The 144,179-nt window shown below is 44.1% G+C and overlaps 1 protein-coding gene across 1 annotated transcript; it reads right to left on the reverse strand.

Moving 5' to 3' along the window:
- Window positions 1-38,379: 38,379 nt before the first annotated feature.
- BRINP1 (BMP/retinoic acid inducible neural specific 1) lies at window positions 38,380-120,184 on the reverse strand. The gene is made up of 8 exons (XM_065648627.1): window positions 120,091-120,184; window positions 92,813-93,080; window positions 63,715-63,905; window positions 58,330-58,499; window positions 56,908-57,013; window positions 50,503-50,739; window positions 45,318-45,540; window positions 38,380-39,562 (listed from the first exon to the last, which is right to left on the reverse strand). The coding sequence occupies exons 2-8, from the start codon at window positions 93,028-93,030 to the stop codon at window positions 38,422-38,424; spliced, it is 2,286 nt and encodes a 761-aa protein (XP_065504699.1). The 5' UTR covers window positions 93,031-93,080; window positions 120,091-120,184; the 3' UTR covers window positions 38,380-38,421.
- Between the last annotated feature and the right edge of the window lie 23,995 nt (window positions 120,185-144,179).

Raw genomic sequence — 144,179 nt, forward strand, 5'->3', positions numbered from 1 at the left:
GGCTGTCTTGGGTGTCTCGTTGAGTCAGCTTCCTTGTTTGTACAATACAGCTTATGCTTCTGAATCCAAGCTATCATCTAAAAACATAATTAAGTCTTCAGCACTTCAGTAGCAAGAGGAATCTTCACAGTGTGAATCAAACACCATCTTCTCAGTGATGCTGGCCTGAGTCTGCAACTTGTCTGGAAGAGCAGCTCTGAGCTTTCCCCTCATTCCAGCAGTGTGGCCACACCGAAACCTCAAGATCTTATTCTTGTGAATCAGCAATGGCAAAAATTTCATCTGCAGCCAAAGAATAAACAGAGAGATGACTGTAGAGATCAGTAGGGTCTATTATTATGTAGTGGCTTGTTTAATCTGGGTACAGTTTGTGGCTCAGAGTATTTCTGCCTCTCAGTCATTTGCACATGACTGTGCGCAGTTTTCTGCCTGCTTGCAGAATGGGATTTTTTTGGCAACATCTACATCAATGCAAGATTAGGTATGTCACTTTTTTTTTTTTTCTCCTTCCTCTTGTTCCATTAATCCTGATCTTTGCTTTAGAGGAGGAATTTTCGTATGAGCCCAGATCCTATAATCTACTCTGCTCTTCTTGCTGCCTACTTCAAGATTATCTCTTCTTCCCCATGGCCGTGTGCCAGCCGGGCTGGGACAGGAGACAAGCAGCTGCAATGGGAAGGACAGTGACAAAGGGACCATGACTCTGGACCATGGGCCACCTCCCATGGATGGTGTAAAGGTGACTGGCTCCAGTCCATACACTGGAGTTATTCTGCTTTTCCCACAGTCCCAAGTTTGGGGCTTCCACAACTTTTTCAAAGAAATATAGCTGTTATTTGCTGAAGCAGATTCTAAGCCTGCCACACTTAATAATTCAGTGGTGAACTTTAGAGCTGAGCACAGGGTGAAAAATAACTTGCTTTAGTAAGTACAAAATCTCCATTTCTGCTGCCTTTGCTTCTCCCTCCTTCTCTCACCCGTGGCCCCGGCAGCCCCCTGCAATCCAAACACTTGCTGTTATTATGTGGTGGAGCGAAAAAGAAAAGCGGACGGGGAGGAAAATTCATTTCCTCTCTGTGGGATGTTTATTGTTTTTCGTGCTCTCAGCAGTCCAAGGTCTCTGTCATTTTACGTGATGTTTTATAATGGGAACGGTTCTCGTAGGCACCAATGAGTTCATCTGCAGAGACGCGCGGAGCCTGAAGATTTAAATTTATACGTCCCTGACACTGCTGTAATTGGGACTCCCGGGAGAGGGAACCCTGACAAGTGACACAAATAAACCCTGCCAGACCCCTTTCAAGACCCGTAGCAACAGCAACCCCAGGAGGATTCCCATGATCAAATTACCCTTAAACAAATGCTTCGGCAGTAAACTAAGGATGTAACCGCTGAAGGTCAACAAGGTGTTTGTAGAACATGTTTACTGGTTTATTTCCCATTGCCTGCTCCCATTCAAATACCATGAGTTGCAACACTGGCAAAATGGAACTGGAAGAAGCTGCAAACCTAATTAAAACTCGTTACTCTAGTTGTCTAAGAATACATTTATTTAGGCCTTCCCTACCCCTTTAGCTGTTCAGGCATAATTACACTGTTTCCCTGAATATAAATGAATAATATGAAGTGCACATATTTTTCTCTCCTGTGAACTGAAATTTGGCAAAGTGTGTGACGTTTGTTTGGGGAACTGATGAAAACATTTTGAAGACGTCTGTATCTCAGCAGAAAAGAGGAGGTTAAGAAAGATTGATAGACAGGCAGATAGATATGGATATACAGATATATCCGTAGATATAGATCAGTTTGCTTCCTTTCTCCCACCTTTTTGCATGAGTACCTGTTTTTGGTGGAGGGAACTGCAGCGCATTGCTTGTAATCAGATCTCAACAGCCAAAGCAACAATGATTTTTAAATTCAGCCTGTGCCTCAGGAAACCTTATTTGCTGTCCCCCTTGTGATGCCAACCCGTGTGACTCTGGCTCAGCCCCTTCACCGCTTGCTCCTGGGGTTTTATTTCATTTTTCTTGATCAGATTGTAAGGTTTTTAGAGAAACTACCTGTTGTATAAATATCTATTATTTTCACCTAGGAGGAAAAAGAATTAATACTGATGCAAGCGTTGTTTAAACAGCTGGGAGGGAACGCATTTCAGGTGCTGCACTGCTTTAACTGTTGGTTAAAAGAAGAGAAGTCCCCATAACTGACTCACGAACTGTGCTGGCGTGAAAATTCTGTATTGACCTTGTACAAAGCACAAATAGCTCTTTCTGATAAAAACAGTCAGACAGAAATTACAGATGTAATTCAAAAATCACAGGATGAAATTCTCAGGCTGGATTATGTAGCAAGTTCAAACTCGAAGACTAAAAGACTTTGTAAATGTCTTTTATTCTGGATTTCCTCCCAGAGGCTGCTGGGTTTGAAACATAAACTTACTTATTGGTTAGCACAGAGCTTTGTTATAAGCCCAATGCCTGACAGGATCTGTAAATCTAATAAAAGCTTGATGGGACCCAGGAACTTCAGCAAAATGTTCTTAGAAAGAATCAGTCACGGTGCCAAGGGACTCCTTCATTCCTTGATCATTTTTTTATCGCTTAGTCATTAACTATACTTCACATTCCTGGATCTAGCCCTGTTGACAGCTCGTCCCTTGGGTTTTTGTACCAAGACAGGCCATGTCCTGGCCCTGGATCTCCCTGTCATGTTCTAGTGATACTCCTGTTTGTGAGCTGAACTCTTCCACGCAGGCAGATGAACAGCTTTTGCCAATGGGTTGGCGTTCCCAGGAGCAGAGCAGGGTCAGCAAATGTCCCTTTCAGGACACAACTCCCTGCAGCTCTTCGTTTTCCTGCAATAAAGGAGGAAGCCTAGGGATCTTTTCTTGAATGCTGGTCCTGCATCCCTGGTCCAGGCCGTGTATCTCAGTGCAAGGAGATGCCCAAAGGCATCTTGAGTTTTGGAGCAGTCTAAACTGCCTCAGTAGGTGTAGCCGTACTACCAGGCAACCCAGTCTGCCCAGTAGCTCACCCACTCAAGCTTCTTAATATTCCAGTTACTCAGTGCCCTGGGTCATTCTGCGCTGGTGGTAAAAATTGCGATCACAGAACCGGACTTTGGTGTGTTTCCCTCAGCTCGCAATCACCAGAAGATGATTTAATTGCGTGAGAAAATGTTCTCTTTAATCTCTTAGAATTAGTCATCTCTTCCTCAGTCATCTCTCTATATTTTTGGTTAGAGAGACTGAAAATCTTAATATATCAGTGACATTTATAACACATGTTAATATTATAAAACGTCAGCGCTCTATTTGCAGAAATGAATACTGATGTGATGGGAGTGTTTTATTATGTCAATGACTTTTATTATAAATATGATAAAACTGTGTCATCCTTTTTTTTTTTTTTCAAATGGAAAATAAAACCACCTAATCATTTATCTCAAGGTTACTGCTCTGCTACCTGGTTAATTTATTCAATAGCACTGTTAGAGGAAAAATACACCCTGCAATGGATTTTCACGTTGTGTGATCATTTGATGGATTTTATCATTTACTTGCATGTTTGGTTAGGATTAGAGTGTGACAATAAGAGCAGAAATAGGGGTCACATAATGACTTCCTATGGATACAAAGCCAGGTGATGAAATCTGGCTTTAACTGAATAATTAACTGTTTGCAGAGAATGATAGGTGGCTTGATATCAAGGCATCTCCATTGCTCTCTCCTGGCTGCTGAAACTGCCATGTCTCGTTCCCACCAGCCCCGTCTGCAGATGATGCTCTTGGGAAAGTTCTCTCCCTGGTGCTCCCCTGGCCCTCAAGTTCATTGCCAAACCCACAGAGATATTAGAGGCTTTGGATGGCATCTTGAATGAGTCCATTGTGTGATACCATCCTAACAATTAATCTTTATTACTGCAGCTAGTATTTACTGTTGTAAGCCGAACTGTTAACAATAGGTAGTTGTGCTTCTGATCCCAAAATAAGGGGGCAGATTCGGAAAAAATCAAGAGCTTGTTGTAAGGATAATGTTATTTTATGGAAAATATTAGTAAATACTGAGTGTTTGTGTATACATTTCTGTTCTTTCTTTGAGTGTTTATATTTCCTTGCTAATTTTTGAAAATTGCAGACCCATAAGAATTATCTTTACAAGAAATAAAATATTAATGTATTTAAAAGAGAGAATGCGAAAACTTGGAATAGTCATAGAATCATAGATTCATACAAAATATCATGACTCCAAGGTCTGGGATTTCTCAGAATACCAAGAAATATGATGAAAGTCTCCCCAAAGTTAGAAACAGCCACTGTACTGGATCGGCACATTCTTGGTCTGCAAGTTAACACAGAGCATGATGAGGGATCGTTCCCCTGGGGAGAAAGCATGGGGAGGACAGAGATTGCAGCGCTAAGATCATGCTGTTGCTGTGGTTAGTTGCGTGCAAGACTTCAGGATTTATTTTTTAACTTTTTTCTTCTCCCCTACCTCCCCTTCTGTCTATGCGCTGGTGTCATTGTGAAGGGAAACCCAGGATTTCAGTCCTTGTAAGAAAGACATTTGTTTTGGTTATCGACATGAAGGAGGTCAGGAATGGGCTGTTGAGGATGGCACTCATTCGGTAGATAATAAATCCAGGGTAAAATGTAACGAGTGGGTGTTTTTAATGGTAGGCATCTAAAATCCGGAGATATGCTTAGTCTGTTCTTTCAGGAGACCTTTGCGCTGCTGCTGAGACCCGGCAGAATCGTTGCATGCGTGGGAGGAGCTGCCCAGAGAGGTCTGCAGGGACCAAAAAGGGGTTGTGGGGAATTAATAAATGAAAACCTGAGGAGCCAGAGCGATGGGAGCATCTTCAGATGCCACCAAACCAAAGAGCAGCGCAGGGCAGCAAAGCTCCCTTAGCTGCTACTTGAATGAAAAATATCTGTAAGCTGACTCCGCTCAAGTGCTCCGTAATTTGATGCTTTGGGGGAAGAGAAATAACTTTCTGCTGGTGTTCAATTCAGAGATTTCCCAAAGGGGAAAACATGAAGTGCCCACCCCTTGGGGCACTGTTGATGGGACATGGGATGAGACCATCCCCTTCCCATGCAGCAGGAGAACCGATGAAATGCTGCCTGCATTACTCGGCTGTCTCAACAGTGTGTTTGTGATGGTTCCCCAAGGACTCCAGTCTGAAGCAGCGTAGTAACACAGCCATAGGTTTCTCCCTCCCAGAAGTGAGCTACAGCAGCACTTTAGCTGGAGACAGAACAGCAGCTCTTTAAAAGAAAATGCTGCAGCTTCTCTTTTAAATGTTCCACTGGACTCTTAAGGAGGTTCGCAGACGTCCATAAGGCTCTGAATGCTAAAGGATGCAGTAATGAGCCCTAATAATTCAGGGCACTGCACAGACAGTCTCATACCAGCAGCAAGAGAGTGCAAAGTGTCCTGTGGTTGCAAAGCAGGACACGGGAATCAGCTCGTCTTGTAGTTTTCTTTACTTTCTTTCCCTGTTCTCAAGCCTTAAGGCAGGAGAGGGGATATATACCTTGCTGCCCTGGGTTGACAATGGCTATAGGTAAACTCAAAGTAAGGAAATCATGGCAAGTTATTTACCCCCTCGAGGAAATGTCCTGTTTAAGAAACCTAAATTGGGGTTTATTTAGAAGATCTCCTAATTAGACCTACAGGAAAACCTGATCTCCTTCCATTTATACTACTCTCAAACAAGCTGCTCCTGATATTGTATTAGTATGGATGACTTGTTCTCATGTTAGACTTTCTTAGGGGTCTTTTTATTGGTGTTTAACATATCTTTAAAGCAAGTTCTATAGAAATACTCTTCTGTATGGCACTCAGGAGTTGAAAGACCCATAGAAAATAAGGCTGGAAATAAGGTCTCTTGAGGCACAGGCAGATTTTTAAGTCCCCAGAGACCGCTGTCACTTGGACTGTTGAGATCTGGTTGCAGATGCACTGCTGTTCTTGGACCTCGACAAAAACCAGTATTGATGAGAAAGAGTAGGAAAAAGGAAGAGAATCTATAAATAATTTATATGTATCTGTATCAATACATCTATATATCTGTATCTAGTTATCAGTGCACTTCCTTGCAATCTTCCTCTGGACACTTGTCTGACTTCTTTAGCAGCGGTGAAGCATTCACCTTCCTTCCCGATGCTCACTCGTACAGCAGCTGGTGAATGCCAGTAGTGTCCTGACCTGGGCTGGATTTTGTTGGCATTTCTCCTGCAAGTGAGTTTTTATACCTTCCATTCCGTCTCATCTCATGCTTCGGGAGCTGGCCGCTGGGAGGGAGATTGCGTGAGGGAGGAAATTCCCTTTGGTGTGTGCTGGGATTTCAAAACACAGTGTGGATGGTGCACTGGAGAGCAAAGCTGACTGCGGGTCACCCAGGAGATGCCTTTAGTGAGTTCCGGAGGGAAAAGCATGGTGCGATGGTGCATGTAATACCAGCAAACAAGTGGACTCTGAAGCAGAAGAGTGTCTTTAAGCTGGTGTTACTCTGGAATATAGAAAAGGCTCTATGTCTGAATGGGGGAAAGCTACAGCAAGGGCCAGCTCAGGCAGGGAGGTCCGTGGGAGCCTGTGTGAGATGACAATGGGCAAGAACCCATTATAATGACAGAAAAGATAATTATGGTATTAAAAGAGGGGAATGTCTGAAGGGCCTTAACGCAAAGGCAAAACCGCCAAATCTGCGATGTTGCTGATAAACATGAATAGTGTAAGGAAGAAATGGGGCACAGAGACTGAGAAGAGGATTGGAACTGAGGATTTTGGAGAAAGAAAAGCTGCACAGAGATGCTAGAGAAAATCAGAAGCATTAGCCGGGGGCAGAGAAGAGGGATAAAGGATGTAGGACTGAAGCACAGAGATGCAAGATTGATTTATGGAGAGAGGAGAGCCTGGGAGAGAAGGACAGCCAGGCGGAAACGCTGGCAAGAAGAATTCACTTGAGGGAGCAGTAATGCCAGGGACAGGGACAGCCTGCCAGATCCTGGTACTCTCTTCATTTGAGTTTGTCGCTTTGCTGTGATCTCACCTCCATCTACTTCCACAACTACCTTGCTGAGTTTCTTAAAGATGACTCATTAAAAGAAAAAAAAAAAAAAAAGAGGGGGGAAAATATCAAAAGAAGCGCAACAGCCATCTCTCTCTGTTCTAAAATGAAAGGGCAAGCTGTGTTTTCTGTTTGGGCTAGAAAATGCCTTTCAGAGCTCAGCTGGCATTTAATTTGTTTATTCTTTCTCAAGACTCTCCCTCGCCTCTCTCTGCTGCTGTTTTTCACAGTTGCTCCTAAGTGTAAGGCAAAGCCAATGATGGCCAAGTTGGAGGTGAACTTTCAAACCCACAATATTGGAGCAGGTTAAGAAGGAAATAAATGGACGCTGCTCAGGCATAATTTAGGAAATGGCTGGAGACAGATGGGCATTTGGAGCTGAAACAAGAACAGGCAGACCATGAACTTTGGGGCAGCAGGAGGGTTTTGTGCTTGTTCAAAGAAGCCAGCAGTGCTGTTTGGGGGATAAAGAGGGGTGCTAACAACATCCCCAGCTGTGGGATGGAGCCCAGGTGAACTGACCTTCCCCTTCCTGGATACGTGACCTCGGCACTGTAGTGGCACTAGGTAGCAATTAATGATGACAGCTTTATGAGCATATCTGTAATGATGAGGCTTAGTTCCTGAGCAGTTCCAAGTGGGACTTTTAAAGGCTATTAAACCAGCTGTGCAGTATTTTCTGTTTCACAGGAACAGCAGTGACAATGTCTGTGCCAGTTTTCAGCGCGAGGTTGTACGTGTGGGCACATACATGTGTGCACAAAACCCGTAAGGACTGCAGTGCACTAAAGCTCTCGCTGCTTCCCAGGGCAACTTTCAGATTTCAGGTCTGATCTGAGGAGGAAGGGAGCTGGAAACACAATGTCCTTTGAAAGAGGAGCCTAAATCCCACTGGCCTTGTCCATAGAGATGGGGATACTGAAACAAAAGAAGACAGATGTTGTGGTCTTGCAGCTTGCCATGCACGGCCTCATTCCCTAGTTCACGCCGCCCTCTCTTCATCCCAGAAACTCCAGCTATGTCTTTCTTACGTCCTGGAGGAACGTTTTTTTCCTGAGCTCACACTCTCGGCACTCGTGGATCATATTTTTCTCTGGGATAAGGAGTTTCTGATTATTCAGAATAGAGGTCAACAGATCAGCAGGGCCTTATAGCAGGTGGTAGCGGGGGAAACCAGGCATAGAAGAGTGGTTATGAGGACAGGTTAATCAAGAAAGCAGCTAAAAGAAGCAAAAGGACGTTAACTTTTGACACTAGGGCAGATCACTTAAAAACGGAAAATAAGTGTAAAATATCTTCATGTTTCACCTGGACAAATTTAATTTGAGAGAGGATATGTCTGGAGCCATCGAGGGAGTGCAGTCAGTGTTTGACTCCTGGCACTTGGCAAGCCAGGCACCCCTGATATCACATCCATCTATCTGTGTCCCAGCCTGAGTTTTGGGAGTCGCCCATCGCTTAGCTAAGCTAAGCCTGGCTAAGCCATGCTGTCCGTTCTGGCAGAAAACCCGCTGCTCTGTCTCATCCCTGTCTTGCCTCTGCCTGCCTTGCAGCACGAGGCTCTGCAGAATATCCGGCCCGCCAGTATCGCTTTCATTTTGGGTTTGCACAGCCCTTTCCTTGGGACCCGGGGGACTTGTTTGTATTAATGTAATTGGCAAACACATTGTTCAAATATTAGCAGTGGCAGCAAAACCATTGTGCGGGACCAGGCAAGGCAAGCGGTCCCCTCGCTCGCAACAGTTAAACCTGGACACTGTTGCCAGGCGTGTTCGGTGCTGAATATGATCCAGAAAAGCCGTCCAGCTCTGAAGCTGGCTGAGCCGCTCCGATCTTAGTCATTATTAATTTAACTGGGGAGAAAACTCCATATAAAGGCCTCTCTCTTTCTGCAAGTGACAAAGCATTTGGCATCGTGTTGAGCTGCTTCTGGTGCAGGGAGGGGATGGAGCTGTGCTGGAGGAGCCATTGCGCCAGGTTCATCGTACACTCCTCTTCTCCAATTCCAGCCGTGTCGTCCCAGGAAGAGGCGAAGCAGGAGGGTCGCATGAAACTGGGAAAACAAAGGTTTGAATGAGCAGCTTTGCCACCACAGGAGAGTGTCCTAATGGCTTTGGATTATGTGAGATATGAGTAAGGAGGTTTTGCAGATGCTTTGTGGAATAGGACTTCATGGGAAGTGTTTATAGCAGTGAGCCAAATTCCACAACCCCACTGAAATCAATGGTATTTTATGCCCAGTATGAACTGGGTCAATATTTTTATGATGAGGCCTTGACTGATACACTATTTGCATAAAAACTGGAATGAAAGTGATCGTAAAGCTCAGTTTATGCTTAAATGTATGGGCATGTGAATAATGCAGTTCCTATAAGTCAAGATGGGAGTAAGATATTTTAAATTCTTTATTGATGAATTTAATGTAGCAGACAATACCAATTTGATGACATGATGAAGGGGCTGGGGCTGCCAGGTCCGCGTCTCTGATTTGGGCTAGTCCAACGGTTGATGAAAGTGAGAATTTGGGTCATTAACTATTCATCTCCCTCCTGAGGCTGTGAAAAGAACTGCCAATAAGATCACAGAGATCTCCAGCTTACTTTCATGTAAAATGGAATGCCAATGAGAGGATGCTGGCAAAAGCATCCATGATACTCAGGACTAATAAGAATGTACTTGCGTATCATTGTCCCGTATACAAAAATCCCCGACATCTCCTCCTTCATCCTACTGTCCAATAGTACCAACGTTCTTTGGTCTTTCAGATAAGTCCCTAGTTCTTGGAGACATGTATTAAGGAATACTCCTTTTTTGTGTGTGTAAGAAAACATGCAGTGCTTTTTCTCTGTAGATGCAGTCGGAAAAAAAATAAACAAAACCCCAGAATTCCCCCCCACCATGATCCCAGCATATCCTAAAGATTTAAAATAGAAAAGACACATAAACAAGAATTCAAAACGTGTTTGTAAAAACCTCATGCATTTTTTCAGCAATTCTCATGCTGTTTGAACACAGAAAGCTGGGCATACTCTAGATACAATCGACATATTTCCTGCTATAACTCTGTTGGAGTTGAGATGAGCTACATAAGCAGACAATTTGGCCCATAATTTTTCTCGCGATTGGCAATTTAAAAAATAATCTCTGAAGGCGGTAGGTGTTTGAACATTGTTATCTCTGCTCATGCTGACACCGTCCCTTATCGCTCCATCCTGAACCAAACCCTCTGTGCTGTCTGGAGCTTTGGCCATAGTGCAGCCTTTTGTCTTGTCAAACCACCCAGACCACACTTCTGTTCAACTAGGTTGAGACTAGATTACAATAGGAATAAATCCCTCCAGGCCTGTCCTCTCACTTCCCCAAAACCCTGACATTTGAAAGAAAAATCCACCCGATGTTGTTTTTACTTCACAGCAATGCCATGTCCTCCCTTCTGGGGGTAAACTGAGGCACAGAGGGGATGCCTGGTTTGCTGTACATAAAAGAAAAGGATCCGTAATAGCAACAGAGATTTCACCCCAAACCACATCTCCTTGCTGGAATATTTTTCTTCTTAAACCCAATCTTATGCTTTAACTGAAAGTCTGTCTTTAAATGAGAAGAGAGCAGAACCCATGTTTTCAGCAAAGTGTTTTTGTTAGAACTGGAAAACCCTGGAGCTTTTGGTACATTATTGTGTTCATTTAAATTTTGTTAAAATTAATGGGAAAAAATAAGAAAAAAGCATTAAAGGAAGATTTTTCTTTTAATGTGTATAAACTCAGAGAGATTGATGGACTGATTTTTTTTCTACACAACTGTTTTGTTAATGAAGTATTTTGTTGTTTATTTACCTTTACAAATATCCAAGGACAGCTTCACAGCAGGGTTTATGTTATTCCCCAGGAAGCAGAAAGTTTGTGGGTTTAGGGAAATGTTTTTATTTAACATTTATAACAGAATACAGATCTGATTCGCATGCAGAATTTTGTCCTACTAAGACATTTCAATATATCAATAGGATTGATAACAGAAAAAGTTAAAAGTAAAAGTAACTTTGTTGCAAAATAAAGGATAGTTTGAATATGCTGAAAAATTTATATTAAGTTAAAATCCTCTGGATATGTCAATTTGCCTCATGATAATGGTATTTTGGGGCACATTATTCTCTCCCACGGGCTTCAGAGTTGGGCTTATACCTGTCTACTTCAAGGGAAAATTTGAAGCAATTTCTATGGTGCTGATAGTTTTGAGCTGGTTTTTTTTTTTTTTAATTTTGATGGAGACCAAATACTTCTTTGCAAATATTTTGATGGAAAAATCTCTAACAATTTCCCACAATTAAATGAACTCAATTGGATTCCTTAAGTGGTCTAAATTCCATGGAACTATTGAGACGAGTCGTATTCCTTGCTAGCAGGTTGCCACTTGTCTTCCCAGCCTGCATATGCTGAAATACGTGTGAAAAACACAAGAACAGGAGATTTTCAGATGCAGCTGCAGATCCTGGACCATTTGAGATATTTCCAACAGGCTCCTTTTATTATCTCTGCAACCTTACTTCTTTGCTACCAAAAGCCAAGCAAACATGAAATAGCTGGTTCAGCCACATGAAATTAAACACATCTCACTCTGTTTTTTTTTTTCCTGTGCCTTTGTATGATCCAAAGTTAATAAAGTAACAATAAGATCCGAAAAGTACTAATAGGATAGTATATGAAGAGAAAAAAGGTAGTGGCGAGAAAAAAGAAACAAGACACAATATGAAGAAAAGGTGAGGGGAAAAAAGAGGTAGAAGGGGAAAGAAGAGAAGAGGGGCAGGAGCAAAAAGGGGAAAAAGTGAAAGTAATGCAAAAACGAAAATAGGGGAAAGGATGAACAGGAAAAGTGCAGATGGAGGAGAGAAAACTAAGAAGATGAATGGGTGGGTTGAAGGAAGGGGAAAGCTGAGTAAGGAGCCATGAGGAGCTCCAGACTGATGGTTTTGCAGGTGCATCTCAGCAGGTTGCTGCTGATCGGCTCTCTCAGGGACACAGCATGTTACCTGGACTAATTTATAAAGGAAATGAAAAGGAAATGGACTTGTTATAATGAACACCATTAATTCACCTCTTCAGACTTCATTGTTTGAACAGAGAGTATCAAACTACTCAATTGTCATTTGTCTATTCCATTCTTCTCTGGTGCCTTTTGGAAATGACTGGTGAGCACATACACCCCTGAATGGCTGCACAGCCACTAATTAGCATATATATTGTTTGTCCTGGTACAAATTTATAACAAACAGCAATATTTTACACTCCAGTAAAGTTAATAAATGAGGCTTTAGGCTATAAAAATTTCATGTTCTTTTGTGCAAAGGTCAATTATAAATAGTTAAGCACATATTCATCCAAAAGCTCTGGGCTTCAGCACTGGAAGAATAAAATATATTTTGGTCGGTCAGTTTGCCAGCTGGACAAATGCCTCTCGTGCAGCCTCTGAGACACCTCTCTCCAAAAGACCACGCGGTTGTAGAGTGCTTTTGGCTGCGAGATGACTGATGTCCCATTTTAGCTTAGAAAAGGAAGATGCTCTGAAGTGTTAGAGGTACGATAGGATCACATTTGGCTGGGGTAGGGGAGACTTTAATGATTAGTCTTCTCTGAGGAGTTTTGGGGTTAGAAAAGCAGATGCGTCCACTCAGCAGCTCCAATGATGCTACTAAGGACGAGAACAGAGGAAGAAGCTACAACTAAGGAATATGAAAGCCCTTCCTCATTTTCAAGATAGAAGGAAATCTAGGTTTAAAGATATCTTATTTGCATTATGGGAACATGTAGGAGCTACATTGTGCTCAACACTATAAATATGTAAAAGAGAGGTGGCCTGTGTTTCAAAGGGCATAATCTGCATATGAGTGACGGAAGGAAAGGTTTGACAGCTGTGTGCATTATTATTAATATTACTTCTTTATAATGTGTTTGCAACAGTAAGATTATATCCTGTTATATGAGGTCATATGTGAACACATGAAGATAGGCATCCCTCCTCAAGACTGAGAACTTATAAGGCAGAGGATCAATGATATATGGATATATCTTCTTTCTACTGCAAGGGGAGAGGAAAAGCATTGATATTTCTAGCAACAGTCTTCTTGAGAATGGAGGCAGTAAATCACGGAAACTTTTTTTTGAGTGATCCAGAGGAAGTTGGTGTGTGACAAGGTGATTTGATCAGAGGACATTGGAGATGACAGAACTAAGCTCGGTGTAGGATGCAGGAGGCTAGTTACTGGGAAGAGACATTGTGAACAAGAGCATCTGAAGGCTTGACACTGCAGGAGGTTAGGAACAGGGAAGGCTGGAGCCCAGATCAGGGAGGAAGCAGTGTTAAACAAACTGTCATCCAGCATTTGTCATCAGTGTTAACCTGGTAACCAGGCAACTGAGAGATATGTAAGAGGCTCACTGCATCATCCAGAGTGAAAGGATGCACTTGGAATGGATGAGAAAGGGCTTGAGAGCTCTGTGATTCATGGCATCAGCAACCCCTCCTCAGGGGCTGTCAGGCTGGCAGCGCAGGGGAGACACACACAAACTTCATAGGATTCATCACAGGTGAAGCAGGAAGGCATGGAAATGAAGGAAAGAAATCTGTATGGCTGTACTGAAGATCCTACACTTCAGCTATTGCCATCACTAGCAACCTCTGAGCAATTCCCGCAGTTGTCCCAATTGCAGTTTTTCAGTTTGGTTTTATGCTTTCCAGGTTTATGCATCCAATGTGTCTCTGTGGAGCTCTGTTCTCAGCTGCGGGTCATAACCAGGCACACACATCATCCCTCCACTGCTCAGAGACCACATCAGACACCACCAGCTCCAACAAAGGGCAGGAGAGCCACTGCTCTGCAGCAAACTTCCCACAGCGGCAAGTGAGGATGGAGGAACAAAGTTGTTAAAATAAACCATTGACATCCTGAGACTGGCATGTCTGCAGGTTGGAGCAAGGAGACCCCCAGGCTGGGGTGGTTTCATACAGGGAATGGTTTGAAGTTCCTATTGAAGAAGTTTGGGAGGGAACAGAAAGCTGTGTAGAGGGGAGATGAAATCAGGAATGCTTGGCACATGGAGAGGTGCAGAAAGGTTTTGGGACAAAGCAAAGGGTACAGAGAAGGGGTCAGAGGAAAGGGGAGGTCGTGCCACTGCCTGAGTTGTTAATGCTCTGTGTACATCCAGATGGGAGAACTCAATAGGCAAAACTTGGCTTTCCCACTCATCCTGCTTTTTGCTGGGTGAACTGGGAAGCTGGCCATGTGAACAGAGGGTGTGCAGGGAGCTGGCAGTTCTCAGCTCTCTGGGAGGAGGCACCCTAGATACCACACACTTCTGTATTTGGCTTAATGGTGAAGTTGACTGAAGCTAAACTATTTCTATCGTAATAGCCTGTGAGTGCATTTCCCTGCATTTCCACCCGATCCATTTTTTCTTCTTGACATTAAGGGAGCTCTGCAGCAGCAGGCAATCCAGCAGAGAGCACTAACAGGATTGGAAAGGAGAAGCAGTCACCCAAGGTCAGCAGAAGCCGTTGGCTGCTAGTGCCAGGGTGGCTCAGCAAAGTTCACCACAAAGGGACAGGGACATCTGTTTTGCAGAAGGCTGGTTAGCGTAAAGCCCAGGCCTGAGCTGGGCTCATAAGTGGGGTTTCAGAGATGCATCTGGTACCCAGAAAGGGAAGGGATGCTGATGTCTGCACTTGGTCAGAAGGAGACAGAGCTCAGCAAAGAAGACAATCCAGCTGTGACTGTCATGTTGGCTTTGCTTCATTTACGGCACCTGTTAATTACACAAGGTTTGCATTGGGAACAGCTGGCAAAGTCCCTCCTTCTGTCCTGCTTCTGCATGAGCTGGTTTGGTTGTGTTCTTCTCCAGGTTCTAGAGGAATTTAGTTGACTTTTTGTCTCAAAGGTGACCCAAATCAGACCCAGGAGGTTCTTGTCTTTGTGTGTCCAGGCTCCAGTTCTCACTCTGGTTCTACTTATGTAAGTTCCCAATTGTAAACTGAGCTGTGAAACAATCTCACAATTTCATCTCAAACCATAAATACTGACAAAAGGGGGTCAGGGGGAAGCATCTCTTCTTCTTGGATGTTTTCAGGGCCCCTGTATTCTTCAAATTACAGGGGCTCCTAGAGCCAGATAATTTCAGATCTCACTGCTCCAAACCTAGATGCTCCATATTGTTACATGGGTGAGGATTTTGCCTTTTAAACTTTTGGAATTACTAGAGTCAGAATGGAAGAAGCTTCTGAAGGTTAGGATACAGAACTTTAGCCATACGAGAGTATACCCAGCTCTGTTGCTGTTAATTCCACCTGGGAAGTGGGGCTGGAAGGAGCCCAAGGAGTGTGAGAGGGGGTGTCCTGTGATCCACATCATCTCCTGTAGCTCCAGCTGTTGTGATCCGAGTGCTCGACAAATACAGGTTAGTTGTCCACTCTCTCACCTGGATGTATTAACCCCTCAGGAGTTCAAAAACTCATATAGATTCAGAAATTTGGAAGCTCAGGCTGGTCTCATCAAAGCTTTCAATGTTATTATCTCTGCTAGTCAGAGGTAGATTCCAAACACCCTCAGGAATTCACCTTTAATAAACAGTCATGGGGTGAGGGGGTGGAGAGCATCCAGCAAGGCCCCGTTATTACATTTTTTTTCTTGTTCAGTGCAGCTCTCACTCAAATATCTCTGAGCCATAGGGGGCTGCTGCTAGTGGTGGGGATCTTATTGCAATTCATTTCTCATCCAAATTAAAATCAGCGCATTTGGTTCACCTTGCTGTGCTGGACGCTTCTGCTGGAGCAGTGGTCAGTGGTCCTGGGACAAAGATGGGAGGCGGACACTCATTTGAAAGACTTGCAGAACTCATTTGACTAAACAGCTGAAGGGCTTTGAGTAGTTCCTCTCAGGCTTATTCCCAAATCTTCTATCACGATCATCCTCCATCACAGAGGAATACGGCCTCAGCATCTTCAGTGGGGAAGAGCCGATAGTGGGGCTCCTCTTCACTGCTGCTCAGAAATCTAAATTACAAATGCTTCCCTTTGAAATCCTCTCTCACTTGGGAGCAGAGGCACAGGCTCCAGGGTTTATTTTATGTTTTACTATTTTGTTCCCATTCTTTCTTTCTTGTCTTCAAAAGGTGCATCTCACAATGCAAAGAGAGGATCTATTTCTTAGTTTAAGAGGGAAAAAAGTAAATGTGGAACAATAGTTGACAAAATAAGCCTATAAGAGAAAATCTTCCAGCAGTTTTGCTTTTACTGCAAGTTATTATGTACACCTCCTGCTCTGACATTATTTTATAATCTAAAATATTGCCACACAGTAGGAAAAATTAAATACAAATATATTATTACCTCTTTGCCTGGCTTAATGACGGACACCTTGGATAAGGTTACCCACAATGTTACCGGTAGGTGGTGTCCCACTTGCTTTCCACAACTGCTCGTGTCCCCAGCTCTGAGTGTCTCCTCATTTCTATGTGCTGCGGAGCCTATTTACTTGGCCAAAAACCTGGAGCCTCCCAACTCAGGGAGGAATTTGAGCCTGTGCAGCTATTTATCGTCGTATATATACAACCTCTGACATCAATTTCATTTCTTGTTTTTATTGACCCATTTTGCACTTCTGAAGTCAATTTTCCAAGCCTGTTAGGGGCAGGTGTGCTCCCATGTCCTTGTTAAATGGCCACATTCTTCCGAGCTCCCAAAGAGCACAACCCAGCAGCATCACCTTAATGTCCAGGGCTCAAAATCCTACAACCTTCTCCTGCATCCTCACTGGAAATCCCTGCCTGCCGCCCTCAGTAACTGCTGAAATATTCTCTCCACACCTCCCCTAAGCTCCCCACTGGCAGAAGCCTCTTTGGATTTCCAATTTAACTCCTCCAGGGAGAGTGTGCCTGGAAGGACGGAACATAAGCTTACTAAATGAATCTCTTAATCATTGTCATTTTAGTCCTAAAAAATCCAGCTGAAACAGTAGTCTATGTTTTGCAGAGAAATGGAAGTCCAGAAGTAAATTCTCCCTTCATCTGATCACATCCCTCTTGAGAAATCTTGTTTCTTAAGCTGATTATAAGGGGTTTTTTTATAAAGCATATTTCCTTGTGATATTTTTCATATTTAGCAAGGTGAAAATGCTAGTCAAAACCATTTTATTTCTGTGCAGAGAGAAAAAGAATGTGTATACCAGGCTTTGAAGCCTTCTCGACTAAACATAACAAGTGTTCTCAGAAGGATCCAAGCCCAGGATATGTCTTTATAGACCAGGTTGGAACTTGCTATCAGTTTGGGCTAAGACTGAGATGACTTTTGTGGTGGGTGCACAATAAGACTGACCAGCAGCACAGACTCATATTTCCAGTTCACCACTGATGGAGCCACCCTCATGGTGACTTTATGGTCAAAATTACGGTGCACCTAATATGAAGTTTCATAGTTAGATGAACCTGAATGGATCAAGTCTAGTCTACTCTCCATGTTAAACTATCATAGCACACTCAGGTCCAGGGAACAGCACTAATCCATCTTTTTGCTGAAGCTCACGGAATTTAATTACGTTCATGTTTGGCCTGGTGAATCTGTGCACCCCTTGTGAGTGAACTGCCTGTAGAGTTATTGTGGTTCACCTGGGATTTTGGACAAAAAACTGGTATAGACATTTTGTCCCTGCTGTTAATTGTCCTGGGGTAAGTCTCACCATGAAGAAAAAGCTCTGCCTAGGAGAAAGTGGTCTTTGAAGAAAAGAGTGAAATGAAATAGCAGAAAGCTCAGCAGCTGCAGGGACATTACCTGCGTGCCACGCATGGGAAGGAAAGGTACGGACTGAAAGCTAATCTCCACCTTTCATCCATGCACTGTGCTGCCTACAGCTGGGGAAGGTTATCCCAGATTTGTGAAACAAAAGAAATGCAAAGAAGTCTCACCATCCTCTGCTTCCTCCCCCAGTTGGATTAAAATTGTGCATTCAGAAGGCAAGCCGGAATGGATTCCATTTAATAAATTCTCTTTGAAAGCTGGCAACAGGTTTGCAGGCAGCAGAGGAGGGAAGCTCTGGAACAGCCTCCAGCAGAGGAGGAGTGGGTGGCAAGCAGCAGCCTGACTGGTTTTATGATGAAGCTTGTTCAGTTTACGAGTGGGATTATGTGGTGCAGTTGCCTGAGATAGCAGCGAACTGGATGCACTGACCTTTGAGATCTCCTTCCATCGTGTGTTCTTGAAGTCACAGGTTATAATAGACATAGTTCAGGTTTTTTTCATGGAAGCAACTTCAGTTTACACCAGCTGAGAATCTGCCCTAGTGCGGCCAAAGTCAAGGCTGGCAACCTTTAATCCTTGTGATGCGTGATAACACTTCAGTCCTCTCTGCTCACATCTGGCTTCTTCATAATACCAATGATGTCTTTATTCTGCAACGTCTTTTTCTATTGCAGAGATGTCAGCAATGGCCTATCTGGTGGCCACATTCAAATATATATTTTTCCCTTTGTCTGGAAATAAAAGATATCTTGAAAGAGCAAGGATGGTGGTGAGAGTGTCAGGTGGGGTCATGAGGCACAAAAGAGAACAAAACAACAATGAGAAAATACCTCAAAACACTTTCCAGAAATAGCAGCCTAATTAATGCAGCTTTTGTTTGCTCTGTGGCTGAACCTCCTTTCCCAATGACCACTGGGCGATGTTGGAGGGAACTCAACTTTGTTTCTAAGCTTTACGCCTAACAGCCTGCTTTGATAGAGAAATGCGTATGAAATCGGGGGACAGATACACAGCATGTGAACTCTGAGTTGTGTCAGAACTAACCAGCACAACACGAACATGGGGTACAGAGTACTAACAATGTGCTGCCTATTTATGTATATATATATATCACAGAGAGACAGTGTGCCCCCAATCAAAGTGCTAGATGGACTACAAACACAGAACAAAAAAAGCAACCTGCTGAAGCTTACAATTCAAGTAAGTTATGACACAGAAAAATAATTCCAGGAAAAAATATTTGGCAAATAAATCCAAAGAATTAATGATGTCAGTTGTAGGAGGATAACTCACAGAAAGGCGAAATGAAACTAATAAATTAGGAAGAAGCAAAATTAGCCTAATAAACCTTTGGCTAGAAGTTAATCATTGCCGTGCACAGGTGCAATGTAAGTTCCCTGTGGGTGACCCCGAGCACAGAGATTGATTCAGTGTGGATGTACCAGTCTGGATGTGTCAGAGCTGGGGAGAAAGTGGGAATGGAGGGTTTGTTTCACTCTTTTATGGAACTCTGGCAACCCCTTGCTCATGAGATAACAGATCTCTCAGTGTGTACCCGGTCCGTTCTTGACAGGAGAGTGACACCAGGTTTGTAGATCTGGCTGTTAAGCTTTGTAAGATTTCCAGCTTTGTAGGACTTTTTTCCCGGTTTCTGTGGTCAGCCGAAATGGCATCTGTCAGGCTGTTGTTTCTCTAGAGGTCTTCAGAGATCTGCTGTGTATGCACTGCTGGTGTAAACTGGCAGCGCTGGACCCATCACTTTGCATGTGAGGATAGTTTTATAATATAACCCCATAAAATAAATTCGTCCAAGCTGCACAGGAAAGCAAGCTCCGTTGCACATTTTTTGGGGTGAATTGATCCTGTGGGCAACAGCTCAAGGGTACAACAGTTCATGGTTTCTCTTAGTGCCTCATATTACGTAGAAGCACCTCTACATCAGAGATGGGAATGGCATCGAGATGTCCCTCCATCTGTCCCTGTGAAGGGGCAGGTTAGGATGGGGAACGTGCCAGGTCAGGGCTCTGTGACCCCTAACTATAGTCATAGAGCAGGGAACGGTGCACCCAGACAGATGTTTTGCAGTTGCCAGCATGCACAACAGCACGTTTTCTGTGCATCCCCAGTGCTAGTGAGGAATGACTTGAAGTGCTGTCTAAAACTCCACTTTTAAGAAACCTCAGCAGCTGCCCAAGGACACTAGTTTGCTTAATTGCTGTATCAGTACATTTAAAGATACTCGCTATCTCACCATCGGCCCTAGCGAAACATGTATTATACATTTGTCCTTGAATCCAGCCATCCCCTTGCAAAGTGATTAAAGCAGTCTTGTGCCAGATGAATCGTGCACATCTTTTTTTTTCTCCTGCTCCCCTCAAAAGTTATCATCCCCGCTGCCTTCATACCAGTCACAACAGAGCTTCTTCCTTGCAATTTATTATGTTTGCACTCATTTGTTTTCCTTCAGACAGTCTTTGAGGCCCTGCATCCAGTGACCTCTGCCAAAGGAATGGGAATAGCACACACTTTTATCCTGGCACTAGGCAGCAGCAGTGACAAATTGGTTTAGTTTTCTGCCTGACGCTAGGGTTTGTGAGTAAGGAAAGGGGGTTTTATTAACTTGGACTTACTTGTGTATCTGAAATGTGCTTTGTAATCTCTCTGATGTTATTTGAAATATATATTTGGGGTTGACGATTACTGTCTGGGAATGCAGAAAGTATTGACTGAATGGATAGAACCTTCTGGTAGGAAATGAACTTGTTATCATGATATGCCAGGATTTATTTTTTTTTTTAACAGCTAAATATACATGTTCAGTTGTGTGTGGATGTATTCAGCTATGCTAGGAAAAGGAACAGCAATAACATCCACAACCACACTTTCCAGCACAAAAATACCCAGCCGTTTACCAGTGAAAAGAGATGAGGAGGTGTGCAGAGCCACGAACACTTCTCAAAGCCTAGGAGAACATTTTGGAAAGAAAGTACTTTTCCCACTTCGCTCCTGCTAAACTGAGCAGAAATATCCCAGCAGAGCGAGGGGACTGGGTGATTCTTGGAAGTGCAAAGTGGTAATAGTGATGATTTTGGTTTCACCATTGCATGTTTTGTTATCGCCCTTCCTGAGCACATAGCCCTTTGTGAGGTGCCCAGCAGAATGGCACAGGAACTAAAGCACTGGAGGTAACTCAAGTGGAATTCAAAATACTGACCCCTTTCGCAAAGCCTGTAAGATCTACTGATGAAAAGCACTCTCCAACAGGTGGGTATTATTGCCTTTGTTGTATTCCTCATTGATTTAAAAATCAAGGAAAGGTTATAACAATTGAGGACTTTCCCGTAAGAGTCTGCGTAACCATTTCTAAAGGGACACTTGTGTATTTGACTATTCATCCTCCGTTCTGGCCGTGCCAGTTGCTGTTGTTCTGAGGATGATCCGTGCAACATACAGTTCATCTCAGTTTTGTGTCCTATCGGAATTGCGTTTTCACTGTTCCCATATTGCTGCCTTGTCCTGACCTCAAAGGGATCATCTCAATGCAGCCTCCTCAGAAAACTGCATTTGTGTTCCCTCCTCCGCTCTCTTTTTTGTGGCTGATGTTATCTTATGTTATCTTAATTACATGCTTTAAGGATGCCTGCTGCACAGATCATTGATGGAGTTTGATGTTTGTTAATATCACATTGCGTTATGAAAATCTGGTACATTAAGACCTTGGTGTCTTTCCAAATTATTCTGAAGATATAAAAAACTTAATAAGCAACCCACTTTAACTAATACAGACTAATAGGTTGAGAAGGGAGGGGGTGAGTTTTGGGAACGTGTTTATTAGAGAGGTTGCAAGTAAAATTATTTAAAGAGCCCTTGATCAGGACTTGCGATTCAAGGTCAGGATTTAGTGTCAGAATCAGTGTTAGTACTGATGGGGACAGTAGATATCAATTTGTGGTCAAAGCAAGTCAACCTTCACGCTCGTATTTAATTTTTCCCCAACCAGCAATTTGTCTTTAACTGCGAACACTTAGCTAAATCAGGTGCAGATGGTTGTTTTTACCGAATGAATGCTGTTTTATCACTTTAAAAGCTTTTGTTTTTAGTCAAGGGAAGGAAGTGGGCAGCACTCCCTTGTTTTTGAAAGAAGAAGAGCATATGCTTTTTAATTTGAAATGTAGCACTAATAGCATTATCCACAGGGGGATAGGCTGTGCTATTGTGGATCGTGGATAATGCATTTATGCTCAAATATCCTTTATTCCCTCCTGAGTGAAAGAATTTAACAGCATATTGTATTACCATGCCATGGAGAGTATAGTTTACTCTAAGAGTGAATTTTTTGACAGTATTAACTCTGGGTTTGTTTTCGTTTTGTTAATTTTTAAGGAAATTCTTGATGAATTTTCAGTGTTCTTACAACACTCTGTTGAAAAAAAAAAAAAACCCTCCAACCTACCATGAACAATGAAAAAATACTGTTGAGGGGAGATCTGGAGATAATGCAGACAAGAGCCAGAGACAGTTTCAAAAATAGCTTTACTGAAACATCCTTTTTTTCCCCCCATTTCTTAGTCTCAGCTCTCTTCTCACCAAATGCTGGTGCTCATGCTACAATGACGCCAAGCTGGGGATGCAGCAAAATGGAGAGAAGCAGCCTTGAGACAGGCAAACTCAGTCCATTTGTGACTTTCTGTAGCAAACTCATTTTCCCCAGGGCTGTAAGACAAATGGTTTAATAACCCAGAATGCTGTGCTCTTTGCTTCAGCACAGTTGACTCTCTGCATTCAGCCTTATTCACAGGTGCCTCCAACAACCTCCTGGGAAAATGCTGAACAAACGGAGATCATGGCTTGGAGGCCCAGGGCTGGCCTTGCATTGTTTGCTTTTTATTGTAAGGCTTATCTCGCTGTGTCATACGGTTAAAAACTGGAGCCTTGCCTCCAAGATAGCAGTGGAAAAGCAAGAAAAGCTGGTGCGCATTTGTCTTCGGGTCAGTTTTATAAATGAGTGTACTGATGCAGTCCTCAACAGAAACACAAGGGAGAAACTATGAGCAAGAGAGAGCAAGAACAAGTCCTAACTTTTTTACTGTCATGTGGTTTTTTTTCTGGAAATGAAAGATTTGAGCACTGCTCCCATGCCTTCTCACCAGAGAACTGGCTGTGCTCCAATAATTGTGTGAAATCCTGGACTGGGTATTTCCGCTCCGAGACATCAAGCATGGCCATAGCTGGAGGTACCTTTGGAAAACAGAACCAGGTCTTGTACTCAGTTCCCATCTGCCCCAGGACCTTGAGATGTCCTAATAGTGTCTGGGACAGTAAGCCAAGCCCGTTAGAGATACTGAAATAGAATCAAGCGACTAAGGATGAGAAACTCAATGGAAAGAAGGCATGACATTCCACAGGGTGCAACGGTCAAGTGAGGTGGCAAAGGAGAGGGAAGAGGTTTTTGAAATTGAAGTGGACGTTGATTGATCACCCACTACTTAGTAACAGGAAGCACTAAAATAATTCCTGCTGCCCCCCAGGAGGATTCAGCTCTGGTTCACTGATGGGCAGCAATTACTTCAGACCTGTTTAGGACAAGACAGCAGGTCCTTCTTGTGGTATTACAGAGCAACAAACAAGATGGTTTGGTGTCCATCAAAGTGCTTTATTGTGAAGCATGGTAATATCTGTGTCTTCTTCAACAAAATGAGGATTGATCTTACCCCTTTTTAGCCATGTAAAAGTTTAGATGTCTAAGGCAGTGATCTAGCCCTCCTCTACAGGCTGTGAAGAGAAAGGGAGGGATCTCCAGAGAGTGAGTCACCTCTTCGTATGGAGAATGTCTAAAGTGGGTGGGATGACTCATCCTCCAAAGGTAACAGCCTCTCTTTCGATGGCTTAAATGACTAGTTTCAACTGAAAGCCTAACTTTTTGGTGGCAGAAATTAGCCATCTTCACTGTTACCCACATTTGTCTCAAGTTATTTTCAAAATTCAGAGCGAGGGAGAAAGCTTACTTCTCAGTAGATGCCCCCTCAAAGGACCATTTTGTGCTTTCTCCCGGGATCTGCACACCTTTGTCTCTCAAAAATGCTGCTGAAATGGTTTGCTCAAGTTTCATGGGGTCAGAGAAACTAAAGCCTGTTGGAAACATAAAGAGAAGTCACTTGACCCATCCCCATTCACAGGCAGAAAGCTGCGGTTAAGTTTTGTTATCCTTAACATTTCCTTCTTTCAACAATATCTTTCAACAGTCAGTAAGAAAATTTCAGTTGTCTTCAATGGGCTTTCATCCAAGCCTGCAGAGAGAGCAATAGAGAAAATCCAGTTGCAGAGGCGAATCAACAGAGGGGAAAGGTAATGACACGAGAGAGCTAAAAGATGTAATTGTGAGAGGGGGGAGAGATGGAAACAAAGAGCAGTGGAGAAACAGAGAGGTGATGCTCAGCGGAGAGGAGGTTTGGGCAGGGCGAGAGGGACAAACTTGTACCCTTGAAATACGCATCTCTCCAACACTGCAGCATTGCTTCCATTTGAAAGTGCTCTTCAGTTTAATCATTGCCGCACTTTTGGGTATAAGATGAATAATTAAGCCTGGGAGTAGAATACAGTGAGTGTTAATAGGGCAGAAGGTACTGCAAAGTCCTTATAAAAAGCTGTGCTTGCAGCACGAAGTGGCTGCTGTTCCCCGCATCCCCAATCACTAAGTGAGGACCACAAAAGTACTAAATTAAATGAGGTGCATCTGTATCCGTTCTGCTGGACCTTTTTTCCCCTGCATTTGATACTATTGCCTTCTAAATAATACTCCGTCTCTAGCAAAGGATGAACAATGTAATTCTAAACCATCATTCTAAATCAAACCAGGACAGACAACCCTGCACAGCCTTTCCTTCCATGCCTACACCTGCAGACTCTCGCAAGCTCAGTCTTCTCCTTTACATAAATTAATGTTTGGGGAAAATATCTGATGCCTTAAAGAGACAATTCAGTCTGAAGTGGCAGTGTTAGGGAGTTCATCCTCTTTGATGAGTTCAAGATTGCTTCTTGTTGCTGTTGGAAGATCAAAAATGAAGAAATAAATGCCCACTTCAAACTATGAGAGGCAACAGTTAAACAATATTTGAGCAGACTCTGGTCCAGCTCTGCTGCCCAGGACCTCGCAGTGCTGGCTCGTGCACGCAGCAAGAGAAGGTAGAGCCAGGAAAAGCTGTCACTGGAATAGAACGCAGCCCTTAATCCATGTACAATGCAAGTTATTGCGGTTTGCTGCTCTGTATTCTGTTTTCCCCTCGATCTGTGCTGTCTTTTTCCCCGAGCACACTTCTTCCTCAGACTGTGGACCACCAGGAGAACAAAGCAGTAGCTCAAAAAGAAAGCAGTTCGTATTTAATCACCCAAAACTTATTCAGGGATGGCGTGTGAAGGGTGTTGTTCATTCCTGTGGGAGATGAGACCGAGTGTCACACTAAACAGCAAATGCAAAGCTCTTCTCTTAGGTCTTTGTTTTCCACATGTACCCAGTTAAACAGAGCTATATAAGCTAATCAAATTAGGCTGGGAAGGAAGAAAGACAGATTGTTATTTTTAAATACTTGGGAGATGTTCGGGAATGGGAGGTCATAAAGGTAAAGAGGGAGGTCAATAAATAGAAAGGAGGAAATTATTTTTAACCGTTGCAGATAAGGTGTTTTTAGAGCAATCACCTGGAAGCTCCCTGAACTACACAGAGTGATAAGCTCTGCTCAGCGCAGCAGCAGTAACGGGAGCGGAGCTGCAGCCTGGCACAGACCCATGTTCCTGCCTTCTTGCTAGTGAGTTTTCAGTGTAATTGTTGTGTTTTTCTTCCCCTTTTTCTCCCACCTCCTGTCCTTACTGCTATCACTGAGGGTACCTCAGAGAGTCTGGGTCTCATTTGGATGTTTGAGGAGGTTTTCAGTTGTTGCTACGTGGGTATTTTCCCCCCTCTTTGGTTTGTTTTTTTCATCCTTTTCTTTTAGACTAGTCTCCTCTCACCTCTGCACTAAGTGGAAGAGATGAAGTGCCAATCTTCCCCAGGCAAGCATGTGGGAAAAGAAACCAGGGGCTGACTTCCAAAAGGGCTGGAGGACCTCGGGGCCAGGGGGATGCACCTCTGGCTGAAGCATCATCGAGGGATGATGATACAGGCAGAGCTGTGTCTCTTTCTCTGTGCTGGGAGGGAGGCGGGGACATCACTGGATTTTTTGTTTCACTTTTTAATTTTCACTTTTTGCACACTATCCCTCACAGTTTCCCCAATTACCTATATTACACTTTATCAGCAAGGAGACACGATCAACGCCTTAGTTTTCTGTAGTCTGGACAATGGTCCAGGCAAGTTTAGGTGAAGAATAACACCTTTGAATCAGGATAAACATAGACGTTATCCACTAATGTTGCAGACAAAAGCATGGGAAGCACTGACCATACTGCTCTTCTTAGAAAGGGCCTGATCTTCAAAAAGCTTTAGCGTAAATCAGGCTGTGCCATAATCTGTAGGCTGTGAATTTAAAACAGATGTTTTCCAAGGTAATGAAAGATGTCTGAGTGTCTTCCTCAACATGAATTAGTGTTTTTACCTCCTGGATACCAAATTCTCAAACGTGTCAGTATGTTGAAATGTTGCCACTGTTTGGGGAAGACAGCTGTTTTGCAGCCATCTTCCTATCTGCTCTCTTAAGTTGATCGTCTTACCGCATTTTCCTGGCCACTCCATTGAAAATGATGGTGCTTCTGCCTTCATGGTTTTCCAGAGAGGGCAATGAGAGGAGATGTTTTTTTTCTGTCAAGGATCAAAGCAAAACACAGAAGATGCCAAATGATAAATATTTGACTTCGAAACATGAAAAAGAAGAGTAAGAGCAGCATCAAGGGAATAAATCTTTTGGGATGTCCTGCAGTGTGAACGTATATTTTGTATTGCTAAAATAGGAGTTGTGGATACCGTGTAAAAATGTGGGTTTTACAAGAAAATACAATCAGCCAGGAGACCTCTGGGAAATCACAGAACGTGTATACGCTTTATGGTTTGTATAAAATTAAACGATCTTTTCTTCTTAGAGATATTGATCCTTGCTCTTTTATTATTATTATTGTTATTATTATTTTTTCCACTCTTATTTCATTGTCCATATCCCTGTCTTTCAGGTCACTTGTTTGAATTGGTCCTATTTATGTGAAACAGGTAGATAACTCTTGTCTCTTCTCTCTTTTGCTCTCAATAATTATAGGTCTCCTAGGAAAGCTGGCCTTCAGTAGAAATATTGCAAAGGTTTTGAAAGATTTCATTAGAAAAGATTTGGATCCTGCACAATTATCAGTTCTGAAAGGTGCTTTGCCCACCTCCTCCAGTGGAAGTGTTATTGATCATCTCACAAAAGGAAAGGATGCACTTACAGAGAGAAAAGTCAAGGTCTGGTTGCCTTTTCAACATCAATGATAAAATTGCATCTAATGTTCACCTCATTCACCTTAACTCCACTGGTCTGCACTAATTAAGGTGGAGCAAGCCGTGCCAGTTAATAAAGAACACTGTAATTCAGCTTGTGCTGGCCAGTGATTGCAACGAGGAAAAACCCAATAACTGATTCAAAAGATGGGCTTTGATTAACAGAAATATCTGGGGCTTTTGTTCACTGATTGTACAGAATGCACTGTAAAACCCTGCCACTCAATGGCTTAGATGTGAGACTCAAAATACCTTCTCTCCCTTTTAAGTTTGTCTCTAGCTTGTAAAGTCATGCTTTAAAATATTGCAGATAATCACTATAATTCTGCCTTCTAGTTTGCAAAACCACTGTTCTACTTGGCCATACGTGCCACCATCTTGCTCCAAGGTCCTACACCCAGGGCACTCACATCCCACAAGTTGACTCCTTGTGGAGCAATCACCTTGTTCCCTGTAAGTCAAAGGCTAGTGTAGTTTACAGAATATTTTGCTGCTAGGTCTATTTTAGACATCTATATGTATACCAAGTTTGGTTCTCTCTATCCAGGAGAGTTCTTCACCACCATCAGAACAGACTTTGCTCCTTCACATTCCTATCAGCCATCCTCAAGACATGTCCTGCAGTGAGCAGCATGTCCTCTGTGCAACACCATGCCTTTGCTACCTCCAGCACTTTGAGGTGACAAAATAAACACACAAAGTAATTTTCTGGGGCAGTCAAGAGCCAGTTTGGGTGCTGTGTGATATCTCACCATCAGGGCTGATTCCCTCGGTGGAGCATCAGCCATGGAAAGTGTGATGGGCACCAACTTGCGCAGACCAGCCTGAAGATCAGGGTGTTGGTTGGAAGCACTCAGGGCTTCTCACACCCCAGCCCTGTCTGGATCAGCACATTACAGCTGTGTAGACAGGAGAGAGAGTAATCAGGGATCACTCCTTCCTCTGAGGCCTCTCAGGAGCAGTAAGAAAGGTCTACATGTACTCAGCAAGACCAATTTTTCACACCCCATTAGCCCACATGTGATGAATTTCACCACTCATAACCAGCTCTGCTGACAGAGCTGACCCTTGGTTTTTTTTCCCCCCAGCTGAATAGTTTTCTCTTACCAAAATGCAGTCAATGAAATATATTTTTTTGTTGACATTTTTAATGGGAAATTATTGAAACACTTCATTTTAATTTTAGCATGTGGCCAGTTCTGTCTCATCTGGCCTGAAGTAATCAAATTCCAGCAGAGAAGCCCTTGCCTCCTTCAATCATTTACCAGAGTTTCCCTGCAAGAAGACACGTCCTGAGACTCCTGAGCTGAAATATGATGGGATGTTGCCTTTTACCCTAAACTTTGAGAATGGCACTTTTCATTTAACTTTAGAACTTTCCTCCTCAGAATGAACATATTGTTCCAGAAAGCTGCATTTCTAGGGAGGAAAGGTGTCTTGCACCAGCTGAATCATAGAAAGGATGGTTTGACTCAAGGCTTTTAGAGAATTACCAGTTGCCACAACAGGACTCCCTTGTGTGCAGCCAAGAGGAGCTGGTACAGGGAGTCCTGCGTGGTTTAGGCTTTTTATAGTGACAGGTTTCTTTGCATAATGCATTTCGGGTGAAGCTTCAGGTTTATTTTGTACTTATCTGATGTCAGAAGAGTATCTATTAAGTCTTCAGGAAAAAAAAAAGGAAGGCTTATTTAATCAGCTTATTACAGCCTTCCATGTATAATAACGCAGTTATATGGCAGTAAACCTGGAATCCTACAGGAGTTTGTTGTAAAGTGACAGATTCAGGTCAGAGCTGTTAATGAACAGCCAGATTGATGTGTGATGCATAATGATGGCAGAAATGGCATTATTGTCTTGCAGGAGAGTGCAGAAAGGTAGGATACGCCAGCTCCATCAGAACAACTGGGTACCCTGGAGTTTATTACCTTGCCTCTAGCCAATGTCTGATATTTCAGAGAAATTAGAGCTATTCTACAACTGGTGAATAAAGTAGCCACACAGTAGATGCAGTTTTGGCTCCTTAGTTCCTTTCACCCTGGAAAAAAAGCCCTAAATTTCCCAGTTGACTCTTGCTTCTGTAGGCAGAGGCTTCAAAGACCACTGGCCTGGGCTGGGTATGACCAGAGCTGTGCTGCAAGAGACCCTTTGTGTTGGGTTTTTTTCCTTCCTTTGCTTCTGTCATTGACTATGTGACCAAAGGCAATTCTTTCAACATCTACTTCTGCCCTCTTTCTTGTTTTAAATAAATAGTTTTTGGAGCACGTGTTTCTCATGTCCATGTCATCTAGCTGGCTCTTATTCTGTTTCTTGTTCTAAATTTTCATTAAGTGGATCCTATAATAAATGCACAAGTAATGCTGCTCACCTTAGAAAGAAAATCAGAGAGGTAAAAACTTTGCAAATGGCAATTTATGCAGAGTGGCAAAAGCAATGGCTCCTGTTCTGCATTTCCTGGGAAGAGAGGGCAGCAAAAAAAAAAAAAAACACCCTAAAAAGCAGATGAAGGACTGGTCCACCTTTATGGGACTGACCCTTGAAAGCCCACTGGGAACTTCAGCTGGTGCCACATGCATCTTTCTCTTAATTAGTGCTGTTCTGAGAAGCTTCTTGAAACCCTATCTCCTTTTTCTTATGACTCGGTAAAATGCCAGCTACTCTGGGGTCTGGGTGCATGACTGAGGTCCCCCAGTGCTACATCAGTGATATTAATTCTCATTAAGAAGTGACGCAATTGGTGTTCATTGGACACGCATTGTGCCCTTTGCTGGTTGCTCCGGGCTGCAGCATAAGCATTCATCTCAGTCTAAAAGGCTCTGTGTGTGCTCCATCACAGCTACCTGGGCTTACCGAACCCAACCCAGCCACTGAGATTAAAAAAGTAATTCAGGCTAGCAAGTTGAGTTTTGATCTTGAGACTTCTGGGCCTTGACAGCCCTGAGATCTGGGATTCCCCCAGAGTTCAACACACATTACTCGTTATTGAGAGCACTGAATTTGACCCAGAAAAATATATGGGTGTGATCTGAACTCATATGTTTTTGAACAGTCCCTTTGATTTACATGCATCTGCTCGCACATACACAGACACTCAGTATTGCAAATGATTGTGCTCAGCACCTTACAGGACTGAGCCCTTCACTAATCCTTCTAAACCCAAGTCTATTGACTTTCAAAGCAACCCATGAGGGATTCTTATCTACATTTCCCAAACAAGCTGCTTGCTTAGGCTGAGCCTTCTTGCATTAGTGTTCAACCAGAACTGATTTTGAGCAACGAACATGATTAGATTTTCATATCAAGAGACAATGAAAGTATGGAGATAGTTCCCAAGTATCCTGGAGTAAGTCAGGAGTGAACTCCCTTCATTGAATAACTTGTAAAAACATAAAAAAGATCACAATTGGTACCTAATCCAAGCCAGCCAATATCCAGGTTTTGCTTTCTCATGCTGGAATGAATCTTAATAGAACCCTGAGTGTAAATGTCTTAGGGAAGTTTGAAAACCAGATCTCAGTCGTTAGATGCATGACATTTGTATAATATATTCCTGTCATCACATTGCAGAACAAGATTCAGTCCTAAATTACACCACAGCCCAACTCGGAGGGAGATGCTGCACACTGTCAAGAAAGCCTGTCCCAGAAAACAGATTGAAATAAGAATTGCTTCATCTCTAGAAAATGTCTATTACAGGCTTCTCTTTGCACCAAAATCAGGCAAAGGCAGCTCTCTCAGGCTTGACCTAAGCATTTGGGATGTCACAAGTCTGAAACAGAATCCGTGTCCCGGTAGCACATCATTATACATCTTTCTCAAGGTCACTATCAACACATGTGAGAGTGGGACACTCAGACACCAGGAACGGCCAGTGGAAAGAAAAGCTTACCTGGAATAACCATTCCTGCCCTGTCATCTCCTCTTCTTCATACAATGGTCAGTCTTAAGACTGAGACTCAAGAATGACTCTGGTCCCAGTTCTGTGCAGGCTTTGCCATAGCAAGTCAGTCTTCCTTGGGTTTCCCTTTCCCACCTATAAAAATCAGGCTAGCCCTAAACTGATAGTTTCTATTTAAGTGTCAAGCTTGTATTAATTCTGTGCATGCCCAGAACCAAACACAATGAGACTTGGGTTGTAATCAAGACTTCAAAAGATAAACTAATAGATACATTTATAGATATCTATTAATAAAAGAGATGTAATATAAACAGATCAAAACTTAACTAAATACATACCTGTATATAGAAATACGAAAGGCATAAGTTGTATTTCTGTCTTCCTGATGTCACATTAGGTCTCTTGGCTTCCTCACTTGAATTTAGCAGCACCATAATCCAGGTGTTCTTTCCTCTGTTCCTGGCAGCATCTCTGAGAAGTCTTGACCTTCAGCTCCCCTTGGCACACCCTGTTCAAGGAAATCTGTGAGCACCTTGGAAAATCATTCGGGTTGAACTTTTTTTCCCTATTTAGACAAATCTATGTTCTAGATGACTGACAGTATTAAAAACCAAGTGTAGCTCTGATACTCAAAAAGTAGTATCTATGCCGCATGTTTCAAGCAGAAAATCTTGACTTTAAATTTTTCTTTTTTTAGACCGTCTTTAAAATTTCAGTCAAAATAATTCAGTTGGACATTTTCTACTGGAAGCTGTTGTGCTGTTAAAAACTAAGGCATCTCACAGCAATTTATCACTGGCAAAAGCATCCCTAATAAGCAGAATGAGTCTCTGTGCTTTTCCCATTTCGTTTTGCTTCTTTGTTCAGTTCAATTTGCTTGACTTTTTCAGTGGCATTAAAACATTATTTTAAGCTGCACTAACATGATGTGTGCTATACGTAATATCTAATGGCCTGGTTTTGTTCAGTACTGAGCCAAAACTGAAAAAAGGAGCTGAGAGACAAGATGGGTTTGGGGAGTGAAAGGAGTCCTCCCTGAGTGGTGAGGTCAGTAATCCAATTTCTTCTGTGCCTGCCGGTGTCTGTCAGGGTCACCTAACCAGATCTCGCTCTTCCACAGGTTCTTCTGCCGTGATTATTTTTTCTAGCAATACCGTTCGTAGTTCTCTTGGAGAGGGACCCGTAGCCTGTTTTGTTGTTGTTGTTTTGGTCTTTTTTTTCTAGGTCTCTACACAAGGTTGAATTTCCCTTTTTTGTCTGAAAAGCAAGTACTGGAGACCAGCAGGAACCACCCCATGATTGCACAGGTAAACACTAAAGGTGGGGACACAAAATGTTGTACCTGGGGCTGTTCCTGTAGATGTCTTTAATAGCACTAAATGCCATTAAGATGTTTAGCCAGCTACATCCCACGTCGTGTGTCCTGCTAAACTTAATGCAGCTCAAAGAGGAAAGATACTCATGTTGTGAGACCCACTCTCACCACAGTGTCTGGTGGTATTTGTCAGTATTTATCTAAGCAGCCACAAAATTAGTAGGCTAAGGAGCACCAGTGCTCATCTGTTTCTCGTGGTCAGGATTCATATGGACAGTCTTGTATACGCGAAGGTTTGTTTTGCATAGCCCAGGGACACAGACTGGTACCATTTGTGGTTTTTTCTTGTTACACAAAAAGAAAGTCATACTTGGTTGAACAATATATTTGTACCAAGCATCCATCTTTTGTCAGTTGAAAATTCAGGAGGAAAGACTGAAATTTCCAACAAGTTTTGTATAGAGCTTTTAGTCCTCACTGTTTCCATATTTATTTAATTTACAGAATAACCCTGATGACAATAAGAGAAGGCAGTTTTAGATTATGGAAAAAAATATTATTGCAAGAAGTCGCAAAGAAAATGTGAGGGGTGTTAATTGATAAGTGGATTAGAAAAAGTATCCTGGACAAGAAGAACTATAATCTGACTGGGTCCAGCAGGTCTAATGTATCACTTCAAACTTTCCAGGGTAGAAAGAACATGGAAATGTCTCCCTTATGACCTTCTTATGCCTTGTCTCATCTGTCTCCCTTCTGCCTCTCTCCTAATACACACCACCAACCACCCTCCTCTGTCTCTACTTTCAGACAATAAACTGCAGCACCTCATCCTTGTGACATTATTTTTTCCCCTTTCAACAAGCACCAGGATAGATCCACAAAGGAAAGTGCATTAGCTGGAGACAGGAACACATTGTTTGGATTGCGATTTGGCGTTTCTCCTCCAGCACCGGCACTGAGCAGCCAGGCTGGGGATCTTGCTGCAGCCTGGTGCAGGAGATGCCGCCTGCCCAACGTCCTCCTGAGCGGTGTTTTAGCAAGTGGGCTCAAAAGAACATCATGCCCGTGGCAGCTGGAGTCCATCACAGCTGTCACAAGAACATATGCACACAGCCTGGCCTGGAGGTGGATTCTGGCTCTGGAGGGAGGCTGGGCAAGTGGCCAATGAGCCTCTCACACTTGCCCATGTTTCCCTTTGGAGAAAGGGATTCCTGGCTTAGCACAGCCAGAGGTGGCTCTGGGGAGCCTTGGTGTTCACTCGTCCCACGTGCAGCCCACCCAAGAAGATGCAAATTCCATACACTGAATTTGCCAGGGACTTGTGGCCAGTCTTGATTTCTTTGAGGTCACTGGGAGCAGATCTCCAGTGTTCTTTATGCGAGGGCAAACAGGCTCCCTGGGAAGGGGAAATAAGAGGGGAAACTGCCTCCATCTTTTGCTTCCCTGCCTTCTGCCCGTGTCGCCTCCTCCCCCTTACTTGCCCCCTTGTCCCTTTCCTCCAGGATGACATTTCTGCTCCAGGACGTGGTTGTTCTTGGAGCTCTGGAGGCGTCATTGGGTCTGACTGGGAGGTCACTGGGGTTGTGCCCTTTGCCTCTGAGGAGGGCAAAGCTTCTGAGGTCCAGATTCTTCCTGATAATTTCATGTGATAGCTAATTAATGGCCTCCCCACGTTTCCATGGCAACCCCATGCTGTGCTCTTAGCCTTGATCCAAGTGGGCATTCTGTACACTCCTGAAGCCGTAGCATCAGCATATTAATAAGACTTGCTGACGTCCTTTGCTTTTTGCCACATCGTCTGCTAAGTCTAAATTTGAATAACTTTTAAAAAGCACATTTCTTAGTTAGCTCCCAGTGCATTCTCTCATGTGACTTGAAGCAACTAATCCCTTGTCTTCTGTGTTTGAAGGGAAGAAGCAGGTGGGTTCTGCTCTACCTGCTGACTTCTGCCATTCTTTGCCTTTGGGACACCTGGCATCTGGCTTTCCTTGTTTTCTCTGGGTTATTTGGAAGCTCCATCTTTCATGCAGTCCCTGATTTAATTGCAGCAAGAGACAAGTATCTACCGTGATTTGGTAGGACCATCTCTGTATTAGCTGAGCTGGACAATCTTATGGATTGGTCTGTACCTCCTTGTACAGAGGAAGGAAGCTGAGCTTCATTCTTGTACAGTTAAGAAAATTGTTACTAATATTTCCAATGTCCCTTTTATCATTAAACTCTATAATAATATCTATTGATCTTGCAGTTTAGTAAGTCTAGTTTTATGGGTTAAAGTTTTCTCTGGGACCCACCTCATTCTCCTCTAATAATTACCCTCAATTCTAGTCACTGCCTTGTAAAACATCTTTTTCTGACTAACTGGAGGACTTGGACATAATTTCCTCAGAAGCCCATTAAAACCACCATAGCACTTGTGCATCCTCTAGGAGGATCAGAACCACTTTCTCTTATCAAGACAGAAGTATGCCAGATGCCTCCACATCTTCTATTGTCTGCGAAACAAATACCCTAAAACAAACCTGCGGGATCTGGTTCTGGAGCAGGCTGTCCCCTTACCTGGGGACGGGCGTTCGGGACCGAGCAGTGGGAGCAGAGTGCGGGCCCTGTTTGTGGCAGACATTTCTAGCATCAAAAGCACAGTGTAGCATGGTCCAGGCCACATTTGATTGGGTTGTTTGGGTTTGTTTTTCCTTTTTATCTCTGACATAAACTTTGAGTCCAAAGTGGTGGCTGAGCTGCCAGATAGCTTCATTTTTTCCCTGCTCTGAAGGACAAGGGAATTTATTTCTGACACTTTGCCTTAATTCCACCACAAAATCTCATCTAGGCATGTTGCAACATGGCTCCAGATTGTTGTGTTGATGTGCCATCATACCCTGGTGCCACACTGCACCATCAGGTACTCCCAAGGCAAGTTACATACACTGACAGAATATCTATGCCAAACTTACTTCCATTTTTCTGTGCTCCAGGTTCACCACTCCCAGACGCGGTGGATACCCTAGCTCATGTTAGAAAATGCCTCTGTAACTCCATAGCTGTCTGCCATTGCTTGGGTCTGAACTGGACAGCAGTGATTTAATGTTCTGTGGGTGCCCAGTATCTTGCTTAATGTTTGCAATGTTGCCCCCCGTGCTGAGGTCCAGTAATACCAGTGGCTGCTCATCCCAAGGCATCATTGAAGATACATGAGAGCAATTAATTTGATCCCTAACAGTCCCACAAATACAGTGCAAGATTTAGCTAACATGTTGCTAGTTACCCACGAGACCTGAGATTTAATTGCAACTTCTTTGGCTTCTAGACACTAGAGCCGGATATTTTTCTCATAGGAAAGCAACTTATCGAATTAATTTCACTTTGTGCTAGCATGTTCACTATTCCCAGCCACGAACAAATCCCATCATTGAATGCAGACTGCATCTCTGGCCATAGGTTGCTCATAAGCAGTATTCAGTATTTTTAGAGCAATAACTATAGTTCTTTTCAGTGTCAGCTCTTTGGGTTATACATGTAAATTAAACAGTACATGGCTATTCTCTGCTTGGATGGACGTAACTGTCAGGAACATTATTTCCACTCATAATTACAAATTTGACATTCATTTCCCATGAATACTCTCTTACTATTTGCTTAAAACTAACTTCTATGCATACCATTGCCAGTGAATTTTCTCATATCAGAAAGCTGACACAGGAATGTCAGAACCATAAAGAAACCTCTTTGAATGGTGGGGTCTGCAAGTATGAATGTCTACTGCACAAAGCAAAGACCAATCAAACGAAAAACAAATGAACAAACTGGGAAAGGTAGGTGTCCTTTTGCAACTAGGACTCAGTTTTGTTTCTAACTAACTACCCAAATAGCCTGTCTTATGCCCCCAATTGCCAGTTCAGCAGATGAGTTCCATGAATGCATATTTTCCTTGAAGTATCTAATTCCTTCTCAGTTTGGATGAGCATCAACCAAAACCACACAAATTAAACTACATCTGAAGCCAAACTGAATTGTCTGAGTCCCCGGTGTCACATGAATTACACCACAATGCATTTAGCTCTTTCCGAAAGAACGGATGCTATTCTCAGAATCTGAGCCAAAGCCTCCAAATAAGAACATCAAAATTTCTACAAGACCATTTTGAACTCAGTTAAACCAACACATTAAATCTGGAGCCAGATCAGAATCTTGGACTTCAGGACTATCCTTCCTGCTCAGGCCTGTTTTTCCGCTGGATACTCCTCCGGAATCCCACCGAATCTGAGAGTTATTTCTCCCTTCTCAGATGGCAGAAATTCTAGTCTGTCACCAGCACTTCTCACCACCAACTTTAACTAAAAAACAGTGAGATTAAGATAAATGCCCCACTACTCATCTCCCGCTGCATTCAGCCTTCATCACCCAGCTCAGCTGATCCTACATCCATACACTCCATTCAATATACTATTTTTTTAAAAAAAAACCACATGCGAACACACACTCCACAAAATTTTACCCAGATTTTAGGTATTTTAGGTGGTGGGGGGGTTGCCGTTGTTTTTGGTGTGGGTTTTTTTGTTGTCGTTTTTGTTTATAACTTGGTCCTTTTAAATTTGGCTTTATCCTTGCAAATTCAGGGTGGATTTGGTTATTGTGCTCTTCCCTCCCACTCCTCCCCTTTACTACTTTTGTGGACATTTTAATAAAATTTTCTCATCTGTAAACTTTCTTTGTGAATAAAGAAAGTGTAAGTGTAACGAGGATATTATTCACAGCCACTGAAACATAAGAAGGTAAAAGGGAGTTTTCCTTCCCAAAAAACCAAAAATGACATGTACCGTTGTGTCTCCAGCTTTCCTTGAAAATGTATTTTCTTGCATTGTGCTTTGGTTTTTGTGGTGCTGAGGGTTTCCCAGTGTTATTGGAAAACCCAGAACCCGAGTTAGAAAGCCAGACTTGGGTTTACCTGTAAGCCTAGGTTTATCAAAGTGGCATATGATTTTAGCTTTGTTCTAGAGACTCTATTGAAGTACCTTAAAGACAAGCGACTCCGAAGATCTAGAGGTGCTGATCCTCACAGGGTTAAGCTCTGACAACACCGAAGGCAACAGCAGTTGTGATGCATGTACTCCAGTTGAGAAAAGCAGCCCAAGGGACCTGATGTATCATTCTTCAGCAAGTGTTGAGACTCTACCTCGGGTGAAAACTCTTCCAAGGTGGAAATCCCAAAGTGAAGACACCTGAGACCTGCACCCACCCTCCGCCTCTTATGTGTTTTCTCACCAATGAGGGTTCGTTTTACTCTTAAAGGGCTGCCATCACCTTCTGACCTCCAGTGAAGCTCAGCACAGGCTGTGTGAATAACTCAATGTCAACCTGGTATAAATCTCAACAGAAGAAATATCTTTTATCTTTAACCATTTACTCCCACTATAGGAATAATGGCAGTTCTTTTACATTTACATATAACTCTTGTTTGTTTTGATTTTTTTTTTTTTTTTTTTTTTTTGGTCTCTTTGTCTTGGCACCTGCATAGCAGAAAACTTTACAGTTCATTACAGAAGTTTGTCCCTCTCTCTGCTCCTCCCTTTATTTACTCTGCTGCCCCCAAGGACTAGCAAGCAAGACCCCCAAGGTCAAGAGAGAGTAAAGTGTCACCCTTTTATGATGGATTATGGAAATAACAAACATGCCTGACAGTTTTATACAGCTGCTAGAACGGGTTTAGTTTTCAACAAATGAAGAATTTCCTCTTGTTTTTTTCTTTTGTATATTAATTACATTTTACAAATCTTGGTTTCCCCCTTATAACTTTCCCCCCACTTTCTTTTTACTTTTTTTGTTATTTTTTTTTTCCTCTTTTATTATTATTTCTTTTTTTACAGCAAAAGGATCAATCACCAACATGTCCAGTGAAAAGTCCGGGTTAGCAGAGTTTAGCTGTCATCTGGTCTGACTGTTTGAGGATCTCGGTGTTGTACAGGTCTAGAGCGTGGTTGACACGGATGATCTCGCTGTTGGTGAGCTTCAGGCGATGCTTGAGCATACAAGAGAACAGATCCAGCTGGGGCTTCCCAGGGGCCACAGGAGGTGCCAGTCTATTGATTCGGTCCCGAATATCCAGCAGCAAGAGCATGACGGAGGAGGAAGAATAGAACTGCCCGCCTTGCGTGTAGGACTGGTTGACCTGCTGCACAGCACTGCGCAGTAGGTCGGCGTTAAAACGCAGGCTGTAGCCGTACACCTGCACATCTGAGATCTTGATGTAGAACTGACGCTTGGTGGGGTCAGAAAGGTCCACCGGCCCTTGGCCAGTCTCATTACGCAGCAGGGAGGGCAGCCGAGTCCGGCTGCGTAGGTAGATGTGGACAGTCTCGAAAAAGGTTTTCCACCGGTTGCCCAGCAGCAGGGTCCAGTTGTAGCACTGGCTGTTTTGGAGGCGGATTTTCTCCCAGCGCGGGTAGCCGTACTCCCCAAAGGGCATGTTCCAGCCCTCAGAGTGACTCCCGCTGAAGGGGTTGACATAGACAAAGAACATGGGGTCCAGGCTGCTGTTGCGCATCTGGCAGATTCGCATGGAGATCCCGATCACCATGTGGATGAAGTCCATCCGGTTCTTGTTGCTCTTCAAGGTGAGGGACATGCGTTTGCGCCACCTGGGGTCAAAGAAGGTGTCCAGGCGGATCTCGTTGCTGATGAACGTGGTGTGCACGTACAGACGAGAGTCCATTTTCTGCAGCAGGTACTTCAGCTCTAGGTCCTGGAAGTCCAAGTCCGTCTCAAAGCTGATGAACTGCTCGCTCCGCTCCGAGTCTACGTTCTGGGGCTCACAGCGACCCCGGTAAAGCTTATAGCCCTTGTTGCATGACCCGCAGAGAGAGATGTTGGCAAGGCTGCACATGGCACAGCTGTTGTTGCCCCCGATGATGCAGGGGATGGGGCGCTGGCACAGGCTGGTGCCACCGTGGCAAACGCAGCTCCGCTGGCTTTCCAGAAAGGTCCCCCAGAACCCATTCTCGTTGCAGTAGAGCAGGGACTGGACCCGAGTAAGCCATTCCTGTATTGTCCTGCAGGTGGGAAGAAGAAAGCATTAGCATTGCAGAGTCTCACAGAGTCTTTGGCGCTGGCATCTTACTGGAGCCACAATGTTTTCAGGAATAGATCTGAGGCAGAGCTCTCAGAACACTGATGCCCTGCCGTGGCATCTGGGAGCTATTCCAGTCTATTTTGAGACTGAATCTTTCACCTGCTGTTACTCCTTTGGTGGAGAACAAAAGCCCTCTAAGAAACAGGTAGAAGTTAGGATTGATCAGCTAAGATAGCTCTCTTCACACTGTTTTAGGAGCTGAGACTGGCACAGTGTCCTACCAAGAACTCCATCAGTGCCACAGTGACGAAGTTCAGCCACGGGCATTGAGCTGATAAAACCACAGCAGAGGTTGAAGTGCTATTGGATATTGCAGGTCAGCGTAACTTCTAGGTGAGCAGGAGAAAACTCCTCTCCATGTCATTGGTAACTCCCCCCACTCTCCAAAATCAGACCTGTAATGGGATGAGGCAAAGCCAGCAGTAACCTCTGCTTATGGTGCAGAACTCAATAACAGCACAAAAGAGGGTGGAAGTCAGGGTGTGTAGAGACAGAGCTGGTAGAACGCTTCCTCCTTTAAAAAAAAATCTGCTGCTAATTAGCCTCCTCTTACAGCCTCTCCCTTTAACAATCATCCGCACTTGCCCATTCCCAAGCCCCACCAGTCCCACAACTGCTCTATCAGCACCTTCGCCTCCCCATCCTTATGAACGACACCGTAACTCTCGTTTGCTTTTTGTGTAACCCACTCGCAACGTTGCCTTGCTGCCCCCTTCTCCCTCCTCCCCGCTGCCCTGGGAAATCTCAGCACAGCAACTCCTTTCTCAGCATCCTTCAGCAGAACCCCTTGTTCAGCCGCCCGCTCCCTCCCCTCCGCCTCCCCCCCAGCTAATGAATACTTCATTGTCTCCTCTGGGCAAAAAAGTTCTCGGGAGCGCTGCAGTGAGAGGACTGGCTAATGACAAATTAGGATTCCGTCCCTGTAGAACGGGAGGAGTGATTATGGACAGAGGCTCTCAGAGCTGGATTAGTGAAATTCATGGCACCTGCATCGCCTGACCTCCGAATAATCATTAAGCTGTAGGCTGTATCAAAGAAGGCATTAAATGATACAGCAGCGAAGACCAGCAAGATAATTAGGGGGAGGGAGCAAGTGGAGGGATGAGAGTATAAAACAGAGGAAAGTGCTGGAAGGAAAGAAATAATCAAGGAACAGAAGCAGAAAGGGTAGGGGAAGAAAGAGGGGGAAAATGTGCAGGTAAAAGGAAAAATGAGAGAGAAATGCAGCGGGCAGGAGGAGCAGGGATGGAGAAAAGGGAAAACTGAAACAATAGCAACAACTGAAAGACAGAGGACAGCCAGGAATGAAAAGAAGCGGGGAAAAAACTGAGTGGAAAGAAAATAAAAATGAGTGATGAAAGAAGTACATCAGCAGGAAAATTCTGAAGTCTTGGATGTGGGAAGAGACAATTTCCGTATGCCTCCTGCAGTAGGGAGCTGCCAGGGTCTCTTTCCCCTATTCACAGCTAACAGGAGCTCTCCTGCTAGAGGAAAAGACAAAGTTGGCTGGGGAGCTTGGCAGCAAGGCTGTGACCTCTATAAATAGAGGGAGATGGTGACAGCTCTGGTCCCTGGAAAAGTGCACTGGGCTCCTCCTGGCTCCTAGGACAGCTCTGCTTTGGAGGGGAGGGGACAACACAGCATGGTATGATTGCAAACCATACTGCTGACAGCAAAAAACATTCACAAAACCATCCCCTGGGGACTGAGTCTGCCTTCTGCTCATAGGTGAATTTTTGCTCACTTTTTCAGCGATACAAATTATTTTTTTTTTTTACACCATCTGAAGCCTTGCAGATCCTTTTTGGAAAGCCAGCCACATGCACTTGAATTTATTAAGCGAGGTAGCCAGATTCCAGGTTTAATCTCCCTAAGGTGCTGTGAGTGCACCTTGATACCTCCACACCCCTCTTTGAAAGCTTCTTTCTTTGCCTCTGGCCACTGATCTAAGCATGAAGCTGAGGGATGATGAGCAAGTGGAGGACAAGCTAAAACCAAAGCAGCTCCCCAATATACAGACACTATTCACTGGGTTGCAGGAACGTGTATTTGTGCAGTGCTGGATGGATGCATTACACAGGTTTTACATGTGGATAATGCCACTGAGTTCATAGGACAAGGACTGCCAGGCTGTACAGTGGGGAACGCAGTAAACACAGTGTTAGATCACCATATCCTGTCTTAGGAAGAAAAAAAAAGTATATATATTCTTCTGCCCTTCTCTTATACTAACATTCAGCAGAGCAAAATGAGAAAGGAGTCTAGGCTGATATCTTGCAATCAAAACTAATAATTTTCCTGTTTGCCAGATCGACTTTGTGAAGGAAGGATGGGAGGAGATCTGGAGAAAGAGGGTTTTTTGAAGGGAGTGTGTGTATATGTCTTAGCATTCAGCAAAGACACCAATAGGACAAAAAAGAAAAAAGTCATCTACCCACCCTCTGCTGATGGCAGCAATAAAGGACGTAATTAAATGAAAATGCAGAACCCAGGGCAGAGCTGGGCATCGGCTACAAACTTGACAATGGGAAGTGTGACACAGTGACAGAGGAAAAGTGGTATAAATTACCCCGTTTTGTCCTGCAACTGGGACAGGATAAGAATATATGCAGGTCCAGGCACAGCCCTCTAGCTGACAGGAGGTAACTTCTGAAAAGACAAACCCGTGATGGCTCAGGCTGATGTGAATGGAACCAAGAGATGTCAGGGCACACGGAAGCTGAAAAGAGCCACTGTTGAAAAGCTGAAAACCAGTAGCAGAGTAGCCGTTGGTTTTAATTTAAATTATTTTCTCTTTCATTAGGAAGTAATCAGTTGATCTTTTTCCCTCGTAATATCATTGCAAGTTATTTTGCCTCGTGTTTTTACCTCTAGCCATTCAAAGTATAAAGTACTAGAGTACGTGAAATTAAAAAAAGGAGAACTATGTCTTCAAAGGTCACTGTCAAGCAATTTTACACTCAACTTTAATATCTTACATTCCAAACTAAAATGGAAAAAAAAGTCATCCAGGCAAAGCTGTGAGATTTATTTTGCTGTGTTTTCTTGCTGTTGCTCCTCTGGCAATGCTGGAAACTGGGAGCCAGGTAATCATGCAGAGCTGGTTCACCATTTAAAAACTACCTCTTGTGACAAAACAAACAAACAAAAATAGTTTTGCAGGACAGTGTTGGGCTTTCAGATGAGAAGTGGAGGTCAGGTTATACAGAAAGATGATGAATAATTTTCTTCCCTCCCCATTTGTCATCTTTCAGAATTAATGGGGTCTGGGGAGAGGAAGAGGCTGATGGGTGTCCCTTGAGATGCGGCTTTGTTGTAGATGGTGTCTGAGGTGATTAGAAAACCAAACCATACCAAACCAAAGCAAACAAATAACCCCACAGTCAAAAACCTGATCCGGCAGGACTGATTTTTTTTTTTTTTTTTTTTTTTTAATTCCAGGAAAAACTGTAGTGACTTAACAAGATTTGCTTTGCAAACTCACCTTTCACTTTTAAACCAGAACTAGCTGCTGTGAAGGTACTTTTGGGCTTTCTGTATTGGAACAGTGAAGTAAAAAAATGCTATTTTTATTCCCAGCAGCTGTGAGATGTATTCTTAACTAATAACAATTTGGCTGGAGCCCAGAACATGTATCAACCCCCCTGCTCCAGTGGATGTTATTTATATTTTACATCCAGAGTTTTAAAATGCAACTATAGGTAGTCATTCAACATTGAAGCTTTAACAGCTGAGGAGTGGTTTCTTTTTTAAGCCAACAAACTTGCCTGCAAAGAGGTGGGTTTTTTTAAGCAAAAGCAGTGCAGAGCGAATATACATATATGTATTTATTTTATTTTTTAAATTCTTCTTAGCTATTGCAAAAGGTCATGGAGGACCAGCCTAATTTGCCAAAAATCCCTATTCTTCCCTTCTTTTGGCAACACCACCTTTTCCTTTCCCTGAGGATAATCAACAGCAACCCTATTTCTTTTTTACATTGCTTTTGAATATATAAAGTAGGATTACTATTATGTGTATTAAAGAGAGAGAGGCTTGCTCTTAATAGAACCTTTCTATCCTTTCAAAACCCCTTGGCATGCTTAATAAGCGTCTGTCGTTCTGTATGGTAACAATTAGAAAATCAGAGTATTTCCAAGCCCTGTGAAAAGAAGGGTGAAATGCATCCCTCTTGCACTACACATCTGCCTGCCAAGCACCTCCCCTGCCTAGCGATAAATGCAGAACGACAAATAAGAAAAGAAATTATAATATGCCTGGTGGTGTTGACTTAAACAAATCAAGCACATCAGTCAGCTAAAAACCCGGCTGCCATCATCCATTTTGTCCTACTTCCCCCAGATTTTTACAATATTGGGTGGAGGCTCCCTTTCTGCGTGGCTGACTTTTAAAAACAGACGAGAAACGCTAAAGACAGATTTCTCTGAATGCTTTGCAGCAACATGGTTGGCTGGATATTTGCTTGCTGCTGCTTCACTTCATCGTTGTTGTGGTACAACTCAAAATAATGCCTGGACATGCCTGTGATTCTTCCACCAGTTGGCTTGTTTATAAAATCTCAGCCAATTGGCAGGAATGGGCCAATTTTAGGAAGTTCTCCAGACTTTTTCATAAGCTTTTAAACTTAACAAGTATTTCTCCTCATCCCTAGTAAGTCCGTGAAGTCTTTGTCCTGTCCAGAAACATGAGATTTCTTGGCAATTAAAGAATTGTTAAGCCCTGGAGGAGTTTCCTGAGCTGCACAGTGATGAAATGAAAACTGAGTGTGCTTAGTGGCCAGGGGCTGGATGATAACAGGAGGCAGCAATCAATCAGTTTATTTTCTCTTGAGACTGAATATTTAGGTAAGGAAGGAGGTGAAAAAACCAGATCCTATACAAATATTAACTTGGCCTGACCCTTCCAAGATAAGCATGGAAGAAAAGGCACTTGGACTCATTTTTTCCTAGATTTTAAGTGTTGCTTCACTCCGGACAATGTAGAAAGAAACAGTAAGAAATGTTTATTCAAACCTTGGATGCAAGGCTCCAAAAATGATTGAAAACTAACTGAAACTCAGCCATAGGTCAGGGCTGGAAGGAGCCAGCAGGAGGTGACTATTGGATATCAGTAGTTACTGAAGCTGTAATGGAAAATCTGCTCCCTCCATCTCTAGTAACATTGCCAGGTTTCTGGTCAGTGCGGGTTTACGGGTTCATTCTGCATTTTGTAGAAGAGATGTAATCTATACCCAGTGAAATTAAAGCTTCGCTTTGGTGACATTCATTGAGGAGCACAGCTCAAAAATGGGCTGAAGCATCTTGTGCTCCATACGTCTGCTTTAACAGCAAATGGAGGCTTAAAACTCGGCTGTGGTACGTGACGCGGGACTGTTTAGAAAGCCGCTTAGTCTGCTTGGCTGTGTGATATCAGCCTTGGAGAACATGACAGAATAAGCGGGTGCCCTTCGCCTGGGTGGGTGAGACCACACAGAAGGGATGTGAATACACTTCTATGTGATAAAAATTACCTACACCTCCAGAAATTTCAACCCACTCTCAGACTAATTTTCCCCCAGACCTCCATGTCAGCACATCTTATATCCAAACGCTCCGGCTGTCGTGGTTCAGGTCCGACCCCACGCTCAGCTAAATCACCCATCACACCACTCCCACCCCCATGAAGGATGAAGGTACCTTTCTCTAGGCAGCTGGTGGTTGGGATTGTGCCGACACCGGACACTGAGGCCAAAGAGTTTGCGGGCAGTGCGCTGGATCTTCTGGCGCTGGGCTTCCAGGTTGCTCTGCAGCAGCTTGTAGCGGGTCTGCAGGTCCCAGTCGTTCCCCCAGTGCTGGTGGATGCTCCCGATGGTCAGGAAGTGGTTGCTAGGTAGCCTTTTCATGAAGGATTTAAACTCATCTGGAAGATACAAAATTGTGGAGAAATACAGAGTATAACGAAGTTACAAAGCTTTTTATTAGGATGGAGAACCAGCCGTGATGCACGAGGCCATCAGCGCTCTGCTGAAGGAAGGGAATGTCCAGCAACGCACTGAATTCCCTGGAGGATGGGATTATAGTCTAGGGGTTATGAACGAAAAGCAGGGAGTTGTAATCATTGTCAGTTAAAGCGTTCTCATTTAAATTGTTGTTCAGCTGCTCCTAAAATGACGTTTGTTGTTGAAGTCAAGTCACTTGGGCTGTGTGTGCTGTCAAAAAAAAAAAAAAAAAACACCCAACAAAAAACAACCACACAAAAAAAGAGAGAAAAAAGCTTTAAAAAATCCCCAGAGGAAGGGTTTGAATTGTGTTAAAATGTCCTGCTTTCTCATTTTTTAACAAGAGCATTCTGATTCTTTTTTTCCTCGTTTAACTTCATTTGAAGTTAAATGAGTTGCTTTATGTAACAATGAAATTAAAATAAAATAGTTTGCAGGGCTAAAGTCAGAACAAAATGTGTCAATTTTAGCCAAAGGAAAAACTCTAATTGATCCAAAAATACGTTGTTGAATGTTGTTTTGTGATCACTTTATTTCCATTTGATTTCGTTTGATAATGAAAGACACCATTATGTAGGGCTTTTTTGAGTTTTTTTCATCACAAACCAGAAAATCTGATTCTGTTTCTGACCACCCCTTTCTTCCCAACTGAGCAGTAGTTTGTTTAGACTCTGATGACCAGACTGGGGCATCCTCGTATGGAAAAAGTAGATGGTTCCAACTTTCTCAGTGCAAAATAACCTGTTTTTTTGTGGGGGAGGGCACAGCTGAAGGGCTACCAAGATGGTCGAGGGCCAAGTCCTATGAGGTCAAATGGAGGGAGCTGTATTTGTTTAATGTGGTGAAGAAGAGGCCAAGGGGCAAGGTAATTACAGCCTACAACTGCTTAAAAGGTACTTCCAAATACAAAGGAGAGAAACTCTTCCTATTAGACACTGATGATGTAACAAGAAGTAATGGACAGTTTGCAGCCTTAAGAAGTTCAAATGATTTCTTGAAAAACTTCTTCACTTGGAGGTAATGCAGCACTGGAACGTGCTGCCCAGAGATGTAGAAGAATCTCTCATTTTAGACTCCACTAAACAAAACCAAGGCGGACTCGACCTACCCTGTTTCCCTGAAAAGAAGACAGGGTCAGTATTAATTTCTGCTCCAAAAGATGCTTACTTTTTTACATGTATTGCTGCCTGGACACTATTTAAATTGACTTTTTTATGAGCTGTAACTAGGGCATATTTTTAGAGTAGGGCTTTTATTTCAAGTATCCTTAAAAATACTGAAAAATCATGCTAGGGCTTATTTTTGGGGTAGGGTTTATTTTTGGGGAAACAGGGTAGTGCTGGTGGGAGTCGTCCTTCTAGAGGGAGGTGGACTAGAGCCCTTCCATAACCCCCACAAAGTGTCCAGCAAGAAATGCAGCCATCTCTTTTTGTAAGATTTCGACATTATTTTTCTTCTTTTCCTAATCCTTTTTTTAAAAAAAATCCTTCATCCCATTGTCAGAAAGAAAAGAGGACAATAGCAAAAAAAATGAAAGCTTGTAAAGGCTGACATATTTTCAAAAAAAAGAGAAATAATCCATAGAGTTATTGGAGAAAATCAGACCAGATAATTTACAACCTATTCTCCAAATCTTACATATATTTGCATAACAGATTTCCTTTTATTCAGTAACTTACGGTTCATGCTTAACTGCCTAACAAAGAATATCTATGCATTAGTCAGTACCATCATTATATAGATGGTAAATGGATGTTCATGTCCTACTCATCACATGGTGAAACAGAGCACCTAATAAAAATAATTATCATCATTGCACTATGAAGATCCATGGGACATCTGCTTGTCTCCTTTCTTCCACAAAGATAACTGAGAGGTTTGTTGGTTTTTTTTTTAATCGTCTCTCAGGTTTTCACTCTGTTTGTAATGCTGCTTTCAGTGCCCTTCTCCTCCCCAAAAATGATTCTCTTCTGTTCAGTGGTCCTCTGAAACTATCATCATGTATAATTGCTTCTGTTGACCATGCTGATTACTCCTGGTACCTTTCAGCAGTAAAAGCCTTGCATTTGCTTCCCACCCCTTATAAATCAATTTCCTCAAAAGCCTGTTTGTGCACAAGACCAAGCTCTTTTCCCTCTGATGATGAATGTGCTACATTTTTCATAGAGACGGGCAAAGGGAGAAATTTCAGTGCAGTGCGCACATTTTGATACTGCAGTGCAACACTGAGGGGAAAACAAATGAGCAAAAGAAAAGCTGGGTGGGGTTGTTATAAAAAAATGGGGGTAGGAGGCGAAAAAAAATAAAATACTTTCCAAAAAGAATAGCTTTTTCACTATTTATTTGTGTTTTAGTTTTAACGATCCCTGGAAGCCCCAACCAAGACTATGGCTGCATTGTGCTAAGCGTTGTACCTTTCTGGGAATAGCTCGTTCTGAACCCTGAGAATTTCCAGTTAATAAGGCTGATTGCATTTAGTTGTGTTTTATTTCCCTGCACAGAAAATGTTGCTGGTGGCCAGGACTACATCTCCCATAATGCAGCGGGGCTCCCTATTTTTGCAGAGTCACCCAGTGCCCTGGCAATGACTCAGCATCACAGGTGGCACCACAGCAAAATGGCCACTTCAAACGCCTCTTTCAAAAATGAAACTTTCATTTTTTTTCAGTGCTTGTCTTTCTAGTTTAAAAAAAAAATAAGCATTATTTTCCCCCAGTTTACACATGAGCAATGGACTAAGGACTCCTGAGCTGATTCAAAGCAGCATCAGTTCACTGCAGCCTCCTTGACTTTGAAGCTGCCATCCCAAATCACACCAGCTCTTCATTTGCCCTGCACGATTTTCCCAAAATTGACATAGGAATCCAACGCAGATCAGAAACAGAATATAGATCTTTTAGGCTGTCAGCAGCCTCCTGTGCAAATGGTATTTGCTTTCAGAGCACTCACGTGCCTTTCAGCCCACTTTATTGGAAAAACCTTCAGATGCCATTAGAGATTTTGTTTCTGCTGTTCATTATGAAGAAAATCCTCTAGTCATTGGGAATATTTATTAAAACAAAGGAGCAAATTACTAATATTACATTCTTTTCTGATAGCAACTTTCATCTCAAAGAATAAATTCACGCATGGTGCAACAAAGTGATGAATGAGATGCAGCAGCTTTAAACATAAAGATAATCACTCCATCCAGCCCCGAAAAGCCTCCAGCCCTGGGTGGAATATGGCTCCAGCGCAGCAGAGAATTGCACTGTAACGTGTCACTTTAACGTGGCAAATGAAAAACACCTTCCCTCGTTGAAATTTCAAGGGAAGGGAGACTGAATATCATTATCTATCACAGTCTTTGCTTAGATCAAGTGCAACAAGTACAGAATGTAACAGTAAAACAATCACTCTGAGACTGTAATTTCTCTTTTTCCATAGGGCTCTTGCTTTCTAAGTGTCTGGGTGAGATTCCCTGGGAATGTAAAGGGGTTTGATGAGTGGTGGCCAATATGTGGCTCTTGAGCATCTTGGGTGAAGGTCCTGTGCGAGAACTAGCAACTAGTAACACTTAACTAGCAGCAGAGCTGTGCTGCCAGGCACTGCCAGTATTCCCAATTAGTGTGGTACTGAGCTAGTAGAAGCTTCCAAAATCCACATTTCAGGTTTGCCTTGGTGTACCCACCCCATCCATGAATCTGTAGAAACTCATGGACTTCTTCAGCTAGTTACCCACTTCTGGAACTGGCCCAGCCTGGTGACTCCCCATAGTCTATGGAGAGCTCTTCTCAAGGTGGTCATCGGTGTTGGGCCATTAACTACTGCTCTGACTTCACTCATCTGAGCATCAAGTTGACAGTGTGAGCTGGACATGAAAATCTGTGCAAGAGCAGAGACATCAGTAGGGTCCACATTTTGAAGTATAAAGCAGTTCTCAATAGCTCATAGAGGAAAGATCATAAGCTGCTTCATTTCAACCATTAAGGGGATTAAGGTGACCTTCAACATCAAGAAAGAAATTGTTGCTGGGAAGACTTCTGAAGAAGAATTCTTCAATGCCTTGAATAGAGCTAGATGGTCCTTTCCTCATAGTTTTATTTCCTAACATGGAGACCTGGACAGTTGTGACAATAATCATTAAAGAAAATGTATTGGAAGGTAACTGGCTAACACTGAGAAATGAGAGGCAACACAGGGGTAAGAAGTTCGTGATGAAATTCGTGATTAATTTCTGCTTAGCTCCCACTTGCTAAAGGAAAGGATGTAATTGCACTGATAATATTGCTCTCTTTCCTACCTCGAGCCCTTGAGAGTGATGTTGCAAACCTACTATGGGTTACCAGCATCAATGTGGAACAAACTCCACTGACACCTCCAGCGTCACACTGGGAGAAAGTGAAGAGAGAAATGTTCACACCGGCAGACACCGGTGCTGTAGGAGAGAGAAGTCATTTTCCCTTCTCTCTGTCTCAAATGAGGTGTCATCTGGCCTGTGCTCTCTCTCCGTGAATTGCCTTTCACCAAAGCAGAATAAATCATTCATGCAAATCTGAAAAGCAATTTCTGCATCATTCATATTGTGGAAGTTTCTCTGTAGAACTATTAAAGAGAGGTTCTAAGCGGGTTTAGTATGAAAAAACAGATTTTTAATCAAACAAACTGTTCCATGGAAAATATCCCCTTATACATACAATTACGTGTGGTGTGTGGTTTTGTCTGTACGTGTATAGATTAAAAAGGCAATCCCTCAAGACTAAGATCATGTTTTTGGGTTCAACATCCTCTATTTTTATCCCAACTGGAACATTATGTTAAGGGAAGAAAGGAGTATTAACTAGTATAACCTGACGCGTTTTGTTTGAAATAAATCAGTTGGAAAACGCATTTTGCTCAGTTACCTGAATTCTCCAGATCTTTATAGGCTTCTGTCCAGGTCTTGGCCATGTTTGCCAGCGTGTACTCCATGATCTGGATGTCGGTGATGGGGCAGTTGCACTGCGGGAACTCCTCCGCGCACTGGCAGCTGCACTGGCTGTTCCGGCAGATGTACTCGCCCTCGCCATTGCACATGATGTAACTCAAGGCAGACTGGACAAACTTCTCTTGTAAATATTGAGGGAAGATGATCTGGAGACCTGGCATAGAAACAAGACACAAGGATGGGAAGAAAAAAAAAAAAAAAAGTCATTTCAGGTATCTGTTCTTCTTTTCAAAACCTGTTTCATTAACAGCTTGGGAAAGTGATGCTGAGGAATTAAAAGCTGTTGGGATATTTCTCTCGGAGCTGTCATAAGGAAGGTGAGGTACAAATTGTGCAAGCAGTGAGTTACCCAAGAGCAGAGCCTGTCTGCTCTATGAGGGAAGGGTGACAAGTAATGTCCCCCTCCCCAATGCCCAGTGAACCCTTTTCTTCCCAGTCCTGGATCCCAGTGCAGTACAAAGCATCTGAATGCAAAGCCTCCCCTATTCCCAGGTGCAGGTTTTTCTATACTTTGCAACCAAGTGCTCATTCAGAAGTGATGAGCACTATGCTGTTCTGCCCTGTTTTGAGAGAGACTAAATAGGTTTGGTAGCACAGAAACAAGGAAACTATACACTGACAGAGAAAGGAAGAAAGAAAAGAAAACAGAAGAAAGGAAAATAATACAAGCAGACGCTTGCAGAGTTAAGTGCCCAGCTCCCACAGTATAAATACAGGAGTTGGTACCTGAGTCTTTTCAGCTCGCTCCCTGCTAGGAAGGCTACTTGCCAAATCCTATAAAAGTGCAAATGGATGTAGTGCCAGTGATTTCAGTGGTGCTCTGAGGATTTACACTGCCTGGGAGATCTGTCCCCATGTCTCCTCCACAGCGAGTGTTTGTGTGTCCATCCATCTGTGCAGGGTAGGTGTGTACCCTTGCTCAGGTACCAGAGGACACGATAACGGTTAAAGTGTTTGCCTGGTGGACAGTGCACATGTTTTTCCATCCTGTCCTTCTCCAGGCTCCCTACAGATGTCCCTGAGGATTCACAGCTGTTTCCCCCTACCTGGCAAGCCCTGCTTGTCACACTCGGTCAGCATCTGCCGTGCACAAGGCAGAGACGACAATAACTCTGAGCAAGCGTTTCGGAGGAAGCCCAGCCCGCTTCGCCTTCCTTGTAAAAGGCCCAGGGATTTCAGAGTGGCAGATAAAGGAGTTTATGGCTCGAACAGCAGTGCTGAACTCCGGCGTAATGAAGGCACGTGGGTCAATTACCCATCTGTTTGTGTTTCTATTGTGCTGAATTACGGTATCCGTGGCTGACAGCTCATTGGAGTGGAAGGAAAATAAGGCAATAATTCAGAGGATGAGAGTGTGTGGGAAGGGCGGGAAGGGCTGCGACTCCTTTCAGGAGTTCAGCCCCATCTCTGTGATGGGTCATGTTCACCTCAGGCAAGAGAAAAGCATCAGGCAGCACCCCTGGGACCCCCATTACCCTTTCGCTTTTGATTCCACAGAGACACCTCAGCCTTGACAAGGTCCCAATGAAGACCAAGTCTGGGGGGGTTGTGGAGGGTGTTGAAGGCACAGGGACCTCTGTCTCCTCTCCCCCGTGGCCAGGGCAGGGTTTCTGAGAGCACCACGGCTGGTGGCAGCGAGCTGCCCCTGTGTCTGACCGCATTGGCGTCGAGCGTGGAGCGGTGGCAGCCGCCAGGCAGGATGAACACAGAGCAGCCTTCAGCTGGAGAAGACGTGTGACACTTGCACAAGGAAGGATTTCGAGCCTGGCACTTGGAGGCACCGTGTCTGCGTAGATCCTGCTGCCTTTTCTGCAGCGCTGTTGCAGGGAAGGGAGGGGACACGCAAAGAGCTGACCACAGTCTGCAGCATCCCTAGGAACACCTCGAAACCGGTCTAATGGGGATCAACGTTTTGAGGTCCTTATGGTCATTTCTGAGATGTTTCTCAATAAGCAGCTCAGCTTTCTTCTTATTGTCAAGGCCTGAAGTTCAGTGCCTTCTAGGGATTTATCCGAAGCAACCACCACAGAGGAATGGTTCCTTTTCAAGCCTTCACAGTGATGTGAGGGATAGTGCCATCTGCCAGGTTCTAAAACTTTCCTTCATGATGGAAAGAAAGTGCAGTGCTACTAGAGAATGCTATTGAGATCTGTAAAAGGGGCTTGGAGAGCTGGAAGGCTGCTGGACTCGCTGACTTTGCAAGCTCGCAGGACAGGGGAGCTGAGCTTCTTCATGTGCATTGACTGTTTATTCATGGTCCATGTCCCATGAACAAATCTTTCCACTCTTTGCTTCATGGAGGAGCAACCTGCCCTGGTTGCTCCTCCAACCTTTGAATATGAGGCCCAAATACCCATAGGCTCCTCAGCTCACCATGTTTTCTCTTTGGATTTTATACTCTGATAACAGCACTGAGATGCTGCCTGGTACCAGCTACAAATAACACTAGCTTTGAGATCTTTTTTCTGGAGGGGAGAGGGGTAAAAAAAGAAAAAAGCAACTAAAGTTTCAGGGAAAACACTTCCCATTGCAAGGGACATCTGTTGTGTGTCTCAGCATGTGCAGAAACATCAATACCCTGCCATCTCCAAAATATAACGTGGTCCCATCCTACACTGCAGAGTGCCTCCTCTGAATACTTGATTTTTGTCCATAAAACTCATGGTTTCTAAAAAAGACATTTCCAGGATAACCTTCTCTTGTAAGAAATTATCTCATGTTTAAGAGGTAATCAGAGCCCCTGTACACTTAGCACCAATTCAACAAAACACTTAAACACTTATCTTTAATCAGGTAAGCAGTTCTGCTGGAATCCATGCAGTTAATTGTAGCATTTCACAAACATCACATATTCAAATATGTGCTTAGACCAGGAACACACAAATCCAGCTACTCATCACGACACAAGTGTGCATATACCAAATACAAAGCCCTAACTTCATAACTGCAAACATACTGTAGGAATTACACATGACGCCAAGATCTTCAGGCCAGGAATTTCCTTGTGGAATAAATCAGTTTTAAGGCTACTGAAATACACCCATGCCTGCCTTCACTTGACATATATATTTCTATAAATAACCCCACATTTATCCTAAGACTGAGATACTGGACCATTTTCATGGGCTGAACACCTCAATTCAAGCCAGCATGTGCAAGGAATGAATTCATGCTCCACAGCAGCCTCAGTACCTGATAATACACCGAGAAGTTTGCTGGTGAGGAGCGTTAACAAGAATAGCTTCGTTTTGAAGGTAACTTATTGATTGGAAAGAGGAATTCTGCTACTCTGTAAAGCACACATTTCCTCTTTAAACATTAAGAGCAGCATAGATTTGGTATGGGTTTGTCTTAGATAAATACAGGCAGAATATGAAGTGTCTGACAAGGGAGCGTGTCCTTAATTCACCTAGAAAAACTATTAGAGAGACATGATTGGCTTTGGACTGTATATAAAAAGCTTCCTGCATTAAAAGAGGTAAATTTCCCCAGCGCTAAATTAGAGCTATTTGAAACATTTTCCACAGAAGAGTTCTCTGTTGAAAATGCAGTTTCATTGAAGCATTTTGTGAGAGCATGTTGACTCCAAAAGCTCTTTTGACAGGGAAAGGTCTAAATGTATTTTTCATACTTCCTCATTTTGTTTCACTGAAAAGCTGAAATGTTTTGTGTTGTCATTAGTGCTCTGTCCATCTTGGCAAATACTTTAATATTAATTGTAATGTAAATTTTAATGTTCTTTTGCCATATTTGTCATAACAAGCTACCTAAGATGCAATATTTCTTGTTTAATATCACAATGTTTAGAATAGCACAGGAAGATTTTACCTTATTGGAATAGTGCCATGTTGCAATATTGATATATACTGTCACACTGTCCAAGAGGATATTTCTCTGGAATTTTAATTTCCTGAAACTTTTCAAAATTTTGCCTTTTTTTACTCAAATTTTAGCCTGGAGGGCTGTTAGCATCTTCCCCTTCCATGCTCTGGTTTTGTCCTTTTCCAGGCAGCTTGTGCACCAGCCTCACTGGAGGTGGAGGCAGGTGAAGTGATGGCTTCGTGCGGGTGGCAGGGACAGGAGGACACAAAGTACCAATGAGTGCAGCCACCTGTGACATCCTGGCCCACAACAGGATCCCCCCAGTACCGTAAGGGGACACAGCTGTCCCCCATGCACAGGCCAGGGAACCTGCCCCAGGTAGCGCTAGGAAAAAGGGAAACCTTCTGAGCGACTGGGATAAGTGTACCTGTATCTATACCCCAGTGCAGGCATCTGACACAGATGTACGTGCATAGAATCGTAGAATCATTTCGGTTGGAAGAGACCCTTAAGATCATCAAGTCCAGCCATAACCTAATTCTAGCACTAAACCACGTTCCTAAGAACCTCGTCTACGTGTGTTTTAAACCCCTCCAGGGATGCTGACTCCACTACTTCCCATGCTGGGTCCACGTGGATACTGGTTTATAAATCAGTGATGTTTTTCTGCCCATGTACCCACAGGTGCAGAACCAGACACCCTGCACTGTGCGTGCATCCAGGTTGTATCTCCAGGCTGGCTGACCTTCCCAAACCCTACATGCAGCCATGACGGTAGCTTATCTCTGGCTCCAGCCATTGCATCGCCTAAAGGACACGTCTTGGAAACCGTGACTCTCAGGGCTGGGCGCCAGCGGGCGAGTTCAGAAGCAGAAATTCTCCCTGTCACGAAGATGCTGCTCTTTTATTGAGCCGGCCCCGGACAGACTGACAGGAAGGCGGTAACATGGATTTCTGTCAGCAGCTCATGCTCGGTTGCTAATCAGATCAGAAGAGACTCGGTCACGATCCATTACCTGAAGCCCTGTGACTAATTCCTAATGAGGCCTCTCAGAGCAGAGGAACAATCCTGGGTAATTATCCCAAGAACCACACTCCAGATTAGGCAGAAAACACTCAGGTGTAGCTTTAAAGGTCGCTTTGTTCTATGAGGAAGAGCTCTTGCCTTCCTCCCTTCCCTTGCATCTCCCTTGGCTCGGGTCTGGCCTCTCTCTGCACTGGGTTGTGCCATGAAGCTCCATGAAACTCACGTGTGGTTGACCCCTGAGGTCCTGTCTGCTCCCACCAGAAATCACAGCCTCGTCCACCTTACATCCCCTTTGTCTCCTTAATTTTCCCTCTTCCTCCACCTCCTTCCCGCTCTTGGGCATCTTGCTTTTTCTCTTCTTTTGCAGGATCAGATAGCCAATAGAGATCTATTGATTTACCTACTTACCAGGTTCTCTACCTATAAACCGAGCTGTCTGCTTATTTAGCAGTTTACCTAGTTATCTGATGTGTCATCCTTGGGTTTTCATTAACAGCAGCCATCATAACAGTACATAAAAAACCCTCAAACTGTTTATTGTTAATTAGGTAAGAACCACAACTCAGTGACTTAGATAATCACCGAAATAGTGAAAACCACCTGCTTATTATTTTTAAAGGCAAATAATAACAACAATAACAATATATCCACAACATGACTCAGTAAATGAAACTCAGTTTCTGTGAAACCAAGATTAAAACAGCACTTGCCAAATTATACTCAAAGCAGAAGATGTAATGTAGCCCATTCATCTGAAAAATTAAAATTTGTGCAAGTACAAGGATTCCAGAAATAAAACCATCTGGGCAAATGAGCAATTAAATCCCACATTTCCTTATTTTGTCAAAAACTTGGGAATAACCATAGTAAATTACACGCCCAGTGAATTTCCTCCTCTACTGAAGTTGACTTCTTGCTAACCAGCATGTATTTATTTATTAATTCAGTCATGACCTCTATTCTGTTGACTTCTGGACTAGCTCCCCAACCGGGACTGAAGCCATGGCTTCTAGCAGCTAAATAAAACCTCTGTGACTTTTCCCAAAGATTACGGTCATTAGAGAGTCCCAAAAGCTGATCTGCAAACCTCTTACGCAAATCAGCAATTTGAGAGGGACAAAGAGACATGGGCAGAATGTCACTTCGATATTAATGGAAAAGGTCAAATTTATTTATATCAGTGTGTGTGTAATACATAGAAATCATCAAAATTCTATAGCAGGGGGGCCCAGACACTTTGCTGGGGTCCAGTCTGCAGTTCTTTGTGCCTTAAGCTCAGTTCCTGTCAAGCCCTGGCTTTGCTGTGCTGAGCATCAGATGAAGCCACCAGTTCTGCTTCAGGGAACTTAGAGCAAAGGCAATGATCACAGCAAACAGAAGAGTGGAAAAGGCTAGAAAAAAGGCCACCCTTCTCTCATTTCATCCCCCCGCTCCATGCCCTGTATCACCCTCTCCCTCATTCCTGAGCCCTACCTTGCAGATGGAGTTTGCTCTCAGTGCTTTGCAGAAGGACAGAACTCACAGAGTCCAGATTGTCGTAGCTGTTACAGCCCAGGGGGCCAGTCCGAGTTTCTGTTACCTGTGGAGGAGGTAGAAGAGAGAGAGTGTTCCCATCACATCTTCCCCAAGCGGGTTCAGACCTTGTCATATAACAACCCCTTGTCACCAGCTGGTGCAATCCAAAATACGTCTTCCGTAATCAGGGAATAATGCCCCACACTGGACTGACACAGCTAATGTTTGGCACACTCACAAGCTCAAAAACTAGAGTGAATTTTATCTGCTTTCTTTATGGTACTGCATGTTATTCTGGGCTTGGCAAGGAGGTCCTGCAGATTGATGTTTCTCATAGAGGATCTCCACTGGAGAACATCAGAAGCCAGTAGAGGAATTATTCCCTGGCTTCTCTTATTGGAAAGCAAGACAGAGATGGATTGCCAGCCCACAATGGTGTCTAGAGCTCCCACAGCATATGTGCACACCATCCTTGTGCTGAGGATGGATGGAGGCACAGATGACCTGCAGTGCTGTTACTGTGGTTGTTGCCGTTGGTTTCCAGCCATGGAGGAGAGCTGCCCTTCCTGAATTCACAGAGGGTGATTATCTGCTGTCACCGTTTCAATATCTCAATTCGATTTCCCATCCAGAAAGGAACAGACTCAGCCATGAGACACCACAGAACAATAACAAGAGCTGAAACCTTTCAGAAATGGCTAACAATGACAACTCCATCCACATCACCTTCCCTGGAGTGAACTCTGCAACAATAAAATCCCTCCCCAGTATAGGATGATTGCTTCCAGAGAAGGCAGCCTTTGTCTGCAGAGCCATTTTCCCTGTTTTGTATGCTCTGAGCAGCTCCCCTTCCTTCCTGCTGCAACCCCCAAGCTGTCTCTCAGTCCGTTTCATTCCAGATGCCTCAATAATGCCACACTGAGTTTTTCACCTTTTCTTGTAGTAAATTCATCTGAGAGATGTTTAGCAGCCTTACACCTGCAAAAGGAAAATACTTCTGGGTTGCACAGGGTTTCCCATTTCACAGACCTGCCTTTCCCTTCCAGCTTCCATCTCTGATCTGGATTATCTGTTCCATCTCTCCTTTCCAGAGGTCACTGCCACATACTGTGGAAGTCTCCTCTCCTACACAACCATCGCACCGAATGCCCACCTCTTTCCAGATATTACTGGCCCTGGGGAAATAAATTCTTCAGTAAGGTCCATAAGAGAACAATTTACCCCAGGAAATCAGCACAGAAGCAAAACAACTTGTGATCAAAAAAAAAAACCAAAAAAAAAAGACATCACACTGAACTGGGGCTAAGCCCTACCCAAAATCCCTACAGTATTGGTACGGACATACAATCTTCTTTGTCTTCCCAAGGCAAGATACAGTACCTTGATTGCTCCGGTAGAGATCTGGATCTCGTGGAGTCTCCTCATGGTGCCATCACGGTCTACAAAGTAGGAGGAAGCAAGCTGGTGCAACGCTTCAACGCTCTGGGTAGCATTTCCCGACTTTCTGTCGAGGCGGCTTTTGTCCATGTACATGGTCAGGGCCTCCTCTCCTGCAGCAGAAAGAAAAGATTTCAGTAAGGCCCAAAAGGATGCCACATTGGGTCATCTTCACTGGAACACGATATCACACGTTGCACCTGAAGAAAGAAAAGTCCGACACCTAAAGCACTCTGAAATGAACTCACCTTCCTCACCAGAACCTCAGTGTTGTATAGATGAGCCTTTTTCTCTACTCAGCCAGAAAGGCCAGGTCCACCACACTTGTAGATCAGCTCCAGTGAAGTGAGTAGATAACATTTTGGACATTTATAATCCAGCGCATCTTTACCACAACTGCTGGAAAGCGTTCGGACCATGCGTCCCACTTGAGGAACGCTCTTCTCTGTGGGCAGTGCCGTGGGAACGACCCACACCTGACTGGAGAAGATGCCACTTCTATGCAATTCTCTCTGACCTGATTTCTAGAAGGAGCGAATGATGATTTAAGTTGCGAATAGGACATAGGTACGTAGGTGAGTACAGAGGACAAACAAATGCTAGTTGTACCTCTTTAGCTTGTAGTGACTACATAAAAGGGAAAGGGCAGGGGGCTGAGTGAAGAACAGCAATCAGAGGAAAGAGAAATTAGGAACATTAAGTTAAACCAACCACTCTTGCTCCTTTTTTTATTCCTCTCTCCTAGAGTCTCATTTAGTGAACTTAAGTGGAAAGTGAAAAATGCTGTGCAAGATAAGGGATAACAGGTGATTTCAAGCCAGTAATCACAGCAAATCTGGGAGTGAAGTAGTTAAGACCTGATAGCACCAAACATCCTAAACATTAGCAGAAACCTGAATCTAACAAAAGATATACGAAAAGGACACGAAGCTGAGAAGTAATATTTACCTAAAAGTTCAATTTGTGCTGCATGAGCCAGATTAAAATCCTGTTCATTCTTAACATAAAGCTGGCATTATAGAAGGAGTAAAAAGGTAGAATATCACCTTGCATTCTTAACATCTGAAGTTCTGATTTTAAAAAACAAAGAAAATATATACCTAGGGTAGGAATGTGCCATTTCTACATAACTCTTTTAATGAGAAAAATAGTACTTGTTCTGATTGGATAGATGCATCGCTGATGAAAACTTTGCCTCTGGCAATGATAGCATGGTCAAAAAAAAAAAAAGCACCACCAGTTTTTAGGCCAAGAAATATTTTGCTTTTCAGCATTTTTGCCCTCCCCCCCTCCTTTTTAAAAAAAGAGATCAAGCACTTTTCTTAAAAATTTGTATTAGCTGAAATCATTCTATTTCTCCAAATAATTTATTTTAATGCATACATGCAAAACCCAAACAAAACAAAAAACCCCACAAATAAAACCACAACAACCCAAAACAAACAAACAAAGCCCTCCCTTTTGCTTTCCTTGGAAGTTTTCCAGCTTTTATCTGGAAGCCAAATGCCTAAAAACAAACCAAAAATATTCTGGCTGAAAATCAAAATAGTTTTATTGGATTTCAGTTTTTCAAGCAATTGATATGTTGAATGTTGAGCCTTTGATATGAAAGATGGAAGTTTTTGGTAGAAAGAAGATACTTTTCATCAAAAGAATTGATCAGTTGAAATCTTCTAGTTGGCTTCACTGGAGCTAAGTGGAGAAGTTTGGCATGTAAAACTTAGTCGCTTTAATATTTTGTTAAAAATAACATGCTATCTTTTGACAGTGATCAAAGTTACAGTAGTAACAATGTCATCATTGTCACTTCTCACAAAAACACCTTCCCTGGAAAATGACCAGCTTTGATTTCCTTTATCACCGTTAACATTATTCTGCGTTGAGACCTTAGCAGGGATCAAGGCTCTGTCACATCAAGCTCCATCCACAGAAGCGGCAGAAAGACAGTTCCTGTCCCCAAGGACTTAAAACCCACATGTCCGATGAGACACAACAGGTGTACACAGCAAACAGCCAAAGCACAAGGCAATAAGATGACTGTGATTAGTGCGAGAAAAGCAATCACGGCACACCAGACACCTGGCCGCTGTCACTGCATTTTCAGGTTTCATCTTCGAGGTGGGTTTTACAGGAGTTTTACAGCTGAAGGAAGGTCAGACTTTGGGAATTTTTGCAAGGCAACTCATTCGCCTGCATGATATTAGCCAAGAGGCTTGGGGTAGATTGGCAAGTGTTTATTTTGACCCAAAAGTTTTGTATCTCTCATATAACAGAAATATTTACCAGCATGGAGATGCAGTGAATATAAAGGATGTTTTGCCTCCATTTCACAAGGATATGAAAGGAGAGGGAAGACCTGAGATAATTCTCCCCTTAGCTGCGGTTCTTAGAGGAACCTGTGGGATCCAGGTATCGACTCTTCTTCTGTTCCACCAGTAACTGGAAAAAACCCAGCTTTTTGTGGATATATATAAAATATATATATAATATAATATATAAAATTATATATATAATATATAAAATATATATAAAATACCATGCCTTCTTTTAACAGGCAAGGTGCAAAAATCAGAACCTTTTCAGTCCAGCTCGGTTTGTTTTAGTAGAGGAATGCTGAGATTGGAGATCACTTGGACAGAGAGCAACAACACTGGTTTCTTTCACCAGGAGCTCCACCTTTAGCTTTGAGTCCTCAGACAACATGAAGCAGGCAAAGAGCAGCTGAGACAGCTCTCCGATATCAGACAGAAGAAACCTGTGCTCTAGGGCAGTGGAGGTCAGTGATTTCCCCACAAAAATTGTCATTTTTCCTCCCTGAGATGTTTGGACCCCTCCACTGGGAGGATGAGGAAGAAAACAGGAAAGTAGAGCCCAAGGTATTTGATGATATTGAGGATATTTGATTGTCCTGAGAGACAAATACTGTCCCTAGGACTGAAGGGTGCTGAGCAGAAATAATGTAGCTGAAAACCTGTTCTGTGTACATGTGTGCAGACCTGGAAAAGCACAGCATCCCCATGGAGAGTGTGCACAAGAAAGCAACCCTTAGATCAAGAGAGGTTAATAGACTTTTGCTGCATTATTAAGTCTTAATTTCTCGTTTATTAAGCAGATGCTATATCCAAAGTTGTCTTTCCTTCAGGGCTTTCCCTGCAAATTGGCTCTCAGCTCTGTGTGCTCCATCCTGGAGCATGGATGCCCTCAAAATGACCCTTCACCAATCCCTTTGTCAGAACTAAACTGGAGCAGAGCTGGTTTTTATTAGGCTCCTGGGGGACCCAGTTGCTCTGTAGGTTGAAAGGCACCAGAGCTGTTCCCCATGTGGCCAGGTGTGAAAATAGCTGCTGTATTCAGGTGGGCTGGCCTGATCCATCACTCGGCCCCCTGGGGTCCACGCAACAGCTGGCATTTAAAAGCCAAACAATTTCCTGTGTGCTTGTTACTTGTTTGCAACCTAATAAGACATCGGGCTAAGTTTACAAACCACTGTAAATCCAAAGCAGAATTCTTGTAGCTTTTCTGAGATCTGAGGCCTTGGGAGAGCAAGGATACCAGGACATATCTGCTTTTATATCCCAGTGGTCTTGTTTAGCCCACAGACTGTGATTAGAGTCTGTCCTCCTTGCATAATGCATGCTCAGCTTCATCTACATTTTTTCTGGGACTGCCATTGCCAAGATAAATCCTTCTTTTGTCTCCCACCATTGCTCACCATGCTCCGGGCTGATGGAGCATTTAGCACTCTTCTCCAACACCAGTTCTTGTTACAAGCCTCTGCATATTTAAAATTGTTGCGTTGTAAAATCAGAAGAAGAAACAAGCCACTCTGAATAATTCACAGCCTCACCCAGACAAAATTAAAAATATATTTTACCAAAGGTCTTTCGCATTTTGAATTTCCACAGATGTGAGTGGCAAGAAGAAAAAGTCATATTAATGGAGAGAAAAGTAAATCCACAAAACCAACGCTCAACGCCTTACTGGACTTCTACTTAGCTGGCTTGGGCTCTGTAAAATATGCTCCTGAAAAGTGATTTCCTCAGTAGGAATGAGTTTATCTTTATGCAGACTTCATTAAGGACTGATGCAGACAGTCACTCCTACCTGCTTCCTCTCATTTCTTGCTGATGGAGCAGACAGTTTGAATGTCTGGACTGGAATAGCAGCCCGAGGTTCTTTGAAGGACTTTTGCCGCACAAGAGGCCATTTGACTTCAATGGAACCATGCCAATTTACCTACCACCTAATTTGTGCATGAATCATATGCACACATCTAATCTCATCTACATCTCATCCAAGTGTCTGCAGAATGCTTTGGGAACACACAGATGGCCAGAAATTCCTCAAAGTTCGCTATGAACTTCACAATGTGTCAACATTGGAGGTCAGGTACGTTAGAAGGAGCAATGACAACAAACTCTACTAAAATTAAGACCCTTTATCAAAAGAAAGGCATTTAAATGCACACTCCAAAGGGATAAAGAATGGCAAAAATGGTTCAAGATAGGGTGGCAAAAAACCCAACCAAACAAAAACCAAACCAAACCAGCAACAAATACCGGAAGAGCTGCTGATTTCCACCCCCTCCATTTTCAATGCTCATAATTTGAAATTATGCAGCACCAATAGCAGTGCATGCACATGGATTAATGGCCCTACAGTCCTCTGTCTTATGGCATCACTGACATATTCTGCTTGCACACACGAACCTCTCTGCAATCCTTGCAGATACACTTCGAATTTTACTTAACTACTGTTTTTTCAGAAGTCTCCACGTTACTGCTTTCACTTTTGCATTCAGCACAGGCCTTTCTGTCCATCGCTTCCCCTGCTGCACTCACTCCCTACCCAACTCCTTGTACTCCCTTTTCCTGCAGCTCTTTAAAATTTCCCTAGTTCTAGCAAGAAAGGATTTTTTTTTCCCCTCTGCATTTGGTTTCATTCTGAAAAAAAAAGAGCGATCAACACACTCTAGTGTCAAATCAAGGACAGGGGCGCAGGAATGACAGACAGGCTCCCCAGCCAAATGGAGCATGTTTATCTTGACGCACACCGGTACCCACATGGTTGTCGGAGGAGCACAGGTGCTCACGTATCACAGATGCCGAACTTGAACACCTTGCGCCGTGAATTCATTTGCAAAGGCTATTTGTACTCTGGGGGTTTTCACACCATCTGACGAGGAGACGAGCTTCGGCTGGGGGAGCTGCAGCCTGGCTCTGTGCTACCAACCAGCCTCCATGCAACGCGGCCAAGGTTTGCAGGTGCTCTCCAGTGCCTTCGCCACCCCACCAGCCACGTAAAAAACCACCCCAGGTTGCCACCTACCTCCCAGGGTGGCAGAGATGAGGATGTGGGTGCCGTATTTTTTGATGATGGTATCGATGAACTGCTGCGTGGTGGGTCTCCTGCCCAGGAGGCGGATGCTCCTCTGAAACTCAGGCATCAGGGGCAGTGGATTGTGGAGCAGGTCCCTCCGCTCGATGGCTGTGTTCCTCACCTTCCAACGGGCAAACTCCCTGTGAGACAGCACAGGAACACAACAGGGGTGAGGCTTCGAGGCCGGAGGGGCAGGGAGAGCCACCGAGGGCAGGGAAGGAGGATGGCGAAGGGGACGATCCTGTTGGACATCCCCACCTGGATACACACGTGAAGCCACAAGGCTGGACAGAAGGGAAGGGGGGAGGAGAAAAGGAAAAGTGAGACATTACTGCACAATAATGACACACTTTAAGGATCGGGGTCTGAGCTGATGAGGAGGCAGACTGGGAGGCTCCAGAGGTGTCTGGCAGAGGGCTGCATTTCCCTACAAAGAAATCAGGCTGGTCCTTTCACCCTCACACACACTTCGGGGTCTTACGCCTCTCCATAAAGCAGCAAATTCTGGTTTCTGTCAGCAAAAGAGCCAGTCAAACTGTAGAGTTAGACCAGTCCATCATTGCTATATCCACCTGTCTGCAATCTTCCTGGAATGCTTTTGCAAAGTGAGGCTGAAGGAAACACACTTTCTCCAAACATATTAATCTTTCAGCATCAGGAGTACAGCAAAAGATCACTTTGAAAAACAATATGCTTGATAAACCATCTAAAAGGATTGATTCAGAGGCCAGGATGAAAACGGAGGCTTTGTTTTTTTATCTTTTTTCTTTATTTTTTAAAACCTATGAAGTGATTCTCAAATCCCTTCTTTTAAACTGATAGAAACTGGGAAAAAAATAAAGTTAATGTTTGCAAAAGCAGCTCTTTATTGCAGATATCCATTTTGAAATGACGCAGAGGGAAATGCCTTGAGAAAAACCTTGCACACCTGTCATCTAAAAATCAGGCCTCTGAAATACATCACTAGCTGAGCACCTAAAAGATGAGAAACCTATTAATGTCCTTTGAAAAATATCGAGCAAGGCCTTCTTAAAAGGAAAGGATATTATTTATAACTGCTCTCCTACAATGCACCTGCACTATCTTAAGTTATCTCTCAGATAATCAAGTCACAAGCTTCTCTGTCACTTTCCATTCACTTATTCCTGTAACTTGTGTTTAAGACAAAAATTTCATTTAAATAATAGGAGTGACAATACCTGGCACTGAGGTGGCACTTTCTATCAATGTGTGTCAACCAGCACCGGCGATTCCACTTTGCCAGTAGAGAACCTGACACGCAGACAGATTTAGGAGATGCTGCAAGGCAGTTGCAAAGCCAGGATCACAAAACAGATTTCTTTTTTCCCCAAGGTTGGTTCTACACCCAGTCCACTTTAAGTGTGTTAGGTTATTTTACTTAATGCAATTATGTTTGCATTTATTTTGATTGCAGCCCATCACGACACCACAGGCTGCCTAACAGCAGTTGCATTCATTAAAACAGCAAAGTGCCAGCTTTGTACTTCAAAATACCTCCTTACACCTGAGCTAATGCTCCATTTGTTGCACTTAGGCTTTCACAAGCCAAGTAAAAATGCCAAATCAGAGCACCCCTCTAACCACATCCTAAGAGTCATTAGTGTCAAACCTTGAAATCCACAGAAACATTGGTCTTTGCTAGAAAAACCTCTGTCAAAAGGCCAAAAACAAACAAACCCAACCCATCTTAATACCAGGAGTGGAGAAAACAGACCGTTGGCTCCAAAGTTGTCTGCAGATGAGTCCAATACCAATGTCCATGTATTCCCCGCATGGACTAGAACAGGTTTTTTCCTCTGCTGTCCCAGAATAACATAAAAGTCCAGTACTTAGTATCCATGGAGATGCTATGTGAAATGGAGACAAAGCATCATTTATTTCCAGTGTGTCGCCATTCATGCAGTAGACCAACCCTTGGCAGAACCCACATCTAAAACATCATAGCAGATGTGGATTTCCGCTCAGTTCTTGCCCAAGCCATTCCTCCCCAGGGCTTCCTGCTCCTAGGGCATATCATTGAGGAGAAAGCCCAGTTCTATTATACTCTCCAAACGCTTGGATGTGTGGCTTTCGTAGCTGATGAGAAAAGCTGAGCAAATACGTTATGATGAATAATTTATGCAACTAGCTTAGATGTTTATCTTCTGCTCATAGAATATCCATGAGCCAGTCGCAATTCCCTCTAATTTATGCATTATTTGAATTTACTCAGTGACATTTCTCAAGCTTTTTTTAAGGTTTTGCATAATATTTGGCTGCATTCTTTCTTTGCGGGTTGTTGATTGGTTGGGATTGGTCAAGTAAATAATATGGTATTGTTAAGCTTCCTGATTGATGACCACAAATACATTTTAAACTTGGCTTCCACAGTTCCAGAATATTTTACATTGAAACTAACTCTTTAAATACTAGCAATCTTCCATGCAACCTATGGAACAGTGTGCTGTAAGATGCACCTGAGGCCAAGATTATGGTACAATTTTGGAAAATAGACTTAACACTAATGGACATGGCTAGTGAAATCACTTAGAATTATTGAGGTGATTAAAAAAAAAAAAAAGATATTTGCAGTGAACAGTATAGCTCCAGCCTTAGGGAATGATCCAGCCTGTAACTCCTGAAATTTGTGAAGAAACACCTCCAAGGACATGTTTTCTATTAGCTTTCAGTACTAGACTTAATTGCGTTTTCTGCAGAAGATGCTATTGACCAAAACTGAATCCATGGCACCGGGCTAGATAAGCAAACTCACCACTGAATCCTTGAATCTGTGAGTCTTTGGAGGATCTACAAAGGCCTTGCATTCATGGATGATGTGTGCAAAAGGGCACTGAAATCTTTCCTCCCAGAAATAATTCGTGGATGCCATTTCACTGACCGTTGCTTCTCAGAAGCATCAGTGACACCACAGACTCAATGCCACTGCCTGGAAAGCGCAGGTGAGGCCTCCCCAGGTCTCAAGTCACTTTATAAAAGAGAAATTTTGCACTGTTGCTCATTTTCCAGGTGAAGAAGTTGCAAAGACTTGGCCAGGGTTAGGATAGCACCCCGTGATACAGTCAGGTTTAGTACAGAGTCTTCTGACCCTTGGGGAAATCCCAAGCAAGTACCTGAACTTCTGCCAGTGGGGAAGCTTTTAAGGGCTTTGCAAAGAATGATAAACCTCTTAGCAAGGAGGGAGAAGAGCCTGGATCCCTGATGCAGAGACGGGATAAGGAGAAACCATGACCTAATGTCTGAGTAGTGCTGGAGAGGCACTTGTTTGTGCTCTAATGTCTCGCCAGCGCAGACAGCCCTAATGCGGAGTGTACCCAGGAAAATGCCTGCCAGGTCAGAGGAGGGAATCTGCTCTCTAATGTCTGCTGAAAGCACTGAAGAGCCTCCTCGTCTGATGGCTGGAAGGGGTAGGAAGTGCTAATGCCTAAAGGGGGAGGGAGGCAAGAGAAAATAGAGTGATGAAGTATCGCCTCGGGGAGGCAGACACATATTTCAGGCCTTCCACCCTGTCGCAGTAAGGGGATGCGTTTTATTTGTATATGGCTGTATCTGAGAAAAATATTTGCCCCTTCAGAGTTTGCATTAATGAGCTTGCCATCAAGGCCACGGTGTGTCAGAGGGAGTCACTGGGGATGTCTCAGTGCTCATTAGCACTATGACCCCTCCAGGGAAACAGAAAAAAAAGGGGGAAAAATACTGAAGAGGGATGAAAAATCAGAAGTCTGGAGTGGGTACATCACACCCAGACCTCCCACTGCACCAGCAGAGAGGCTGGGAGAATCCAAGGGCATGAGCATCTCTAGCCTGGCAGAGAAGTCTGAAAGAGAGAGGCCATCAGAACAAATTAAATCCCCCATCTTCAAATGGTCAAGACAAGCAAAGGACATTAAGTGAAGAAGCAAGTTCAGTACAGACCTCAAGGGCTGGCGCTTGAAACAAAAAAGGAATTAAATGCATTAAACAATGATCAAGATAGAGTCTGTTTGAAAAAGGAAGAAAAGCAGTGCAGGAAGACACCGAACAAAGCCGGTAACTGTCATGCTAACTAGAACACCCCAACAGCTCCTGCTGCTGGATCTGTTGGCTGCAGGGCAGTTGGTCCATCCCACTCATGGTGCACACCCAGCAAGCAGGACCAGCCCCATAATCATCACGACAGACATTTTTGGACACCCCTATGCATGTTGCAGATAAGCGTTATCAGCTGCTAGAGCGAGTGTGATCCAAAACAGACAGATTTGAGGCCCTGCCCAGGTATAAACAAATTTTGTGTTAGTATCAGGAACTTAGCCCAAAGTCCTCCAGAATCCTCTCAGATGCTCCTGCGCCACAGCGGTTGGTTTGGGGGTTCTGTTTTGTTTTGTCTTGTGTTTCGTCTCAGCCTAATTGTCCCCATCATGGGCTGCACAAAGTCATAGTTATCTTAAATCCTAAGGGCAATATCTCTCCCAGGTTTCTGTGAGCCCTTGACTCTGCAAACAGTGCCGTGGGGACAGGATCCGAGCACGACAACAGCACTATAATGCTTATCTTTTGCTGCCAGATCTGGCTTAATGGGAGTCTACAGAGGGTATCTGTGATTATGGTGGGGTCAGTGATGTTTTATTTCTAGTCTGTGCCCTCAAAATGCCAGACAGCCCCAGGCTGGGCAGTGCACTGTTCCTTCAGCCGTTTCCTCTGCAGCTTGGCCTCTTCTGTCTAGGCCAGCATGAAGAAGTCAGTCTTCAAAGCTGAGCTTTTCAAGAGACATACGAAAGTTAGTTTCCTGTGAGGATTTGGCACTCGGCCCCCCTAATCTGTTTAAGAAAACTCCAGTCCGTACATTCAAACTAGTTTCAAATTAAATGGAGCTCTGCCTCTTAAAAAAAGAGAGAGAAAAAACCCCACAAAAATCTAATACCGGAGGAATATGAAAAAGAAATCACTTAAGCTGAAAGCCTGACAGCATTTTGCATAACAACTAGGCAAGCAGACAGGCTGACATATGACAGCTGGCAGGTGAATATGACAAATAAATTGACTATTGATCTATTGATAAATGCTGTGCTGTCTGCAGCAGTTTTATTCCTAAAGGGGCATTTACCTGGATAGGACTGAACCCAAGGAGAAGACCATCACTGTCTGGATAATCCGCTAGAATCATATGGAAGAATTAAAACAACACTCTTGGACTACTTACTCCTTCACCTGTCTCCACAGGACAGTGGAAGAAACTTCTGTTGTTTTTTCCTTGGTCTGCACTTTGCCATGTACTTGGTGTACTGAGGTGTCTGAAACCTCAACTAATCCTCCATTTTTGAGCAAGCATTTCAGCCTGTTGGATTTTCCTGTTATAAACAGAGTTTTGTTTTCGATTCTCTGATATTTTTTCTTAAAAGTATTAAATTGTTACAGGGTTAAAAACTTGGAAGTTTGTGGCTTGCCTTTTTCTTTTTTTTTGTAGAAGGAGAGGTAGATAAATAATAGGTCCAGAATGACATGAGGTTTGCAAGAAGCAAAAAGAAAGAAAATTACTTTAGTTAGCAGGATTTTATGTGACCTTGAAAGTATCTTGGTAAACACATTGTTCCAACACCAAATTAAAACCCAATCAGACAGACATGACTCCGAGTCTTGTGTTCTCTGTTAGGATGGGACTACATTTGGGTTGCTTTGGAGGCAACATGTAATTGAGGGGTACTGAAAGGATTGATTTGTTTAAAAAAAGATGAAGCTAGGATAAATTTATTACTAGAAAGTCAAAGCATAGTGATTCAGCATAGGTAAGTACAAGTTAAAAGATAGGTCATTAAATTTGTTCATTATTAAGTTTGCTTATTATTAAATTTGACCATAGACAGGACGTGGCTATGATTCCTAGCTCAGACTTCGAATCTAAACATAGCTACCATTACAATAATATAATCACGAGCAAACACAGCTGAGTAGGTTACTACCCCTTCAACCTGAACAGGGTCACCTCTGAGTTACATACAACTAACACGTAATAACTTCTAACTTCTGCAACAGAGAGTCAACCAGCTACCTTCATCTATTGATCTGTTCCAATATTTCACCTGAGCCAACTTCCACAACTCCCTTTCATCACACCCATCAGGTTAGAGCACAAACTGCTTGTGGGACATTTATTCCCCTCAACTTTCCCCATAATGTCCTTTGTGCAGCTTTAATACAAACAGCACCCACCTTGGGCACTAAAGATATCCATTTCAACACCAGCCTCCTTAAGCCTTGTCCACCCTGGAGACTTACTTGTAAATAGTTCCCATTACTGTTAACACCATTTCAGCTGTTTTCAGCACTGGGCTGACGGCACTTTTAAGCCACTACCATTTACACAGTGGTTGATACTCGCTGCTAGAAGCCGGAGTGACATCTCTACAAGAGCTCCCAGCGTTGTTAACGCTGCAGCTTAAACATTATCAACAGTAGGAAATGTTCTGCTCATTTGCTGTTTTACTCCTAAAAGTTTACCTAAACCAGACATGGTTTATTAAGCTACTGAGGAAGATGTTCTAACAAGCTGTGGGGTCCTGTGTTCCAAGCACTGGAATGGACAATATAGAGACACCCAATCCTTGCTTCATTTCTTGAAGATACAGATATGCGGACTCTAGGCTCTCCCCCCCCGGCTTATTTTAGCTGTAGCAAGCTGATCACCTCAGCCTGTGACACCACAGCTCCAAGCTTTGCTCTTTACTTATCATGGTTCACAGTCAACTCAGATGAAAAAAATACATGAAAAATGTGGACTTGAACCTAAATTTCTCATGCTACAGACTGGGGTACCTGGCTGCTGCACTATTGGCAATTTAAGCACAGCATTTGCCAATACTGGGAAAGTAAGTATTGGGAATTTAGCCTTGTCTTTTTTCCCTCAAAAAGCACAAAATCTTCTCCAACGCAGCATGCAACCGTGTTGCAAAACTTGAACTGTTGTCAGAAAACGTGCCCATCATCCCCCTCTGGTCAGTTGTGCTACTCACTTGGCAAGGGCTCAAATTCACCTTGTCAGGAGGAGAAAAAAAAAAAAAAAAAAAAAAGTGGCGTTTAAATACAAAGCCTTTCCTGCCTTCTACATCCAGCAGCACCCCCAGGACAGCTCTGTCAGAGCCACCTGGGCACAGGTACCAGCTTGTGGGCTCAGCAAGAGCAGGCGGTGATGGGACAGCTGTCCCCTCTCACCCACCACCTCGTCCCTGAGTCATTCTCAGCTGATGGAGACACCAGAGATGGTGCTGGTGGGCGGCTTGGATGCCTAAAGACAGCCAGTTGGCAAAGACACCTGTTTCCATCAGAGATCTTTTGCTGCGGGCCAGTTGAGGGGCTTTTGTCCAGGTTTAGTGAAGTGAGTCCATGCCCTTCCTTGCCAGGGAGTATCCTTCAGATGGAAGGGCGTGCTCCAGGCTGCAGATAGAGAATATGTAGGGAAATCCTGGCTTGCAGAGATGCAACAATCACTACTTGGTCCTAAAGCCATACCTAGATCCAACGCATGGCCACCAGCCTCAGAATAACCCAGGAGATTTGACAAGGACTAGCATCCTTCATCACCCACACCATTGCAAGGGGTCTCGAAGAAAGCGTTCACAAGTCCACAGTGGAGATACAAGAGCGTAAGTGAACACAAACTGTTTTGACATCATAAAACAAAACTACAGTCCCAGGCCACTTGACAAGGGTTGTTCTTTTAACAGCGACACCCAGCAAGCAGAGATACACACGGTGGCTACATGCAGAGACTGTCCCCTCTCAGTACAGGATTTAGATGGTAACTGGGCCTGAAATCACTAGCAAAGGGCACAAGGTAAGAGGTGAGGGGCTAAAAAAAAAAAATAGACTGCCAGAGTGTAGCTGCAGTAAAATTCAGCCATCCACAATCAGAGACATTTGTGTTTTGTTCAAGATTTAAAAAAAAAAAAAAAAAATTCACAACCAACCTGTCCCAAAAAGCCCGTGACATTGCAGAATTACAGTAAAATTGAAGAAATTTTCTCTAGGAAAAAGGTGACCCATTTCCTCAGACTATATCTCTCCTTAGCAAAAAAAAAATGTGAACACAAACTGAGAAAGCCTTGAACATTCCCTGGTTGCTCCAAAACCTCATTTCATCAAAAATCAGTTTTCATGTATTTAATTTTCATTCCTAGTCATGGCACTTCAAACTCAGACATGTTTTGATGGAGGAAATAAAGAGACTACAATAAAATAAAACTTCACAAACTCTTGAAGACAGACAATCTTTCGCATGCTGCAAAGTGGCCTGCAATAAAAAGACAGCTATGCTTTTTGTGCAACATTTCATAAAGGAAAAGCTGTATTTTTGTCCTGCCCTATCCAGGGAACAGGGACTAATGAATGCAAAAGTTTTTGTTTTCTGAGAGCTGTTTGTGAAGCACTTGGTTATTGGGGTACATGCTTTGCAATTTCCCAATCATGAGCCACATTTCCTTTAGCTGTTATTTGTGACTTTGGTACATAGATCTCAAAGCACTTGTAAAGAAATATGTCACTATACAGAGAAACAAAGGCAGCAAGAGATGAACAACTTTTCCAAGGAAAAGATCCAGCACAGCCATGAACAAAATTAACCCAGATCTAGAGGCTGGCCAAAGGATTTCACCAGCAAGGACTAAAGTAGATGGTGGGTCATCATCTTCTACAAGATAATAGGACCTCAAAGGCTGTCAGATCAATCTAATGAAACACAAACCATGTTGATTGCCGACTCTCTTGTGTTCAAATCAGCAAAGAAGAATGTGCCAGATGGTTTGTAAGAGAAGGCTGAAGACATCTAATGCCTCCAGTAACACCAGGCTGTACCCCTTCAGGTTGTCCCTGCCTGAATTCCTGCAGTTTTATAAATATACCATAGCCAGATAATACAGGAGACAGTTTTAGTGGAAAAAGGCCCACCAGAGTGCTGCCTTAGCTCACTGAGCGTGGTGCAGGGAGGGACATCAGAGAAACACTGGTACATGCAAACCACCCAGCAGCACGCACAGAGCCACATAAGCACCTGTCCACACAAATCACTTAATTCAGCTACAAAGCAAAATCCACTTGCATGCTAAGGTCCAGATGTGAGGTTCAGCTCTTGGACACGTTGAGAGCAAAACCTCCTCGCCTTCAGTGCAGGCTCTGTCCAGCCCCACGTACAGAGATAATCTCAAAGCCCAGTGGGTCTCTGGTTTGGGACAGAAGCCAGAGCTGAGACCTGTATGCAAAGGGCACAGTCCTATCCCCCTCCAAACACAGAGCTCTCTCATGTAGGACAGGATAAGCCCAGCTGCAAAGATTTATAGCCTCACCATTCATGGTCTGTTTAGGGGGAAAGAGAAGTCAGCTGTGTGGGGAGGTGTGGGGTTTTATTTTCTTTTTTTTTTTCCTTTTTTTTTTTTTTTTCTCCTTTTTCTTTCTTTCTTTCTTTCTTTCTGGCTTGTTTGTTGTTTTGTTCTGTTTTGGTGTTGCTTGTTTGTTTTCCTGTGGGTGTGCTTAGTTTTTGGTTTTGTGTTTTTCTTTTTTTTTTTTTTTGGAGAGGGAGGGTTGTTGTTCTAAGTTTAGTGGGGAGTGAAATAGAGGGTGAAGGGGGTTGTTCTTTAGTAAGGGCTCTTATATCTCAAATTTTCATTTTGGCTTGGCAGGTGTTTGCTATGTGCTTCTATCGTGGCTCGTGAATCCTTTGCTGAGTCTGGGTGGCAGCTTCTACGAGGTTTTGTCTGTGCTGCTTTCTTTCACTATAGTCTTTTTGGCTTGTGCTGAGTTAAAGTCAGGATGTCTCTGAGGCAAGGTATTGGAAACTTAGTTTGAGGGGACCAAATGCCACAGAAAAGCTAAAGAGAAAACTGCTCCTCATGGCTGTTTCAGGAGGTGAGGACTGAGCAAAATAAAAGCACCAGCTCCTATGCCAGCTAAACCAACGCATAGGGCTGAATAAGGGTTTATGTGCTATTGCACATCTGAGCTTCTGATCAGAAATAATGAACTGGACTCCAGAATTCTGAAGCACATGTATATGTATATATTTATCTACTGAACAAAATAACAGTATCTGCCATGCTTTTTATTTGCCTTCTGGGTTTTGAAATTTAAAGACTCATATTTTCTGGCTTTTCTTTGCAATCCTAAAAGGCAGCCTAGTCTGATTTTTTAAATGGAAGTTGTGAGTTATACAATAATATGACTTGAGCCTGGAGTACTTAAAGAAGACAGGAAAAAAGCCAGTATGAATCCCCCAACTCGTACAAATACTGGAGGGAAAAAAAAAAAAAAAAAATCAATCTATGCAGGTTGGTAGGGAGCTGGTCCCAATGTTTCCCGCTATGGACTGGAAACCTCACAACTCCCAGTGCCTGAGCAAGTGTCAGGAAGAAGGGGGGCAGGTCAAAGTGTGCTCCTTGCTGTGGGCTGGCTAGCGATGGGCTGGCTAGCGATGGGCTGGCTAGGTACCCCCTGGGGTACAGCCCGACCCTCTCTTGGACCAGGGCAAGATGCCAGGGGAGCTGAGCTGCTGCTCAGGCCATCAGGATGCTTTTTAGCTCTCCCCTGCACAACAAGGCACCCATTTTTCTTCTTTCTCCTGCTCTTTGGTGGAATTCCTTCCCCTCTTCATGCTTCCCAGCCCTTTTTTTCTTTTTTTTTTTTCTTTTTTTTCTCTCCCCTAGCTGTTGCATTGCGCTGAGCAGTACAGATTTAGGGTCCTACAGACCGCATTCTTGCAGCAGGAAATAGAACCTGATGTAAACTTCAGCTTGTTCAGGCAGGGGCTGTTGCAAGGCTGGTGGTGGGGGAGAGAGGCATCCTAAAACTGCCTCCGGTGGGAGGAATCAATTATACGGTCCTGTGCAAGAGCATCACCCAGAGGCCTCCACAATAAGTGCATGTTTATCTCAAATATTGTTTCTGCAGCAGACCTGTCCCTGCTCCTCGCACTGTTACTCACAAAGCCCAGCTGCTGGCGAATTTGCTGATCTCTGAATAGGAGAAGCAGCAGCTCCGTAGCGAGGTGTCTGTTTCGCAGCTCTGATATTGCTCCTGTTTTAACTTAACTCCCAGAAGGAGATGTCCTGGCTATTCCCACTTCCCTGTGCCTGATCCCCCTGCCTGCCCGCCTCCTCCTGCCCCCATATCCCAGTGTTTGGAAGGGCAGGTGGTGCCTGTATTTAAAGCCTCAATCTTCCCGGGCACTGAACCGTTACGAGCCGTGCACTCATCAGCAGCACCGAGTCTCACTGACTGATTGTTTTCTGATTCTGTTTGGCATTTTATCCTGGCTGCATAGAAAACTTATTATAAAATCATGTTTGTGTTCCATAGATTATATCTGTGGCTCACTGCGGCGGGAGTACGAAGCATGGCAGAGTCGGAGGGGCTCGGCTGATGAACGCCCTGCCAAGGTGACAGGGGCCAAGCTGCAGTGCAGTCACCGTGGTGGCAGAGATGAAAATAGAAGCCCCTTGATCAGCCCCCAGGTTATCCTGGGGGTAGTTTAGCTGTTGTGATTCTCCTGACCAGATCTGTGCCACACGCCACAAATAAATGTTCTAAACACAGGTTAGTTTTATATTAGACGACTGCAACAGTCACTGCTGCTATTAAAAATCTGTTAGTCTTTCCCCCGGATAGCCCCAGGCTAGAGCCTGCCATCCAGTCACACCTGTATCAAGTCCAACAGCCTGTGGTAGAAGTAGAGAGAATTAATATTAAGGTTTTCAGTTGTTACTTGGGTTCTGGGAGCAGCCAAGGCCTGGGAGATGCAGTCTGCAAAGAGACCACCCGTACTGTAATTCTTCAAATGGCAAAACGCTATGCCTGGCAGAATCTGTGACCCTGGAGGGTGCTTTTAATCCTGTGTTCCTTGGGTTGCAATACCAGATGCCAAAGCCTCTCTGTCTTTCCACCATTGTCGATGTGAGCCAAAAAACTGGTGGCCAGTGAGATCAGCTAGGCATGGCAGCACAAGAAGAGACACTCTGCATTGTGTGTGCCACAAAAATAAAGCAAACCGTTTTCTAACCGTGCTTTTTCCACCTTTCTCCCAGCTGCATCTCCTGAATGCCTCCCAGCAATGCACAGGGCAGCATGACCAGGGTCTGACTGGTGACATTCAACCTTCCTCCCCTTGGCCTCTCTCCTGCTAAACACGAGGACTAGTGTTTCATCAACTGCTTCACACAAACGGTCCCAAACCAGGAAAGGTGTCCACAGGAAAAGGTCAAGTAGGAAAACAATCACCTCTAGAGAAGCAGCTAGACAAGGCTTGTTGGAGAGGTGGAAAAATGTTACAGCCTCCCTCTCTCCAGCGTTGTTTCTGGGTTTTAAAACATGCATTTCAGGAGGGGGCTCCTCTCTTTCCCCCATCCCTGAGCATAGACAGATCTGCTGGATTCTCCCACCTACTTCCACTGTTCATCTAACAGCAAGTGGTCCCACCTCATCATGTGTTATAGATGCTCGTGGTGCAAGAGGCTTCGCATCAGTGGGGCTGGCCATCTGGAACAACCTTCATCTATCTCTCTATCTCATCAACACTGTTCCATTTCAGTCTTGGCTGAAATGATATCTTTTTTCCTCTCCTCCTTTGCCCGTGACTCTCTTATTTTCTCCCTCATACTGTATCTGCTGCTATTTATGATTTATCCTCTGTAACTGTCCTATTTAATGCTGTAAAATGGTTGAGAAGATGGTTTCTGTGGTTGGTGGTATAGAAAGCAGAGGGGTCCTGTCATTTACCCATCACAATGGAGCTCATTAAACACATCCCAGCATCGTGGGAAATGAAAATCTCACCCAGCGCCCTGGACTCTTTGCTGCCCAATACACTCAGGGGCACAGTGTGAAATGGCCACAGTGCCTTGGAAAAACTGTCAAGGAGATGCTTACAGGGACTTCTGGCTAAAAGAAACAGCCTTCGGGGTCAGACTGGGGGCTCCTCTCCTCGCAGTGAGCTCAGGGCATCACCTTACTGCAAAAGGACCTAATGCCCTTTCCCAGAGAAACACCTTAGGATGTTTCACATGCCAGCGTATAGTCTTCATCCAGGGTGGAGAATGCTCTCGAGAGCCCACAGGTCCTACGGTCTCACCACTTCTGGAAACCCTGGGATCTGCAGGAGTCAGACCAGCCAAACGCGATGAGTCTGTGAGGCTTCTTCCTACATTGGCATTTTTTATCAGGCGAATGCCACGCTGCAGCTGGTTCTGGGAAGGCCTCTGCCCACACACTAAATAAATTCTGGTGTGGTGCGCTGCTTCTCTATGGAAACCGTACCCTGCATGTCTCTCTATAGGATTTTTCTCATTTCAGGCTCCATAATAAATTAACAAGAAGATGTTTTCGTTACACCAACCATAGGAGAGACTCTTTTCTGTACTCGATTAATCTTTAGTGATCTATATTAAATATTTATCTGAAGAAACGAGGCCTGTATTGCAGCAACATTTTCTATTATGAGACTTTATCATATCAAAAGATATTTTCCTGGCGCTGACTCCTTTGTATATACCCAGCCAGAATTTCCAATGGAAGGGCACTCTTTCTTTTTTTTTTTTTTGTCTTTCTCTCCCAGTGACCTTTTCCCTCCATAACAAGCTGCTGATATGTTAGAATTTACTGGGTTATAAACATTTTTTATCGAGTAGGAGGAAGCTGGGTGATTTGGCATCAGCTTCTCTAATAAAACCCAGGGGAGAGGCTGGGATGTTTGACACCAATAAAGGCATGGAAGGAGCTGCAGCCTTCTGGGATGCTGGTCACAGATGACGAGGGGACAGTGAGTGTCAGTCACGTAGCTTCACTCTGCTGAGGCACTTTTGGAAGGAGGCCAGATTGCTGCCGTGGGAGAGGGAGCTGGGAGGGACCTGGTGAAGGGCTCCTCTGTCCTTCCCCAGCATTACTGAAATTGTGTGATCTACCACCCGGAGCAGCGAGCTGGGATTTATAAACCCTCTTTTCCTGCAACCAGGAGGTGGAGAGACACTGAACAGTTGAGATATCTAAGAATGGGCGAGGAACTTGGTGTTGGGTTCAGGCAATGATCCGGCAAGAACATGGAGAACCCATAGTAGCTTGATCTTGAATCAGTGGTTGAATTTTCCTGCCTGAGACAGACCTGGCCCTGGCTATAGATGAACAGAATTACGACTATTATTATTGAGGTGGTTTCAAAAACAAACCCAGATGCAGGACTCTGCTTATGGTACCAGGTGCTGAACAACAAGGCAGCAAAAAAGATGGTGCGAGTTCACCGAGAGCTCACAACCTAATACGTCTCTGCCTCCCAAGGGAGCAGTGATTTAAACTGGTCAATAACTAACTCATTCCACAAAAGCCCGAATAAATCATCCGATGACTAGATATACACACATTATAAATGTTTAGTTCTGATAATATATGACGGAGCTGTTATTTTGACAAATAGCTAGTGAATAATATATTTGATGAACTGCATAATATTTTACTAACGATTAATTTATTCATTTGAAAAAAACAACCAAACAAATCCCACCCTTTTCCTCAGCTATCATAAGGAACCCTAAATAATGGCTGCAAAGAGCTTTGAGATCCCTGAACAAGCTCTGTCTGTTATTCCTCCTTTTATCATTGTGTATTTCTAGTGATTTATTACCAGGGGCAATAAATCCATGGCTTACGTTATAGACAGCCTCATTTAAGACTGTGACAGATCCTGTCCAAAACCTCCTGATTTTACAATGCCCACTAAAATCTACAGGAATTTGGCACTTAGGCAGTTAAGTACCCACACAAAGTGCTTAAACACCTTTTCCAAGTCTTTCTAAGCTTATCTAAAACATCATCTGCTTCTTCCAATTGGAGACAGAAGTGATGTGGTTGGCGATAATTTTGGTAGGGCTAGTTACTACAAGGCAGCAGTCTATAAGATTTAGTTGAGAATTGCCCTGGCTGTAGTTCTGCATCTCCCTCACTCTTAATTCCATTCAGAAATACAATTTCTGTGAGTTCACAGAGAAGATAAAGGACCAAAGAGCAAGAGCGCTTCCTCAGAGCTTCTCTGCAAAGGCGGACTGATTGATTACGGATTGGACGCTGCTCCAACTTCCTTTCCTAAATGAAAAATTGAGAGCTCTTAAAAATTGAATAAAATATGCCGCTCTAAGAAGGATTTCCACTGGCATGAGCACAATAGGAGGTAGTAGTGAGTTGCTCAATATTTCTGTGTGCACTGGCTAATCCTTTACTACTCAGTCCCTTTGCACTGTCCCTGTGGCACCTAATGATAACTCATCTGTAATTGGTAAGTGCTTCAGTTTTGTGTCTCCAGACAAAGCTTAAATCGCTTACATTTGGGAGAGCTCTGACTTCAGTTGCGGCTGGAACTGTATAGGAGATTATTCCTTTTTGTAGCTAGTTTCAGGGCCGTGGAATCTGGCTTTGTTCCACGCTGGAAGAATCTGGAACAGTTTGTAATGTTTTCACTAGACAAAATTTTGTCAAAATAGCTCATTTCTTAGATCTCTCTCTTTCACCATAGTCAACAGTGACCAGAGAGGCCAGGACTTCAAAAATATGTTGAATCCAATTCATCAGCCTAAAACACTATACTACTAACAAAATAAAGCATTTTGACAAAGCCTTATGTTGGAGAAAACATTTTTCTACCTCACTGAGTATTTTATTACACCTAAAATGCAAAGACTTTGCCATCTTGTCATTTGCCTTCCATCATTCTTGTAGAACTACCCCAGATCTGCTTGCCTTTCAGTGCACAATCCCCAACACTATGAGTGAAAATTCCCCCCCACCCAGCGTTACAAACACTTGTAAGACACTGACAGAGAACTGAGCTACTTCTGTTCTACTAACAGAGAGCAGCTGTGTGTATAAAATCTTTATCTTCAGATGCTCACCCACAATTGTACAGGAGACAATCACCAGTGGAATTCATATGTTCAAGTGGGGAGAGAAAGCAGTGTCTTCTTTAAAAGACATGATGCAAATATCTCAGTCCCTAGGAGCGAAAACAATAAACTTATTTTTATGACTCTTCTGCAGAAGAAAATTAAGTCCAAATACAGTTTGCAATTATCCTGTAACGTTATTATATCGCAGCATTCAGCCTCTTCCACATTCTTGGTTCTTCCTTTCCACGTTAAAAGAGCTGGTAGGACTTTTTTTGTCCCCTTTTATAGAGACATTTCACAGGACAGCATCCTCAGATTTCCTTTAATCCGCTATGTAAGACGCTTCAGCCACCTCAATATCTGTGTGCACCTCAGACATAAATGCTCTTGTCTGCACAGAGGCACATGTGGGGCTCTGTGACCAGGTACGAGCACAGGACGTTCTGCTGCCTCGTACCTCTTCAGCATACATGATGCTTAAACTGAACGTGGACAACCTCAATAAACATGTATGTGGAAGGCAAGCCCACCACTTAAAATCATAGAATGATTTGGGTTGGAAGGCACCATAAAGATCATCTAGTTCCAGCCCCCTGCCATAGGCAGGGACACTTTCCACTAGCCCAGGTTGTTAAAGCCCGGTCCAACCTGCCCTGGAACGCTCCCAGGGATGGGGCATCCACAGCTTCTCTGGGCAGCCTGTTCCAGAACATCACCACCTCCACAGTGAAGAATTTCTTCCTTATATCCAATCTAAATCTCCCCTCTTTCAGTTTAAAGCCCTTACACCGTGTCCCATCACTACATGCCCTTGTAAAATGTTCCTCTCCAGCTTTCTCGTAGGTCCCATTTAGGTACTTAATGGTAACAGTGGCAATCTCCCTTCATCTTATCACACCAGCATCCCTGTCTTTGTATGCGTGCAAATATTCCAGGAATAAAGTGCCCCTGGGTGGTGCATACACCTCATAGAAACACTGGAAGAAGTTGTTTCAACATCCAAAGGCTTTTCTCCCCTTTAAGATCAATTAAGTTCACCCCAGATTATCAAATGATTAGCAGAACATCAGTTCCGGCATTGCTAACTTATTCACATGTGTTTGTTCAGTGAGCAATCTTGTGTTATGATGGAAGAATCTAGAATGCACTTCTCTCTGGGTTTGCAATGCTATTGCTCTGTGGCTTGCTTTCCCTACTTATGCATGCTGACGAGATTTGCTATTATGAATTGCCCCACAAACCTACCTTCAAACTGAAATTTAATAACCTAAGTATTATGAAGATCAATATTATGGCTATTCTCATTCATATGATTAGCACTAATATAATTTTGGGAAATATTTATGCCGCAGTGGTGACTCGAGACCTGGATTAAGAGGAAATCCTCAGCATCTATACCGAAGAAAAGACACTCTTCTCTCCAACTGTGTACTGAAGTGCAATACTCAATCTCTGAGTCTCCAAGGGTTTGGATATTTTATGTAAGTCATCTAATAAGATAACAAACCAGCCTTACAATCCCTACAGCCATATTGCTAACTGTTTGAAAATCATGAGTCAGGCTCCAAAAAAGAATTAAGAGATTGGTTTTAAAATTCATGAGACTTTTAAAATCTGATAAACTTCAGGGGTTTTTTTCCGCTTCTTTTTTGCCTTCTGCTTTCTGAGTATGTAGGAGTCGTATTATCAAGTTTTCCTCTGCAATTATGAGGGCCGTAAACTTACTTTAAAAATTGAGTTGAGACTCTTACATAATCACAGGACTCTGAAAGTGTGGGCTTTGAAGAGACATTAAATAGTCTTGAGATACAGCTCATCATGTGACTCGGCAACACTCGGCTGCTGAATCGGTACGGCACAGAATTCAAATATCAAATATTCCCAAGAAACAGTCGGGAGCCTTTTATGGGTGGGAGTGGGGGAATCTGAGACTTTCCCAGTCTGCCCATGAATGGGGGGCGAGGGGAGGAAAACAGTGGAAAGAAAGAAAAAAATAAAAAGAGAACATTTTAGTCTGGCGGGGACTATTCATTTAGTTTTAACCAGAGATGAGGCTAACAACCTTCTTTTCTTATTCCTGTCTCTCCTGCTTGCTCTTAACCATGCAACACGCAGTTCTCCCTGTGTACCAAGCTCTCTGATTAGCGTTAGCCAGGCTGCGCGCCTGCATTCCCCAGGGACAGCCCCAGACGTTTGGAGGGGAGTAAAAAGTAATGTTCTTTCTGGGTTTTTGCTCGAGCTGGAAGCTAACACTGAAATATTTAATGCTGAATACTAAATAGACAGGTTTTCCTTTGCTGAGAGGAAAAGAACAAGTATGAAAGGGAGGAAACGCAAAATGAGGTTGGATACAGATGCACGGACAATGAAACACCTTTGCTCTCCCGACATAATGCTCCGTTTCACCTCGTCTTTTCTTCCACCTGCAGGTAGCTCTGGGGAGGCAATGTCCCCCGCTCATCAGTCTTTGCATCCTCATCCAAGCTGAATCTCTTGAGTGCTCTGCAATGGTCACCTCCCAAAATCAGTGTTTAGACCCAGCCTGTGCTCCAGGAGACTTGCCAGTCGCTACCAGCCCATGAAATCTTTGTTTCCAGCTTGCAAAAGGCACTTTTGTTGCAGGAATGACAAGGTCTCCAGCCACATCAGCAGGGGGCTATGTGTCAGGACACCTGTAAGAGCTATCGCTAAGTCAATAAGAATGCAGAGACAGGTCCCAGCTGTAACAGCTCTTCCACTGGCTTTTTGTGATAATTATTCATGGGAATGAGAGGTTGTTGCAATATCAGGCATATTTGAGCCTCCAGTCCCAGTTGGCACAATTCAGCCTGCAGGAACACGGGGCAGTTTGCTGGCTTTGCCACCCCTAGACCATGTCTGTGCACAAGTAGAGGTTGTGTTAGTATAAAATCTGGCCCTGCAAGGCTACATGAGAGCCATGTACAGCGAGGGAGGGCATGTTGATGGAATTCTGCCATAGCACAGCTTTTAGGGAAACTCCCCTTTCTCCAAGTAAGCTCTTTCATTGCAAGCAGAAGCACAAGCAGGCCTGACCTGATTGGGAATTTGATGTAATGGCTGCTTCTCCCGGCTGCTCACCCCTCTGCTGGGAGCCGTCTGCACATTAAAGCAGACGTTGGTTGCACTCGGGTCATGTTTCCAAGCTTTCTTTTGCAGTCATAAGGGCTAGAGACTCTTCCTTCCCTCCCCGCACTCATTTCTTAATTAAAGCTTAAATTCTGATGTCATCACATGACTGTAGGAGCAGAGCCCCAGGCAGGCATTTAGTGCTCTGTGTTGTCAGCGGGACTTTGATTTAGTAGCATAGCAGAGAGTTTAGAGAATCCCACCCCTCCGCTCCAGCCTGGCTCGCAGCTGCGGGTGTCAGACCTCGAGGTTTGCCTTTCGGGGCAGGGGATGGAGCAGCTTCGAGGCTTTCCCACACTGCAGAGTATGGGGATGATGGGGAGGATCTCTGTCCTGCTGGAACAGAGAGGTTGGAGAGGCAGCTGTGAGGAGCCTGGCAGGGAGGAGGAGGAGGAGGAGGAGGAGGAGGAGGAGGCGGCGACGGCAGCATCTGCCTCCAGCCCAGACCGTGCGGTGGATGCAAATACCACTGTGACCCACAGCTCCACCTCTGCCCCTCTCCTTCCATCCATGTCAGTATTTCTCACCTGACGGGATGTATTTAACCAGCAAAAATGACTCCCTGCTGAAGGGAACCTCACTGCAGCTTCCCGTAAACCCTTCGTGGTCACTGGAGGGATGTGAAATTGGGTCTGATCACCCGAGGCAGAGATTCCAGGCTTGGTCACCAGCGAACAGTATCCCAAGTGCACAGACCTGGCAGCCTAAATACTGCTCCAACCCCGTTCCCCAGGCACATGTACCCCCTGCCCAGGGTTCTCCGTAGGGGAAACTGAGGCAGCACCGAGCTGCCCGTGTGCTGTATCAGCTCCTTCACTGGGCACATGTGGTTTGTGGCATACAGGGGGAACGCTGGCTCTGCACAGATATATTGGATTTCACACAGCCTGGAGAGGAGGATCCTGGCACAAAGGACTGACCCAAACCCCTCTCACTCTCCACTGCAGGCAAAGCTGATCCCTGGATGGCTCCAACTGCCCCAGTGGGACGCGTCTTGTTCCATTCACAGAGGCTGGTGGGCGACAATCAGCAAAAAAAGAAAGGAAAAAAAAAAAACCCAACTTTTGGAACCCAAGGGAAACATTAGAAGGATCCAGAAATAGAGAAACCCCTATAATAGATACAGTCATTCCATCTTCCAGTGCTACTGGTGCCAGAACAGAATTATTCCATGCATCTAACAGGATGACTCCCTTTTTTTTTTTTCCTAATGTAACAGCTTCTCTGCTGGAATAAACATCTGCCTGATTTAAAAGCAGAATTAATAATCTGCTCAAAAAAAAAAAAGAGTGAAGGCTTCTCCTTGGCTTGCTAGCCTTTAAAATATGCTCTCAAGCCACTGGACCATAGTCTGCTGGTCTGAAGAAACCTGAGATGAACGTGCAGAGTCATTGCTGTCGCAGCAGGCTGGGAGCAGCCTTGGGAGGCTTGCTGGGCAAATTCGCCTGCTTTTCATGCAAAGGGGAAAATATCCTCCCACCAAGCAGGGTCTGAGAGGGGACTGTAGAAACAGCTCCCTCCTACCCAGCAGGACACAGATCTCTTTGGAAAGGTCCAGTGACTCAAAATATTTGTCTGTGCTGCTTTTGGGATTCATTGGGAGGACGGCTGAAATATTTCGGTCTGGATTGAGAAAGGGAATTTTTGTGCTTGAGCGTGCAACTCTGCAGAACTGCGCTAACGCTCAGCCGACCCAGCACGGAGCTTACCCGGGTCAGCAGGCAGGGCAGCCAGTTAGCGGTAACGTCTTTCTGGAAATCCAGCTCACTTCTCTCCAGAGGAACCGGGGTGTCCGAACCACAAGCGCCCTACCAGAATGTGAACTTATCGTCTGCGTCGCTTCTGCGCCGCTCCCTACATTGAGAGGAGGGTTTGCCCTTCCCCAAAGCTTGGCCAAATGTTCTGTTCCCAGATCTCAGCAGCTCTGAGCATATCAAAGGCTGCTGGCACTTATCCTTCCGTTTGCCCTCTCTTCTCAAGAATATCAAAGAGGAGAGGTGTGTCCTTCTGTCAAGCCCTGCAGCTGCCGGCGATGTTCCAAGCCCTCGCCATCTGAATCCAAACACGGCTGCAGCAGCTGCTCCTCCAGCCCTGACAAGGGCCAAGCTCAGCCCAGCACCTCCAGGACTAAACACATCCAGTTCAGCCGGAGCCATTCCCTGCCATCCCCCACTCCTGCCTTTATTCTGCTTATGCAAATATATTAGAAGTTTCCTGTACGCAGGGACACATTATGCAGGGAATGTAATGACACTGGTCCCTGAGCTGCATGAAGAATGAAGGTTGTGGCTAAAGGAGAGGCTGCGTGATGGAATTGGCTGGTTTGTGCCCATCTCGTGTTTGCCAAGCTGCTGTGTTAGAGCTGGTGAGACAGGAATGCAAATTGTGGGTCTCTTGTAAAGTTGCATAAACTTGTAGTAATGTCATTTTTAGATTAACATTTACATTGAAGAGAACACTAGAAGGCTTCATTGTTTACATGCACTATGGAAATAGATTTAAATTTTTGGTTTACACACACTTATTTACAAGGCATTTACTGATTACAAACCAATGTACATCACTCGTTTACATGCATAATGTAAACTATGGAGATTTTGTATTTTTTGCCATGCGATGCTGTGCGGATTTCCATTGCTCATTCCACACAGAGGCAAGAGCCTCCTTTCATCTCTGCTCCCTCTGTCCTTCAATTGCTGCGGTGCCTCTCCTAAAACAGCCTTGCCTCTGACTGGAAAACGTAAAAGTTGATGTCCCCTTTAAACAGACAGCATAAAAACCTAATAGGAAAACCTTGTCAGCAGAACTTCAGCATGACTAAAAAAGCCAAAGCAAAGATTAAAAAGCCTAACAGTGCCTATCAATTTGTACCGGTGCAGAGCATCACCTTAAAGCTGCTTGAGAAGAACCTTCGCAGTGCTTTTTTTGGATGCTCCAGGCATCCAAACAACTGGAAAAGGACTGAAAACTTGCCGGGATGTGTGTGAGAGAGGAACTGTGACTGCGCCCATGTTGTACAGCTTGTCTCAGCCAGTAGCGCCCAGGTCTCAGCATCCACCTGGGTTTTGAACAAGCAAAGCTGCGATCCTGCTGCGGTGCTGGCGAAATTTTATTTTTTTTTATCCTAAGATGCTAAAAGCTGAACCCAAGGGAAGTCAGAGCTGCACCCTGGGGAATTTTACAATTTCAGACTCAGAGTGAACAATGACGGCAAGTCTTTTTTTTTTTTTTTTTTTTTTACCCTTCCTAAGGACATAAAAACTATTCGCAAATTCAACTTAAATTGAATGAGGAAGTGGAAGTGCAAACAGCTAAACAAAATACACTCAAAATCAAAATGTTTCCCTTTTGACATTTTTTTAAGTGGCATTGGTTGACTTTGTGATTTAAGATGAACTTCTATGCCTTAAAAATTGCAAAAACTCCCCACTTTTCACTGGATTAATAAAACAAAAACCAACAGCAAAGCTTTAACCTTTCACTGAGCCTAAAATGAAATGTTTTGCTTTTTTCATTTTACTGAAAAGTTGAACAAACATCCATTTCAGATCAACCCATTTTTAATGTTATTTTTGTTCCATACAACCAGTGAACCACAAAATCAGTTATTTGTAGAGCTCTAGTGACCAGTAGATTAAATTCAATGCAACAGGCAGACAGCAAAAGGAGTCAATGAGGAGTGGAGAGATGGAAGAAGAATGGACTGAAAAAATGGTAGAAGGAGCTCTAATAGATCTTGTCTCTGCCAAAACTTGGCATGCGTTTTGCATTTTCATGGCCGCTTCAATACAACTTTAATCCACGTTGCTGCTGAAAACAGCCACCTCACCATCCCCTTCGTCCCCAACTCCATCCAGAGTCCTGTCCCTTTACTGTCACCTGAGCACAAAAAGGATCAGACTGGAAAAGTGATCTAGTCGAAAATTAATTTTTTTTTTTTTTCTTGCAAGATTACTTTTCTGCCAGATCAGCTCTTCAGTTATGGAAATCACAGGTTTGCAGAAAACCTGCCTGGAAGGTCTGGTGAGGAAAGGGAACACTTCCATAACAGAAGCTGCTAAAAACAATCATAAAAACCTCACATTCACTAGCCAGATTGTCCAAGTGCAGTGCCTGAATGCAGGATTTGCATTCTGCTTTCGCTTTGAAATAATAAAAGGTCATAATGCTCCCAGACAGACAGACAGACAGGGTAAGGAGCCCTATAAACTGTGGTGCTGTGGATGCAGGTCCTGGGGTGATGCTGGATATGCTAGAAGAGATTCTCCAGCCAATAAATTGGTGAATTTTCCTTGAAGTCAACAGCTTCTCATATTTATGTCACAGAGAATCTGGCTCGTTGTTTCTAATTTGTGGTGTGATAGAACTTTGAAAGTTTTGTGAGGCAATTTTGTGAGACCAATTTTTTTGTCTGCCTTTTTTTTTTGTTCCCACTAAGGGAAAATTTAAGCAGCGGAACAGCATATGCATTTCTAAGTCAATTGTAGCCCGTGCTACGTGCACAGCAAAGATCCTCGCTTCATGGTAATTCTCTTCCTCTTTGCCAAGGGAATGACACATTTAGAGAGCACGTAGTGACTTAGATTTGTGGGTTTTCTAGGACTAAATAAAAACCTCTAGTGTGACCAAATGCATTCGGTAGTGCAAATCCCTTTATGAGCACCCAGTTTACTGTCCACTCTGCATCGGAGAAACAGGGAAATCACAGAAATGTTGGTTAGATGGGACCCTGGGGGTCCCTAATCCAACCTCCTGATTGAAGCGGGACCAGCACCAGCTCTTGAGCACATCAGCTGGGGCTTTGGCCAGCCAAGCCTTGAAAACCACCGAGGATGGAGATACCCCTCACCTCTCCATTCACCTGTCCCAGACCTGTACCACCCTTCTAATGAAACAATTTTTCTCAGGGAAAAAAAAAATAAAAATCAGGTTTTTGTTTTGGTTTTTTTTCCCCCAGGCGCCATCCCAACCAATTTATAGCCAGCTTGTGCAGCCAGTTACTCACAACCTTTCCTGTCTCAGGAGCCGTTTCTCCTTTTTACATGTCCAGAGACCTTACAGTAACGAGGATACATGAACAACCAGTTTTGTCCTGTCACTCTGCAGGCAGAGGGATGGAATGGGGACTGGCTGGTTTGCTGTCACATCCCCCACTAAGTTTTGAATCTGTTGGTGCATTTTAACCAGGCTTGGCAGAGGTCACAGAAGTATTCCGTATTTGCAGGTTTCATGAAATTAAGCAGCCTCTAAATGGTCCCACTGCAGGAGAAGTTGCAAGGCAAGCAGATCTCCCTTTTATACTCCAGGGTTTCCCTGCTCTCTTACATAGAAAGCCAGATCTCCCTGTCCTTACTTTCATTTTCTGAACTCCATTTCAGAAAATGGAATTAAACTCCCACACACGGAAAATCCACATTTCTTCTTGTACACGCAAATTCCCCTTCCAGCCCTGTGCGATCATCCACTTTATATTGCCATTGTCCCTTATGTCCAAATGTCTTGCAGCATTTAATTAAGTCTGCCCAGCAACACAGAGCAGACAAATGCTGCCATCTCCCATTCTCGGGAGGGTGGGGAGGGAACCGAGGCATGGAGAAGTGAGATTTCCCACAGCCACACCATTGCCTGGGGCAAAAATCTCAATACTGCCCACGTTACACCTCTGCCAGTCTAACCGTGAGTCCCTCTTTCCAGGCTGGACGAGACCATCTCGCCACTTCCCTCTTTGCCTCCCATGTCGCACCTCCGGCACTGAACAACGAAGTCTTATTTTTTTTCTGGAAAATATTCATTTTTCTAGAACTTGCTTAAACTGAGCAGCATCATTAGCGAAATGCCTCTATTTCAGTGCTTGTGCCTGGCTATTTGCATAGTGTATCTCAGTCTACTGTTTCTTTTGCTTTGCCTTATATCTAAATACTCAGTTTCTTGGAGAAGAAAGGACAACACCACAATACCCTTCAAAGAAGTGGACTGAAGCTGTCAACTACTGTTCTGTAGTAACGGGAATGTTTTCTGTTCTGAGCAATGCCCTAGTCCCAAAGCCAAGCTGAGCTTCATCTGTTTTCCAGCCTTCGTGCCGTACCGAGGACCCAAGGCTCTCATGACTAGGAACAACAACAAGGATAGTGATAATGAATATTCAGACATCCCACAAACCACTCTCAGCATCTGCCATCCTATCTGCATTAGCATCAGAGTGCACGGATAATGATCAAAGCAGCATTTTCCTGCCAGAGGCCCCCCCTAAACCAGCCTTATTAGTATGAATCAATGCTGATTAATGTGCTTCCTTAATGCAATTGTATCTACCCCTACTGTCTATGATTTAATATAAAACATCTCCCCTTTGCTTGCCTTCCTACTAATATCGCACGCAAGGTACAAACCTTGATTGAGGGTACCAGGAAAATCAGTGGTCCAAGTTTTGCAAGAAAGAGGCCTAAAAACTGCTAAAGCATAATACACAGAAGGAGGGAATGAGCCTTTGGAGACTGTAACAGCAGTGCTACAATGGTAGATCTGGAACCAGGCATCCCATGAAGAGATATCAGCAGCTATGCCGTTCTACTGCAATTCTGCTTATGCAGCATATAAAATAGCCTTGCTTACTAAAACCAGCTCTTTGCTGCTGACGGAGTTCTGGACTTTAGCCGTGATGGAAGGAGGAGTGTTGCATGTTTTAGTTTGGGATTACTTCCTTTTTAAAGTCACCTGTAAAAATGAGAAAACGCTGCTTTTTGCCTTATGCTTCTGTGTATCATTGACAGCGACTTTATCTCGGAGGGTTTTCGACATAAATGACACAGTCCTGATGCGCTGTGTCCATGCTCTCGCACAGCAACACACTGGGGAAATCACCACTAAACAGGCGACAGTGTTTCAATTAGGGATGGATAAGGTCCTCTCGCCTGATTTCACATCTGTTCCAAAGCCTTGGTCGCTGTGGCTGGTTTGGGGTTTGCTGCTATTGGCCTTAGGAGAGGAGCAGTCGTCAGGTCAAACCGCGTTCAACAAAATCACAAGTGCCCAAAGGAACAGTCTGACTGAGGGACAAAAAACCACAAACCAGCCAACCAAAAAAAAAGTGTGGGAGAAAAGGAACATTGAAAGAGAAGACTACACAGAAAATTCCCATGCTCCAAATCAGCTGCTTTTTCTAAGGAAAAGACTGATATCCTTAATGTAGAATATGTACCTCCCTTGGGCTAGTCTAGTGCAAAGAGCAATTGAGAGACATCATTTGGGAGGAAAGAGGCTTCTATGTCGAAATTAAACAGTTGAAAAAATCCCAACAGCTTTACAGATTCTTGAAGTCAATTTAAGGAGTCCACAAAAATGAGATTTTACCCCTGTGGGTTTCAGTAAAATGATCTGTTCTGGAGGGTGTGTGTGCTCAGAGTCCAGGTCTTAACTGCTAGAATTGGCTGTGACTCCACTAACTCACCATTGCTAGACTGAATTTGACACTCCTTAAAAAATGCATGGACCCAGTTTTTAAGAGACCAGTTCTGCCAACAAGGCCAGATATTGAAAACAACCAAACCCTCCAACATCCAGCCAGCCTCCTACCTAATGGCTCCATCTGCTCTGCCGGACCACAGGAGGTTTTCCCTCCTCCTCAGCTGACTGCGGTGGGAGCAAAAGTGAGTCCCATCAGGTATGTTGCCAATGTGCTCAGCTCCCAGCAGCTCAAACCACGACACAAACATGGCACAAGCTCTCAGCTCCCTCCTTCAGCCTAGTGCATGGTATTTGGCCCTGAGATGCATCCCGAGGTGTCCTTGCCGTCTTCCCACATCTCTCTGAACTCTCTACCTACTTATTTCCACCAGAGCCCTGTCCCACCTCCAGTTTCTTTGAGAATAGTGACTTATCCAGCCCTATGACTATCTGTAAGACCCTTCTCAGACACCTCCCCGCACCTCCTGTGCACGCAGAATGCTGCTGCCCATTTTCTCCGATGTTGGAAGAAGGAGGTCATTGTCCTCCCCATGCTAGAAGTGTCACTTGAAAGTGCTTTGGCAATATCCATCAGACAAGGAGAAAAACAGATCCCTTTCTGCTTTGCATCCTGAACTGAGATAAGCTTTCAAATTCTTACCAGTCTCGTACAAACCAAAGAAGAATTTGTTCCTCACCCCTTAACAGATAAAACTAGAAATCACAGGCTTCACATCCAACGAAGATTTTAGCTCCTTTATAAAGGCTGGGAAAGCAAAGCTGTGGCGCAGGCTGCCTGCGCTGGGTGTGACTGCTCCGTCATGGGAAATCTTCGAGTAGAGGTCGGCCACAAACCTCTGTCAGATGTGACACAGGTATGGCTTAGTCTGCCTTGGGGAAAAGGCAGAGATTAAATGACCTCTCAAGGTCCTTCCAGACCCTTTTCTCCCTGATTCTCAGAGACAGGATCCCGGGCTTGATGGATCTCTGGCCTGACCTGCAGTGACAGTTCTTAGATGTGTCTGAACACATCGATTGCAGGCATTTCTCTCCCACTACAGCCCCTGCAGACTGCTGCGGTGGCATTCTGGGCTGAACAGCTCTTTAGCAAAGGGCAGAGCCACTGCCAGAGGCATCGCGTGGGGCAGAGATTTGCTGTCTTGATCAGAGTGGATGCTGTCAGGCTGGGCAGGCAGAAAGCTGGGGATATCCATCACCAGGAATAAAGCATTTTTGAAAAAAACATGTTTTTTCTGCTCCTCTGTGCAAGCAAAGACAGTGAGACGTCCTTAGTGGAAGCATGGCAGCTAAATTTCTAGTTTTTGGGGCTGTCTTCCCCCCGAGCTGTCTCGAAGGAAGAAGACAAGCCAAGACAATGTCTTCAACCCATGCTAACCTGCCCCTGCTCGGCGGGCTGCAGCGAGGGGAGGGGATGCTGCATTCCCTGCAGGCCACGGGACAGGCACAACTCATTTTTCTTCCCCACACAGAGATTATGTCTCGCACGTCGCTGTTACTCTGCAAGTGCTTTTGGCTCTCTGCCCGTGGGAGAACATTGCCTGCGCACATATGGTTTCCTTGGGCCCCCCATCCCCGTCATCATGTATATTATCTCTGTGCGGTAGCCAGCTGGCCATTCGCTAGCACTTTCCTACCTTCTAGTTTGCATTGTTGTATTTGCAAGTGTCTTTCTGAAACAAAACAGGACTATATAGTTATGTAAATGCACATGTATCTATGAGAGGTTTGCAGTCTCTTTGGGTTTTAGTGTAAATCTCATGACACTTGTTGGCTTATTACCTTTCACTCCAAAGTGCATGCTGCTTTAATAGGAGACTCATGTGAGTACCCCGGCTTTTCAGGTTAAAATGAAAAAAGAAAAGTGTGTTTCTGGATATCACAGCTGGCAAGAAGGGCCTGAAACAGGCAACAACAAAGGCTTCAAAATCTAGAAGGCAAAGGAAAATCCAGATTCTGCCTAGTCCCTGTAGTTTTTTAATAGGAACACTTTTAAACCAAGATCAGAGTTCTGCGGGCAAGTTTGACTCATACATGGCGACAATCTGCAGAGGTCTGTGGTAGGCAATACCCAGCTAAGGCTCATGCACAGCAGTGTGAGAACTGCCCTACTGACATGCGTCTTGACGTCTTTGTCTGTTCTTGCCCATGTGAACCTTAAGCTATCGGCAATTCACATGTATGAGTTTGGTACAAAGGCCTGATCTGGCCACAGGCACATTGATTTGAAAAACATGCTTGTGAACCTGCCTATGAACTCATCCTTCACCGCAAACTAAGCACACCCAGACCCTTGGTGCCTTTTAATCTCGATCTATGTTGTGCATATTGCCATGATACCACTGTGCCTTTATTTCACTATCAGAGCATTACTTCTGAGTCTTTGAAGCAATTTGCATCGCCAGCTGAGGACCATGAAGAACCAAAGAAACATTTCCAGGTGGAACAGAAACAGTGATGCATCTCCTCATTGACCGCGAGCCATAGGAACTGGCTGAGTTCCCACCACCCAACAACTTATCCAACGTAAACCAACATACCTGTATATTTTATATCTGGTTGTAAATCCTTGACGATGTCTTTCCACAAAGGATAAGTAGCTCCGTGAGTGGTGGAAAGGCCCCCTGTCTGAAATAAGCCAATCAAATTCCTTGGAGACATGTTGGTTGGTAGCAGCTGGGTCCTGGTGGGAGGGCTGTACTAGTATATGGTCCCATATAAACAGGAGGTAGAGGAACTCAACAAGCCTCCAGTTCATGCTTTTCTGTCTGCCTTTTTCCTCTCATTCTTGCTCCATTCTGTGGAGTCCTGTTGAAAAAGAGAGGGGAAAAGGAGGAAGGAAAGAGAGAGAGAAATGAGGGGGAGGAGAGGGAAGAGGGAGAGAAAAAGAGAGAGAGAGAGAGTTTAAAAATGAGAATTCCTTTGATGCTTTGACATCCATCTCTCAGGGTGAAAATAGAAATGAAAAATCAAGTTTTAGAAGACTTCAGTCTGCCTGTGCTATAGCTTAGTGTATTTGGCAGTGTTTTATTCATGTACCTAAGTGGTTTCTTTAACCTCCTGAGCATATATCACCTTTGAAATAATACCAGGTCCTGACCTGAGACATCCTCATCCAGCTTTTCCATCATTTCCCTGGTGAAGTTCTCCTCAGCGCCGCAAAGGCAAGTGAAGGCTGGGCGCAGAAGGTGGCCCACCCTAGGCTACAATTACCCCCTTATTGTCCCTTTAAAGCTGTGCCAGAGAAACGTGTCTTCTGCTTTCATGTCTGTCTGATGATCTGTAATCTATACTCCATGCAACCTGAGCAATCTATAAAGACCCAGCTCTTACTTTCAAGTGTTGCCAAAAAAAGAAATTTAAAAAAAATAATTACCCAGGCTTCAGTGACGAGCACATACAGATAAATGGACACACATACATATCACTATGAAATCCTGCCAAATTCTGAAAGATAAAAAAATCACCTCAACCTGCTTTCCTGCCTGGGTGTTTGGGAGGTGTGTCTGGTGGAGGGGGAGAGGGTCTGTCGCTATTTTGGACCTCGAGGCTCTTCTCAAGATCAAGGCTCTGTGGGGTGACGTACTGAACATGCATATTCAGGGTCGGAGATTTACCAGGGAGCTTAAGGGGACGCTTCACACCAGCTGGTGCAGGGCACACCGTCGCTCATATGATGGGAGAGCGGCCGTCCCGCTGCACCCTCGTCAAACGACGGCTGCAGACCGCCCCGCTACGAGCCAGCTCCTCTCCCCAATGTGCTTAACGGCTAAACAGACAAGACATATGATGAGTGGGAAGGGAAACAGAGGGGTGAAACGCCTTGCCAAAGGTTACGCAGCAAGCCAGAGATACAGCTGGAAGAGAGCCCTCGCCTCCTGACTCCCATTTCCAGCGTTTCAGCCATTAGATCATCCGCCTCCACAGTCATGCTGTTGGCACGATGCCCCTCTCCGAATGAAGCCATGTGCTCCGTTGGTGGAAGGTGAGCGGCTGGCTTAGCTGGCACCCCGTGTCTGGTGTGGACACCCCCCAACCTTCTGCTTCCCAACCGCAGCCCGGCGTGTTGAGTTGTGCTCCTCATCGCTGGGAGCTGCTGATGTTGCTCTGAAAAAATCCTCTCCATCCATCTTCTTTCTCCTGCTCACCTCCTGTCCATCTGGCTGCCCTGCTGAGTTTTGGAGGGCATGTGCCAACACAGAGGGCACACCCAGGCAGGCAGAGTGGTCTCGAGGCTGCATCCCCCGCTCTGGGGGCACAAACCTGGCCAAAAGTTGTCCTCAGGACAGACAACACCCACCTACGTCTGCAGAATACAGTGCAGAGAGACCGTAGCTACTCTTTAAAGCAGGAGAAATTAGGCTATGGAGAGCTTGGAGATTTAGCATTGGGCTTATTTGTACATCTCCAGAAACCTTTCTGGTTTTGAGTCTGAGTCCACCATAAGCACTCTGAAAGTCTGTGATTCACAGCAAGAAAAGGTTTTGCTAAGAACATAGGAGAGGCCAAGCCGAGGTGTGCTAGGGGTGCAGTTCTGCGTGTGAACGTGAGACCTTGGCTGGTGTGAGCAGCACAGCGCAGACCAGAGGGCACCAGCATCTGTGGCCACCACGGCCGTCTCCTCAGCTCCAAGAGCTTTCGCCGGGAGCGTGGCGAAGCTGCAGCCCACGGCAGCGAGTGTTCGTGTCTTCTGCACGGGCAGATGGAACCCGGGAGTGCGACGGGGAACACGAGCGCTGAGCGTGTGTGTGCTGGGGTGCGTGGGAGGCTGCACGTGTGCACGGCATGTGTCGGAGGAGCTGCAGCGAGCTCAGCAGTCCTTGACAAAACGGAGTTGTGTAAGGCTGGTTAAAAATGACAGTCAGCTGTTGCACTATATGAAGAAATGGAAAAAGTGAGGTATGGGAAAGCAATGAATGTTCGCTTTTCCTGTTGGGCACAGGTAAACTTCTTTCCAATTGCAGACAGAATATTACTGTTATTAAACATAATAGTACCTGTAGCTCCTGCCTGAGGAGGTCGTTCCTGTTCTGGAGGCGTGTGTTTAATACTAGCCTTCACCACTAACTCCTACTTCACCCAGAAACGTGGAAGTTCTCAGTGCTTTAGTCCCTTGCCTCCCAGAAAGGAGTGTTTCTACTTCACCGTACAAAACTGGGGTTTGGAGAGTTTCTAGCCCCACATCAAGGGGAATACAGTATATTCCAAGGGGGCTACAGTGCAGCTCTGCTCCCACTCACCGTGGTCACGAACCCGATGCGATTACTGGAAAATGCTCCCAGCTACAGCCCACCCTTGGTATTTCCAAATTCCAGTGCAGGAGTTCGTTTCTCCTGCTTCTCCATCCAGGCTGCTTTTCTGCCTTGCTGCTCTTTGCAGGTCCACACTGTCCCATCACGGTAAGCAGCTGCAAACTCAGCGCATTTGCCATTAGACGGGTATGCAGATTTGCTGCTGATAACGATCAGTTATTCTGTACACATCATCCAAACTCGCTTGATTGTCTGTTCATTAAACTCATCCATAACCACTTCCTTCATCAGCCAGCCTGGATCAGTTTTCCTTTAAAGATTTCACTTTCTATTGAATTTCTATTGCAAAGAGGGGAAGCGAGCTTTTATATACCAAAGTGGAGCGATAACTCAACTAGTTCCCAGAACAGTGCAAACTTAAATATGAGAAGAACCAAAAGAAATGGGTTTCAGAGAAATCCCAGTGTGTCCTCCCACATGCAAGCATCATACATTGGGGAAATATCAGCTTATAAAAGACAGCAGATATTCACTAATTCCCCCCACACACCTCTTCATCCTCCCTTCCTTTCCTTTAGGTCAAAGTCAGGATGATTAGAGTTGTGATGAGTCTTAACCAAGGGTTAAGACATGGGGAGAACATGCCTTGAGATCACTAGAACAAACGGATGCATCTCCAGCCTGGTACCTGGTTGTGAGTATCGGTGCTGAGAGCAGGGAACGGTGCCTGCGGCAACCGAGGATGGTAGAACGCAGTTGGGTCCGGACAACTATCACACCATCGACTTTAATTTTTTAGTAGTATCTTTTTCCCCCCTGTAGCTGCTGTAGAGATGTTGTTTCGCATTAAAGATTAATACATACCACAGGGCTGGTCCCCATGGAAGCTATAAAGCTTACTAAAAGTGGGATTATTTTGTGTCTAAGGCAATATTGTGAGGTGCATTCAATCTAACTCCTAACAAGTTTGAATCTGAAATTAATTTTTTAGGTGTCTTTATGGGCCTCTGCTGATGTAAGATATGTTCTGGGGATTTTGTAAAAGCAACAGGAAAAGAAGGGACAGGGAGGCGATGTCTCCAAGTATATAGCCCTTGGGTAGGAGACCTAAGGCTTAGTAAAAGCTAAATCTGGCACAGAAGCAATTTCTGCACTAAAACGGAGGCTTGGGGGAGTCAGACACTGGGTTTTGATCCAGGAGCACATCATTCTGCTCAGTTCTACCCTAGACACCCTCTGTGACCTTCAGCAGTGCCCTTACATGCTTTTTTGCCTCATTTTTCCAAGTATCAGCATAGAGATATGATAGTATTTTTTTGACTGCTTGGACCGTGAACTTGTTGGAGAGGCCATCATCTGGGTACAGCACCTCACAACACACAGTCCCACTGCCCACGTGTGTTCCTGTCCTATAGGCAATGAATGACAACCATCTCAACGTGTTGGCAAGCTTTGTAAGACAGCAGTTAAAAAAAGCCAAGCTACAAAGCCCACTGCCACTCAGGAGCATTACAGAGCAATGCAGCGATCTGGGTCCTTCTGATTCACGTTAACAAACACGATCACGCAATTGTCACATCTGTTACCAAACACGATTGGCGGGTGAGCGAGGACATATGGTAGAGTTCTTGGTAAATAAGTATCGGGAGAGGAAAATGTTAGATATACTGATTCTGAGTCATGTTCCAGTCAGTTTCCAGCATTGTCCATCATGAAGGAACATCCATCAGTGCAAATGGAGATTTCTGTTACAACCCTTTTCACTTCGTTAGGCGGTTTAAGATGGCCTTATTCTAAGCTGAAATCAGCCTGCAACATTAAATGTTCCTTGTCTTATGAGTCTTTAGGATTCTTGGAGGAAAAATAGGCAAGTACTTTCTGTAAAGTGCAAGTTGTATTTGAATGTACACTTAATTTCATCGTGATTGATATCTGTGTGTTAATTATATTCTATTTTAGGCAATACCTTTGCTGTCACAAGGCAGCGCCTTTTATCCAAGGAGTTCAAATTGAATTAAAGACATTAATTAAAGCTCTCAGCACTCTAGTAAGGCAGGCAAGTGCTGTTACTCCCATTGTTTCTTGAAATAAGAAGAAAGGAATAAAGCTGGGTGTCTACTTAGCCACTTAAAAGGTAATTTTTATATAGTGGGATAGCTCAGAATGATGGATTTTGCACAAAATGATATTGCAAGGTCTGTTTCATATGAGGGAGGCTGTGTAGCCCCAGATCACTGCTATGAATGGGAATGCAGGAGCTCTGATGCTCCACCGCTTGTTGTAAACACTCTACAATTCTCTGCCTCCTGGGATTTTCTACCTTTTTTCTAACCACTGCACCTTTCATTTATCCCTTAGATTAGATTCGAATTGATCTTGCACACACCCCTTCTATTTTCTCATGCTCATTGTTGTAAAGTATTTCCAACAGAAATGCAGGTGCAGGAAAGAGAAATTACTGAACGCATTATTTGCAGTAAAGAAATAAGTCCCCTATCTCTTTAAGCTTCATGCACCAATAATTCTTCCTTGTGTCCCACATTTGGTTCTTGGCAGGTTGAGAGAGGTTTCTGCCTGCTGCCATTTACCAGAGGGAAGAGGCTAACAATTGCTATTTGTATCTGAAACACTTCTGTTCTGCAGAAACTTCGCACACCGCTTTAGGATGCTGATAAATTAGTAAAAGACTAAAGTGTCAAGGGAGAGATGAAACAGCTTATGTTAGTTTAGAGCTCGACCCTATAAAATGACGAATGTCTGACCTCATTTCAGCAAACAGCTTAAGTGTATCCTTAATTTTAAGTACAGGAGACACTCTCCTAGGTTTGATTCAACTATCCCAGCTTTGAGTTAACTGTGCGCTCGCATTCCTGCTCGATAGGTAACTACTGCCCTGCACCTTCAGGATTTAGCTCGTGTTAGTTGAGTCACTGAGTGCAACTGGAGCAATAACATTTCTGTCCTGCACCTAATCCAGAGATGGCTCATTACAGTCCTGGGAGGCAGTTACTGCCCGTGAAGCGGCTTTAGCTGAACTTTGGAAACGCTGGTCAGGAACCCAGCCAAGCTGAGGACATCTTTGGTGTGTCAAGGTGAGGGGAAAACAGGGGATGTGGATGGAAAAGGATGGGGAATCCAATCTGTTGGGGTTTGTTAAGTCATGTGAACTTCTGTGGATAAACCTGAGCCCTGGGAAAAGAGAATTTGGCCATTTCTGCTCAAGATGTCTTGATAGTACAGAGGCTGATATCTGACTGGAGTCAGGGATGGAGCTGCAATTCAGCAGTGGCTCTGATTTTCTGGATGACTGTGGCATGCAATATTGTATTATAAAAACCCAAATAATTGCAAAGTTATTTCTTTACGGAAGTGAGATTTCTCCATTTCAGGCAGTGATGGGTGAATCCCTCCCCAAACTTTGGTAATTCTGCCCTAATCAATGTCTAAATTTGCACTTATTCTTTAACCATTTCATTTGAAATATGCACAAGTGGTTAGACCTGAGGGATATTCATCAGCTGAAACAGTTTAGGGTGAGGAAAGGCAAGGAGGGAAAATGAGAAATACCTTTCCAAAAATACCAACACAGTCCATAAATTCACTTAACATTTGCCAAATTGTTCATGCTGAAAAAGATAATGATTGGGAGATGTCAGGGTTTTGGTTGTGAGAGCACCAAGGGGAAATAATTCCAAATTTCCATTTGAAACTACTAGAGCTTTTCCTGTTTTTCATTTGTCTTTCCAGCCTCTTAAGAGAGAGCAGTGATAAAAATATTTCTTTTAACCCTGAATGACTTAGAGGAGAAAAAGTTTTTTTCTTTCCAGTTTGTCAGCACTTTGCTTACAACTTGTCAGAATATTCAGCGAACCAAAAACACCCTACAAATCCTTCATTATTAACGCAGCTCAACCAGCAGCCTAACGGGAACGGGTTTTGTGCAGAAAGTCTAATTACTCCCTGCCTGTAGCGAGGCGAGAATCACACCAGCAACAACGAGGTACCTGTTTTCGGTTCATTTGTCCCCGCACTCCAGCTAATTATAAACTACTGGTGTTATCATGATGAGGATGAGAGGCGGCTTGGAACGGAAGAACCACGGCAGGCGTGCAACCTCCATCAAGTCAGGACATCGGGTGGTGCTGGACAGAGGGAATTAAACGCCATTAGTCCTCATCATACATCTATAATACTAGCCAAGGTGCTCTGAAATCCAGGATCCACAGACACTTGGTTCAGGGATCTACTTACAAAAAGGATCCATTGAGCAGTTCTCAGTAGGTTGGGAATGGAATTAAAAGGATCTTCTGCAAGTGCACACAGATACGTGGTGAAGTATCACATTCTGAAGACAACCCTGCCGAATCTGAGACCAGAACGGTATCGTGCTAGGCAGTTTGTGCCCCAAAAAGCTTACAATCTCATTAGAAGACCAAGGACAGCAGATGGCCGGGGACAGATGGGGGAAGGCAAGGGAACAGTGAGATAATGCCGCTCAGCGGGCTGGGGAGCAGTGGTGTCAGCACACCAGCAGCCCTACACTTGGCAAGATTCTGATAGCTATTGTCAGAAATGAGAGTTCTAAATAGGGAAGCTGGATAATGAGCTAGCTTTTGTAGATATTTGTGAGGAACTCCTCTCATTTGTGAAGTGGCAGAGATAGAATGAATGTAGATGATAATAATAATGATAAATTGCACTTTTCTGAGCTGCTTATTAAAAAAAAATATGGTGGGTGGTGAGCAGTGATTTCTATTAAACACTGCCCTGAACTTGAAATTATTCCTACTATTATTAAATTATTGTCCAAGCTAGTCCACTTCTCCATAATTTCATTCTAAGTTACAGAAAAAAGCAGCTCTGTCTTCTGTCTTCCTCAGTATTTATACACCTCATATCAAAGTCTAGTAATCTCATAAGTATTAATAGGATTTTATCCTCGCAGTAGCTTTAGGACATTGGGAAATGCTGTTTTTCCTATTCTGCAGAATAGGAATTGAGATACAGGGTAGATTAATGGCTTGTCCCAGATCATTTTATAACTGCTTGAGGAATTCAACCCAAATCTCTTAAGTTTCAGCTCAATGCCACGTCTCCTTGCAGTACCCTTCCTACGCACCTTCATGCTACTATTCCAGAATTAGCTAAGACTTGCCACAGAGCTGCTAAGAATTTTTTTTGATTGCTCATTTTATGTTAGAAAAATGCCAATTCATCAGAGGCAGAACACTTTGTAGAAATTTGTTGATTTAAGGGAAAAGAAGCATTTTGATAAAGTCAGCTTTTCTTTAGAACAGAATGTGTCGAGTGTTCTGTTTGGAAGGGATTGGTTCAAGATTGTATTTTGGTTTTCATTACATGTTGAGTAGTATACATTAAAAATCAAAATGAAGTGTTTTCCTAAACAGTATGTTTTGACTGAGCCAAAACAGATTTTGTAATTTATGCATAAAAAGAAACATCTAAATTCATTTAATACTTTTCTTGCATTTTGTAAGAAGAAACACCTGCAAACCATACACAATAAACTGAACAAAAATCATACTATTCCTTACAATTTTTACTGGAAATCTGGAAAAGAGAGTAATCTGAAAACTAAGTTCACAGAGGCCTGTGTCAGAGTCCAGAAACCCTGGTTTTTGCTTTCATGCCTGTTCTCTTCTGTGCACCAGTCTTACCTTTCTAATATTGCGACAATTTGGACCTGTAAGCAGAGAGCTTGAAGGAAAAAAAAAAAATCGATGCCAAAACTGCCCTGAAGAGCAATAATGCAACGTTCAATCCAAAAGGTCAACTGTTACCCCACACCTGACACTCTCTGCAATATTTTTATTGTTCTGAAGTTCATTCCTGGGCAAGGACTTTGCCACCACGACCACACGGAGTGATCCTGATCTATAAGGTGTGGGAAATACAAGCTAAAACTGCCTACTTTGGTCTGCTAGGAAGCTGGGGTTACCTAATGATCCTTGCAAATGAGATATCTTCCTGTTTTCTTGTCCCTCAGAAAGGAGCGCAGCTCTTGACCTGGGTCTTTTGTGTTCCTCATCCCTTATGGAGGAGCAGAAGGGGTTAAAATCCACAGGCCATTGCTTCTCCTGGTACAGCTCCTGCTGCTTGGGTAATGACAGCCCTGTCTGCTGGGAGGAAAAGCACCATTTAACTCGGAGCTTCCTATGGGCACCGGGTTCTGCCACCGTTCCCGCTGGATGAAGCCAAGGGAACCAGAGGCAGCTGGAGAGGGGAGGGAGAAGAGACCCCAAGTTGTTGGCGGCTGCAAATTCTGGACCCTGGTAAAACTGTGCAGCTACCTGATGGGTGCTGCCCACTGACTGAGACGTGTGTTAAACAAATGGCTGATTTGCGTATTTAGGACAGATCCCGTTAGCGAGTAGGACACCGGTCTGAGGTTGAAAACACTCAGGTTTAGATCCTTCTACTGCCCTGACTCCCCATATAGTGGAAGTTATATGCACATTAATACACAGGAGCTTAAATTCAGGCTAGAAATGTGAGCTGGAATGTGTAATGGCTCCAAATAATATCATTTTATTGGCGGCTTCAGAAATCTTCAGCGTAGGTCTCCTGCTCTAAGTATGCACCTACACAGGCTCTGCAGCCGCAGGTTCTGCTGGAAGGTCTATTGAAGTCAATGAGCCTTGGGTTGGATCTCATTGCAAAAAGATAATCAAATATCATATTAACTCTTAATTCGGAAGAGCATATTAAATTAGAAGCTCAAATTAACCTGAAACTGCATTTCTGTAATGAGAAGATTTAAAATCTGTGTATCACGAAGGTGGGAGAACTCCTGCCCAAAGCTGATCTCACCAGCCTTGAATCCAGGCTACCTGCAGCACTGCATTTCAGCCCATTCCCTGAAGCCTAAGCCTGGGATTGCCACTGAGGCAGAAGGATGTGTGGAAAATAAAGCCATCTCATACATGCCCTTCCATCTGTCCAACACAAAGGGCAGTTACTAGCTAGACCGCAACCAATGCCAAGATTCAAAAAATCCCAGAGGATATTGAGAAGCTGCACTGGCATCTCACCATCACAAATAGTCTCTTCCATCGCTGCATCAACACAGATTTGTTAAAAACTGAAGGAACTCAGCCCTTGCTAGGATTAAAGTCCAAAACTACTCAGGTCTGAGTATCTCAAACATTAAAGCAGTTTGGTACCCAAGTTTAAGGCCACCTCTAGCTGCGAGTTTTATTTATTTCCTTCTTTGAGCCTGTTCTGCTCTGTGCTAAATCCATCTTCTGACCACCTGGAGCGTTTGAGAGTCTTGGCTGTGAAGCTTGTCTGTTTAGATAGACTGTAAGTAGAGCTGGTCAAAAAATTTTGACAGAACAGTTTTTCGCAGGAAAACGCAGTTCTCCTGAAATCGAAACGTTGCATGGGAACATGTCAATTTTGACAAACTTTTTTATGTTTAAAATGTCAAAACAAATCAGTTTGATTTTCTCTCTTGATTTCAGTTATACTGAAATGTTTCATTTTCAGGAGATAAACACATTATTTTTATGTTGTTTCAATTAATTTGTTTTGACAATTTTACATATTCTGAATTGGATTGATATATGTTTAAAATACTATATATTGCATAAAATATTTGATGTTGTTTTATTTATTACATATGCTATCATCATACAATGCGAAATATTTCCCATAGCATTTTAGTACTTCAGCACCACAGAAACAGAATATATTTATGGTCTCAAATTATTATTTCTTTTGAATTTTTAGGCCACAAAAGCTTTGTGGGAGCACAGTTCTCATTCACACTGGAGCTTAAAAAAACAACCACAAATCAAAAGGTGAGAATTTCCCAAGGAAATAGCATGTCCGTTTTCCAAGCAGCTCTGTCAGCTCAATGACTGCAATAACAGCTCCACTCCCCTCTGCACATCAGAAAACCTACTTCTCTGCTTTTTAAGAAAAAAAAAAAAAAAGGAAAATTCATATTTTCCCAGGGTGGAATTTGTGTGTGATGTTTTCATGAGCATCAGGGATTTAAAAGTCTGGATACCACTGACCTCTCGGGACCTTTGGCTTCCAAACCACTTATGTACTTTTAAAAGATATATTCCGTCTATTTCTTAGAAGTCTATCTGATTATTATTTTCCTCTTCTTCTTCTTTTAAACCATATTTTTGCCCTTCCATGCATGGCAGAGGGGAATTGCTACCTGCGAATTTGCGCCATCGAGTCCATGGTAAAAGCGGGTTGAAAAAAGGGCGAGGCAAGTGGCAAAAGGGATGGTGAGGACGGCGGCGTGGAGCAGAGCCAGTAATGAGGCAACTCAATTGATTCTTCATTTCATGGATGAAAATGTCCCCAACGGCTCCTGTGCATTCACCGTGGTTCGATCAGGGGCCGAGGGCAGTGGGTTTGGGGGACCAAATGTTCCGCACCCGTTTGCAGCGCTGAACGCCACGAGACAGAGGGTGCATTTTAAATGTACGCTGAGAAAACTATATATATATATATGTACACAAACGCAGGGCCCTAACGGAAATCTGTGCGTGCTGGTGGATGCAGCAGGAGACAGAGCGGGGCTGTGCATGACCATCCTTGTATCCCTTCTCCTCCCTTTCATCAAGCTAAAATAAAGTTTAAATAAGTAGCACGGGCTGCTCCTTCATTGCAAAGCTGCCAGCATCCCTTGGAGAGAGGGGTTAGTACCCCCACCATGTGTGCTTTGTGCAATGGGAATAAAAAGGAGAAGCATCCTCAATCTTTAGAGGTTTGTTTAAAGTAGTGGGGGGTCTTTTCTGTCTGTTTTTCCTCTTAAAGGGGCGGACACACCTCTACCGCCAGGCACTGCGGTTTGACATCTGAATTCCCCCCCACAGCTGCTCCAAGTGCACCTCTGCATGCAGATCCGCCTGGTTATCTACTGTTGCTCTAGCTGGCCTGTCACTGTAGATTACAGCTTTTTTGCTAATAGCGGGTACTGCTGGAGTCTGAGACTTCCATTAAAGGCTGACGTTTCCACCTCCCCGCCTCACAAATCGCTCCAGCCCAGCCGACATTTCTCTACGCACGGCCTCATCTCTGGGGTGGGAAAGGAGCAAAGTGCCTCAATTTGTTTCTGCGTCAGGCAACAATGGAACAAGCCGAAGGTAGCAAAAGATGTTTGTGGATGATAAATTTTGAAAACCATGGATTATTTACTTGAAAGTTGATCTTGTCCCTTGTCATCAGCACACCCGTAATATTGTAGCCCCATCCCTCTGTCAGCAACAATACAACTGAGCACTGAATTGCCCCCTGGAAAAGTCCTGGAAGGAAATGTTTCGCTGCTCCAAGCCACACTGTGAAGTCTCTTTGGAAAGGAGGAATGCTCCTGCAGGGGTAGATTGCCCATCCATGCCAGACACTGCAAATCATTACCCCTTCATTGCCAGAAGAGCTGAAGGCTGCTGACAGATCAAAAAGAATTGGCGTGGACACTTGACCTTTCTCCATCGCCAGGAGGAAATCATTGACCAGGAAGATCAGCACATGCTCTACTGGGCTCTACAAAGGAAGGGAAGAAGCTCTGGGAGAATTCAGAGCTATTTGTAAAACAAACACTGCTGCTTCAATGCAACCTGTGCAGTTGGCTGGCGTTGCCATCACTCATGGGCACGCTGAAGGGGGGACTTCCAGTTTGGCATGTGCCAGGTGCCATCACAACTCCTCATGCTCCAAAGGCGACATTGAGATCGACTGCCCAGAAGACTTTTTTTTGTGGATGCTGAAAGATTCACACCTTTGTGGGCTGGGAACAAGGTAGAACATGCTAAACTGCAGTTTACAGTTTCATTGGCATAGTGTCCTGCCAAAGGGAGTGAGCGGTCCCCTCTACCAGCATGGACACTGCTGACTTCTGCTAGATTTTCCCCATTGCTTGACAGAACCTACATGCCTCTGCAGCCTCCCAAAGTGACTCTGTCTGAAAACAATCCAGAGCAGGAGTTCCATTTGTTTCTTCAACAGCCTGACTTCCAGAAAGATCCCGTGCAATCAGCTGGCCAAATCCAAATCTGGAAAACACCTCCATCACTGGTCATGATTAATTAATTCTCTTTCGACATTCCCCAGGGCACCTAGCAGCTAGTCAGAGCTGCTGGAGAAAGAGACACTGCTGGGGAAAAGGAATAAACAGACTTTCCTCAACTGCAGCCGTGGAATTAGATAATAAATAGCTAGCTAGAGAAATAATTTTCTGTGAGTGGTAAATCAAATGCAGAACAGGAATACAGCTAGCTGGCTTATCCCTGTGAAATCAAAGGTGTTTGGAAGGAATTTCCAAAGAAAGGAGGGTATTTAGAGTCTGCTGTGCTCAAGAAGACATAGCCTGAAGTTATCTATCATGTCTAATGTGACTGCTTACAATGACATACAGCTATTCTCGGACATTTTATTCTTGGTATAATATTCTTAGACCAAAGCAGCTCAAGGAAGCTTCCTCCTAATTTACATCTCTGTTTTCTCTCTCCTCCTGCCTGGATTGCAGACTAGACAACACCTTTGTTCCCACAGCATCAATATGGTTTCTCTCCACCAGCTGTTGTGTATTTGGGCTATGCTCCTCAAGGAGCTATAGATATCAACCCAATGTATGGATTCTTCAGCATCTTCTACCTGCCCTCTCTCCTCCCTAAATCTGTGTGCTCTGTCCAGAGTTGTCCATTAACCACACAACAGAGGCTCCAGTGACAAAAATGTCATCCTGCAGGACTTGAGGAAACCAGCAGGAGCTCCAGCAGCATCCTGGCTCCAGGTACCAACCCTGTGATGTGCATCATACCAAGCAGATGGTGGTCTAATCCCTGCCAGCATGCAACGCCCAGCACACAGAGAGCACCCGTAACCCCTGTCTGATTGAATATGCATATTTGCATTTCATTTTACTCAAGCACTAGAAGTCCCTGTGCACAAATTCATCCAGATGAATCAAGTACCAGACAGCCAGGTTTGAGGTCCTGTCACAGCAAAAAGGAGAAATCTGCTGGTTCCCCTTTGCCCACACATCTCCCAACCCTGTAAGTCTTTGCTCTACTTTTGGCCCCTCTATCCTTGAAGATACAGGTCCTACCTTTCAGAGACCCTTCTGCTCCCCTCCTTAGACATTTGGTTTGGACTCTGCTCCCATTGCAGCAAGGGTTTCTGAGCTTGCAGTTGAGTCTCCTGACTTCCTACACACCTTCACCTGGACTCTGAAATCACTGCACATCACTCCTCCCTTTGCTGCTCTCCTCCTTCACCCACCTTGCTCCTTCTTCATCCGTCACAGCAGGCACAGCCGAGACATGTTATTAACACTTGCCACTTCGTTAGTGATCTTCTACAGAAGGAGCAGAGGAGGAGAAAAGAGGAGAGCATGCAGAAGTGGAGAATAAGGAAAGCCGGATTAAAGGAAGGGTAGCAAAGAATTGAAGGTGTGAATGAGAAAGTGGAGGAGGAGAAGTATGAGAAAAACCTAACGGGTGAGAAAGAGATTTATAATTAATCCGCAGTCTAGTGAGAGAGCGGGGGAATGGAAGTCAAGACTGTGGGCTGCTCTATACGTTTCTGCTACTGATATACCCTGTGACTTCAGACATCTTTTTATTTTCTCCTTTTATGTCCCACTGCTCTGTATCCTTTGAATATATGTTGTTTGAGGTATGAATTGTCTTTAACTGTGTGTAGCATAAAGGAAACTGCAATCATAGGCACTAAAGATGCCAGACATTATTTTTAACATGTACTAAAATTAGGCACAAAAATGTGCTTGGGGATTGACTGACAATGTTTATTAATTCAGGCTGAATCCATTAGATAGTTACTGTCAAAAAATGGGATGGGAAAAATTGAAAAGAATCAAAGTACACGACTGCATTATTTCTTAACTTAAATGCTTCATATTGAAATGTTTACAAAGCAGATCTAAAGGAAATGAGGGAAAAAACCCCAAACGAAAGTGAAATAATCCAGTTATGAAGATCATGCATTTCTGCAAGATATAAAGTTTTGAAGTGATTTTTTCTTCTCCTTTCCTTCTAGTCCTGCATATAAAAAGAGTTCTCATTCTTCCCTCCACCTTAATTATGTTTGAATAGCTAAAAGTAATCTTTTCTTTTCATTTTGTTTCAGAACCCAACTGACAAAAAAAAATCATCATTATTCACCTATCCCCACTAGGAATTACAATAACCGTCTGTCAGATCTTCGTAACAACGTGAGAGATCTCAGCAAGGCTGAGATTCTGCGAGTTTCTTAAGCTGATGACTTTCATAGTCCTTTGCTCTCTTCTAGTCTAAACCTGCATTCAACAGAGAACTTACAGTAAAATAATTAGGTTTACAGAAAAAATAAATGAGCAAATCCTCGTATCAAAAATGAGAAAAAAGTTCCTGGGAAATAATCTGAGACTGGATTTACTTTTTCCATTAGAAACTGACATCTACTGCTGTTTTATTTATAAGACAGCCAGAGCATCCCTTTTTACCTTCTATTTCTCTGAATTCTTTCTTTTCGCTTCTCTTGGTTCTCCTTTTTTTCTTTTTTTTTAAGCACCACTATCTCTAACATGTAACAATAGGCATGAGGTCCCTACAGATAATTCAAACATGTCATGTCTAAGTGCATCTAACATTAAGCAAAAAAAAAAAGCAACCAACAAAACCACACCACCAAACCACCAAAATAACCAAAAGCAAACAAACACAAACCAGCCTGTACTGGGGATCCTAAGGCATCTCTGGCACCCATTTCTATCTCTGATCTTTCCAGTACAGGACCCTGCTTACAGCCACCCCCTAGCAATCTCAGCCCCAGAGGTATTATATTTGGGGCACCATCACCTCCTTAGCTTCCTGCATCCAATGGATTTCAAGGAATTAGGCACATATTTAGGAGTTAGGTGTCTAAATATTTCTGGGTGCTTCTACATTGGCAAAGAACTCAGCTCCTGTGTTCCTTCGCCATAGACGCTGCATTTGTATTAGTTCACTTTCAGGGTTTTCTTCAGGAAGAAATAGGCTTCCGCTAAGAATAAACCTAGTTCTGGGTATATTTTGCTTTATTAACATCAGTTGTAGTCAATATGGGCAAGCACCAACCCTCCGAAGGCTTATTGTCATCTTCCAGTCTTTCAGCGCTGTCCCAGAAGACTCTGCATAGGGCGTGCAAACACATCCTGAGCATCTCACTACAAAAATACCACATTATTGAGCTGGAAATCAGCCCCCACACCATTACAAGAGCCTGGAATTTTAAAATTGCACACAAAAATCAAATCCAGAGTGTATCTCAGCTCTCCTGTTGATTTCTTTTTCCCTGGCTCCCAATCTGATTTGTGGCGGTCTGCAGACAAGCAGTAAGGCTGTTCCAGGGCAGCAGCGTGTGTGTTTGTCCCCAGCCCTTCTGTCCACCTCTATTCTGGCACCCAAGGGAGGGTCATGCCCCCGGCATCAAAGCAGCATCTCTGTTATCTGAGATATGAAGGGTTTGCGGACTGTATTTCACTGGTCTCAAGGCTCTACAGAAGAGCTGCCTTAGAGAAGTAGCAGGGAGGAATAAAAAATAAATAAATGCCCTGGACAAAATTTCTGTCTTCAAACTTGAAAACAAACATAGTAATGAGAAGCACTGCAGGAGAATTCACTGGTAGGAAGGACTTATCAGCTTCTTTTGCTCTTCTTTTTAATGTAAGCAGCTTTATCATTAATTGCTATTTACTGCAAACGCTGAAGCTGGTAAAAAGACTAATATGCTGCGCTGGAACAGTGGTCTTTATTCAGGCTTCTTAAAGCGCAATGCACGTGTGTGTATTGTGCACGTGCACACTTCATCATGCACGTCGTGTAAGTAAAGCCCCATTTCTCTGTGCAAGGGAGGGAAAGAGATACAATTAGCATATTCTTCCCTTATATATTCCAGTAAAATACTAACTTCATTAGTGGTCTTAGGCAATGAGAAATTAATTCAGGCCAGTCTTCTAAACGTCAAGCATTTTGCTGGGGTGGAGGGGGATCAGATGCAAACCAGTGCTGCTTTTGCCCAGCACTGGAAATGTAAAGACTCAGTACTGCTGAATATTAGTCTTTGGGGGCTACATTTCCTGAGGACACAAGTTGCTGAATTCTTAAAACAAAAAAAAAATCCAGATTGTTTTTCTCATCCCAAACTTGGAACCGAATCCCCTGAGTGGTTCCCATCCACTGTATGAGCCGGAGGGCTCAGAACCGCAGCACTGACTGCAAGAAATTCAGCTCCTATGCGTGGAGACATGCATTTAAAAAGCTCTTCTGAAAGATATCAGCCAAAGTGACCTGCCCAAGGTTGTATACAACACACCGGTGACAGCATCGGGATTGAACTATCTTGCTACGGTGCTGCTTTATTCACCCGGCGCTGTTGCATCCCAAAACAGCCGCTGCTCCCTTCTACTCCTTATCAGAGTCTCCTTAGAGACACATCTGTCCTGTGCTCCGTAAACCATAATATACCTATAGTCTTTTGTTCACTATCCGTCACCATGCAGTTTTATTACAGATCCCTGAATTTTCAGCCTAGTCTACAGTCTGCTTATTCCTGCCAGCCATTCTCCTGTTCGACCCTCGCCTCACCTTTCAGCCTTGTCGGTGTTTTACGTACTTGAAATGCAGGGACAATTCTGATTCTCTGGGGGAAATCCAGCAGAATTTCACTGAGGCCAGTCCGTTGGTCTCTCTCTCTTTCTTTTTTAAATGCAGAAACCAGAAACTAGCACTGGTTATCTGCAGTCACATTTGAAACGATCCTTCAAAAATACTAACTCACAACTGCCATTTTAAAGCTCTGATCCCTATTCCTGCCACCTATAAAATTTTATTCCCCTCCTTTCTCTGCTCCTTTCATCAGAAATCAATCTTCCAATAATGCAGGTAAACTGCAGTCCTACCTCAGAGCTTTTTTTTCACATGTGTCTTTCTCATGCATTTTGCAGAGCAAAAGCTCCCTTGTCCATCCTACCCCTTTCCAGCCAAGTCTATGAGCACAGTTATCATCACACCTACACAATATCTTGTCAACAGATTTGCACCTGCATCTCTCTCTTGTTTGCAATCCAGGAAGCAAAGGAATCATTCGTCCCAGTGTGGTGACTGGTCTCAGCATTCGCACTTGGGTTGCCAGTGAAATTTGTGTTCCTACCTGCCAGCTCTCCGCTCCCTCCCAGTCCCAGCCATGTGCCTCTCTTAGAGCTTTATTCCGTCTGGAGCATATGCTTTCCTCACAGCCAGCAGCTTTTCATCCTTCCCACCTTTCTGAAGGAAACGCAGCTTTATCACCTGTCTCAGCCCCAGTGCAACTGACCATAGAAGAGCAGTCTCCTCTCTGCTCAACTGGTGATGCTTATGGCCGCTGGACAAGTGGCCCTCTGTAAGTGTCACCTGCTGAAGCTGAACATCCTTGTCTGTCTACAACAGCCTGTTCTCCCTCCACCCAAACGTATGTCTTCAGCAACAGGGAAAAGAACAGCTGGTATGAGGAGTATGGAGAAAGGCAGGTTCCTCCTTCCTCCCACCAGCACGTTCCCAGTGATGGTGGAAGCCCACGGGCAGGATGCAGGACCGTGCCCAGCACATGGCAGACAGGGTGGACCTCTGGCTGGAGAAGGCATCTGGGGACCCTCTGGTGCGTGGGGTTGTGGCGCTGGGGAGAAAATGTGGGAAGAGGTGGGAGACTAATGGGCTCCTTCACTAATCTCCCTCCACTCTCTCGCTCCTACCAGGCTAGTTTGGTTATATCTCTAGATTTAATGCACCCAGGCATTTACCTCTGCCGCAGCCTTGGGCAAATTCTTTAAGGTGACGTTTTACAAACACCTTGGAGGCTGATTTTCCAAGTGTTCAGCATATCCCACTGCAATATTTAAGGTCCTGTTTTCTCAAATGTTCTGTTTACCTTGCCACTGACTACTTTCAAAAAATCTGTCAAGGCCAAGCCCGAGCTCCTGTTCCTATGAACTGAAATGCTTCCATGGACTCTAATAGGATTTCAATTGATCCTCAGGCGTTGTGCTGCACTTTCTCTGGTTCGGAGCAGAGGTGATGGCATTCCCTGTTTCTTCTCCTCCTCCTCTGTCTGGACTGCAGGGAGCTCACGTCTGTACAGTACCCAGCACCGAGAGACTCCAGGCTCATCTGAGCTCTGCACCATCCAGCAGATAACGGTGCTGATAGAGGAAACCAAAATGTGCAGCTCAGGGTCACTGCAGCTGCTTATAACCACCCATTTTATGTCCTACTTCAATATCTACTGTAATCAGTGAAATTACTTTTGTGGGAGTTGACACAGAAGAAGAGATTGTTGGATTGATATTCTGTCTGGCATTGATGAAAACCTTTTTATAATACCTTAATCCAGCACCCACAGAAGCAATTTGCTAATCTCTTGCTGACTTAGCTTCTAGCGGGATCGACCATATCCAGTCATATTACCTGGCCATCCATATTATCTTCTTTCTATGCAGAGAAAAATGTCCTTCCTGACCCAAGAAGATGGTCAGCTTTTGCTTTGAAGCATGAGATCTGATTACCATTGTCCTACATTGCAGAGCTGCAAATGCTATTAATTGCTAAAAAGTTATGTAGCCTTTATACTTCAAATCCATCCAGACTTTTATCTCAGCGACATCCTGCAGCAGGGAATTGTGTAGCTTCACTACGCACTGAAGAAAGGACTATTTCCTTTTAATTTGCTTTAAAAGTTTTGCCCTTTAATTTTGATGTGCCCCCTTGTTCTTGTATCATCAAAGCATTAAAATGTTTCTGATCACTTTTCATTCTAACCTTCATATACTTTTGTGCTGGAACCCAAGTGTCCCTTCTTACTCCCAGCTTTCCCAGACTAAATAAACTATTATTTCCAGGCTTTCGTTATTTAACTTGTTAATATTTGTAAAGCAATTTAAAATATATTAATACGGTTCAATTATAGTCTTGCTTCTATTTTCCATCCTTCCTTTTAATGTCTCAAGTATCCATCTAATTTGCCATCAATCTCCATTGATTCTCCCTCAGATGATATGTTAGTCTTTATAATATCCTGGGGAACATTTCTTCTGCCTTCCTGACCAGCATTTTGGAACAAAGCAGCTGAACTCTGGCGGACCATAGACATGATTCACTCGGCACGCAGCATGTGTATGGATTTACAGTTGCTTAGACTTTGATCCTGGAAATGCGTTTCATTATGTCTGTGGGACTGTAATTAAGAATTTGTCTGTGTGATTCAGATCGCAGGATCAGGCCCTTTGCGGTCATCATTGCACTGGGTCAGCAAGACTTGAGTACATATTTGAAAGCAAGCCTATATTCAATATTCTTTGAGCAACACCTAAGCACTCAGTTACATACCCTGCAGAAGTGGAGCCTGCATGCCATTTAGACAAGGGTGTGATTTGATGTCTACCCTGTCACAGGCAAGGGAGAGACGGACAATGAAAAATGGTTATGTGCTGCTTCTCTTTCCCACAGAAAGTCTGAAACAGCCAAGGATGTTATGTGGTACCAGATCTAAACAGAAATCCCAAACAAAATATTTTTGCACACAACTCATGACTATTTAGATACTGCAGAATATGACGAAAACCAAAAGCATAAAAGGACTCAGCAAAGAAATGGCCATAGCCGGAGGAGCTGGGCTTCCTGGTGACACTGCACGTGACAGTCCTGGGACAACTACTGGCTTTGCAGGTCCCCAAACAGCTGAACGATTATCCCAGGAGTGACAGCGCTCTTCCATGCCTTTCTGGTCCCCTCAGTGTCCTGCTCTTCTGGTTAGACCACTTTTCAGTTTTTCCAGAGTCTTAATAAGGCACAATCTGCCTCCGTAGCCAAAAGATATCCCTCCTTCCTCCATGTCACTGGCAAATACCCTGAGCAACACATCCAGGTCTAATCACTGTATTTATAATTAACTCTTTTCCCCCAAGAAAATAAGAGGATTGATACACGTGTATCACTAAATGCACAAAAAAGATTTTATCAAAATACTTATGAGAACTCGAATTACCACCGTTAGGTTAGTTCAAGCCAGCACCATCTAAATATTGTGGGAAAATCCTAACTGGTGGCTTTTCCCTGGCTGATTAGATTTGTCTGTTCACTGGCCTAAAACACAGTACAGCAACCCACCATCATTTTCGAATACTTGATATTTCTCTTTTAGGAGAGTGAAAATAGCAGATAAACACATTATCAGCATTCTCAGGCATAAAACAGTGAAGCCTGGAGTTGTTTTGCAGAAGCAACTCCGAATTCAGATGACATGACATAAGCAATTCTAGAAATAGCTGCTGGTCTTAAGGCTACGTTACATGTATCCTCCCTGCTGCTTTTTTATCTCCGTCCACAATTTTAACACAGACATTACGCTGTCTTGGTTAGTTATTTTGTTTGACTTTCTCAGGATTTCTCAGGCATTCTTCAGTCCCACCTTGTACCTCCTAAGCTCTCCCTGCTCCCTCAAAACACACCTTCGATTTTGACTGCAAATCTCCCCCCAGAACATAGCGGTGCAAGAGATGCCTGGAATAACTGCAGCATCCTCATATTCTAGGCAAGGAGGTGGTCCAAGCCAGGAGGGACCCATAGCCACATATGTACCCCAGCATATGTCTGAGGGCTTCGCTTACCCGCTCACCATCTGTACCTGCTTGGAGAACAGTCACACGCTGAAAGCAACCCGGCTGCTCCAGCACTCACAACCTGCCTTGCTGCTGGTTATTCTACTGATCCCACAAGTCTAGCTAAAGGTTCACACCTGCTCATCCTGGTTCTTCAGCCTCCCCTGCATTGTCAACCTCCTCCCTTGGGTCATAGTTCTTTCCATCCTTAGAATCTCTCCTTGGTTAGTTTTAATTTTTTGTGATTTTCTAACTAATGCTCTAAATTATGGAACAAACTTGTTTTTATTTATTCTTCTGGTCCTGGCAGGCACACCTGGAACATTCTGCCTGCACAAGCCAATCGTTTAAAGCTCGCGCTCCCCATCTTCCACCCTGCTTAGCGAGTCAGCATCCACAACTGCAAGAATAAATTACCACCAAGGTCTCCAGTGTTAGCAACGTATCTGACAACCTCATAGGCAGCTCCAGCCAGGGTAAAGAGATGGCTAAATGGGATCAGTTGTGCCGACTCAGGACTTCTGGCCAAAACTGCATCCAAAATCATGATGGACACAGCAGAGTCTAGAGCGCAGGCCAGGTTCTAAATCACACTCTAAATCAAACCCTAAGAAAGAGATCCTCACTCACCATGGAGCCCGCTAACTCCCCTGGTTTCGACAGGCTGGGATGATTTACAGCAAGTGGTTTCAAACCTTTCACAAGTACTCACCGTATGGTGTATTTCAGCTGTAATATGCATAGATATAAAAGTCCAAGCAATAAGACCTGTCATAAGGCTCTAGGCTTTATCTTCTATAAACATCAGGTGAAAGTGCACACTTTCTATCAGGATAGCCATGAGACTGGTCCCAAGCATGAAGAAATTGCAAGGACAAAGCTACCCTGCTAGAAATCAGGCAGTATGGGAGAACGGGTGGGAGAGCTCCCTCTGCTCCTATATTCTGTTTTGATTTCCAACAAAAAGCCCTGGAGCAATTTTTTTTTTCCTGGAGCCTCTGTTATGTGTGAGAACCTCTCCCAGCCTGGTTTGCAAGCTTTTGTTTCATTGCTTCATATATGTCAGCCCAGAGCTGGCTTTGTTGTCATTTGTGAACCTCTGGGACAAAAGATGTCACTGTGATGGCAATACTCCGTTGAACAGCGCTCACTGCTAACACACAGACAGAATTTGTTCTGGGGCTTGAAAACCATACTGGTGCTCCTGGCACCTGAGTTTCTGCCTCTGCCCAGCATTTCTATCACCAATATAAACACCAAACAACAACAGTATGTGTCTGGCAAAGGCTATTCGCTCTGTCCTCCTCTGGAGGCCACCATTTGAAGCAGTTTCAGATTATTCGCTCCGATCGGTTGCTGCTGCTCTGACTCACTATTATTTCTATTGCCAGCGTAAAACGTGATCCATCAGCAGTGCAACTAGCTGGCTTTTTTCTGAAACGGAAGCCAAGAATCATGCATATGAGAGTTCAAGCGTTGGGGAACACTATGTCAACACCTAGAGATGTGCCATCACAGGGGCACCGCGATGCCATGGGGACCAATGTCACCAGCACCGTGCTCCGCGCGGGCCTGTCACAGACACAGTAACAGCCTCGTGCGCAGCTAAGCTCTGTCAGCTGCTCCTTGTAGGCAATGGTAAAATGGATGTAGAACACATGACTTCAGAAGAATAAATAGGAAGAATAAATAAGTGCCTTTCCCTCTCTGCTGTGATGCTGCTTGCAGGTCTTGCCTCAAGGCTGCAAGAAAACAGCTCACTGAGCATAGGGCTGAGAAGGTATAGACATGTATTAAACCCCCCAACCCAACCACAAAGGGAATCCTGGGCTTGACTCTGAGCCCCTTTTCGAAATAACCCAACTTATGCCACCTTCACTGGGGATCTGATCCAGCATCCCTGCAGCAAATTTGAGTCCTTCAATTGTCTTCAGCTCAGTTTAAATCAGCTGCTCCTCTGATTTCTGCTTTTTCTCCCGTTCCTCTAGTCCTAGCACTTTCTTTTCTGAAACGGCACAGCTCAGCCTGCCAAGTCAGCAACAGCTATCGCGTGCCTACTCCCCAACCCTGGTGAATGTCACGTCGTTTGTCTAGTCCAGCTCTGCCCATGTCTGACTCTCTCCAGACAGAACCCAGCAGATATGTCCGATTTCCTTCCCCAGGCTGCTCTGCTTGTTGATGTTTCCCTTTTCCACACACCGACTTCAAGCTGCAGCCCTGTCCAACCGAGCTCTGGTCCCAGCAGGTTGGCTGGACACGGCAGTGCAGGGGCACAGCGAGCAGAACCCTTTCCTGGCATCTGAGAACACCCTGGGGTATCGCATCCAGCCGGGAGGAGATGCTCTGCCCTGACTCAGCCCAGCACTATTCAGTAACTCAGCGTCCCATCCCGGGCAGCAGGCATCTGCCAGGCAAGAGGAAGAATCACAGGATCAGACTGTGGTCCATGGGTCTATTTGGACGCCAGATCCCTCCCTGCATGGATATTCTCTCTTTCTGAGAAGCTGCTCTGCATGGCCTGGAGGGAAATGGGCCAAGGTCCTTATGGTTGTTAAAAATCCCGTGATACTTTTGCAAGAGAGATGGTGTAAATCAAACCACAGGGCACAAGCTACCTAACTCCGGGTAATTTATATTCTGCCTCGCTAAGTTCATCTCTGCACTTTCAATGCATGAAGTGATTTTTCACTTCCCCTGTAGTATTTGCTGGCACGGAAAAGCTGCTGGGCTCTGTCCCAGAAGTAGCTGCATTTCATCACCGGGTAAAAAGATTCCTGCGTGTATCGGGCCAGATCCTCAGCAGAACTCCCGCTTTCCCCCCCCCCTCCCCCAAACAGCGCGTTTGCAGCCAGAAAGGATCCGGCCCAAACCCATTCAGCTGCACCTGGGCCCCTTGGAGAAGAGAGCCCTGTTGTTATTTATCGTTCCCCCGCCCCCGCATTATTATTAGCGCTTGGCTCCGGCTCGGCGAGGCCGGGGGGGTGATGGGCGGGCGATCCCGCGCTCCGCTCCGCGCCGCTCCGCGCTGCGTGGAGACACAGCGCCCCCTCCTGGGGCCCCGCGGCAGGAGCCGGCGCTGGCGCAGCGGGGCGCGGAGCGGCGCGGGGGCGGAACGGGGGGAGCGGGGGAGTGAGTGTGTGTGTGTCCTTCCCGCGCTCCCCCGCGCTGTGGCAGGGGTCGCTCCCTGGTTTTCCATCTGCAAACGTCACGCCTCAGGGTGATTTTGGGGCTCGTCACCCCCATTTCTGATCTTTAGCCCGCCCCCCCCCCATTATTTTTTCCTGCCTTCTTAACATCTCCGCATCAGCTGTAAATACCGCATCGGTACAGAGCCCTGGATAAGCTATAGAAATCCCTCTCCATCTCTGGAGGTGGGCAGGGAGACGGGTACAGTTCTGGACTGGAGGCAGTTTCTGCAGCGTGTTCCTGAGCGCTGCACTCCAAGCAGGCAGCGGGACTTCTGCCTGAGCGAAGACAGAAGGACTGGGCTTGGAACTATTTCTGTTACACAGACAAGAACGATTATTGTCTGCCAGCAGACCCATCCCCATGTAGTGTTTAGCATCAGCCTTACACACACTTCTGATGTAGTAAACAGCAGAGGTGAGGAGGAAACACAGACACTCTCCATCATCTCTTTTGGGAGACCTTTTACCTAGAGCAAGCCAATTCACCATCCGTTCCTCCTCTCTAAAGTCCTAACACAGACTTTAGTCATTCTCGTTATATTCCTGCTCTGGGAGGGCTGGACTGTCTCCTCCCTAGGCCCTACAGAAAGAGGGGAAGGGGAGAAAGGTCAGAGGGGAGATGTTGATTAAATACATCTAACACCAGCGACATCATCTCCCCTGCACATACTACACCATTTCTGATCTAAGATGCTTGCAAAAGCATGGGAGTATTTGTACTCCAAGGATGGGTTTTGCCCTGAAGGAGGGTAAGACTGAAGTGGAGCCTTGCACCGTGTATGTTTTAGCTATAGATACATGTGTGCTTTTGCTCCCATGCACACTCTCACACGGGAAAACGCAGCGTAACTCTAGCAGAGCACTTCCCATACTCACAGACTCCAGCTCTTGATCAGAGAGAGCATGATGGGTACGAGCTTGCCACTGCTCCCCCTGCCATCTCCCTGATCCCCTGTCTGCTGCTTGTCTGCCTTTCCAGTACCAAAATCACGAGTCCTGGGAACATGCAAAGAGCAGTAAAACAAATGTAGACACACAAGATGTGGCGAGCTTTTTCTGCTGAGTCGCAAAGGGCTTTGGAGTCAGGCAAACCCCAAATCAATGCCTGGAATTAACTACAAGGGAGAAGACTATGCTGGAGGAACAAACCACCTACTGAGAGACCTGCAAAGAAGACAGTGTGCGTGTGCTCATGTGAACACCTGAATGTTTGATTCACATAATGAGAATCTCAGTGCAGCTACTTCTGCATATTATGGTGTCTGTTCCTGTGTAGATCAAGTCTGTGTGTCTGAGTGCAGGGGAACTGTGGGGCTGCGTAGCTCCAATAGGTGTTTGCATCCGTGTGAGAGCGAGACCAAGACGCTGTATTTAAGCACAGGGCGGGCTGTGCAAGTTCGGCAGTACGTGTTTTATGTGCTTAGCATGTACATGCATGCGAGGGAGACCACAACTGCTTGTCTATGTGGTGTGTGGGAGGGAGAGAGCCCGGGCTTGTCTGTCACTCACAAGCAGATCTGGATCAATCCTTTTCCTTTTTAAGGAATTTTTTTAAAAATCCTTTAATATTTCTTATACTGAAGCCTCGTCTCCTTTTTACTCACTACCTCCTCCTCTCACCATCCCCTGAATACTTTTCTACAACTCAGGAAAGCAGCTGTACTGCTATTACCAAATTATTATAATTATGCACCCAGATGAGCAGCCAGAGTAAAGCATGAAGCACCCTTCCATCCTACCTAGTGCAGATGTCAATCACAAGGCTAAATTGCATTTCAGCTGCTGCTTGTTTCTGCCCACGAAGAGGAGGCTACACCTAAGAAGTGACATCCTCTCCTCTTCCCCACTCTCAAGTAAAAGCACAGAGGGACTCTCCAAAGCCAAAACACACACTCACACCTACAGCCCTCCTCTCTTCTGACCATCACTGGGTCTTTACAACCAGGCTGTGCTGGACCTCGGGGATGATGTAATGGCATGGAGATGCCCTCTGTCCCCCTATTCCCCATGGACTGGAAAAGGCAAAGTTATGCTCCACATCAGCCTCCTAAGCAGCGCTGAGAGCTGAGCTGGAGAAAACCAATCTCCTGCACTGTGGGATGCAGCTCCCCCCACCCCCGCCATCGCTGCCCTCCCCCGGCTCTGCCGCTGTCTCCCAGTCCCCACGAGAAGTCGAGGCAATCAGCCCAGTGTGGGATTGAAGGCGACAGACTTTCCTTTTCCTCCGCGATTTGCTTGTCACTTGTGAAAACGGAGCAGTGGATTAAGTAGAGATGACACCATCTCCTTGGGGACTGTGTGTCGTCGTCACCCCCCTCCCTGGGATGTATTGACACTCCGGAATACAGATGGAGCCTGGCTCCCTCCCACCCTCACCTCAAATCGGGGGCTGAAACCCTATTGACGGGCATCCTCCTGGAGCTACGTCTTTCCCCAGTAGGAACCAGTGCTCCCAGTCTCCCCAGTACCAGCGAATCCCGGCCCCACGCTCACCACACACACAACCGCTAATCGGGCTGCAGGACTTCTGCCATCCAGCCCCCCCCCGCCGCATCTTCCCTGTAACTCCGTGCCCAAGGTGGGGGTGCAACGCAGAGAAAACGTGTGCGCGGCCGGGGGCGGAGAGGGACCGCGGGGCGCGTTACACAACGCGGCCGAGGCAGGACGGGGGAGCCCGGTGGGCGCCCGCAGCCGGGGCATCGCCGCAGCCGCAGCGCTCGCCTTACCTGATGCTAATGTCCCTCTCTGGCGGAGATCTGGTCGCCCGTGGGTTTTATTCGGCTCGGTAGGAACTTGTGGGAGAGCTTCTCTGTCCAGCTGGCATACTGGGTGCTGGGCTGATAATGCAGGCGTGAAAATCCTGGGGCTCTAGCAGTCCTTTTCATGCTCAGACAGAAAATCCCCTTCCTTGATCCAGATCGCGGACATTAAGGGCAGAGGCAAAAAAAAAAAAAAAAATTCCTTTTTTCCCCCCTCGTCCTTTTCCTTGCTTTTTTTTTTTTCCCCCTCTTCCCTTATTCCTGTGCCCCTCCTCTCTTCTGCTGCTCAGTTCGTAGCCATCGGGGGAAGGAGCAGAGGCAGCAGGGAGAATGGAGAGGTGGTTAGAAATAAAAATGAAAAGGGCTCCAGGAGGGAAGTGAGAGGCTGGGCTTGCCACCGGGGGAGGGGCTTGGAGCGGTCTGGAGAGGATGAATGGGGAAGAGGAAAGCGGGGAGGAGCCCCAGCCTGGCCATTTTATTCTAAGAAGTGTTTTGTACATAATTAGAGAAGGGGGAGGGGCGGGGGCGCAAAAAGGAGGAACTTAAGCTCCGGCCAGACGGAGCCTGGGCCGTAGGAAGAGAGGATGAGACCGGCAAGAGCCGCTGGACAGGGCTGTGGGGGATCTAAACTTGTCTGCCCCTCGGATTGGGGGAGGAGGCTGCAGCGGGACTGGTTTCGATTCCAGGCAGCCTTCACGCATTTAATGTTGTTTTTTTTTTTTTCTGCCCCCTTATTTTCTGCTTACCGGAGCCAGGCAGCATGGGGCTCGATTCGCCGAGCAAGGAGCTGCTGGCGGGGCGGGGCGGGGGACGCGGAATGGGGAGCAGGCTGTACCCCAGCCTGACGCCATACTGGGGGGGTCCCCACCTCGAGGAGTTAGAAATAGGAGAGGTGGGACCCCCCCGGTGCGGAATCAGGCTGGGGGACACGCCGCTCCCCCCGCCCCGTGCGGACGCGGTTCAGCACCGCGGACAGCGCCAGCGCGGCGGGCGGGGACGGGGCCGCACCGGGCCGGGGATTGCGCGTCCCTCCGCGCCGCACGGCAGCCGCCCCCGCCGGGCTCAGCGCTCGGCAGCGGCCCGGGGCGGGCTGGGCTGGGCTGGAGGCGGCCGAGCCGAGTCTCCCCCGGCAGGCAGCGGGCAGCCGGCTGCTCTCCCAAAGCCTCGGCTGGATCCGCCCGGGAGGGCGGGTAAAAGTCGCACCGCGGGGCTCGGGGAAGGAATGAGATATGAGTGCCTCAAGGGCATGACCCACTCAGACAAATCTCAGTAGCTCCAAGGCAAGGCAGCTCAGAAGGAGCATTTAACGATTCCTGCCGTTGTGTGAGGTTTCTAGCCAGGGACCCCTCAGAAAAGTCACTGATAGAAGGAAAATAATTCAGACACCTTGTGCAGGGTATATGGGGCTAGGAGGGCAATGGAAGACACCCTCCTTCCATCCTCTCCTTCTCTGGCCTGCAAGGACACTCTGTCTTTCACTCACCTATCCCTGTGGCTACAGAACATTGTCTTAAGCTAAATCTTCAGCAAATCTTTCCTAAGCAGAATTAGAAGCTGTTTGGTTAAACTCCAGGCTGTTCTGATAGGGCTGAAGCTTAGCTTATCTCAGTTACAGCGTACCCAAAGCTCCTGAGTTTTACTTTTTTCCAAGTGACTGTTCAGCCACAAAGCACACTTGCTGGTAAGCCACCCCTGATTCTGTCACATTGGCTCATATAAAAGGCTGAAATGATTCTCACAGATTCCCCTGGTAAAAGGCCATGGAGGAATGGCTTACACCACACAGTTTGAGGGATCAGGTCTTGTACAGAACATATGCCTGTAAAGCACTCATTTAAACAAAAAAGCATTTGGATTTATCACCAGTGTGTTCTTTCATTGCTGCTCTTGGCATTTACCAGAAATGGAAGAGGAATCCTCTCCTCCATTAAGCTGGTTGAAATCAAAGCAAAAGCTCCATGAACAAGTTCTGTAGTCACATGGGATCTACCAATTCAACTAATGCAACAACACTGGCTGTCTTACCTCACTACATCTGGGAAGGCTACTATGTGATTTGGTCTAGCAGGACGTGGCAGCACCCAGCCTGGTATTTCATATTCCTATGAAGGGAGAGTGAGAGAAAACAGGTGAGATGATACTCTTCAGGCACCCAAAGGTCTCATGGACCTAGAGAACAACTCAAATATTCTCTACAAAGTAACACCTTATTCCAGAAAGTCAGAGTCAAACTTCTTGGAACCAGGGCCCTGCCTGGAAATAAGAATATCTACTATTATCATAAAAAGAGGAAAACAAAAAACAAAGCAAAGATAGTAGTTTTGCTCATCATTTCCTTGTTCCAAAATGTTTTCTCTTTTTTTACCCCAATTCATACATGCACTATTGCTGCTTCTTTCCCAAAAGCTTTTACTGTCTCTGTATCAAAAGAGGATTATTTGGTGCATTGAGTATTCAACATGTTCTCTTACAGTATTGTTGTGTTCAATGAGCTTTGCTCATCTGAATGGACACTCACTGCATAGTCCACTGGTTTAATTTGCTGCTTTGGAAACCTAAGCAGGTTACAGCATATTTAGCTATGTGTCTGTTCTTATGTGTCAAAGATAAGGTTTCTGGATGCCATTTTTAAAAACAAAATTATTTCACTTCAGTAGCTTTCTCTTTTCAGTGGTCTCTTCTTTTTAGTCTCGGATATTTCAACTCATCTTCTCCCTGCAATGAACAAAGCCTAGATCTTCACCCCAAATCGGCAAAGCTCCATTGAACAAGAATTCAAGAATTTCTATTTCTTCTTCCAGTAAGGACTTCTTTTGAACTGTTAACAACTTTAGTATGTCCAATCCTCACTTTTTTGTCCTCTTGCCACAGTTGTCTTAAAAGCAATGTTTAGATTATTAAAAAAAAAAAAAACTATGATATTCTTCCTATGAAGAAAATAGAAACTAGTCCATCAAGGGAGGATACAAAGGCAAACAAATTCATAATGCACATGGTGTAAAAAGTCTCCCTTTTGCAACCACTAGGTGAAAAAATATAAAATTATAGTGGTGGCAAGGATGGGGAAACAGTAATTTGTAGTATTAGAAGTTTAGGAAGACATCACATGAAATTGAGACATCTAGAAAGCAAAGCGTCCATGTCATTCACATAACAGCTGCCACAAGAATGAGCAAATGGGTTTCCACCATGTGCTTCAGTTGTGCTGTGGGTTCGTTGCAGTATTGAACTAAACTCTGCACAGTTGCTTGCTCACTCCCCTGTGCCCCCCACTCCAGTGGGATGGGGCAAGAGGAAGAGTAAAAGCAAGAAAATTTGGGGGTTGAGACAAAAACTGTTATTAACTGAAGGAGCAGTAGGAGGAAAAAAAAAAAAAAGCCACACACACACCACACACAAACAACCACATAAACAAAAAAACAACACAAACCAAATGATGCAGTGGGAATCACTCCCCACCTCCCACAGGTAGACTGACACCCAGATGGTTCCCAAGCAAAAGATGTTTAACCTAGCTAAAAGCCCCTTTTCCCCCTTTTTATTGCTGAGAATGACTTTATATGGCATGGAATATCTTTCTGGTTAGCTCAGGTCATCTGCCTGGTTGTGTCCTCTCCCATCTTCTCGTGTATCCTCCAATCTGGGTACTGGGGGCGGCAGAGCGAGAAACAGAAAAGGCCTTGATGTGCTGCAAACACTATTTAGCAACAGCCAAAGCATGAGTGTGTTATCAGCCTTGTTTTGGTCACAAATCTAAACCACAGCACCAGATGAGCTGCTATGAAGGAAATTAACTCTATCCCAGATGCTACAAAGTGCCATTTCCTTGTGCAAAAGGAACTGTATGTGCCAACTGCACACAGGGAATACTTCATTTCTATTTGTAATTCTACAGCAAGAACACACTCCAGAGTCCCCTGGGCTGGTGAAGATAATCAAACCCTACTCCGAGTTCTCATGCTACCAGCAAACTTTTTCTTTCCACGTACCCTGTTGTGCTGCCTTCCTTGAGGATGCAGAATGTATTCTTGTCAAGGTTTTGCAGACTTCATTGTTTATTACAGTCTAAAAATGGATTAAACTTGCTTTGTGAGCATTGTATTGATATTCTGGTGCTCTGTCAGTCTCTTGTGAAATGTATTTCCTCTTTCTACTCTGCAAACAAAATCACAATAAGTAGCGATCTTATTTAGACTGTGCTTTATGTTCATCACATAGATATCAAACTCCTAAGCACCAACCATACACATATGCTGTTGGTATCTCTTAATAAGTGGATGTATCAGCGTTCGCAAAGCAGGATGGGCAATATGAAGGGCTGTGTGGCCAAATATTGGGCTGTTTTGATGGACTGTGGGAAGAAATCTGGGAGCAGGCTCAAGGCTAATAGGCAAGGAGCTAGTAGAGACTGTTTCCACCATCTCTGATACAGAATTAAAGGTTTACAGTCAAGGCCTGAGCAGGGGCTGAGGGGAAGGCTGGAACCCCCTGACATCCTAACTAAAATGTTGGCAGGTCCCAGCAGAGTGGGAAGAAACAGTTGGGAATATTTTTTTTCCTCTCTGATAGCTGGTTCCTCTGTGTTAAACTGAACCATCCTCAGTGCAGCTCTAGAAGCTGGAAACACTCTGAACCCACGGAACTTTCCAAGCAGGTGCTGCTCCATCTTTGCACTGTTCTTCAATTAACATATCCCAAATTTATCTTTTGAGATAAATCCATGTCCAGCATCAGACCAAAGGAAGAAACATCACAGCTTCAAAATTTTACTTCAGCTGTCCTAGGCACTCAGCTTTCAGGACACTTGTTCCAAGAACCATGAGCCTCTGGGGGCTGCAAGAACAAGGTTTTCAATCTCCTGAAATCCAGCTTTCTGATGAACTTTCTTGGTATTTTTGCTACTGGTCTTGAGTAGGAAGCAGATGCCTTGTGATATAGAATAGTGGTTTGTCTCTTATTGAAGCTTAAAGACAGCAACCACTACTCTAAGGTCAGTTCTAGGAAAATGTAGCTAGCAGAAAGCACAGTGAGAACTGATTTTTTTCCAGCTCAGAAGATTGTTTCCTGACCATCATTGATATGGGGGTTCCTGGCCAAGGCAAACTGATGCAAAATTAATGATGTGATCTAATGAATTAATGGGGAATTAGAACAGGCCAGGCACTTGGATTTCAGTTATTTGTCTAAATATTCTCTCCAGTTAACAGAAAGGGGCAATTTTAAGTCTACAAATGTAATCTTCTTGTTATCTTAGACACTATCTTCAACATGGGATGAATTTTCTTCTGAAATTAGCTCTCTGTGTTGACTCTAAAGGGAACAAATCAGCAGCTTAGACTTAATTCCTAAATTTTAGAGATGAAGATAGATGAGTTGAATACTTTCCTCTAGAGCTCGCTGAGGTGCACAGAAGAGAAGGCAAATGAACCCATATCTGCTGATTTTCCCATCTTAGTCACAAATCCATCCTCTTTATTAGCAGTCTTTCATATTCACTGTTGTTACTATTGTCTGGTACCAAGTACAAGTCATCAGTATTCATCACCTGCAGCTTAGTTTCCTTCTGAACTTGGAGTAAGGCTTTCAAAAGGGAACTACTTGTAACTCCCAACCCATCATGAGCTGTGCACTGCAGAGAAGGCTTCAAGCCTCACTCTGCCTCTGTCTGCAGTCACTCAGCACTTCAGACCACTCGAAAAAACATTGGTAGGTGAAACCCTACAAGCAGTCAAATGCAGGGACTAGGATGTTCAATTGAGCTTTTTTTCCCCTTATTCCTTGCTCCAATATATCTATGTTCTTGCATCTGTTTCATATCCCAGAGCTGCAAAAAGTGTTCATTGCAAAGGAGATAGCAAAGCAAAAGGCACTATTATTTCCCCATGTTTGTGAAGCCGGCATGAGAAAAAGATCTCTTAACTTGATTAACAAGGGTTGCTGGAGGAAGCGGACAGCCACTGTCATCTGTAGATTTCCTAAGCTAATTCTGAAGCATGTCAATGGGAGTTGGAGTCAGTGCTTCTTTCCTGATTTATCCAAGAGAAGCCATGCACATCTAGCATGGCTGCACTAAATTAGTACAGAATAACGATACCACTTCCAGCATAAAACCAAGTCATAACATGTGTACACATCCAACTGAATGATTGTTAAATTTATGTTGATATGTTGTAACTGTATGGGCAATTTTTTTCAGCTCCTGAAACGGATCACACTAGATGTTTCATTGTTGTCTTTTTATCTCTGGATTATAAATAATGACCAAGCCACCCAGCTATCTGCTGCAAAACAAAGTGGGTAAAGTCCATTTTCTGGAGCCCAGGGATCCAAACCACCAGTGCAGGGAGTTCAGCACAGATTAATGCAGCCAAATTGCACTTTTTCATCAACAGTAGTCCAGGTCAGAATGGACTATCACCATTATCTTTGCACAAACCAATATGCCTGGCAACTACTGGATATAGGAAGAGGAGTAAGTAGTAATTTTTTTTCCCCCCTTCTCCCCCTGGGTATCATTTATTATTTATTTGGGAGAAAAATCTGAATTTAAGTCACCAAGGAATGACATGTTTTAGAGTGTGCTGCTACTCTGAGATAAGCATGCTTTGCCTCTGGTCTGCATTTAGTCACCAGGTTGATAGCTGGTGTATACAGCACCCTGAGAAGTGAGGTTATTGTTACCACACAGTAACCACATGCCTTGAGCAGGGTTATTTCTCATACACAATAAGGACTTTTCATCTTGTTAAGAAAAACTTGATGCAACTGATTTTCAGGAATTACATTGAAAGGCACACGCGTAAGTGCTTTACAAAAACTCCGCATAAACACAGCCTCTTGGGCTGTGCTGGTTAGTGGTCAGAGCAGGAAAGGACAAATCAAAATATTCAGGAATCTGATGTACCCTATCCAGGTGTCTAGGACCAAGATCTTAGTGTGCAGTGTGAAAACACAGCTGCCAGGATATTTAGATGTAGCTTTTATGCTACAGTTTCCCAAGCAGCATGTTAAAGAGTGCATATAAAAACTCCACCATGTTTATTTTATTTGGATGCTTCCCAAAGCAAAGACAGCTCCTTGCTCTGTGTATACACACCTCTCCCTGAGCAGCCTGAACTCAGCTGCTGCCTTTCCCTGCTAGTGGTAATATTGCTAACAATGAACTTTGCCTACATGCTGCTTCCCCTCCTGCTGTCCAGACACGCTCTGGTACCAGCATGTTACAACTTTCTATAACAAACACTTCATTCACTGCATTTCTTCAGGAGTGGGTTGAACATTAGGCAGAAATTCAGTCTAGGGGATTCTACAGGTTCTTATTTCCTATTTTTTCCCCTCTTGGTATCAGTTTGTCCATGACAGCTCTGACCCAGCCCAGATGTCTCCCCTAGAGCACTGTCATCCCCAGTGTCCCAGGGCTGGTACAACAGATTCATATCCAAGGTTGAGTTTTTAGAGCCAACACTCTTTTTTGGTTGTCAGCAATGAATTCTGCACACAGACACTCAGGGCAACTTAAAGGGCTGTGGCTGTCAAGTGTTTCTTTATGTAGTGTTCAACTCCTGTTTTCAAGCTTTTCTTTTGCTTGTGACACCTTCTCCAGAAATAAACATCTCTTCCCCTGCTAGTTTTAGATAATTTCTTTCAAGCCAGTCAGCATTCGACTCTTATGTTTCTTGAGGAAAATCACCCAGTTCACCTCTGGAGGGAGTGATCTATTGCATAAAATGTGCAGGACCAGCTCAGACACCTGGGTTATATTTTTGGCTCTGCTGCTGGATGGCCACATAATCTCAAGGGGAATCACTTTTCTTCCCTTCTGCTTCCATCTACACAATACAAGTGATAATACACCAGTATAATGCTTGTCTTGCTGGGATTATTTTTGTTTGTATAACTTTCACCTAGAAGCCAGAACTGAGCTAACTGCAGTTACCCACCCAACTTTTTATCTACACAGCAGCATGAAGGCACAATGGTAGCAACATATTAAGGTATTTATGAGAAACATTAGCACTGAGAGCATCATGGTTTGCACCTACATCTCCACTCCTGCAGTTACCCACACCAGCAAGAATAAGACATCACGGGAGCGCCAACACTCTCTACCAAAGCCTCATTTGGCTTGGTAGATCATCCTGATGGAAGTTATAAGGCTTGGCTTACAGACCTCAGCATCACAACAGGTGAAATCAAAAGGAAGCAGTAGTCATCCTATTGTTTACAAGGGGGATGTAGAAAGAGTATGTTCTACACAAAACCAGAGGTAGAACTGGGACAAAAGCTCCAGTTAAATGTCTTTAATCTCCAAATCATTCATCCTGACACAGGTGCCAACAAAAGCCACTATATAGGGGCAAAGTAATTATTTTTATTCTCTTGCTTGCCTTGCTGCTTCACCAATAGTCGATCAATATGGTCATTAAAGACCTGAGAATGGGTTCAGTTGGTTAATCTGCACCTCTAGTACAACACAGAGAGAAAGGAAAACAAAAACCCCTCAATCATGTAGTCCTTCCAGAGCCATCACCAGTCCCTTTGTTTGGAAAAAGAATTGCATCCGTGGATGTGTCTCTCACAAAGGAGAAGGCACATGGGCCTGGGTTTTCAATAGGCATTTGGAGCACAGGAGCTATTTCTTACCAGAGACAATTTGTAGGTAGGTCACATTTAGAGGATGAACTGACTGAGGTATCCTTTAAATAGCTGGCTTATTGTATACTTAGTGTATTCCTCTAACAGGCTTATGCTGTCATTAAGTCTTCTATGGAAGAAGGGAGCCATTGTGCCACTGTAACACCAACCTAATTAGCTCTGCTGAGGATTTATTTAACAGGTTTATTCTAACAAGTTTATTCTTTAAACGTCTGATAACTGATTTGTTATAACTCTTTTTAATGAGTCTCCATCTTCCTCAGAGTTTAATTCTTTTTGCTGCTGCTCAGTAAGGTTTTGCATCTACATAGAAGGCAGACTGTACTGTGTTTAGGCTTTGATAAGCTTTATTCTTATAGCAGATATTCGTTTCAGTGTACTGAAGTACAAGGAGGTACCTATATTCATGTGAATAGGAATGCGTGGAAGAAGAAACTTTTTTGTATTGCATTTCAGTACAGTGCTTTTCCTCCCAGTGAGGCCCAAACCATCTTGCAAATGATCACAATCAAATCCTGCTTGCTGAAAGGAAATACTACTATTGATTTGAAGTGGGTTTCTAATCAGACCCATAGACAAAACTCCCAGTTGATGCACTCACCAGCAAAATGGTAGGTGGAGGCTTGTGTACAAGATAATCATGAATAGAGTGTGATGCTGTTTATATCTAGACTCATCATGGAATACCAGGTTCCACAGTACCATGAGGTTCCCTTGGGTGACAGGGTGAGATGCTCCCTAGGCTTTTACAAGAGCAAAATGTGAGAACACAGGGTTGTTCTGACCCTGATGCTCAAGGTGAGATAGATTCAAATCCTCTGACTAGGCAAAGCATTCTGCTACAGCCTCCTTTTTTTAAAAAAAAAAAAGTAGTATGTCGGAATGTGCATAGATAGAGCTATAAAAAGCAACTAAGTGTGCAAACACCCCTCTTCTAAAGGTTCTTAACAAACAAATTTAGTTTCACTCTAATGAGACACTGTCTCTATCCTACTTCTGCAAGTAGGGAAACTCAAGCAAGAGCTGTCAGAGCATTAATCAGAACTGCCCTACAGATCACAGGAATAGATTTTAGCTTTCCCAGCCCAGTCCTGTAATCTCAGGCTTTGTGTTCTCCACATAGAAACATCAGCTTGTTATAGTCTAAAAGAAGAGCGGGAGGGGAAATTAACTATGTTTAGGCCAAAAGATATTACAGTGCTCCAGACTCAAATAATAAGAAGGATAATTAATAATACATAATGATTAATATTTGAGCATTATTTATGTATTATACATAACTATAACTATGAAGAATGGTTGATGGGTTTTGACCCACATTGCTATACTATGTACCACTTGATTCAGATCTTAGTGGACAGACAAACTTACCTTTTGATGAGCTTATCCAGTGTCACATTCAACCAAGATGTACCTCAGCTACAGAGAGCACCATGAAATTGATGTGTGGTGGAGAATTATGTCATCTTTAGAGTGTTATTTTGCACAGCAAAGAGAAAAGGAGGTTCAGGGACAAGCCAATGGTTTTGCCTCTTAGAAGCTGTGAATCTGCTGTAAGAATGAAGTAACATCTCTGTGTAAAGGGAAGAGGGAGTGCAGGTATCTGTCTCCCCACGTGTACACAGACATAAAGCCTCAATCTTCTAGATTTATTTCATAACACATTTAGGATGAGGTGGAAATAGCCTCATAGATGAGAACCTGACAGACTGAGGGGACTTAGCCTTAAAATAACATAGAAAAGATGTGTCCAGACAGTAAATTTAACAGTTGCTTCTAAAGCAGCAAGCCTGTTTCCTAACCCCTACATCAACCTTCTTCTAATGGAAACTTTCAGTCCATAGTGCCTCAAAACTCGTAATCAGAAGTGAAGAATTAACTAACATGGTTCTGTGTATAAATGAAGTCTAGAGGCCCTGGGTACAACTGGTTGTTCCCATTTTCACCACCTCAGCTCTGCCAGTGTTTCTTTTGAGGGTCTGCTAGCAAAGGTTTTACAATTTAAGGGAAAAGAAATTCAAAATTATTCTCCACCAAAATTTTACTAAAGAGTTCTCAGCATGGAGGCTAATATTTCCACCACATGACAATATATCTTCTTCCTGCTATTAAGGTTTTCCACCCCTTGGAATCCAAACAGGGAAATCTCTCTAATAACAGAGGGCTCTGAGAACAATCCATCAAAAACATGGTTTCCCCAAATGGGCCATATTCACAGGAGACAAAAAATGTTCCTTCTCAGCACTCATTATAAACATACAAACTGACCAATAGCTGCAGAAGAGAGATGGATGTACATTCCCTGATGAAATGGTTTTTCATTGAAAAATGTCAGACTTGACTCCAAACTTCGCAGGAAAAAGGTTTTTACCTCGACAAAACTTCTCAGTCACAGGATTTTACTTATGGCAAAAACAAAGAGAAAAAGACTTTCAGTCTGGCATCATGGGATGTGCAGATGAGTCCAGGAGGTCAGAGCCTGGGACTCTGACTTGAGTCTTACTTAGAGCCCAGGGACATCATGTGAGGACTTTGCCGAAGAACTGAGCAGAGTTTGTAGGAAGGGCCTTACAGGTTTCTCATTCCTCCCATCCCCTGAGCTCGATTCTCTCTCCTACTGCATGATATTGAACATAGGTATAGCAAGGCGGGGGAAGAATTTTTTAAAAAACCAACAAACCAACACCCCCCCCAAAAAAACACCAAAAAACCCCCAAACAAAAAAAAACACAACAAAACCCAAAAAATACAGACAAACAAAAAAACCCCACAACACACACCACGCAAAACACACCCCACAGTCGCTGTGTTTTTCGACACACAAGGGGCAACACAAAGAGGGGGACTACAGTGTGATTTCTCTTTATCTCCTCTCTTCATTGAGGAATGGCCATGTTTTGCTTCTGGGAGCATCGCCACAGCTATAGTCATAGCCCCTTCTCTTGAAGACATTAAGGAAGTCACTTGAGACAAGATAAGGAGAGGGGCTCTGAGGACAACAGTCCCAGCCCATCACCACCAGCTCACTCAGTGCTCTCCAGTTCTTTGACTCAGCTGCGATGATAAAAAGTCATTTCAGTTTTAGCCAAAGCCTGACCTTAGTAACAGCACAGGTTGTGCAGACACTGTTGACCAAGGATTTGTTTTAACACTTCTGATTAAGAGCGAAACCTCATCCCCATGGCTCTGACTTGTAGTCTATAAGTACGAATCTCTACCATTAAAAAAAAAAAAAAAACAAAACACGCTCCTTCCACCACTATGGCTCCCCTAATATCACCATTCATTTCCATCCCTCCACCTGCAGTTTAGTGTGACCACAGGACAGTACCTTTGAGCAATAAATCATGACTGTCTGAGCTGACCTCCACAGGCTTAGATCTTGTCTACCCATGGCAGCAAGGCTGGCTTCTACTAATCAGCTTCTGTTCTGTTTGCAGGGATAATAAAAAAGATATACCTTTGCTCCTCACCAGTTTAACACAGTTGTTTAATACAGTAATTCTGTGAGAATGTGCATGTTGTGAATGACTTACTGTTATTACATGGATCTCGGGCAGACTGCAGATTCAAAAACAGCGATAAAAGTGCTATTATCCAAAGGACCCCTTCGCCCACCACAATGTTTATGAAAATCATTGTTCTCTTGCAATTTGATTTTCCATTTTATTAAACTGTAAAGCATTTTAAAAGGATAGTGGAAATACATTTGCTTGCTAGAGCCACCTCAATCACATCACAAGAGGGCATGGGATACTGTCTCCAATTTCTGTGCTGCCTTCTCAGAAGAACCACAGTCTTGGAAATAAAGCAGTGGCACTTAACCGATACAGCTATGCTCTGCCAGCTGGTGGTAGGGTACCAAAGAGGTTTAGAAACCAGTCTGTGAAGGTGGAAAACTACTCTGGCAGGTGTTGAACGCAGGTACCAGTTTCAATTAACACAACTCTACCACTTGAGCAACCCCCAGCATGACTCTGAACAGTTGCTTCCACTTTTACAAAGCACAGAATCGGGGGGAAAGCCTTTCTCCCATTTTTCTCCCCCTCTATTTCACAGAAGGGCTCTTATTATGGTCCAAGTTGTCATTATAAGCATTATACATACAGAGATTCAGTTCACTGAATCTCCATGATGTCAAGTCTTTGTCTATTTGCTTCATTTTGATTACATGAGAATTTCTTCCTTCATTTGGCAAGAAATAGTCCATCTGTACCTCCTTAAACCAGCAGAAAAAAAAATACTACAAATCTTACTTCACAGAAGAGAGGGCACGCTGCACTGCTCCAAATCCCTTTGTTATTGTTGACTTTAAAACCCTTGTAAGTCATTATTGTTAAGCTGGAATAACATTTTTGCCATTATTCTTTTAATTAATGGTTGCCTAATGCTGGATGGCAACTTCTGTATAATTTCTCTGACTACTGCACTTCCAGTGACAGAGCAAAGGAGCTGAAAGGGAAGTGTTGTGTACTTAGATTAGAAAATAGTATACATAGCTGGAAAATACTATCTCCTGCTAGAAAAAGAATAGTGATACAGCACATCTGTTCACCCTTCAGAAGGGAAAGCTCCAGGATAAAATCCATGCATTGACACCAGTTCCATGTTGCTCAATACTGATAAGTTCAAGCCTTTAAAAAAAAAAAAAATCCCTTCAGTCTGTGTAAGGTACTTTCTGTAAAATATAAAACTAGCTTAAAGAGAAAATGATATTTTATTTGACTTCTACTTTCTGATCATTCAGAACTGTCACAATAGGTATGTTTTCTACTATGAAAGCTGAAAACTTGATTCTTAAAGTAAGTAGCTAGAAGATGAACTATCTGAATTATAAAATGACACCTGGATCTGGGCCTTTCAGAAAGTAATGGGTACTATGAGATTTACAATAACCTGGTTAAAATGATACCAGTGCACAGTACTGAGGTCACAAGAACACCAGGTTAGAAGGGACCACAAGCATCAAAGTCTTCCCCCGCCCATATTTTGTCAGGATGCCTTTTGATAAACTTTGCACTTTTCATCATTTTGAAACAATATAAATTCTCAAATTTTCCCTTGTAGATGTTCCACCCTCCTTTCTGACTCCATTCCCAGGAGTCACGTCTTTTCACAGGTGATGGCTTTTTTCTGTAAAGTTTGTTGGAAGTCCTTTAAGAATTACTGTAATGAGATAAACTTTGTACTGCTTTCATGGGGATATGGCATTCCCAATATCCAGAGATCTTTAGTTACTTTAAAATTTTGCAAGAGACTCCTTTTGTAATATGCAAACCTTTCACCCAGAGCCAAATCCAAGAAGGTATCTTCATAACATTAATACGTTCACAGTTCTATGTCATTTCAGTAGCGGGTGAGCAAATTTCTGCTCCTTAATTAAAACACCACAGAAGGACAGGATGACCTGACAGCTAAGAAACAAGAATCTGATAAAGGTTGTCCTCCCACCATGCTGTAAAGTGGCGTTAAGCCCCATGCCAGGAAGCTGTACGGTTCCTGGAGAGACCCCTCCTACAGGGCCAGATGTAGGAGAACAATCCAACCCAACTGGCTTTTCCACCCACTGTATTTTCTAAGCCTTGATTAGATTCTGCAATCACAGATCAATTGATAATTTCATAAAACTAAGTGAACGGTTGTCAACACTGTAATCAGCCCAGGATGATGTGTATGTACTGATCTTCAATCCTTTGCCCAGGAGCGTGCATCAAAGATAAAAACGCCTCTTCACAATGCCTCTCCCTCCCACAGTCCCCAGGCTATTGCTCTTTATGGACTGAGTAAGCTTTTGTTTAATTAGGTACAGCAAACAGAGAAATAAATAACAACAACACTCAGCCTGCCTCTAGTGGCTCCCAGATGGCCACAGTGAGGAGACTTTGCTCTACAGGTGGCCCTCAGGAGAAGTTTGTAAATCCGCTACAAGGGAAAACACACAGACTTCTAGCTCCACAACTGAGGGCTGTCTTCTCCAGTTCCTCAGTGTGCACTGTGATGACGTGACATGGGCACAAGGTTATTTCCCTTCTCTGTTCTTCCTCATTTCCCATCCCATCCCCTGGACCTACATTCACCCTTGAATGAGTATCAATATTAGCTAAGACACAGGAGGTGAGGCAGAGAAGTAAATTACTAGCAGCCACTCAGAAACACTGACCTGAAGTCTTTTAAAAGCATCAGTATGTTTCAGATCTACTTCCATTTGTTCATTATTTCACCCCAAATAAATGCAGCAATTTCTATTTACTCATGTGCCTATGCATGCATCTCCATTTTTTCTTATCTGCAAGCAGTTTGTTATTCTTAGAGCTTGGTGAAGAATTTACAAGCCATATATAGACTTTTTTGCTGCTGCCAGAATATTCCATGAACAGATTTTAATTTTCTGAAGCATCTTTGCTGTGCAAAACCATTAGCATCACAACCCAGACTCCTCTTCTAACAGATGCTCTGAAATGTTCACAAGCTGATCATTACTATGCAGCTACTGGTCACTTATATCATAAGGTCCTGCTGAACCTATTTCCATATTAGATGATGGCTCCCAAACACTTGCAACTACAGGCTCATAGAAAGTTGATGCAAGTCCTCACACAGCATGGCATTCAGCAAAACATGACTGTTCAGCCTCATATAGCCTGGAAATAAAAAAATGGAGAGACCTGGCTACTCAGAAATTCCAGCTGAGGTTCCCAGGAACCATGTGTTGAACAACTGGTCCACGATCACCTTTCTACATTGCTCTCTAATCATGAAAAAATACAAGCCTTTTGGACTTCGGCATAAACACAGCATGAAGTGTGAAATTGGCCTATGTTGTACATTATTTGGAATGACCAGTCACATGCAGAGTCTAAATAATTAGCAAAATAATTAATAACCTGCTAAATAATTAGCACACATAATTAGGTATGGACAAAAATGAGAGCCTAAGTATGCGTGCTCCTCCAGTTTGGGCTGCTGTGAACAAGATAAGAATGTAAACTATGTTTTCAGCCCATCATTGCATACCTCAAAGCCACAACAGACAGGTTAACTGTTGTAGTGATGTAATGCAGGTCTTGATACTATTCAGATAAAATGCCACCTCTCTTCTGCCATCACCTATTGATTAATATTGGGGGCAATCTCCTCTAACTTCTTCAACAGAAACAGGATGTAATGTTCTCTAAACCATCTCCAGAAAGAACCCAAGCATGGGCAGCCAGAACCACATGAACAGAGGACATGCCCCATTGCTTGTATCAGAATATTTCTTTCCCTAGAATCACAAATTCAGGCCTGGATTTCCCTAGCAGACTTATCTTTCATCATTCAAGCTACTTTGAGTGACACTCTTCACCTTAAGGTTGCTATGGGAGGGGACAGAGGAAGAGCTGTTTTCACCAGATGACCTGGGAGTTTCTACAACAGGAAAGAACATACTCCCTGAAGAAAATTTTTTACTTCCACCTGAGAGTTGCACAAGAAATTGTCCATTCACCAAAACCAGAGTAAGCTGTTCATCTGCATGACCAAGACCAGCAGGATCAGCAATGCAATGTAAAGCCATAAGAATCCAGAGACCTTCTTCAAAATGTCAGTGGATGGCCACCTGGTAGAAGGACATTTGGTACACGTGCCTCACCTCAAAAAAGGCAATGGACAAACAGGAGCCTTGCACAATTCTTTCAAGCCTTCCAATGAACCATTCATCACTGGTGGCATGGCAGCACAGGCTGGATAAGCAGCACAATAAGCAAATCCTGTCTCTCTCACTCTCTCTCGGCACGTTCTGTGCAGTTTCTAGCACACATGCAGGTCTCCATCTGCGGTTGTGCTGATCCAGGCCTCCCCTGGGTGGGAATGGGGAGAGAAGCTTTGGCTGCATTATTTTTCTCCCCCTGAGGCTGATGTGATATATTAGGTGCAGGTGACACTTGGGTCAAGTGAGCACCTGTTCTCCTGAGGCCTCAGGGGAGTCTTACTAACATGGGAAGAATTTATTTTAACAGCTAGAAACTGGGGGAAGATTATCACAGTACATTCTCTCCTTAGGAGTTGTAAACTGCTGGAATTCACTTCTCCCCTTTGGGATGCTGCAAAGAAAAGAAGAAGGGTCTCTCAACCAGGACAGGAGGAAAGGCTTTATACTATAAAAGTAGGCATCTGTTTGCTTTCAGTTTGGATTGCAATAGTCTCTGGACATCCTTGGTCAACCAAAAGTAACAACCCCATCTCTCCACCACAGAGGTTGAAGTACAGGGCTGAGCCCATTTCAGTTGGTCCAGAGGGTGAGTTTTGTTAAGACAGAGATGACTTCCATACAAAAACCTTTTGGAAAGCAGAGTTTAAAACTGTAGTCATGCATATACATATTGAACATCTCATCTTTGTACATTGTCTGCTGCAAGATTAAAATAACAGATTATTATCCTTGGCAGATAACTGATAAGTTGAAGCCCCTTTGCCTATTTTATCTGAGTTCACCAAGTCAGGATCCCTACACCATCACCTGCCTAGTCAGTCAAGAAGAATACTCCGGAAGGGTCTAGGAAATTGTCCAACAGGTCATCAGTGACCAGCTGATGGGGTTTTAATAGTTTGTGTAAAATGAATTGTTTATCTTCGCCAAACTTCCAGTGCCTAGACATGCAGTACTTAAACCCAGCCTGGGGTTAACATCCTTACAAAAGTGCCAGGTCTAAGCTCTAGCAGGCCTGAAGTCTGGAGAAGTGTCTTGGACATAGGTCCCAAGCAGGAGGCTAAAGTGGTGTATTTGATCACATCAGAACACTGCACAGAATCTCTGATCCCTTTGTAGGAAGAGGAAACAGGGAGAAAGGGAGAGGAAAAAATTAACTTTTTCCCCACTTGTATTTTAAATGTTTATTTTAGCTCCAGTTTAAAAGTTACATGATTTTGAAACTTCCTTTAAAGTTATTGTCTTACTCGGAATAGTTTTAATCGTCAAAATTTTTTTTTTTACTTTTCAAGTTGCTAAAAAAGCAGTTATTCACCAGTCCTGCTGGCATCACTGCCCTTCTCTCACTCCAAGTGCTGGTACTACTGGCATTAATTCCGTAGATGAACAGAGGATTTCAGTCTTCTAAAGCTGCCAATCCTGCACCTTTCAAAAATGCCAACTGCACTTTCTGTGATAGTGACAAATTATTGTGCTGGCGCCGGCAAAGCCTGCAAGCCCACAGGCAGAGCCAGAAGCAGAATCCAGGGTGAGAAGCCTGAGCAGCTCCATGGAAAAAAAAAAAAAAAAAAAGAAAAAAAAAATCATGTATGTATCATGTTCCACAGGGGTCAGCTGGACACATCCCAGTCTCTTCTGATCCCTAGATATACGCATGAACCACAAAAGCAGCTCTACCTCTTCAACAAGAGAATTCAGGATTTGGCCAAAGTACTTTGCTGAACAGGAGACTGGCTCATCCAGCTATTAGAACCTGGGGTTCCCTCCTGTCTCGTGTGGTCCTGACTGGTCAGAAAAGATAAATCCTTACCCACCTCCAGAGACTTATCTCAAAGCCATATGTTCCCCCCACGCTCCCATGCACACACCCAACAGTTCCACTGATGCTGAGAAGGGAGAGCTGTGGTAATTAAAAGGTAGCAAAGCTCCATGTCTGCATGGGTAGGGGACGAGTCAATACAGTTCAATCTGCAGCTGAATTGACTGCAATCAATTTCTCTTTCTGCCCATCCAAGGCTGCAGCTGTAAAGCACTCACAGTCTGATCAATGGTGACCTTGAGAGCAATGAAGAGAGACAAAACCATGCTGCAAACAGGGAAGGATGGAGAGGAGCCTTCAGAGCGAGCAGAAATGAAAGAGCAGGCAGAGCTCAACCCTCTTCTAGAGGTGCAGTTTGGACAGCTGGTGTCAGCCAGCAGGAACCTGCCACATGTGGGTACACGTCCGATTTCATCAGCCCTCCGGGAAGAGCAGCAGAGGAACCATCCATCCCACTGCTTGGCTGCAGCATGAGGAAGAAGGGGATTAACCAAAGAGTAGGATGGTTCTTGCCCAAAATTAATACTGATGAGATATTACCGCTCCCTATCTACTATCTCTATCCTCCAGAAAGGTCAGGGTGAGGAAATGCAGACGTAAACAGCGCCAGGCATGCAAGGCAGCCCAGCATCTCTGCTTGCCTTTAGGATGAGTCCGTCCACCTCATTTAACTCCTGCAAAGTTGTCCAAATAAACAAAACAAGATTGTGTCTTAGCACTTTCCCCTCCCTCTCTCACACATACTCCTGACCAGCTCCAATCACCAGTAATGAATTAATAATTAATCAATCACCCCCGATTTCATTTTCAGCTTGCAAGATGAGAAAAAAGAAATGAGATCTTAAAATAATACTCTGCAATGGGTTGTGTCTGTCTCTGGCAAATGCAATTTAACCGCCTTAATGAAATGCTAATTGGTAGAAAATATATATAAAAACCATCCTGAATACTACTCTAATTAAATTTCCTTTTTCCAGATCTACAAGGCAAAATACTCAGTGCAGAAAGAACAGTAAACAGACTCAAAGGCTGTCCTTTTCAAGATGGGGTAAAGTTACAAAGAACTGCATAAGGGTTCATTGGGAATAACACCATTGTTGTTTCTAATTGCGCGTTATGTTGTGTGTGCATGTGGCATAGCTAAATAAAAAACGATGTTTATAAGAGCTGCCTGCTCCTTTGCTGATGGACTGGAGGCGCTGATCCGACAATTAAAGCATCGTCTCAGTAATAGCCATAAATAAACAGGCAGCATTAGAACAGACTTGCAATAAAGATGATATTAAAGCAGAACAAAATGAGAGGCAGCACTGAATGAGAAAGGGTGAAGCTTAAGTCACATTGATCTGCTCTGTCTTTCTTGCCAAAGATAAGGAAACAATGAGATGTCCTTACTGAGGACTCCCCAATACTCGGCAGAGCTCTTATAAAGGCAGTGAAGCACAGGCCTCTAATGGGGGTGAGAGGTTTGTAAATGGCTTTTAGTCAGAAGAGGTGAAAAAAAAAAAAAAGAGAGAGAGTAAAGTGGACACAACCAGAGGTGATCAGAAATTCTTCCATGGGGACTTGTACAGAGAAGCATTGATTTGTCAAAATCTCAGCTTCTTGCAGGCCAGGGTCAGTTCTGACCTATCTTCTATAATAGAATTCATAAAAGTTTTGAATGGTCAGAAGCATGACACTGTCAAAGTGCCAAGTTCCCAATTTCAGCTTGCATGGTTTCTCATTCAGAAAATGTAGATGGCTGCAGTAAAATGGTCTAAGGAAAACCAAACAAAAATCTACCCAAACAACACACACAAAGCCAAAGCACTCAATTACAAACACAAAATGCCAGCTGACCCAACACAGATACCAGCCACAAGTTACTAACATGGGAACATTTCTGAAATTAAAGTTTTTGTCCTCTTCTGGAGAGGATTAAAAAAAAAAAAAAAAAAGTGCTGACACAGAAAACTTCCCTGAGCTGAACAGTGCCCTCTCCATAATGGACATGCTTCAGCACAAACTCAACCTTAACATTGCCACTGGCAAAGCATTACCCACCTCTCTCCCATAGCATCAGGTTTCTCAAGCAAGACAACAGTGATGTTGGTAGTTTGAGTCCAGCAGTCCACCCCAGCAACAGCTTCCCAAGCCCTATCAGCATCACCATCTTTAAACCCACCTTGTCAGCACAGCACCTTCCTAGAGACTTTAAATGGCTGTGCAAATAGCCTTTCCAGCTGAGTATAATTACCTTAATTAAAACCCCACCTCATCCTTCTGACTGGAAAGGTTCACATAATCGCTGTGTTTGTCTTAATGATCTCGTTAGCAGCAGACTCGGAAAGTCCTTCGGCTCCTCAGCAAGTGGGCTGAGACCTGAATACTTATCACGGGGGAGGTCACATACATGTTTCTGTTCCTCTGCTGAGGTGGCCATGCGGGCTTAGATCTTGAGGGTGACAGAGGTGTCTTTCTGTTTTCTTGCCTGCAAACACCACTAATTTCTGTCTCCTCCTTTCCTTGATGGGATAGGAACCTCCCAAACATCAGAAGGCTGGGCTTGAGTGTGTCATGGTGCCATGCCAAGGCAAGGGAATGTCTTGGCTGTTGTCTGTGCCTGGTTGAGAAACACATGGCAAGATAGCCATGGCAGAAAATACCTTTGCTACATGTTCTAGAGCAGCTAGGGATGTTCATTTCTGGTCTAAATACAGCAATTCAGTTTTGTCTCTGCTTCCCAAGGAGACCCTTACGGTTCATAGAAAGCAGGGAATAACCACTTTTAATAAACACTCTACTCACCCTCTGTCCACTTCCCATAGCTATGTGCATGCAAAACCAAGCACTCTTTTCCTCTAACCATTGTCACAAGCTTCGTGAAGTCCAGAAATAGGTTTGATCATTTATATTTGCTCTGTGTTAGCTAATGTGACTCCTGGGCAGCAGATTATTCTAAAAAGGACATTTCTGCTCCCCATTCCCTAATCTTTGTTCCACTGCTGGAGAAAATTTAATTGTCAAGCAGAAAGGGTACCTCAGTTTTGGGGCTGCAGGCTGTTAGGAGCTAAAATGAAGCAGCAGCTCATAGTCTGGCTTGAGTGGGTCTGGGAGACAAGATCCTGGCTGCTTCTTCCTCTTCACTGGGTGTGCAGACACCACCACTGCTTCTTTTTCCTTGCTGCCATGAAAATTGCCTTATTGAATTTTTAAATAAACTGTGCTGGTTGGAATATCTAAAGAGCCTTTGCACAGACCCTGATGGAATTTTTTTTTTTCTAAATTAAAAATCTTGGCCTCAGGCAAAATGGAAATGTCTTCAGATTTGCAATCAGTGCTCATGTAACATATCTGAAATGCAGTTTATAAACTGGTGATTTGATGGGATTTGTTCCTGGGGGCTGTAATGAATGGATTTGCAAGATCTCAGAGCCCAGGACGGCATGACACAAATTGCTACCAATGACCATTACAAGTCACGAGGGGAAAATGGGAAAGAACAAGAAAAGGGCAATCCAGTTCTAATCACTGAGGTTCACACGGGAGTCACATTGTTCTCTCCCCACAACCTCCTCCTCATCTTCATGTTTAACCCACCAAGATGTTGAGTTTGTGCCAAGGGCAACACCTTAAAAAAAGACTGTTCCCAAGTGGAAAACTTCTATGACCCCCAAGACCAGTCATTCCTGTGCCACATCCACCTGATGGAGACGGGAAATTAATAACTGAACACTTGCTGCTAAAGACTGAACGGGAACTGTCAGAAAGAAGCTGTTGAGGAGAAAAAGGCTTGAACTTTGTCCTGAGGCAGCTCTCCCCATTCACTGAGCTGGATCATCTGATTAACTAAGGCCAAAGGGAAATCCTCCTCGAGAAAGGCCTGGGGAAGGAGGGAAATGAGTGAGCAAAATACCTTGCATGCTCTTTCCTCTGTCAAGGATACAACTACTATGGCCTTAACTGAGGATTAAATAAATAGCCGAGTCACTAAAGTGCTTGGGTTAAATAGGGAGAGAATACTAGAGGAAGGAGCCAGTGAGTTAAGACTGGGGACTGCATGTTGAACAGAAGAGGTGACAAGAGAGATGCAGTGAGGCCAGAGCTGTGTGGAGGAGAAGTGGATGATTGAGACAATTTGCTGAGGCCTCACCCGGAGCATGCAAAGACAATTCACCAGCCTCTGCTAATGCAAGGCTAATGCCAGCTGGGAAATCCACACATCGTGGTGCAGAGCTGGGTCAGAATCAGACGCTCCAGGGATATTGGAACAGGCTGCCCAGGGCAGTGGTGGAGTCACCATCCCTGGAGGTGCTTAAAAGGCAGTTAGATGAGGTTCTTAGAGACGTGGTATAGTACTAGAGTTAGGTTATGGTTGGACTCGATGATCCTGAGGGCCTCTTTCAACCGAAATGATTCTATGATATTAGCTCTGAGATGGAATCCCTTGACTGCAGCTCTTCCTCCTCTGCACCTCCACACCAGATTCGGTTGTCTCCTTATTCTGGTGGGATCATCTCACCTGGAACAAGGACGGAGGGAGCATTCACTGTCCCCATGGACCACACAGGTCCCAAGTCCTGAAGTGCCTGGGAATCGCACCATGCTACAAATTATGTGTTGCCCTCACAGCCTTGTCATTCACACAGATACGTCCTAAACACATCACCTTATTTTTCTCTCTACATGGCTAATCCAAAGGTATCACTGATCTCTCCTAGACCACACTAGTTCAGTACCAACCTTCTTTCCTCATCCCACCATGTTATAATGACTTTAGATATCACCTTGTGACACGTCACAGCACCCAGTATGGTGTGTGTGAGAAACTGTGCAGAAGGAATCCATCATACCTGAAACCAGGATGAGCAAAAGAAGTGGAGTGAGCAGGTAAAAGTGCCTGTTGGAGCTGGTAGAGCCTGCATGCATATCTCAAAAGGTTTGCAGCCTCAAGGCGTAGTCATTTCTTCACAGTTGAGTTTGCCTCAGGCTGATGATGAAGCAGCAGGAGGAACAGGCTCACAGGCAGATTGTGCAACGCTTGCGAGGTCAAAAGTCTAGGAGGTGTTTGGGTATCAGAGCGGAGCTGTAGGGCAGGGAGAGGAATGCGCTCTCGGGTTGAGAAGTTGCACGCTGCTCTGGGAACGGGGACAGGTCGGTGCAGAACCAGGCTCCACAGTTTGGGGCAGGCCTGGGAAACATTGCTTTTTTGCTCTGCCTCTCGCCCAAAATGGTAAATAATTCTTATCCATCATTATTATGTCACTGCACATGGAGATGGCCTAAGGGCTCTGAGTAGGTCAGTACGCTGATCCATAAAAAGGTACCCAATGATGAGCTGACTCCTTTCACATGGAAAAGGAGTGGGTGAGATCTTTGAATCTCTGGAGTCAAAACAGTTTGGAGTCCTGATAGCCTGAAACTCCAGTTTTCAGTATCCATCATTCTTCTAAAAGCTTCGCAGGGTGTGACTGTCTCAGGACTTTCTCAACCCAAATGGAAAATTAATTGAAAACTTTTTAAAATGGACACAGGGCTAGTTTCGATAACTTTTTCACTCCAAGATTTTTTTTGGGGGGGATGTGTGTTGGAAACTGTCCAAAAGTTATCTCCTGTGCAATGTGGAATACCACAGTTCGCAATGTCTTTCTCATTCTGTAGCTTAGCGAATTACAGGATCGAAGGGCTCTTTGTTTGCTTTGTCAACACATGACAAAATCAAAGAAAAAGGTTTATACCCTACTGAAAGAGAAAGTTTCACTTGACCAAAAGACACTTGGCTTATATATTACATTACTCATTTTGACTTTGCAGAGGACTTGAAGTTTTAGTTTTGCAACTTGCTTCAGGATATGAACATACAACGGATAACCCAGCACAGCTGTATGACCCTAGAAAATCCTAGGCTCTTTC

This window comes from Caloenas nicobarica, chromosome 19 (assembly GCF_036013445.1).
Source record: "Caloenas nicobarica isolate bCalNic1 chromosome 19, bCalNic1.hap1, whole genome shotgun sequence".
In the NCBI taxonomy this organism is placed as follows: domain Eukaryota; kingdom Metazoa; phylum Chordata; class Aves; order Columbiformes; family Columbidae; genus Caloenas; species Caloenas nicobarica.

Excerpts from the sequence above, each read along its gene's own strand:
- BRINP1 (XM_065648627.1), bottom strand. The coding sequence starts at position 93,030 with ATGAACTGGAGGCTTGTTGAGTTCCTCTACCTCCTGTTTATATGGGAC. Across the intron at positions 57,014-58,329 it reads TCTCTACCGGAGCAATCAAG|GTAACAGAAACTCGGACTGG; the intron begins GTACTGTATCTT and ends CCTCCTCCACAG. Across the intron at positions 50,740-56,907 it reads GAGCAAACTCCATCTGCAAG|GTCTCCAGATCATCTTCCCT; the intron begins GTAGGGCTCAGG and ends TTTCTATGCCAG.